The 144179-nt window shown below is 36.4% G+C and overlaps 1 long non-coding RNA gene across 9 annotated transcripts; it reads right to left on the bottom strand.

The window, feature by feature from the left end:
- Positions 1 to 5516: 5516 nt before the first annotated feature.
- On the bottom strand, positions 5517 to 51023 carry LOC149544113 (uncharacterized). Of its 9 annotated transcripts, none has more exons than XR_016355747.1 (5): positions 50765 to 51023; positions 49880 to 50473; positions 49702 to 49793; positions 6181 to 6245; positions 5517 to 6015 (listed from the first exon to the last, which is right to left on the bottom strand). It is a non-coding gene; the product is annotated as an uncharacterized LOC149544113 (long non-coding RNA). The 9 variants fall into 9 exon arrangements; XR_016355744.1 differs by having other exon boundaries at positions 49880 to 50221; positions 50765 to 51018; XR_016355749.1 differs by having other exon boundaries at positions 49702 to 49785; positions 49880 to 50221; positions 50765 to 51011.
- Between the last annotated feature and the right edge of the window lie 93156 nt (positions 51024 to 144179).

Here is a 144179-nt window from a genome sequence, read left to right on the forward strand (position 1 = left end):
ACCCTCATTGGTCTCTTGTTGGACTTTAATAAATTTATCTTTATCTTAATAAGTTGTTTTTAATGAAATTACTTTATCCAATTAAATCTTTGAAAAAGGACTCGTAATAGCACACCTCACTTTTGTTTTCCACATATTCCTAATCCTCTTCTATTGTAGTTAGTCTATTTTAAGGAAGACCATAATTTGATTCTACATAATTTCATATCTTGTAACCAATTGATACCATGTAGCCATTCATCTGATCTTTCTACGAATTGTAGTCTAATCAGTCAAACATAGAAATAGTCAATTTGTCTGTCATTAGATCTACCTCAAGGGGTTAAGCATTTCACTAAGCAACCAAGATCCGATAACAATCATTGAACAAGTCAAATAACTAAAAGGTGGATGAATCAATTATTCTCACACAACTTTACAAAGATTTTTCTCTGCCAATAACACTTATAAACAATTCAAATAACTTAAGGTTTATCATTCTAGTACTTTAAAAATCCATATATAAGCATAAAATACTTAGCAACACCAAAATAGATACTAGATTTTATGTGGAAAACCTAGGATGGGGAAAACCATGGAGAAGCTAATTATCATTAAATGTGAAAAACACCTATTAATGTGAAACCAAAAGATGATTTGATACAAAGGCTTTATGTAGAAAGGCTCACTACAAGAAGGCTCACTGGCAATATCAAGAGGCTTAGTGGCTAATACACGAGGGATCACTACCAGTGCATAGAGGCTCACTATTGGAAGATATGAAAATGAAAAAATTATACCTTTAAGATAAACAAAGTAAGTTGAATGAAATAGATGTTCTTTCCATGAATTTGTACTCCTTTGCATGTACACCATATTAGCCACACATGTTCACTTCTATATTGTATTACTCACTTATGTCCATGCCTTACTTATACACAACAATGAGATTCATTATGTTTTCCACACAATTTTGAAATACATGTGGTGGGAAGGAATGAAATGTGGACTACCACAACCGAAACAACATACCACACTACACAAGAATGTAAAAACCCTTCTCCAAGGTACATGGTTCTGATGGATACAAGCAACACAATACAATAGCATGGCTAGGACTCAAATGCATTTATAGAAGAGCAAACCAAAATATGCATTTTACCACAATGTAGATTATAGGAACCACAAGCTATTAGTGAACACACAAACCGATAAACCAGACCATCAATTTACATCAACTTATACATCACTATGTTGAATTGTGGCAACTGATCCACACAAAAGTTAAACAATAAGTATGTTGATATCAATGACAACATTAATGATAACACCAATGGATATTATAAACTTCACATTCTAACAAGTTGAATAAGGTTAACCATACAAAGATAAAACAATGTTTATGTAGAGTCAGTCACCATGAACATAAATATTTAACGTAGTCCACCTTAAGAGATGAAGGATCCCCAAATCATGAAACATTTGAATAAGGATAACCAAAATAAGTATGTAGTTCACTTGGAAATCGTACAACATTTGAACAAGGATTATCATATAAAGAGCAATCTTTCTAAGGAAATCTTGAAACAATTGAACAAGGATATGCAAGAAAAGCATGATATTTGTAATTTGATACCATAACATTTCCATTAAATAATCCCCCAACAAATGTTGTTCATGAGGAAATCCAACAACATGAGTTGTGAGGAGGATATGCCCTTCTACCCCTTCCCCCACCCCAACATCAATATGTCAACATATGACTATGATGATGTCTAAAAGGAAAGGAGAACAAAGATAAACACCTTAATCACCAAGGAAACATCCTATAATAAAAGATGTACATACAATCCAAGTCAAAAAGGGTATACTTTTTTTTTGGAAGCAATAAGGAGATAGCTATAAAAAGATATCTTACAAAAAGTGTAATGGGGTCCTTTCAATGGATGTGTAAGGGAAGGAGAAAGATATATTTCCTTAAAGACATACCTCGAAAGGAGATCTATAACAAGGAAAAAGTCATTGACTAAGAAAGGGACAAGAGATTTTTTTAAAAATACACATATTCCTTATTGGTAGGTAAGGGGATTGTTGGTGGAGAATAACATACTAAACACACCAAGTAAGAGATCATTTATAATATAAAAGCACTTCCAAGAAAGGAATAAGTCATAATCAAGGATGTAAACCTCATAAAAAAGACATAATACTGATCAAGAACAAATAATTACATGCAATAAATAGTGTCCTATTATAAAAGGTACAACTCAACAAAGGGAAAGTTAATCCTCAAAAGGAAAAAAAAATTGAAAAATGTTCTCGAGTCCCATAGCATAGGGCCAAGAATGATTAAGCAATTGTGTTGAGCTCCTAGAGTATGACTAAACGTAAAATTTGTACTACCATGACTTAAAATGAGCACCCAAAATATAAGCTACTAGTGTCACATGGTGGAAAGCATTATAGTAGGAAATAAGATGTTATTTAGAATGATCTTTGATAATGATGCCACCCATTGTCACATGTTACTTTAATGGTTCCAAAATCAATGAATTGTTCAATTCTGATTGAAATTCCTAACATTCATTAGTGGAGTGTCCATGGAATTTGTGATACATGCAAAAATTAGAATTATAAAGATGTTGTCTAGGATTTTTTCTGTGTTTGGCTCAAGTAATCAACTTGGCATGAATAAGGTTGGACAAAATTCTAATTTTTTGCAATTTAAAATTGCAAGTAGAATAGAAACCTAGAAGTGGAAACTTACAATTCTAATTGTGAAACTTTGACCCCTTCAAAAATAAGTAAGACATGGGGAGGTATTATGAATTTATTGACCTAATCTCTTGCAAGCTTTAAAGGATGTCATCCAATGTTGGCTTAGTGTCTATTACAAGTTTGTGATGTTTAACCCCTAGCTCAAAGAAACCTATGCATACACTTTGAAATATTGTTATTATATTTTTCATATTTGCTTCTTTAGCATTGTGATTCTTTCTTTGTAGGACCCCAAAAAGTGTGAACCAATGGGATATTATACAGTGAAAATGAGTCATTAGATTATGTCTATGATCGATGTATGGGTTATTGCAAGGGATTTGTTTGTAGTCACCTAGTTCATAGAGGTAAACCTTCTAAGGCTATTGTGGATTTGATACAATAACACTTAACAAGTTGTCATTAGACTGTGACAATGACAAGTGCCTATAGCTACTATTGTATCTTTTGGATTAGTCAACATTCACCTAGTCCAGAAAGGTGAATGATTTATTGGGGCTACCCAAAATTTGATACACCAACAATTGTATGAGTACTTTCCTTCCCATATGGGTCACAGCAATTGAAGCTAACTATGGTATCACAAGGGTTCACCAATATCACTAAAGGTCACCAAGTGGTATATGTCAAAAGCTAATTCTTCTAAGTCAAACAAACGTGTTGCCAATGGCTTATTTGCAACGATAGTTGGAATTCACCAAGCTAGGTTAGTTCACTACTTGTGAAGTTCTTTCTATGACCAACAAGCCCACAGTGTAGCATGGGATGCATCAAATTTGCTTCCTAGATATTTAATGGTATACTTGATTATGTTGGATTAAGGAAGGATCCTTAGAGTTGTATGGGGTGCACCAACTCCTCTTCCCAAAAATCTATTGGTGCAAAAGACAAGGGAAAGGAATGTTAACCCAAGTGTAGTGCACAATGAACCAATATTCTCTCTATGATGCACTATAGAGAGGGGATGGTTAGCCATTACGTATGAGCAAGTCACTATTATTTGTGATGTTGTATGAGTCAATAACCATTATCTTTGTGATGTATTTATTAGCTAGTTTCGATGCCATTCGTGATGCTTGTATGAGCTAATTACCATTGCCATTGTGATTTATATATGAACCATTCAATATCACCTTATGATGTATGTCAAATCTACTCATTATGTACATGATATATGGCAAAGTTATCCATCTTCTAAACCTATGATGTGTAATAGCTAGTCCTTCGTGTAAATATGGCATATGCTCAAGATTTTTGATATGACCCATATACATATGCAAAACTAATGGGTGGTAGTGATGGGTATGGAACCAACACTTGATAGCAATGTATATCTTTCATTGTGATAGTACCAAGTTAAAAGATTAAACTTAATTAACAGTCATGGTTTAGAGAGAGATCAGAGATCTCATCAAGAGGAGAGAGTAGACTCCCTCTACATGTGAACTACAAAGCCTCTAAATCCCACAAGAGGATATATAGGTAGTGTCATCATAAGTGAACCCTCGAGTCTTAGGTTTGGGCCTAGAGATGACCCTAAATATGGAAACATAAAACTATCAAGTGTACATTGTGATATTGAGTTGTTGCTACTATGGTGAACAAAGGAGTTTTAGAATTACCGCTTCTAAATTAAGTAGAAGAATCTTGAATATTTAAATTAATGATTGATGTTATTAAAAAAAATTGGGGTGGTCAAGGGGCAGATTTTATAAAGAAGAGACAACCACCCCAAATCAGCCCCCATTATATTCATCAAAGTATTCTCAAGAAAAAAATCAAGAGCAGGAGGAAAACGAACTACCCCATCCTCCATTGACATAGACAGACTGCGAGGAAGGAATTGGACCTATACACAAATACATAATTCGATTAGGTGGAACTACCTCCCAACGAAGGTGAGAGAAACCCTTCTTTCAACACCAAAGACTTACTAAAATTAGAGGCTTCCATATCTAAATTCAAAGCCCTAATTTTCTAGAAGCAAGCTTCCAATAAGATATCCAAAAGATGTTCATCCTCAGTCAACAAAGCATATCCCAGTATTTTATCCTAGCATTATTGTTTGAATTCTAGCAAAACATTTGTTCGAACTTCAGTCAATTTTGTTTAGTACTGATGTCTTTTAAAATATGAAACAATAAATTTATTGCTTGAATTTTGATCGAATAACGATTACTTCCTTGGGTTGTAGAGAGTATTATAAGCTCTATCAGGATTGGAGAATTGACACATCTGTAGCAATTGTTGTAAGTTTTTTTTTTTTAATCAATAATGTCCTTACAAATGTGCCATTCTTTGAAGCCATATTATTTATTACAAAAAAACGAGTATGAGCGTGCTTAAGTTGCCTTCAAAGATGGTTTTGTCCACTTCTCAAGTGAATGCTACGAATCACATAGTCATCTATTGAACCTATGGTTTTGTCCACTTCTCAAGTGAATGCTATGAGTTACATAGTCATCTATTGAACCTAAAGATATTAAGGACATTGAATAAATATGTTTTGGGAAAACTGTTGTAAGTTTGTATAATTGTACCAAATTTGGTATTAAAATAAATATTAATGTAATTAAAATAGCTGATAGTTGTTTTGTAGCAAATATTAAAATATAAAATTTTGTTTCTGTTCAAACATTGTAATAAATAGAAGTAAACATGCATCCAAACAGATAGCACTGAAAAGACAGTCTCGACAGTTCCCCACTTATTTTCTTTCTGAGAGCAGTCAAAGAATGGACCTTTAGACACCCATGAAATAATTGAAGAATATTTCAAATGTCCCCTGTTGTCATAAGGACTACCATACATCCGATCAACACACAATCTCCATAGCATCCATACAGAGAATATCCCATTGTCTGGACAATAATTATGAAGACAGAAATGATTGTCTCAAATATTTTGTAATGATGGCATTCTGTAGAATGCTTATTTTTAACGTATGAATCTATATTATCTATAGCACAATGGTAACTTGTGAGCCTCTCATCAGGGGGGTGATGGGTTTGAGTCTACTCGAGCTTTAACACTTAATAATAATTAATCTCAACAAATAGTAATAATTAATCTAGCTGTCGACCCATTAGCTATTAAAAAAAAGACTATTTGTATACTGTATATTTTTATTGACACAATGCAGAGTACAGATGAAGGAGAAACTGCAGCTCAATGAGATGCAAAGAACATAGATTTCCCAGCTGCCAAGTCATGTCTGTACATCTTTAGTATGGATTCTTCTACCTTTATTGTGGCCACCTGAAATTGCAGTTGCATATTATAGATTTAGCATGTCTAGATAGAAGACAATTTTTCAATTATATGCAGGAATCCAATAGATTTATTTTTAAGAAAGCAAGTTTATTTTAGAGCACAAAACAGAATCTTTTGCAAAAACAATGTGTAGTCAGTAATACAGCATACCAAAGGCTACCCAAACATCTCTTATCATCGCGCTTTGCTGGTGTCAGTATAATAGCGTACCTCACCTCCAACATGCAAAATCACAATATTACTTAAACAAAGATCTCGTTGTTATAACTTCAAAAGGCAAAAACTTTCTCTGAAATTAACTCAACTATACAATTTGAATTTTAAAAGATTGGCACACACTAAGGCTCCTAGAGTTCCACATCACAAATGTTTTGAAACATAAATAAGAAAAGGTACCTTAACATCTTCAAATGACAGATCAATAGTCAGGCAATAAGACTTTATAGGCTCATGAAAGAGGTGACCATGGTTTATCAACACAACCACAAATAATTTGCACATAGTCATATGCTTTATCATTTTTCTGTGAGATCAGAGCCATGCATCATATTGTAAACCCCTTGCTTTTACCCTGAAATAATCTTATTCTTCATGTGATTGGTTCTGAATCCTGATGATTAATTGTTTCTCTTTGACTAATGAAGAGCTCAGTCCAAACATTCAATTCTTTTATAATAGATTTTCCCCCACTTCATCCTCCCCAGTGTATTCTCTCAGTATGCTCTGATGAAAAGAGTGCATCCTATACCACCACATTTTGATCCAATGTTATTATTGATTTTTTAGGTTTTTCTCATATCGTAAATTGGCTACTTTTGAACTAGTTATTGATCAGAACAAGAGAAGCAGCAGGGTGAAGAATCTATGGCATAGGAATGGATGTTTCCTATCAGGTCATTAATGAGCAATGACATCTCATCTTTCCAAATATAAGTGTGTGGGAAAGGATGAGTACAAGGCAGAAAATAGATTTATAAAAAGGATTTTAGAAAGGAGGAGAACTATAGGGCAATTGGAGGTGAAAAAGATCAGACCCTATTAGCTTTTTCAACACCCTCCTGGCTGGTGTCAAAATGAGAGCTTTGAACAGGCATCAGAGCATAAAAGGAAGTTTGTAGCCCTTTCTGCTGTCGGTTTCTTCATTTTAAGCCAAGTCATGCAGAGGGTGGTGCAAACAAAGTAGTGCATTTTATGTGAGCTTTGGAGAGGTAAAGTAGAGCAAGTTGTGGACAAAACTCTGGCACAAAGGAAAAAGAAAGGACTTGCAACTTTGTAGAGGAGACCAGAAGAAACACAATTGGAAGGCATATGGCCAAAGTTCCACAACCATTACTAGCATTCTCCTCAAATGTGCGAAAATAGGAGGTTTTGAACAGCATAAGGAAGCCATCAAATGATAACGAGAGGTGGGAGCTGTAGAGAGTAAGATATTGTCACAAACGTGGTAATTGGCACTGCCATGTGAATTTAAAGCAAGAGCCTGGACCGAGTGGAAACAACAAGAGAGACGGGAATACAAACTTCTTTGGGACTAATCACGAGCTCTACAATACTTATGTGGAATCAAAACAATGCACCATAATGATAACATAACCTAAAGTAATTTAATTATTCATATGACCAGTTCCAATGATTAAGTGTTTGGCTCTTTTACTGACTATCTTGGTCCAAACATTGAAATTTTTCATCATAAATTTGTACCATTTCATCCTCGTCAGAGGATATTTTCTCAGATATGGCCTAACGCACAGGGTGCATCTTTTACATTATCAGATTTTGTTCCATCATTAAATTAATTTCTTTCCCTTTTGATATATATTTGGTTTCAGAAAAAATTCCATTGTTGATGATGTGCACGTACACTACGGACAACCACAAAACATAGTAGAGGAGGGCAAGGAGACAAACCTATGGTGCAACTATGGCTGTTTCATATCATGCCAATAATAACGAACAACTTTCTCTCTTAGAATTTATATAATCTGTAGCAAGCAACAAGGACAAGCCAAAAAAACAGCTTTATTAAGAAGGATTTAGAAACTTGGAAGAAAAAAAAGGGTAATTGGAAGTTATGAACTTTCTGATTGGTGTCACAATGGGATCCCCAAACAAGCATCAAAGCATAACCAATAGAGGAACATTTTAGCCCTTTCTGGGGTATATTTCTTCTGTCTAAGGAGCACAACTTTAAGCTAAGCCATGAAGAATACCAGCAGAGAGTAAACAAAGAAGACAATATTCTAAAAGTTTGAGAGGGACGAAGAAGAGGAGATCTTTGGAAAAATACTAGTGTGAATGACAATGAAGAACTCCCAACCTCATAAAGAGGAAGAGCATATACACAATTGGAAGATGTAAAGCCAACATTCCCAACTATCACTAAGCATTCTCCTTGGTTGTGCCACACAATTTGAAGTAAGAGCCTATGCCGAGTACGGCAACAAGGAAAGAGAGAGGATAGCCATATTATGACAAACCCATGATTAGAGAGATCGAACTTAGTGGTGCCTACTGAAAGAGACAAAAGATTACTGTAGTTGGTATCTTCCCAGCTACCCCAATATGACATAAATACACACTGGGCGATAAATTATATATTAATGCCTACCTTAGAGGTATCTCCAACATCATCCTTGAAAATTATTAGAAATGGCTTTTGTTTTAGTGGAAGCAAAGTTGTAAGTTCCCACTTCTGGGTTTCTGTACCACAGACATAGCTCAAAGATAAGTAGTTGATTTGACATACTTTTCTTACACCTTAAATGGCTTTTGTTTTAAACCAATGGTGTACCATGTAAGTTCCCACATCTGGTTTTCTATTCCATAGGCCTAGCTCGAAGGTAAGTGCTTGCACTGGTATACTTTTCTTCCATCCTAACTGTAAACTTAGTGCATGCTGATGGCTATAGTTTTTTCAGTTTAAGGGAATTATCTCAATTTTAATAAGGCACAGTACGACAATTCAGTTTTAAAAGAATTGTCTAAATTATAACAAGACATAATATGACAATTCAGTTGTAGACCCCCAAACTAAAAATTCCCATAACAATAAACACTAAGTGACACCTATCTACTAAATGATTTGTCATAGTCATCCATTCCCATTTCTCTGAAAAATATTTCCTAAAACTTTTTATTTTCAAAGCTAGTGCAGCAATTAATACAGAGAATGATCACTAATAACAACTGAACTCTTTTGATATTTACAAGAGAGCCCATACCAGTATACCCCTTCTTCATTCTGCAAGGCTCACACCAATATCTCTTAGTTTATTCCTAAGGTAGTATTAATTTATAAATTATTGTTTTGTAAGAGAAAAATATTTAATGGAGTTGCATATTGTCATTATGGGGATAGAATCCATATTTAGTTTTTATATTGCAGGTTATATAATATCAAGCTAGATTATAATAATGATGTGTGGAATTAGATTTAAGACCCCCATATTTTTAAAGCGAAGTTTTATAGTATGGCTTCCTAAAGTATGAGCTTATTTATGATTTTCTTTCTAGATTTAAGTATCATCATTTGGACAAGGGGCTTTTTGTGTGCAAATTCAAAACGTATGTTCGTTGACAGAGAGACCATGTGAAGGAAACCACATGTCACCTCGATCACTTGTAGAAACAAATATGTAGGAAATGTTTGCCCCAACAATGATCTACAACCTAGAGTTTGTAGGGAATGGCTCCAAAATTTAATGATTTCCTGAACTGGTTTGACCTTCCCTCTTCATTGGTCGCAATTTGGGGTTAGGATTTGTGTTAGATGGCTATGAATGAGTTTAAAAAGCTCGATAACTCATACCTAATAATGATGTGAAATTTCGCTGGCAAAGTCTAAAAAGACAAACAACGTGTGTTTTTATTGGCTACACATGCTCCATTTCTTGTAGATATGTGCCCAAGTTTAGGTTGAGCTTCAAATGACATGCCTTAATTTTGCCTACCTAATTAGATATTTTCCCCCTTATCTATTGAATAAATCAAGTGTTTCTGAATAGTGTATTTTGGATAACAATTTGAATTAAGTGGGTGGATTTGATCACTATGTAAGTCAGTTTATGTATATGTCTTGAATAATGACCAACTAATGTAGATTTAATTTTATCCTTATGTGTTTGAAAAATTCAACTCTAAACCTACATGACTATGTATAGGATCTTAATGACTTTGATGAACATATATTTATGTCAACTTCACCAATTCTCGTAAACCCATATGAAGCATATATTATGCATACATTGCTATAAGACCACCACTTGCCATGACCAAGTTTGATGCTCGAACAATTAGCAAGTTGTCATTGGATTGTGTTGAAGAGAGATGTCTAGAGCTATTGTCGTATCGGAGTGATTGAGTTTGGTATTACCTCTAGCATATGTTGATGTCAATTTTGTACCACTACATAACATATAGCAATTGAATACTTGATATGGAATATCAAACACTCAATCCCTCTATTGAAAAGTATATACTCACGAAGACATGAGAATAACTCCAATGTTCCTTACAATTGTGGATACTAACTCAGTTATATTAATGTGATTTGTTGGTTAATCACGTAGGCAGCTTTACATTGTTCATTCAAGGATAACTTGGACTTTTGGTGCGATGGTGATGGATCTAGCTTTGTAAAATATATGAGCACCAAATGATGTTGATGGTGATGATGATGGAGGATATGTCTACCAATGGTGTTTCTCCTAACTAACTTTCTAAGAATGAACTCCAATTACTAAACTACTTGCTACTTTGCTCCTACTCCTATGAATGGAAAGATTAGCAAATGGACGGGGATCGAATCTAATGAAAGCTTACCAGCAACTATACCTCCATAGATGTAATGATTTGAGGGAAAAAGACTAGATTACCACACAGGGCTTCCTAACAAGCTGCTAGGATACTAGTGGCCTAGTTTATAGATCCCTATCAAACATCCACTAATATTACCATATAACTATCCATCTACTCTTACTCTTAACAACTCTCTTGAAATAAAATCTATTTTAACAACTTCAAAGGAATCTAACTTTAACTATTGGAAGTAGAAGCCATGCAATAACACCAAATGTTCTTAATCACCGTGCAAGTCACAACAATGATAAAGAGAAACAATTTTGGTATTATCTTAGCAACAATTTTCTTCAGCCCTTTACAAATGAGAGCAAATGGCCTCATATATAGGCGAAAGTTACAACCAATGGTAGAGATTAAGAGGCAAAATCAACAATCTAGATTAGATCCTAGAAAACCTAATTAGGGTTGCCACCCCATCGGCCAATTAGAAGATGCCACCTCATCAATGGACCAATGAAAAAAAGGAAAAGTGGCAACCAATGAGAAGGCACCAAAATGGTAGCCAATCAGAATTAGACACCTATCCTACCCAAGAAGGAGAATTTGCAACTAGGGCCTACATCAAATGATCTTCTAATATAATTCTACCCTTTTCTTTCATCCTTTTAGCTAAAGCAATGAACTTGGCTAGCCTGTCGTTGACTTCCTTCATGGGAGGGAAAAGCGTGTGCTTCATCATGAGCTCAGCTGAATTCATCATGTTGCTCGTTGCTTGTAGTGTCTTCTCATGATCCCTCTCATACTCCTTCACATACCCGATGAAGCCATTGAGAGAGGCAAGGGTGCCCAAATGCTTCTTCTTGATGGCAGCCTTCCCCAACTCATCCAATGCCTTGCTAACCGTTGGTATAGCAATATGAACTTTTCGATGACTCTCATCATCAATCTTGATTACCTTTGCCACCATTTTTGCAATTTGTTTTGTTTCTCACTATCACCTTTATCCATCAACCCTTGGATATATTCAACTGTTCGGGCAGTCACCACCTCACCTCTTGGCATAAGCATTTGCCTTGACCATAGTGGTGCAATGCGTCTCCTTATATCTGGATTCAATTCGACTAGTAAAGCATCACCAATGGCCTCAGGCACTGGCTTATTTCCTCAATATCAATTGGCCTATCCTCTTCTTTACTAGTGACTGTCACATCATCTCCATGCTAGTTCTTCGAGAGAGGAAAGTACTCGATACTATTGTTGTAACTGCTTGATTTCGAATGAGAGCTCACCTCTGTCGCAACCCCTTGTCCACTTCTATTATCTTCTTGGCTTCTAGCCTCAATTATGCTCTCCCTTGATGGTGTTGCATTCCGTCTCTTTGCTGGAGGTTCTTGACGTTCATTGCTTTTCTCAACCTCCAAATTTCTCTTCTTGCTCTTAACTGTTCTTTGTTGTTGGCTACTGCCTTCACCTTTCTGTCCAATTGACTCTGCTGGACCTTCCTCTGGTTTTAACTTCCCATAAGTAAGGCATACCTTCTGACTTTGTAATTACCTTAACTTCCCATTGTACCACGACTTGGTGTGTAGATCAACTATCCTTGTAATTGCTTCTAAGGAAGGATCTTGATGATAATCTTAATCCACTGGACCCAATTCTATTCCATCCACAGTATTATAATCTTCTCTTAGCACATTTTCATCCTCTTCCAACTCATCAGGAATATCAAGGCCTCTCCATCTGATTGCCCTCATCATGGTCACTGACAATCTTGAGAAAGCCAGCTTTCTCACACGAAAGTCATCCTATGCATTGGCCCAAAAATCTTTTATAGTAGGAATATGTTTGAATGTGTTTTCATGAGATGCCTTAATAAGACCATTAGGATCAAATCCCTGTCTTGCTCTATACCATCCAAGATGATACCATTCTAACTCCTCCGTAGCTGCAAAGGCGACAAGATTGGGGCAAGTATCATTGTCTATTCCAAATGAGAAGGTAATCCCTGTCTCACCTTTAAGTTTCATCATCTTGTCATAATGCTCAAGTTGCCCAGCCAACTCCATCAAAACTATCTTATCGGGTGGGTACCTCGGAAGTCTCTTGGGACAAATTATAGTCCCTGCCACTCTAATGTATGTAAATTGTGGAAATTGGATGAACCGACTCTCATACTTCTTAACTTTTACTTCTACTTCCAATGAGAGCCTCTTAGCAGGTGTCCCTTGTAATATCCTTACCATCTTCATGGCAAAGGCATCATAAAACATCTTATAATCTTTGGTGTTGTGCAAATGAAGCTATGGATAGCAATCATGCACCAAACATTGCCTCAACCCATTGCCAATCACTCCTAACGCCTTAAGTCCAAGACTTTCATATAGTCTCGCAATCAGATAGAAAAGATAGGATCTCATATAGAATTGCTTTTGATTTTGCATTAGCCTAAGTTGCAACTCTAAATTTTCACTTATAATTCCAGCCCAATCAAATTTTTTGTTTCCATTTTCAATTTCATCAATAAAGTAGTACATCTAGTTCTCGAATTGCATACTTTGAGCCATGCCCATGATTCGGCTGAAAAGCACAACAAGATCGCCATATTTTGATTTGAAATATGAGTTGGTAACTCCCTTCTTGCCCTCGTGTAACCAATTATGCTTTAGATGAATGAAGTAAGCCTCATGATTATCCTGAAATAACTTGGTCACCTGATCCATCATTACCGTTGTCATGCCTTTATATTGAGGAATATTCAATACTTCTTCAACCACTTCTCCGCCAATGTTGGCTAACACTCTCTTCCCTTCATCAAAAATGGACTTGAAAACAATATCAAACTGGGATGCACACTCCATTACCAATTCCGGACAAGGCAAGGTAGGAGGAAAAGCCACTGCATGTACAATTCCACTCTTGTAGATCTTCTTCACTATGGGGGATTGTCCTTCCTTCAATTTGTCCTTCAACTGTATCATGTTCACTGTACCGATATTGATATCACTTATTCGCCTCACTTTCGAGAAGAAGGTGGTCTTAGGGATCATGTCTTCTTTGTCTTTTTTGGTATTCGTTCCCTTTGGGTTCTTGCTTGCACTAACATCTACCATCCTAAACACTTATTTCTACCCCTTCATTCTAAATGATATGGACTACACTTATCAATCTTAAACCTTCTTTCTATCAATGGAATCTAGCTTATTCCTGCCTCTCCAAGTCCTATCTCTACACTTATCAATCTCCAACCCTCAATCCTAGAGGTGGGACTATCACTTATTTCTACCTCTCCAAGTGTCCTATCATGAAATCTACACTTATATTTCCCAGCTTCAGCCTATCAATGGAATGATGAAGTGGTGGATGATGAGTGCAAGAAGAAAATAAGGGAAACGAACCAAGCAAGAATGAGAAATGGAATCCGCCTTTAAAACCAATCTTCACCTCTAAAAATGAATAGAATTTTACCTTAAATCTGCCTTTACCAATAACCGGATCCTCTTCAAGTTCGGATCAGATCTTAGAAATTTGAATCCTCCTTGCAAATAATGATGACCTAACAAAAATAAGAATTTCGACTTCCTTGAAATTGCCCACACTTGCCCAAAAAATTAGACCTTAAATCATATAGCCTCTTCACCAAATAAAATCGCCTAAATCTAGAAGGAGAAATCACAGCCAAAGATGGAAAAATCAAACTTCAAAAAATCACCCAAGCTGAAAAAGAAATCAGATCTGCTCCAAAATCACCCTAGGGCAGAAATTCGCCCAAACAAGGAGGAGAAAATGTTGCCAAGAGATGGAAAATTCTGCCCCAAAAATCGTCCAAGCTGGAAATTCGCCTCTAGAGGAAAATTGCACATCCAAGGAGGAGGAAAAAGGAATGAGAAAATAAGGGGAGGGGAAGCCCCTCTTATACCACACTTTTTGCCTCTCCAAGTGGGCTGACCTACCTAGAGGGAAAACAATTTTTAATTAACCCTTTCAAGAATGGCCCAGATTTAAATGCAATGTTAAAATTACTTAGACCATAGTGAAATTGGCTTATTTAATTGCTAGTTTTGATCAAAAATTGCAAAATAGAAACAAGGTAAGCCTAGGAGATGTCAAAATTTTCATTTAGTAACATTTTGGCAATTAAAATATCATTAAAATTGAATTTAAGAAGCTAAAATCAATTTTCAATTCCAATTTACCAATTTCCTTCAACATTTTTAAAATCTTATAGGCAATATTTCAACCAAATTAATGCAATTTTGCAATTTAGTCCACTTTCAATTTTGCAATGCAATTATAAATTTTTTTTTAACAAAATAAATCCTTTTCCTAGTAGTCAAAATTCAAACTCCAGCATCAATTTCACTATCAAAAATTTATTTTTCACTGGAAAAGTTCAAGATTTTCCGAAATGACTAAATCTAACAAATTCATTTTTGAAAATGATACGATTATTTCAAATTTTCACAATTCCATCTAAGTGCAAAATTTGCAATTTTATCCTGCCAGATATTATTTTAATCATCGAAAAAAAAAGTTACTTTTTTTTTAAATTTTGTTTGCCCTAAGGATACAATTACATGTTCCGAAAAAATCAAGTTTTGCACTGGTTGAAAAATAAACCAAATCAAATCCCTCTTGGCCCGAAGGTGTCCAAGGTGTAAAATTTTCAATCGACAATCTCTGGACAACTCCGAAAAAAATTGTTAAGGCAACCTAAAAAAGAGGGTCCCCAAAAATTTTCGGGCGATGATGTGAAAACCTCACAACACCATGCAACTAACAAAAATCAAATCTGAATGATGTTTTGAGTAGTTACCAACCAATTACCTTAGAGGATGAAGATAATTGATGCTAGCTGCTATCCAAATTAGAAAGGGATTTGTTGAAAATATAACCAAAACCATTGGATGGCATTAGCATTGAACACTACTCCTTCCTAGGAGTACAAACTTCTCATTGATCTCCTAATTGCAATAGACAAAAGAATCAACCAACATCATAATTTAGTGGGCTGTGGGAATTTTATTCAGAACCTTAAGTAAATTATAGTGTTATGTACCAGATATAGAAGTGTTTATATGCCATATATGGAAATGGTATTGTTACATGCCAAATATGGAAGTAAAATTATCACTGTAATTATGTACTAACGTCATCCAACAAGTTCTATTAATAACAAAGGAACAATATGAAGAACCATACAATAGCAAATCCACAACACATTCAAATGCCAAGATGTTACTTTATTGATTGTACCGAAGTCTTACATTAAAGTCCATATCCACATTCACCACTCTTTCACTCATTCCAAACTCTTTACAAATAGACTTAACACGGTCAGTTAAGTCTCCAACCATCACTAATTAACAAAACAACTGACACCCCTCCGGAATGATGCTTTATTACATTAACTAACACAAAAGTCTTATTCAACTATTCCAGGCATAATTGCCGCCTACATCATCCCCCCAAAAGTTGACTTCCAAACAAGAAGTATACATCAAGTGTTATCAAGGAAAACCAATGACAACAAGGTACATAATCACTTGTACTATACAAACTCAAAGTTGTAGTGCAGTTCAGAAATAAAAGGGAGATCTAAAGGAAACACCCCCAATAAGGTGAAGGAGCAGTGACCCTTGTAGGGGTTTGAGGGCAACGACCCCCATTGGGTCGAGGGGTAGTGCCCATGGTGCCAAGACCAAATTTCCACCTTCAAAAACCACACAAAACTCCATCACACACATCAATTTCTTGATTTTTTTCCAATGCCATCTCTCCTCTGCCAACTTCCTATTGATGTTTTGAAGCTTTACTCAAATAAATTATACAAAGATATGTATGAGATATATATTACATTAAGAGTATATATATAACTATAAGAGTTTAATTATGATAATGAACAGACATTTCCCATGAAAAGACATATCTATTCTCTCACTCTCTTATTTATATATGGGGAGGGTGCAGTTCGAAATCACATGCCAAATACAGAGCGATGCTTAGTACATTTGCAACGGTCCCGAAAAACCATCATGGTATCAAAGCTAGACTATAAATGAAGACCAAAGACTTAAGAAGTTGGTCAAATATGATATTTGCAATAGAGAAGAATAAAGACAGAAATAGAGAGACTAAGGGTACAAATGAGGCAATCATAAAATAGTTTGTTTAGAGCAATTAAAGTACAATAGGTCTAGAGTACTTCCTAGCAGCATTTTCTAGTTTTGACTTGAAATAATTAATATACAAATTAGAGCTGGCACTCCTCCACTCTCCTTAAGAATGGCATACAATCAGACAAGGCCTTCACCATCATTTGCACGCATCTCTCTTGTTGGGGGCTGGAGATCAACTATTTTGAGCGTTCTAGCCACTTGAAGTTCCTTTCTTCGTCAAAATCATGCAAACAAGGTAGCAAGACAAAAAAAATGATGAGCTATGCGCATAAATGCTTTCATTTATCAATTTGTACCGAGAACCCACATGTAGTAAACTATTGCATGAGTCTCGTGAAGCTACTAAATTCGATTACAAAACTTCTTCAAAACTAAATGCCCAAGGCATTATGTTCATGGCAGCTAATCTCCAAGTGAGTCCCTTCCCAAGCCTTGAAATTCTCTGTATTTTGTTTAACTTCATGCGTGTAGTGTTGCCTCGGTTGCAAGGGTACATTGATTTGAAAGTTCCTACCATCACTCTTGATTTGCTTTCCCAAAAGAGGCATTTTATTTCTCCATTCTTCAATTCCTTTGGATGAAGTTCCTTTTATTTGCAAATAAATCTTGCAAACCCCACTTTGCAAATTAAAATGCCTAGAAAAGACATTAAAAGAAGCAAATTAAAATATATTGTTTGAAGCAAGGGAGTATCACATGTATAATTGGCAATAAGAGGAAGTGGAGGGGTATATGCACTAGAATAATCATGGCAACTGTGTCTCTTTGTTCGATGATCAATTTGAAAAATTATCTAAGTCCACACATTTTAAATTTAGTGTATGTGTTTAACATAAACCGGCTCTGCATCTACTTTTGTTGGCAAACAAAAATTATAGCACCTGGTTATATTAAATCATCGAAGAATATAAGTACAGTGAAAGAAATTCTATATTGTGTCATGGCTATTAGTTTGGCATCGGTTCGAATGACAAATCTTCCTTGACTGATTATATATAAAATGGATCTAAGACTTTTTTGCCTGTCAATGAATGGTATATTCGATGGAGTGTTGTGTTTCCTACAATCCTATGCTGTGGGTTGTAAGCGTCTTATCACTTGGTAGAAAATGTCACTATACAAAATAAACATAAGTTAATTGCAATTTTCGGTGGGTCATCTGTTTTAAACGCCTTATGTTTTAATATCTTTAATGAAGGGTGCTCCCCTTAATACCACAAACACATCACAAAAACAAAGAAATAACAGCAATTAGCAAGAACAAAATACGGGCTTCTTATTATCGCTGCAAATGCAAAACAACGGAATTCTGAAATACAATATGCAAACCCACATGTGTGCCTTCCATACAATAATTTGCAACACAGAGCTACGAACTATCACCCAGAGCTGTCATAGACAATGTATGGCAATTCCCTAAATAGGAATTTTTATACCACCCAGGAAATTTCTAGACATACAACCCTAACGCTTGACACGTATTTTGAAAATTTTGGCCGGCCCAACTTCGAATGGCTATAACTTTCGAACCGTTCCTCTAATAGGCTATTATAACCACTTTTCAAAATCCTCAGCTTTTGATCTGCAACACTTAACTCGAGCAAGCTCTAGTCGACCCCATTTCAGACCCCATCTGGGGCCTCTAAGGTCTTCAACACATATTTTGGAAATTTTGGCCGGCCCAACTTCAGAAGGCCATAAATTTCAAACCATTGCTCTGATTGGCTATTATAACCACTTTTTGGAATCCTTAGCTTTAGATCTATAGCACATAACTCGCGAAAGCTCTAGTCGACCCCATCTGGGGCCTCTACGGTCTTCAACAGTGACCCTGAAGTTTTTATACCAAAATTGGACCTAAAAATCTGCAATAAATCCACGAACACTCATGATATAGCACTAAGCCTCAACTAGTACGTTGATATATCCAAGATGAGCATCCACCTTTGAAATTGGGACATTCCAAGCTTGTATGATTTGACTTACCAAGCAACAAGCCTCCAGAAACAACAACTTTGCACTGAGACAACCCTTATTCAAGAAACAAAAAGAAAATGTTTTTGGGTGATGCAAGATTGCTCTTACACCCATTATGCTCTTGCATCAGACACCTGGGGTAATTTGAGAAGTGACCCCGTCACGTTTCGGGTGTTAAGAAGAAAACCAAAGCAGTTAACCTCCTCTCTTGCTAGCCATGTGAATCTTCTACTGGCCTCCCTTTCCATTTGACCAAAGTACTCTTCATAAGTTTTGTTCCTTGTACTTTTGCCAACATAGTTGTCCAGTATCTCCTTGATCTCCTTTGTAGCCAAACTAGCTCTTAGAAAACTCCACTATGCTTCTAAAACTCCATCTCCATCACCTCCTTCATAATACTCTGTCAGATCTGAGATGTTAAATATTGGTGAAATATTTGATTCAACAAGAGACTCCATTTCATAGGCATTTCCAAAATCATGGCTCTTCACTATCTTGCATGGTCCAAACTTCTTTGTTTTCAGCTTATTATATGTAGCCACTGGAAAATGCTCCTTTCTCAGATGAACCATGACTTCATTTCCAATCTGAAATTCCTTATACCTATTTTTCACATCTGCCTTAGCCTTGTACTACATATTCATCTTGGTAATGTGCTTCTTCACCTCCTCATGGATGTTCTTCAAATGTTCAGCAAATTCTTCTGCTTCAGCACTACTTGTTTGTCCTTTATCCAATTGCTTCAATTCAAAAGCATTTATGGGACTGTTCCCATCTACAATCTAGAAAAACAACTCTGCCACATGAACAACATATTGAATCGTACCCTCGTTGTGTCCCTAGTAAACCAAGAACGAAGTCCATGCTGACATTCTCCCACAGCTTCTCTAGTATAGGTAATGGCCGATAGAACCCAGTATTCTGCTTCACTCCTTCCATCTAACATACTCGACACAAACTTCTTCACATCCTACTACAACTGTGGCCAATAATAATTCTCAGCAACCAAACCAATGGTCTTATCTCTACCAAAATGTCCAACCAACCCTCCATTATGCTTCTCCTTGATGAGATTATCTCTCATAGAACTTTTGGGCTCTAATACCACTTGATGAAGGGTGTTCCCCTTAATACCACAAACAAATAACTGAAACAAAGAAATGATTGTAATTGGAGAGAACAAAATATGGACTTCTTATTATCGCCGCAAATGCGAAATTAAAGAATTTTGAAATACAAGGTAAGGGCATTCTTTAAATAGGCTATTTAACATCGCCCAAGATGTTTCTAGACATCAAACCCTAACCCTTGAGACTGACTAACTCTAAAATTACATATAGAGTCAGCCTGATACACCTTTGACACTTATTTTGGGGATCTTGATCATATCAGAATCAAAGAGAGTTTTGACTTCATGTAAACTTTTGATATCATGTGTGATTGCATCATTTAAAGGGCCTACTCCCTGTGAACATCATGAGGAAGTGACGACTTCCAAATGATCATCACATGTATTTGCAGAAGTTATTGAAAGGTGACGATCTTACAATAGCTTAATTTTCTATTATGATGGATATCTTACGTCTATGTAATCATGATAAACTATGCATGGTAGATGTTTATATGGTAACCATTATGATAATGCGTGTGCACATACCTTATAAACATTTTTTGAGTACAAGGTGAATGTTATGCATATTGATATCTTGGAAGGCCATTATACAGAGTACTTGTTGAATATCACATGGTGAATGTTATCCAAATTGATATTCTAGAAGGCCATTACATAGAGTACTTGTTGAATATCACATGACTTGATGTTCTAGATTGCCATTACTCATAGAGTACTTGGTGAATATCATGCGACTTGATGTTCTAGAAGGCCATTACTCTTCTAGGTCTGATTTTCCACTTGTCAAAGATTTTGAAAATTATGAGTGAAAATCATGAAAGATTTTGCAATTACCATGCTTAGGGTTCCAAAATTTCAATTAACCCTTATAAAACCCTAGGTCAAAGCATTCCATCTTTGATAGCAGTAGAAACCCCTTTTACAAAATTAATTTGAAAGATCCAACATAAAGATGTACAAAATTCTTTGATGTATCATATAACCTTATTTTTTACAACATTCTTTCATATTATTTTATCATGGCCTTTGTGTGATTTAGTCGCGATGTTGTGAAATCTTTTCCACAACATCACACCCCCTAGCTCACTAAGCATTCAATGGGTGGCAAGGGAGCGAAGCGGTCTATTTTAAGCACTGCGCAACCTCACAACAGTCAATGGTGACTTTCATTTCCGAGTTATGAACAGCCAAAAGAAGTGTAAGCACAAGATCGCAGGTCTTCCTGACTTTAGCTAATTCAAAGTGGTGACCGTGCGAATAAAGGAGAGCAATTAATATAAAAGTTTAAATTGCATGTTCGCATGTGAAATTCAATCGTAATCTTCTAAAAGTTGCGAAGCAGTGTAAGGAAGACACGTATTCAAGTACAACCAGATGCTGAGGCCAAATTGAAGACACATGGTTTAGTCTAGCACACATGGCAGAGGAATCTAACATGAGCGCATGATCACACGATTAAGTGGCCAGGACACTTTTCAAGCTGCAAAGTCATGAAGGATGTATGGCCGTCAAAAGAAATGATCAGTGCTGATTTGTGAAGCTCTAAACATAGTTAAGGTTTCAAGTTGCAATGAAGTGATAGTCAACTTTTATACCACCGCTGAAGTTAGTGCTCAACTCATGATGAAGGCTGCAAAGTAGCGAATGCAATTCATCGCATTGTCGCAGGTTCTAACCCTAGTTAGCAAGTTGAGGTCATCAACAAGCGAAAGTAGGATCAAATTGTTAATGTTGTAAGGCATCAAATGTTCGCAAGAATGTGTGTAGCAGATAAGATTTAGGTCACGACGCTACGATTAAGGAAAACAGTGAGCGCGGCATCGCACACTTAATCTAAGTGTCTTGCTAAACCGTTGCAAAGTTGCGAAGTACTGAGATGTAGGGCCCTAATCGCATGGTCGCATCTATTATTTCTAAATGCATAGAATGGCTTTTCAATGACAAAGTCTAAGCTGGATTGGGATGTGGTGAGTTGGATGTACGGAAATCTAAAAAGTGTAGATTTGGCCAGTCCTTCGAGAGATTGATAGATTTTCAAGTGTGCCACTCTTAATTGTAAAAAAAAAAGTCAGGGCCTCATTACAAAAACTGATAAAGTCTGAAGAGCAGAAGATTTCCTTTACTGTTTTCTTAAGTTGTCTACTTTTTCTAAGAACTTTTCAAGTGCAGGGTGATATCCAAGGAAACTTTTTCAGCTCTCAATATACAGAATTAACCAGTTTTCTTGTAGAAATGACTCAGACGAAGGGAGTGCTAATTGCACGAGCAGTAATTGAGCAACCAGATGCACCACCAAAATTTCCAAGCACTTTTGTAGAAGAGTGGATTCACATTTTGCCTAGTTTGACTAATGCACAGAAAGTGGATGATTTGGTATTCAAAGACCCATATGCATTGTGTAGAGATGCAGAAGTTCCTGATAGAAATGGGTATTAATTGTTTTGGTTCTTCTATAGAAACAGAGCATCAGAGGTTCCGGTTTGTAACCCATGGGTAAGAGACTTGGGCAAATTAATTATGCTTGAAGTATTTATACATGTTGACCTCGTGAAATCCCTAATTAAATGTTATAATTCTGTCAACAAGACATTTCATAGAAAGGATATAAGTGTTTTCCTATCCCTGCACAAAGAGACATTTATAGAGGTTTTCGGCTTAGGGGGACCTATGTCAATGCCCATAGAAGTGGAGAAATTAACTGATAATTTCAGCAATCACAAGAATTTCTATATGGGCCAGAATATGACCAGGCATATTCCATCTACAAAGAAGAATTTAGGAGATATTCGAAAGAGGAAGGATCTGGATAAATGTATTCCTTTGGAATTCTTCCAAAGATATTTACAAAAAACTATGTTTGAAATCAACAAGGTCCTAGGTTCATACATTATATTATGGCCTTGAATATTCAAGACCCAAATCATAATATAGGTTATGATTTTGTGAATTACATCATTGAGAGTATCCATAAGGAGATCACTACTACTCAGCAAGGAGACTTGGCGAATTTCAAATTCCACCATTACTCTCTACTAATGCACCTGATCCTGTTCGACAATTCGAACATTTTTTATTAGAGTTTGTTCGAGTCTACTCAAGAATGGGGAGAGTAATTGCCAGTGCAATGATGGACAAGGGTATGGCAAATATTCTACCCATATTCCAATGTAATTGTTTTTTACCATGATTTTGTTCATCCAGATTAAAGATGATAGGGTTGATAATTGAAAGAATCCCTAGGAGTGTAAGAAAGGTTGTTAAACCTAAGCTGTGTTTTGATGTTGGGAAGCAGTTAACTCATGATTCGGGTCGTATCTTTTCATTTGAAGAATATACTGTTATTAGGGTTTTTGGATGCCCTCAACCACCCCCATATTCTACCTAAACATGTACCTGAGAGGTTAGGATTTGTGAAAATATTTTGGCAATTGATTTCTCAAAACAAAGAACACTTAAGCAAAGGTATTAAAAAGGGAATTTTCCTTTGTAGATGTACCAAGGTGGGAGACTTTGAAATTGGCAAGAATGCCATTGAGCGAACAAATGAAGTTTTAAGGAGATATAAACTACTGCCAACTGGGCCAGCTAGGACTTATGATCCTTGCAATGTGATTAGACATGCTTTGAAAAATATGAGAGAATATACCCTGCCTCATTCAAAACCCATGTGGGAAGAGGATGTCATTGCTGACAGGATAAATGAGGTTGAATAAAGAGAAAGAATGATTAAGTATAGGGATATTGTCAGTTTTGAATATGAGATGAAAAAGGCAGATAAAAATTTCAAAATTGGACAACTGCATGACAAATTTTGATGAATTAGTAGCCCAAGTTCCAAAAGCAATCAGTAAAAAGGTTGACCCTGAGTACTCAAATGACGAGATTGTTATTGAAGTCTTTGATGACGAAGAAGATGATATTCCTGAGAGTTTTGAGTGGACAAAACAGAGACATAAGAAGCAAAAAATGGTTGAATTAACTGAAAAAGCCCAACAAAAGGCCCTTCAAATTTTGCCAAGAGGTAGTAAGTATTTTGATGACATAAGGAGAAGATATTTAATATCTCAAGCTTCCGAGGATGAGCAAAGAGCAAAGAAGTTACAGCTGGAAGCTCAAATGATAGACCATAGAATCATAGAGGCTCGTGAATTCATGAAAGATGGCAATTTTATAAAGAGTGATGAGTTCAAGAGTTTTCTATTTAAGGTAAAACAAAATGAACTTGCCCTACAAATGAAGCCAAGAGATTCTGATGAGGTAGCTGCTGCACTAGTAAAAAAGCTGCAAGAATATGACCCTGCAAGTGAGAGGCTCATTGTGGAGGAGGCAAGAGAACTGGTAATGAGGAGTGGCATGATTGTATTTCCAAGATGGGATCTTAGTTCATCCTTTTTGCTAGATCAGATGAGAAGACTGGACAAAACAATCTCATTTGAAGATGAGAATTAGTATGGAGAACTGAGAGGGTTAGGCTACAATATGGATGCTCAAACAATGGCAATTTGGAGTTTAGCTCCTCAGCATGATATACTTACCCTGATGGAAACTAAAGAATCCCCTAGGGGAAATGTTATCTTCTGGCATGTTCAATCTACCTCTAGTGATCAAATATTTGAATTGCATACTTCAGTTGGACTAATGAGCAAAAACAAGATGGATACCCTTCAAGCTCAATTAGAACAAACATATGAGAGATATCTGAGAACAAAGAGAAGCTATGAAGAGGAGATGAACAAAACATATGTTTTGGAACAAAGGACCATCAAACTTGAAATGGAAATAGCTGATTTGAAAAAGAATGTAAGAAATGATGCAGAGATCCATGACAAGGATGTGCAAACAAAAAGCCAGACACATAATACAGGGGAAACATCAAGCCATTCTATGGAGATTGATGAAGAAAAGCTAGAAGCTAGCAAGGATGCAAAGATTAGAGCTATGAAAAGCTAGAAGCTAGCAAGGATGCAAAGATTAGAGCTACCTTGCATTGGAAGGAGTAGAGTACAAATGTGCAGAGGCAATTGCCATGTTATCTCCATTGTTTAGCACATGGGGGCCATATATACAATTCTTTGATAATTTAGTTACTATGCTTCCACAAAAGAAAGACCTGCCAAAAATAACCATTGTGAGCACTAGAAAGGTAATTCATGAAGTAAGGGATTTAAATGGTTTCTTGGGAGGTAAGATGCAGCTGCTTCAAAACAAATTGAAAACAATTGTTGCAAGGGCACCAAACTTTATACCTACAATTCTAGACAATGAAGGAAAAATAAAGGACTGTGTAGAATGGTCATCATCTTTTGATAATATTCTTGATCCTCCTAGATTTTTGTCTTTTTGTAACAAAGAAACAAGTCCTATTGCTGTCTATGATATGATTCATATGATCTTTAAGATAGAGGCAGAGATGTCCCAGGTAATTGCTGAAGTCAGTGCCATAACTGATGCCAAGTGGACAAAGTGCTTAGAGGATTTAGAAACAATCCGAAGTGCCACCTGGCCTAACATTGAAACAAGCATTACCATATAGGAACTAATAGCAGACATCAAGGCTCTACCATCCCAAGAGGATGATTAGACAGATACAACTATGAAGCTACTATGAGAAGACAGAGGGAGATAGAAGAAGAGACAACAGTTAAAGCAAAGGCTTTTTCCATAAATGACATTTACTTTATACACCCGCTTTCCTGTCTGTTCTCCAAATGCAAAGAATGAACTAATGTAACCTTCAAAGGGTTTTTGCCTCTTGTTTTTGACCAAATCGTTTTTGACACCTGCCTTCCCATCTAAAGCTTGTTGCAATCCTCTATATAAGGATTCCCACAATGTGCAGTAGAGGTCAGTAACCTATAGAATTTTCATGTTTTATGCCTTTTTGCAATCTACCCAAGTTTTTGGTAATTATATGGATGTTATTGGTTCTATATACGCCAGAATATAGTGAATATTAAGTATCAATTGTCAAATTCTGAGTTATTTCTGAATCTATGTCCGTATTGTAAGCATTTTCAAAGGAAAGCCAATGCAAAAGAAAAGGAAATTCTCTATATATCTGTGTCTTTGAGTTTTGTCTCCTTTCTTATATATCTATAATCTTGAGATTGAAATGAACAAGTTTCATTCAGTTTAATGCAATTCACACAAATTGTATATCTCTTATTGATTGTTGTTGATTCAAAGAATTAGATAATCGCTTTCTGTAATCGATAGGGTTTAGAGTTTATGAGAAGGATATGGTAAGAATGAAACTCAGAGCTCATTGTTGACAGATTTAGTTACAAGTTGATTAAATAGGTCTAAGTTGCCGATTTTGGCTCTATATGACAATGGATAAGGCACTAGTCATTAATTTTTAAGTTGCAAACTGATGATTCATATAGTTGCTGAATACACAAATTACAAACAATCAATTTACCATTTCACGTGATGAAGAACTAAATTTGCTAGTCATTACTTACAGCATCTTCTCAGTTGCAGTTAGCCACTGTGATAGGGAAGTTTTTTGTTAAATTATAGAAGAACTTTGACAATTGTTTGCTATAGGGGATTGTCTTGAAGAGAAGAATATTATAAAAGTAGTAATATCAATCCCTGAGGTTTGCCCACCTTGGCCCTGCAGAGCCTAAAGTGAAGGGAGTCATAGTGATTCTGCTGAAGTTGGTCGAGAGCTAGGATAAACCCAGTTGTTTATAGGTTTTAGCTATTTCTTAAGCTTGATCTTTGTCTTGTGCATTCTAGTATTAGGCTCAAAACAACCTAGTATGTTCCTTACCAGTAACAAATCTAGAATGCCATTACTCATAGAGTACTTGGTGAATATCACACAACTTGATGTCATCCTACCTTCTAGCATTCCTTTATTCCAAGGAGGTTTGTCTAGTGCTTTGTTGCTAGCAACCTTGGTGATGGCTACACTCAATTGTGGCAATGTTTCTTATTGATCTACCACTTGTACTGGTAAGGTGGCTTGCAACATATGAATCTATGATATTTGCCTCCAATTTTGACCCTACACAAGTACTCAATGCTCATGCTACTATGTCATAGTTCTCGCTCTTCTTTTGTTTCTCGTTCCACATCTACTCTCGCTTCCTTCAACCTCTACTTCTTGGTACCAACATTTGGATACATGAGTTTTCTTGTTTTCGACTCCATGATGGAAAGGACCTCCCCGTTAGGGTGTGTGACTCTATCATGTTTATCTCCTTTGTCATGGGAGTTGGCATCCTCATGGTTGTCCGGTCAACACCATTTACATAGCATGCATCCACCTTGTCTGCTACTTTGACAATCCCGCCAAAAGTTACCCTAATCATCATATCTCTAGCACTGCATCATGGGGCATCCCTTTGCGTCGTACTGAATGTGGCTTCATAGTGTATAGTTGTTTCTAGTAACATTGCTTCCTCATCGGTTGATAAAGTAACCACCATACGAGGCATCTTTATTCATGTTTCTTGGAGGTGTGGTAGGTGAAGTTGCTTGCTCCCCCTACATAAAAATTCCTTGAGTGCTCCTTGCATTTAGATTGTACAAACACTCGTTAATGGAATACCCTAGTACCTGACAGATGTCATCAAGTGATTTCTTATGACAATTGGCTTTTGTGTGTCCATTTCTACATTTAGTGCACCGTAATCCTTTTTTCCCTTCGCTTCCATTTCCCTCTTTATTTCCTTCATCATCTACATCATATCCTTGTGGAGTGCCTAGATTGTTCAAGATATGTCATCATTCTCCTTGTCATTGTTTGTCATCACACACATTCTTCTTGTTTCTTCACTTTTGTCTTTTGCTTTCAATATCCGTTGCCCAATCACATGCATTTTTGCACGTGGAAGTCGGCACCACCTTCATTTTCTTCCAAATAGAGGGAGTTATTAAGCCCTCTATTAACCACCTCTTTTTTAATTTGACAGCCGGTTTATCCTCCAACTTACCCTTCAACCTCTGATGGTAGGCCACAACCATGTCGCTCTTGGCTTAGCATGTGTTGTAAATTTCTGCTGCTACCTCATAATCATCCTACAACAACCTAAATCCTTCTTCAAAATCTTTTTTCAGATTACTCCCAGTTGTTTTCTTGGCGGCTAGAAGGTCGATGTACCAATCAATGGTTATACCTCCCACAATGGCCAAAAAAGCTTTAACCCAATAATCTTCATCTTCCTACCTAGCTGCCTCCCAAATAGATGTCTTATAATGTCATGTTGGGTCTTCCGACCCTTCAATAATAAACTTGGGAAGTTTTTGTTTGTCTAGGGTGTTTGACCTTTTTCTTCCTTATTGGTACCTCCTGTATTCTAGGAGTTAGGTGGGTCAGTCATTCCTTGGTGCTCCCTTAGTACTCTCGTACCATCAAGCTGTGAAACTTCCCTTCTTCCATAGTCCTCGGGTATACTTTGGTGGCACCCATAATCGCTCATTCCCGAGGTCTCCAACTTTGTTTTCCATATTCTTACTTCGTCAAATATGGCGATACTCCTTATCCGGTGTACCATATTTTCAAATAGATCTGCTACCTTTCCTTTCAAATTTCCTTCTTTGTCTCAAGCTTTAGAATGCACAAATGGCTCTGTTTCACCTGACATGCTTCCGTGACTATCAAGTTCTTGATTCTGCCTATGCAGCACTACCAAATGGGGACCCTCCTTATGGTTCTCACTAGGTTTGTGAGGATGTGGGGAACTTTGACAAGGTGTTACAACCCTCGTATAATCCTTCTATCTATTATTGTATTCATGGGGATCATCTCATTCTAGCCTTGTTTTCCTTTGGGTGTCTCCTTATGATGCCTCTTGTCCTTATTCGGTTAGAGGGGAATAATTTTCTAGAGTTACCGCATGTCTAGTGTTCGTTTGTGTCCCGAGATTCCTCCTTTCACCGAGTTCTTACGTGCTATATGTTGTTCTCTTTACTTAGCCTCTCTTTCTTCTTCTACCTCTACCAACGTACGTGTCAATAACCTTGGAAGGCTCCCTAGGAGATCGTACACCACTTTGTTCATTAAGAGTTCGGCTCATGTCGTACTGGTGGGCAAAACCCTCTACTCAACCTCCTTTTGTAAGTACTGGTCTACCGCTATATCCAATGCCTAAACTTGTTCCTGTGTTAATTGAACCTCTCAGATTGCTTCCTCCTCGATGTCACTACCCGTTATCACTACTTGTTGATCAAAAGTAAGACCCATTATACTTCCATCTGTTCACCTATCACCTTGAGACCTCCTAACTCGTTATGTGCCAACTATGGAAGTGTTTATATGCCAGGTATGCACGTATTTATATGTCAAATATGGAAGTCGTATCATTACATGCTAAATAAGTAGTATTATCATTGTATTTATGCACTAATGTCATGCAGCAAGTTCTATTAATAACAAAGGAAAAACATGAAGAACAATACCATGACAAACACGTGACATATTCAAATGGCAATGTCACTTTATTGATTGTATCTGTCTTACATGTACATCCATACCAATATTCACCACCCTTTGACTTGTTCCAGACTCCATACAATAGACTTGACAAATCTGGTTTAGTCTCCTACTGTCACAAACTAACAACACAACAGAACCCCTTCAGAACGATGTTTTATTACATTAACTAACAAAAGTCTTATTTAACTATTCCTGGCATGATTACTGCCTACATTTTCTTATGCATTATCGTGATAAAATAGGATGCTTGCCATCATCACAATAGGGGTAGAAGGCCAACAAAAGGATGAGACACATAGTAAAGTATGGGATGCAGCAACATTCCTTTTCAAGTTGAGATGCACTAAACGATTAGGTGTTAGTAGCTCGTTGTGGATGTACTAATCACTCAATATGTAGATATTAGTCACACATTTGTAGTTCCACAAATTGCCTCCAACATTCTACACATCGTTACATGATGTACTTGCCAATAATGACATCAAATATGAGACGCTTGATCAACATCAAAAATCATGGCAGATGTTTATAACGTAGTCACTATATCAAAGTGGATGCATGCATACTCTTCCCCACTGCAACAAGCAACTAGCATTAATGGTTTCATTGTTTCAAAAATTAATTGTATTCAATGTTGCTTGCAAGTATATAGGTGTTTTCCTAAAACTTTTTGTCATGCTTCTACAACCTAGCAACAATATATTGTTTCAAGTTTTTACGAACAATCATCCAAAAAGTTGTTTACAAATATAACAATATAGCATTACCTACCCTAGGATTTGCCGACAACTTTTTGTCAATCTTCTGCAACTCGGCATGAATAATACAAAATGGAGAATAAATAAATGTGATTTATTTTTACCTATGTTACCTGAGGACATGTGCTTATCCTTAAAGGCCTTGTCTCCATATCAGAAATGGTTCCAAGACTTGGAGACAACAAATCTCTTGCTTGAAGCTTGGAAGAGGTAAGTTACATCCTTCCATTCTTTTGTTTCAATTTTTCCCAAAGTTTGAAGCTTGAAAAGTCTGATATTTTTTTTTTATTATTTGCATGTTTCCAGTATTCATTGTAGAACTGAAGCCAACCTTGTGGTCTCACAGTCGTAAAACTTGGAACCTTTACAAAGAGAAAAGAAGAGAGAGATATAGACAAGAAGAAGAATCTCAGATCGGATCTACTATTGCCGAGTGTACAGCTGAAAACCTTCATTCTGCTGTTGTTGAAAATGTCTCTTCCCTCATCTACTGGCAATCAAATCTCATCAATTGTTGTTGAAATATCTCCTTAGAATAATCAAAGAAACTCTCCCCTGAAGGAAAATCAGATATCGGATATGAATATAAACATCTTTCAAACTGATTTACTTTGTCCTTGATTTCCCTTGCCGTGAAAATCCTCAACTGCCCCTATCGACAAAACATTCACTCCAACTACCTTCAAAAACATTCAATTCTTCCTTTATGGCTGCCAGTGCATCTGATCTTACCAAAGAATCATTCAAATCTGATTGTATTTCATCTGCAATAGCAAAACTGCATTCAAACTAAGGATGCCCCGGAAACCATAAATCTGCATGTAGCTTCTGCCATTGAAGACCTGTGTAAAATCTGATTGTAGAAATAAAAAATTTCTCTCTTGCCGATTCCAACAGTATATCATACTTTATGTTTCTGATAGAAATTGTGCCCCTGAAGTCAGTTTGAAAAATCAAGCCCCAGGCCATGAACTGAACAATTTAATTGAAAAATTTAAATGACCATATAGTCGAAACTATATAAAATCATTAAATTTATTTAAAACTTCAACATTTGAATTTCTGATGTGTTGAAATATCTTTGAACTTTAATTTTTTATTCCTCACCTTACCTCACCAATCCATATGCACCAAGTGGCGGATTCTGATTGGCCATCACCATTCGGGCAGGCCCAACTTACTTATGCATCCTTTTGAAACATTTTAATTTTGCTTTTACGATCTTACGACAACGACTAATCATATCATCTTATCATCAATTTTACCCTCTTACAATCTCACAATGCATGGTATTGTCGTAATTTCGTAAGCTTTTAACTTATCCTTCTCGACTACATGATATTAGGCAATTTCGTGATATCTTAGCTTGGAAACCTTTTATGATCTCACGAGATTGTCGTGACATCTTAACCCTTCAAACTTCACTTCTTGATCCTAAGCCAATGGGCCCTGTCGTAATATCTTACATCTTCAAATTATGTCTTCCAATCTTACGATATATCGTAACATCGGAGCCTTCTTTGCTATACCTTATGACCTTACGAGATCCCCCGCAATCTGCCACACGGCATTCCATGGTGTGTGTTCGAATGGTCAAAATAATCCTTTAGTCGCTCCTTGTCTAGCCGAGCGAGCCCTATCCACATGAGCTTGGTCTTTCAAACGACGGGTTTCCTTCAAGACACATTGTCTCTGAGCGCTTACAGTTTTAACAATTTGAAAAAAACAATTTCGGGTGATGTGGGGTAAAAGAACAAACTTCTGCCTCCATCAAACTCCCGAGTGCAAGCCACGATGTGAAAGATCCCTAATGGATCTCTTCTACTGATCTGTTGTAATTTTATATTTTTAAATCTATTTTCTAGTTTATTTGTGTTTTCTTGCAGAACTAGACAGAAGTGCAAAAAGGTTTATTTGTTTTTGATGGTTTTATAACAGAGAAAGGAATAGAGAACAGCAACCATGAAACAAGACTGAAATAAATAAGGTATTTAGTAAAAATCAGAATTATTGCAAACCATACTAAGCAGATTTGTCTGAATTATAGAGCCAAGCAATAAATCCAATGCATTACCCAAAGCTCATATACAAATTTGATGTCAAACTAGAAGGTGAAGATTGTTCTTGAATCCAGCATATATTTGGAGGTGAATACAAGCAATACTCTACACACCACATGGTGTATCTGCCACAAATGGCGTCCCACAGGCTGCAATGAACCACGTCCCAACTGGAAGATGATATGCCACGCTGAAACCCCAATGAGAATTGATGCCTCTGTCCTTAATCACCACGCACAATGCCAAAAAGATTCGGTGCCAAAGATTGTTGAGGGCTACATCCCAGCCAATCACTAACCTGGGGTTTGCATCCCATACTAGAAATCGCCCATTCAAAGCAAATTCATAAACAAGTTGTCAAATATGCAAAAGATGATTTAGAATGAAGCTTTTATCTCCTTATAACCCCTCTCAATTGCAAATTGAACCCTAAGTGTCTCCAAGTGGCGTTGGGTAGTGAAAGTGTTATAATTTCTTATTTTAAAGTGGTCATGTTACTAGAAAATGACCTTTTTCCTCATAGACAGAAATCTATTCACTAAATTGCCCTGAGACCAAAGAGAAAGATTTAGAGAATTTCGAGACCTTTCCAACGAGCTATCACACCATAGGATGCGCATCTAGATGAGGCCAAAAACCCCTTATTACTCCAAAAATAGCTAATAACTTAGCCTTATTTAATTATTAAACGCTAACTTAGGAAATATTAAAAATATAACCCAAATAGCCACAAAATGCCCAACTAACATCACAAACCATAAAATCATCCTGTCACCTATCTGTGACTGAAGTCGGAAATCTAGGACCCACTGGCAGTCTCATCCCTAAAATCTAGGGATGCTCCTAAAATTTAGGAAACAAGCCCTAGCCCTCTGAAATTGAACCCAAAGAGTAATCTCATGGAGACCCAACCTTGGGCAAGATCATATCTCCTAAAAAGTAAGAACTACCTCCTAAAAAAAGGAACGTCTCCAAACTGATCAATAATTGCCAAAACATCAAGTCCCCAACACTGAATAACCATTTTGGGTCTCTATCCAACCTTGTCTGCCTACAAGACCCCATAATAAGCTAAATCACATGTCTCTACTAAACTGAGCTAAAAGAGGGGACATGACACGATGCCCCGCAATTTTCCATGTCCCTTCCTGTTTTATACCTCAACGGCAAATGCCTGCAAATAGTTACAAGGAGTAGAGAAAAAATAGAAAAGTGTCTTTCTTCTATATCCATGTCATTTCTATTCTGGTTCGTCCCTTTCCCTCACTGCAATCGGCAACTCCTTCCTTTGTTGTGAGCTCCTTTCCTTATCCTTGCACATCGAGCCTTACACATGCATGTTTGCACCAACTGTGGATGCTCTTCACCTTCTCTACCGTAGAATGAACTACATTCCTCTTCAACATTGGTGGAGCTCAGACCCACCCTGTGCGAATAGCCTGAACAGTTGCAACAGCTCCAGCTGCACCTAGCAAATGTCCAATCAAAGATTTTATGGAATTCACCTTTAGCTCAGGATTCTTTCCGAATCAACGGTTCAAGGCTTTGTACTCTTGCAAATCACCAACCTTAGTTGAAGTTGCATGAGCACTCACATAGTTCACACTTTCTTTGTATCTGAAGGTGTATCTCTCCTTGACCTTCCCGAGTCGTGGTCTTCCTCACCTCCTCACCATCGTGGACTATTATGTTCCAATTTTTGGCTCACAATCTCGTCAAAAGACTTGCAAAGATTGTTGTTGATAAAGTTATAAATTAACCGACAGGTAGATTAGCATATTGTCAGTAATTGTTATGTAGCCAACGAATAGAATTAATTATATTTGAATGGTCGCAACAGTTGAGTCACCCCTTTGGAATGGTATATATAAACAGTCCGAAATGGACTTTGGAGGATGGTTGTAATCATCTTTGGAAGCACTATGTAATCTCTTCGACATATATGCGAATAATAAAAAGGAGTATTGTTGTATTACATGTTCTTGTCTATTGTCTGTATGCATTAAACTATTTACCTCATACGATAAACATTTGGCATCGTTACCCAATGGACCTGAAACGAAGGCAAAGGAATGAAGACTAATGCCGAATCAGCTTAACAAGGATAGGAATAAGCTAAAGGAAAAAGATGAAATATGCACCGCACAAGGGAATTTAATTTTGGCACAAGCCGAACGCAGGCGAAGGTTTCAACAGATTGCCGACGGACATTGAAGCACCGAGGAATTCTTGGAAGAGACTCCACGGCAGTTGGATTTGGTAGAAGAAGCAAACGGGGAATTTCTTAACCTGTATACGCCGAGGGAAGAAAATCCAGACGAAAGGGAATTAACTCGCATGACTCAAAGTGCCGAGGGAGCACGAGCGTGGAGTGAACTCTTCGTCCACGATACACTTCCAAAACGAACAACTTCGCTTAACGAAGACCCTTTTTCACCAAGTAACGCAACTGTTGGAAATAAGACGACTGTCCGAAATAGCGCCAGTGTGCAGAACAGTGCGGCTGAGCAAAATAGCACGGGTGTGCAAAATAGCGCAGGTGTACAGAACAAAGCGGGACTACAAAATAACGCGAGCACACAAGTACCTCCAACTCGAATAGTAATGGCTGGACCAAAGAAAAAATTGTCAAAGTTTGATGGTGATGGAACGGTCAATCCAATCAAACACTATAAGACATGCGAAACAATTTGGACGGCAAATGGCGTAATTGACACAGATGAATGGGTCCGACAATTTCCAACAACCCTAAGGGGTGTAGCAATTGATTGATTTGCCACGCGGATCCCCAAAAATTAACTACATGGGTGGGAGTTAAAAAGGAGTTTATCTCCAAGTTTTAATTGCTGCGAGACGACAATGAGATCGTAGCAAAAATCTACACCAAAAAGCAAGGGAAAAATGAAACAATCCATGTATATGCCAAAAAACTAAAAGAATTAATAAATAAAATGGAAAGTGAGCCGATAGATGGGTTGAAAAAGAGATGGTTCATTGAAGGACTACGCCCAGAGTTAAGAAAGGAAATGAAGATTGTGCCACCATCATCATACACCGAAGCATACAATCATGCGATGGACTTAGAGAGTGAACAGAAGATGAAAAAGAAGAAAAGTAGCTCATCTAACTCAGATGACTCGTCTTCGGAAAAAGATAGCAGTGGTGACGAAAAGGGCAGTAAGAAGGTCCGAGCTCTCCAAAAATATATGATCAGAATGATGAAGGAATTTAAGAATATGCAGAAAGAGACAAAAGGAAACGAGCTATGGTGCACAGAATGCAAGGCAGAAGGTCACACGAAGGGGTCCTGTTCGAAAAACCAATTCTGTGATATCTGTTAGATTATGGGACATTCCACAAAAGAATGCCCCTTCAATATGAAAACAAGAGGGCATCAACAAGTGCTCTTGACACAGGAGACTTCTACGTCAGGAGGGAGCGGAAACACCAGCAATGACAATGCCACTTTGGGTGGGTACAGAAATAATAGAAGAGGGAAAAACAACAATACCAACAATAATAATGGGAACCGCAACCGAATTCAGTACGATGCAAACGGCCGCCCAATGGTTCAATGTTGAGCATGCAATTTGTGGGGCCACTTTGCACGGAACTATACATCAGCAAACACACCAAAGTTGTTATGTAGATGGTGCGGTTCTAGAGATCGTGAAGATGCCAAATGATCAAAATCAGGAGTGAATTTGATCAGCATCGGCACGGATGAAGAAGTCTTGGCAATCACCCGTAAACAAGCAAAACTATAACCCAACCTGACAGAAGAAAAGAGGAGATTGGAAGAAGCGCGGGCGGAAATTAAGAAAGCAATGCAGGCAAAGAAATCACAATTGAAGGACACTACCAGTACCTCAATGAGGAACTACACAAAACAAAACATCATAAGGTAGATATTACAAACTAAAATACCAATCAAGTTAAATGATTTGATCCTCACAATGCCTCAACTACGAACGGCACTCACGAACATAGCCCCGACTACTAAACTATCAGGAGAACATGGATGGGAAAAGGAAAGTGGAGCAAGTGCAGCGGACCCAATGCTGCTAGCCCTCACATCCAGACGACATCCGACAGTCATAGAGATGGGTATATTAGGAACGGTCCTTTTAGATACAATTGTGGCCGGAGGTTTAGGGGTAAACATCCTACCAGAAGATACTTGGAAAAAGTTGGGACGGCTGACATTGTGGCCACCTACATTCCAATTACTAACAACGGACCAACACGGCATGAAACCTCTCGAGATCCTAATGGCATAACCAATGACTATTGGAACACAGTCGTTCCTACTCAACTTCGTCGTCATCCTGCTGAAGAGGAGAGGATATGATGCCATTGTGGGCCGAGGATGGCTTGTACAAGCTAGGGTTAAGCATGACTGGAAGAAGAATACCCTATCAATGGAACGCGGAGGCAGAAGATTCATAATTGACCTGTACACACAAATGGTAGGTGAGGAGGCAGCGTCGTCAGATTCCGAAGGCAAAGGTGGAGGGGATGACGAGGGGAAGAAGAGAATGGAACCTGATGAAGAGGGAGTATTGAGATTGGAAGAAGGGTTGAATGAGGACGATCTAGATTCGATGAACGAACTATTTCACTAGCAGATGGAGGATAATGAACTCTTCCCGAGCTGCAACATGTTGGGCATCAAAGAAGAAAAAGGAAGAAACGAGTTCCCAGAGGAATATAGTGAACTAAAGGAAGGAGAAGCGTAGCTGGATGAAACACCAGCCCATACATTCAGTGAAGATAAGCCGATAAAATATAAAGAGGCCACAGTACAAACCATGAACTTCGGAGATGATATTGAACCAAAAAACAAACTAGTGGGAGAAGAGAGAGCTTTGACCCACGCGAAGAAGAGAAGAATACACCGTACGACTAGAAATTTGTAGGAAGAGACCTGGAGGTGCACCATACGGCAAGCACAGGGAAAAGGAAAAATATCGTACAGACTGGGGGGTTCCGTCTGGACAAGAAGCTACCACCGTACCGCCTTCTGGAAGTAGGCAAGGAAGTACTATACGACCTAGAAAAAGCAACTGTACGGATTCAGAAAAGGACTGTACAAACCAGCTAGGATACCGTACGTACAGGAGTACAACATCACCGTACTATACATGAACAAAACCATACAGACACACATGCACTGTCTATGAAGGAGAAAGCATCGTATGGCCTTCTGTATGGCAGAAGATAAACATAGGGTCGTACAGACATATACGAGCATTATTGGGAGGAAGAAAGTATCGTACATCGTATGAAGGAGTAATTAAAACAACAGAAAGACATGGAAGCAGCCATATGAAGATATTTCGTACGATCGTACAGCCTAGAAGAGCAAAGCTGGATTGTACGTCCAGGAAAGAAGTGGTTGTACGACCCTTGCAAGATTGATGGGAGAATGAAGGAGGCATTGTCATACGATCAATCAAAGGGTTGCAAAAGACAGAATGGCCATTATTGAATGGGGGTAGAGGTAACTGATAGAAGGGGACAGGGAGAGTTCAAAAAAAAAAGAACGAAAAAAAGGGGGGAAAAAAGTTATAAGATCAACGTACGGCCGAATAACTAACCCATAGAAACCGTATGGTCCCTTCCTAGCATCGTACGACATCTTGGCGCATCCTAGAAACTCCGTACAGCATCTAAGGGCAGTGGACGGGTAGCATGGAAAACCGTACAGGGAGTGTTTATGAAACCGACCGTACGAGCATTAAAAAAACCATACGAACATCCAAGAAAACTGTACGGTTAAGTTGGAGACTACATGACACCGTACGGTCACACAACAAATGGGGGGAGATACACTGCAACCATACGGATGCCATGACACACTGTACGGTTAGCATAGAATACCATACGATGTAGGAAAAAGAGGAATTTATGAGATCTGGTGACATTTGTACCGCTTCTACCACTGTACAAGCTGAATAATTGAGAGATCGTACAATATTTTAAGCCATACAAGGGAAGTTGTTCACAGAAACCTTGCAGGAGGGCTGTACAAATGCCTAGAAGGAGAGGAATTTGTGAAACAAGGTTGTACAGAAAAGTAACTGACCTAACAAAGCAGAAGAACAAATGGAGTCTGTAGGAAGAGGAAGTGAAAGAAAAACTTAGAGGAAGAATCTACGTCAAAAAAAGAAAAAAAGAAAAAATGACAACAAATAAAAAATGTTCGGAATGAATAACGTATGATGCCAAAGGGAAGGGAAAGACATAAATAGGTAGAAAACGCAAGTGGTTGGCTAAAAGAGTATGGGATCTGAAGAAAATCACGAAAATGGTGTATCCCATGGAATTTTGTTTGACTTGGAGAGTGCTAATTTGGTCTTAGCGACGGAGGCACTGCCCCTCGACCCCGCCCTGTATCGCAACAGAGAGCGCACCTAGGGCGCTACCCTAAGACCCCGCAAGGGCGCTGCCCCTCGACCCCATTGGGGCGTTTCCCCCTAGACCCCCAACCGCTTCAGTTATCAGTTGTGGGAAGTATGACCAGTTGATGAGACCTGGAGTTGCTGCAGGCATGGAATGTCTATGTACCAAAAGTGGAGAGAACAACAAAGCAAGCCTTTCGAGAGGGGTGATACGTTTTGAGGCACTCGGAGTAGGTGTTGGACATGAGACTGTCTTGGTGGATGCATAGAAAGCTCGGGAGGAGTTGATCATCTAGTTGAAGGCAGTACAGCGACACTTGGCTCAGTTTACCTAGGAGTTGGAAGCAGAGAAAGTGGGACGGGTGACTATCAACGTCAGCTAAGGAAACAATATTGTGTTAGCAAAGACTGTAGATGCAAAGTATTTTGGAGACCAATTTGATGCAAGCACAGAGTGAATGTGAAAGTGGTGTGACAGAAACATATCTATCTTGTTATAGTTAGTCAATTATTGTATCTCGTTTTGTTAATCTATCTCGGATATTTTTTAATTGTCGTCTGGAGACGACTTTTCTTTTTTCGGGGGAATGATGTTGTCGGTAAAGCCATAAATTAGTCGACGGGTAGATTAGCATGTTGTCGATAATTGTTATGTAGCCGACGAAAAGAATTAAATATATCTAAATGGACGCAACGGTTGAGTCACCCCTTTGGAATGGTTTATGTAGACCGTCCAAAATGGACTTTCGAGGATGGTTGTAATCATCATTGGAAGCACTATGTAATCTCTTCGGCATATATGCGAATAATAAAAAGAAGTACTGTTGTGTTACATGTTCTTGTCTATTGTCTGTATGCATTAAACTATTTACCCCATACTGTAAACAAAGATCACCTTCAACAATCGGATCCTCCACATCAACACCACTGGGCAAGAAAAGGCATCACAACCAATGACCCACTTTAAAACAATGGCACTTGAAAGAAACTCCAGACGAGTGAGAGGATCCATCCACATTCCTCCATTTTGTTGGCGAATCGAGGAGCACTCACAGTCAACAAAACGTTGATATAAACATGCATATGCTGACAACTTCTTACTTCCTCTACCTCAATCTCACAAGTCTAAAATACTCTATGACATGGCACATATGGTTCCACTTGGAAAGCATAACAATCTATCATTAAAACAAGGTAAAATGCCCCTTCCATATGTTTAACTTTCTCTCCTATTACTAATTATAGCGTGCACAATCCCACATCTAACCTTTAATGGTGATGTGTCTGTTGGAAAACCTTTTGCGCTTGATCAAATAAAAACTATGTTTTAAAACATATGTATCATTACTCATAATATCCTCTAACCACAAAGTTTTAAGGATCCAATTCATTTAACACCATCACTCCCACACATCAGCTTATTTAATGATCATCACTATGACCAATCCTCTAGAACTTTTCAAGTCTCAAAGTGTTTTATCAGGCTACTGAATTTAGTCGGATCCCAAAGTGGATCCAACTAAAAAAAAAGTTTGAACTGAAACATCTGATACATCAAAATGATCCAATGAGCATCTAGCAATGATTAAAATCAAATTCGACCACTAAAACATCATTAAAACTTATTTTATCACTTATCTTTAAACTGTGATTTTCTGACTGAGAGGCCTGAAAGCCAGCTTTAAAAACTGACATAAATAGATAACAAGGTTGTGAAAGCTATCATCTTGATACTCTATCCCGCATTCTTTCACCCTGCTAGATCTCGTCTCATGACGACTTCGGGGTCAAAAGATATTGACTGTTAAAGTTGCTCAGTTAAAACTGTTTACAAATAAACAGGTTAGAAAACAGGAAAGTGCATTCAGTTTCCGCTTTGAAAACAAGGCAAACAGATACTTGAAGGCTTGAAAATTGAGGTGTTAGTTCATTGCCATGAAGGGAATATAATTCTGTGATTTGGGCTTATGACGAATAACAAGACGCATTTGGCAAGCTTGCGAAGTGAGGTACTCAGATTTGCAAAACTGGAAACATCAGTAGAAATGTGGTTTTTGCAAATGGAATGGACTTGGGAAAGTGTGCAGATGGATTGGTTAAGACTTGAAAACTGGCACTTGAAGTATTTTCGGAGTAGAATGCAGTGGTACAATCCATTTGGTTCAAACAATCATGCATTCAAAGATATGCCATACTGAACAGGGGTACTGATCAATTTGCACTTTATGACACCAGTAAAACTTTATAACTTGCATTCGGAATGAAGTTTGAAAACTGATCAAACGGATTCGTCATAGGCCCAAATCCGGAACATAGCGTGTGACCTCTAGAATAAAATGCAAAAAGAAATTTCTCAATATGATGAACTGGGTCAAAGTTATAATCGGTCAAACAGGGCCTCCCGAAATTCAGGGCAATTTGCATCAGCATGACAGAGATAAGTAACCAACTTCGAGAGATTCAAAACCTAGTTAAAACATATCAAAATGACATGAAAATTGGAACATAGGTCCACTGATATGCATACAAAACACTCCCAAAGTGGCGAGTCATGAAGCATAACCGAGTGCAAGATATTCAAATGCAAACATTGTTCAATATGGAACTTCACAGAATGACTTGGAATGTCAATTTATCAACATAAGACGCGTGGATATGCTGAATGCAAGGTGTTAGAAACATAAAACACCTTATAGGCCTCAAAAGGACAGCCGGGTACATAGGCAAGAAAAGCACTTTAAAGGGCTCAAAAGTTTATAATGGTACTCAAAACGGGAATGCAATTTTGAGTCCCATCAGGATGATCTTATGGACTGCTTGAGTGGAGCTTAGTACTTCACAAAGATAGACCTCAAGCGTGGCTATCACTAAATACAAATCGGAGAGGGTGATGAATGGAAGACTACACTCAAGACCAAGGAGGGTCTATATGAGTGGTTGGTCATGCCCTTTGGCCTAACCAATGCGCCAAGCACCTTCATGCGGCTTATAAATTAGGTAATGAAGAAATTTATGGAAAATTTTGTTATTGTTTATTTAGATGATATTTTGATTTTCAATAAGGCTCTAGATGAACATTTTCTGCATATTTGTAGAGTCTTTGAATAGTTACAGGAAGAGAAACTTTTGATTAATTTGAACTGTAGCTTTGTCAAAAGGGAGTCAGTCTATTTGGGGTTTTTTGTGTCACCAAATGGTCTCAAAATAGACCCAGATAAGATGAAGGTCAACCTGGAATGGCCTACCCCAAGGTCTGTCACTAAGGTGAGGTGCAATGTCCCCTTTGAGTTGACAATGACATATCAGCAAGATTAGCCTATTAACACCTCTCGTAGGCTAATGAGGCATGGTGAGAGAGTCATCTGGCAGTCATTCAATGATTACTTGGCTCAGTTTTTGGTTGGATTAAGGTTTTCCGTGATATATCATTATTGTTTCTATTTATGGAAACCTTATTTTATAATTTGATGTTGAGATGCACTTTATTAATAATATAATATTTTAATATTTTATAAAGTGCAACAATTAAAAAAATATTGGAATCTTCTAGAAGTCAAAAAAAGAAAAATAATATTATTTTATTGAGGCTGACCTCTAGAGGAAAAAAAAAACTTAAATAGACCTTGAGGTCTCACTATTGAGGCAGGCAGATTTGATATTGATGATTGATGATTTCTTCTTGAGTATTTGTGGAGTCAAGTGGTCTGCAGATAATCAATTTGTCTTTGCGAACGAAAACTCCCAATGATAGTAATTTTGAGGGTGTGAAATATCACCCGAATTATTGCAGATTGGAGGTGATATTCCAGTCACTTCACTGTGCCAAATTTGTGGCCAAAGGCCAGATTTGTGGAGAAAGAATAAGTTGGGTGCTGCTACAGTGACGCGGCTACAGTAAATTGTTACAGAAACGCTGCTACAGTGACGTGGCTATAGTAAATTGCTACATAAACTTTGCTACAGTAATTCCCTACAGTGTTATTACTGCTACAGGAACTTGCTGCAAGAAAAATCCAGATTCCCTTGAGCAGTTTTCCAGGGGCGGCTGCTTCAGACTTTTCTATTGGGCTTTTGAGGGCATTATTGGAGATATTGATTGCATTTTCATTGGAGACTCAAGGTGACTTCAAGAACCAAGCACCATCAAGCTGCAGTCCCAAATATCCATTCCTAAGGGGACGATTTGCTAATACAAGGAGGGACAAATTTCTGATAACCTCAAAGCAAGCTGGGCACACTACAGACAGGGGCGATTTCATGTTTTGGAAGCATCAAAAATCAGATAAGAAATTCAGTGAGTTTGTGGTCCTTCTAGTAGCTTGGGCGCATCATTTTGGAGCTGTTTGGCAACCTCATTTTGAAGAATCGAATAATTTAAGGAGGCTGCAACATAACCAGATTTCCTTTGTTTATTCATGCATATTATATGTTATTTAGATGCTACTGCTGTAGGTGGCAGTCTATATCAGACTTACACATTCATTCATATGTATGATCCCAGAGTCTTGGCTTTTGATATTAGCATTGTATTGGATGAGGAGAATTAGTAGTTGTTACAAATAATAGTTGTGTATTCAGATCTTGTGTTTGTAAGCCAAGTGTTTGTAAAGATGTCTTGGCTGTAGATGCATCATATTCTCTTAGTATTTTATCTCAATGCATTAAAAGGTGAAAGAAAAGCATAATATTTCATTGAAGAGCTTGCATAGTAATTGTAGAAGTGTTTGAAACAATCTTAGCAACCATTTCTATCAAGCAACTTCAAACGGAAACGCTATATCAGCAAGTCACAAGGTTGCACATGAACTGTTTGACAAAATTACAAGTAGCAAATAAGGGCAATTTGTGAGCAGTTTTGAGCAAGGTTCATTACATGAGGTCTTTCCATGGTTTGGCTAGTTTCTACAGAAAGTTCATTAGAAATTTCAGTAGTATTTGTGCACCCTTAATTCAAGTGGACTGCAGGAGCTATAAGGAGTTTTGAGTTGTTGAAGAAGAAGGTGACAAAGCCACATGTGTTTTCACTCCCTGATTTCAACAAGGTGTTCCAGGTGGATTGTGATGCTAGAGGTAGTGCCATTGGATATTTATTGAGCCAAGAAGGTAAGCCTATTGCATATTTTAGTAAGAATTTGAATGATGCAAAGAATAAGTATTTTGTTTATGATCAGGAGTTATATGCAGTAGTTCAAGAATTAAGAAATGGAGGCATTATTTATTGCCAAAAGAATTAGTTTTGTGTATTGATCATCAAGCATTAAAATCTCTAAATAGCCAGGGTAAATTAAATCAAAGGCACTTGAAATGGATAAAGTTCTTGCAGAGCTATACATTTGTGTTGAAATGTAGAACTGGACAATCTAGTAGGGTTACAGATGCATTAAGTAGGAGACAAATATTACTAACAAAAATGCAAGTTGAGCTGGTTGGGTTTAATGAACTCAAGCCTCTGTACCCTAGGGATCTTGACTTTGCAGAGGTTTGGAAGGCTTGCAAGGAACCTATTACTCTAGATAGGAGAAGGTGGCTAGAGTACATGATCCAAGATAATATGTTATTCAATGGGAGTCAGTTGTGCATTCCAAGGAGGTCCATGAGGGAGAACTTGATCAAAGAGAAACATAGTAGAGGAATGGTCAGACACTTTGGTCGAGATAAGACCATTGCCATTGTTAGTGAGCATTACTTCTGGCCTCAGCTATCACAAGATGTGAAGTAGTTTGTGCCAAGTTGTCGAGTGTGTCAGACAACTAAAGGAGTTAGCCGAAATATAGGACTATTAGCCATTGCGTGTTCCATCAAGACTCTAGGAAGACATAGGCATAGATTTTGTTCTTGAGTTGTCAAGGACATAAAGGGGTAATGATTCAATATTTGTGGTAGTTGACGGGTTTTCAGAGATAGCTCATTTCATTCCTTGCCACAAGACCCATGTTGCGATTCACATTACAAACTGGTTTTTCAGAGAGGTGGTAAGGTTACATGGTCTTCCAAAGAGTATAGCTTCAGACCGAGATACAAAGTTTGTTGGGTTTTTTGGAATACCTTGTGGAAGAAGTTGAAGAAAGAGTTGAAGTTTATTTCTGCACATCACCCACAAACTAATGGGCAAACTGTAGTGGTGAGTAGAAGTCTGAGTAATCCAATGAGGTGTTTGGTAGGTGATAAGCCCAAGGGATGGGATTTGATTTTAGCACAGGCCAAATTTGCTTATAATAATTCTGTGAACAGGAGAACTGGTAGGTCACAATTCCAAATTGTGTATGGGAGTAGTCCAAGGACTGCACCAAAATTGAGGAAGATGGAGCAAGGAGGCAAGAATAGTGCTAAGGCAGAGGACTTTGCTAAACATGTCAAGAACCTACATGAGGAAGTCCGTGAGCATATCACCAAGATAAACATGCAATATAAGGCTAGGGCAAACTAAAACAAGAGGCATGAGGAGTTTCAAGTTGGGGATCAGGTCATGGTAAACTGGAGAAAAGAAAGATTTCCAGTTGGCACCTACAACAAGTTGAAGATGGAGTAATTTAGCTCCTACAAGATTTTGAAGAAACATGATTGAGGGAATGCATATGAGGTGGAGCTGCCAGATGGAATCCACGTCTCTTGTTTTCAATGTTGCAGATTTAAAATAGAGTATCATGAAGATGGTATAGAGGAGGAATTGATACTTAAGCCATGTCCAATTCCTACCTCTAAGGAGGAGATTGAAGAAATCCTAGATAGTCATGTGGAAAGGAGTACTAAAAACAAGCAGTATGAGGAGTAGCTTGTGAAGTGGAAAGGACGACCTCTAGAAGACTCAACCTGGTTATCTAAGGTGGAGGTTGACCGCGTGGGTTTTACTCAACCAAGTGAGAAGTGACGAGGTCACTTTTCAAATTACACTGGGTGTCTGATGCAGGAGCATCCAACGGTGTAAGAGCAATCCTGTGTCACCCAAAAAATATTTTTAGAGATAGTTTTTGTTTGATGTGTTTGCATTTATGGATACTCATTGGGCAAAAAAGAGATTCCAACTCTTAGATTTCCTTTTTTACTTTTTTGGGCTAGTATTTTTGCACACCTTGAGATACATGCAAAAGTAAAAAAATGGATTATTTTGTTGTAGAACCATAATTATGAAGAATTAGAGGGTGTAAGCTAGAGGGGAGGTTGTAATTGAAATTTCAGGTGCTCTAGAAAAAGAATCAAGTCAGAAGGTTTCACAGTTTGAAAGTTATGGCAATTTTAAGTTGTTTGGAGACCTAGAAACGCTTCGCAGTCAGATTTGAGGCACTAAACGGCCTTGTATGACCCCGAAAAACAAGGGGTGGTCGTAGGCGTCTCGTAGAGCCATAGAGCGCTCAAAGTGTTTTTCAAAAATGCAAATGGTTCATGAATCAGAGTCTTGGATCAAAAGTTATGCCTCCGAAAGTTGGACTAGTTTTTTTGGAACCTTCTATTTTTGCACAAACTTCTAAGTTCAATTCTAGAACCTTTGTTTTGGTGTTGGCCACCAAATGTCAAAATGAAAAATGTATTCCTAACCCTAAACCTTAGACAAGCTACTTAAGGCCCATTCTTGTAGTGTGAAGGAAAATTTTGGAGTTTGGGAGACGGTATTGTGACAAGGGTTTTTCTCCACAATCTAATAATATTATAGCCCATAGGGCATGTAGTTGGGTCTAATTTTTTTTTGTTCTAATGCATGTTATAGCTTCTCATTTCAAACAATTTATGTTTCCTTTTCTGATGTGTTTATTTTTGTCTCAAGTTGTGCCCTCATCATATATGTATATACATATGCTTATATATGTATCACACACACACACACATATGTAAATAGGCACTTTCCATTCCAAATTAATAAGTTTACAAATGGTCATTTAAATAAGTTTAGACTGACATTAAGGCCATAGTTATTGACTGAAGATGTGATGGGACTATGATGGAGCTCTTTAAGTTGTTATGATTTATTATAAGAATCACAGGAAAGTTCATATCTGTAGATTTACTTCTATGAATAAGAAGGAGATCATCTATCAAATAGACTAAGCTTAGAATCTATCTTCCTTCTTACTGATAGGAATGAAGTTAGGGGTACTTGTACTTGTTGCTGATGTTGCAAGTACAGCAAGTGATGTGAAAGCGGATAGGATATTTGACTGCTTGATAAGTATCCTCTCTTATAATAATTTTTAAAACTATAACACAATATATAACAAACAGATATTAGTCGTATGGATGCTTATTACTCACTTACTATTACTAACACAGATTTGGAAATATCTTTAACTAAGAGGTAGGCAGATTTGCATCTTTCACTCTTTAACTGCAGTAATTTTTATAGTATGGCTGATTAAGTATCTAAGGTATTATAATATGTTTATGTATGTTTACAAAAAGTGACTAACAATAATCTTGGCCAAAGGAACAGTGATTTGCAGATTATGTGTGAAAGATTTCAGACTCTAAGGAGTCAATATTTGGATGCTACTAAGAGGAGACAAACTTCCAACTTGAGACGCTTTGAATAAGATTGGACTTCATTTAAGAGACGTATACAGGAACTGAATTTACAAAAAAGAACATATAATATTAAAGAGTATTTTTTAAATTATTGGATAGGTCTATACTAGAGGTTTTTCTTTCCTCTGTTCTTTTCCATTGGTGCCCTTATGAATGGAGGTGTAAAAATATTTACATTTATTAAAATAATGGCCTATGCTTTTACTGAGTGAAAAAAAAACAGAACAAAAAAACACAAATAAAGAAAGATTTTAAGAGTAAAAAAACTAAATTTACACTAATAACATAGGTATAGAAGAAAATAAGCAACAAAAGGAGAGAAAACAAATGGAAAAAAACTACGAAAATTAAAAATGAAAGAGAGAAATATAATAAGATGAAGTAGAAGCAGCCAAAAAGGAATGAAGATAAAGATAAGGAAATAGAGATAGAACGAAAGATGGAAGAAAGTGTGGTAAAGAGAATCTAAGATAAAAAAATACCACAATAAGTTAGGTTAAATAAAATAAGTCAAAAAAATAGAGAGAGATAAATAGAAAAGATGATAATATAGAGGAAGAAATGAGGATATAGATAGAGGGAAAGAAAAATGTATATAATGAGAAATAAGTAGAAAAGACGATAAAGAAACAATATAGAAAGAGAATAAAAGAAATAAAGGTAAACAATGTATAATGAATATATATATATATAGTGTTAGTGTAATTATTTAATTGATTTCACTTAGGCTTTTAAATCTAATTAGTCGTCCATATATGTATGACACTTGTTTATGCAAGTAGTCATCATTTAGGAGTTGTTTAATAGATCTGCGATTTCATTTTATTCATTTAATGTTTGAGTCGACATTTGATTCAACCCAACCACTCTTCCTATATGTATCTTGTTCATCCAATGAATGGTACGTCGACTTTGGACTTAATTGGTTATTGTGCTTCTTATTATCTCTTTAGATCTTGCAAGTATTTTCATGGTATTAGAGCAAATAGAAATTATTTTTGAAGCCATCGACATTCAGCAACTCAAGGTGCTTATGAGAAGTTTGTGGTGCGTGGCAAGTGAAAGGTGATCTTTGATGTACAACATCCATGTGCATTGCAAGCAACCACGATGTCAACTCCCATAGACGGATTGGAGATCCTCCTACCCGTGGCTTGAAATAGTAGAGTGAGTCATGAGGAGCAATGTACACTGGGGTTCCAAATCATCCCCCATTCAAATTCACAGCGACTCAGCTTTCTACAATCACTTTGCAATCCAATATGACTATTTGCGGCTTGGCCCAACATCCAACTCTCAATTATCTACAGCATGCGTGGACAACTGATCCACAGTTTGAATGACTTGTCATCATGAAATTTGAAGGATCATTCTCGTCGTCATAGAATGCTCTACTATAATTGCAACACCGTCAAATTCAGGGGCTAGCAGGTGGACAATTAAAGAAGCTTTTCTAAAGTAAAAAGTTTGCAATGGATATCAGCTTTTATTGAGTATTTTATGTCACTAGGCATGTAAATCATCTCAACAAAGTAAATCAATTACTGAGAGAGTTAAATGTTCCTTTTGTAAAAAACTACTCATGAAGATCATCAATGCATGAAAAAATTGAGTACCTCACTTTTCTACTCAAAAAGAATAAAGTGTCTCCTTCAAATCGGGAAATTACTAAGGTCAAATAGAAATTGAAAGGCAGGGTCTTGTATGCTCGAGCAATTATGGATTATGGTGCTACACACCATATAGGATCTCAACTTCATGTGGACTCCTTCAAATTCAGATTCCAGACCTAATAATTTAGATAATTTAGTAGATCTGGCATTCATATTTGGCCGGATTTTTAGGAAAGGCCACAAGCTCTTCTTGGTGTATGCTCTACATCAGCAGCATCCTTTCTTTCTTGTGGGGGTGGGGGCTTACAGGCTTCTTCTCTTCTTTTTTCTCTCTTTTGGAGGATAATAACTACGATATCCACTAATAATATTATTTTTTCTCATCCACTAATAATATCCACTAACTCGATTTGGCCAGATTCTAGCCCTAATAATATTTTTTGTTAATAATATCCACTAACTCAATTTGGCCAGATACAAATAAGAGCACATGAATAAATTATTTCAGTAAATAATTGTTTGCTCTATATATTATCCTAAAAAATATTATCCTTGCGCAAAAAACTTTCTACACTGCAAGGAGTGCTTGTAACATATAACAGAATTGGACATGTGACATTTGAATGACAAACAACTTTAAGAACAAAAATAAAGGAGGAAAATGACACATATTTATATGCAGATCATACAGTCTTTTCCTCAGTTACAGATGAGAGCACACAAATAAATTATTTCAGTTAATAGTTTGATTGCCCCAATTATAATCCTGAAAAAGATTTTTAAAATTACCAGATCAATCCGGTCCCAGTCCACACCACATGACTTTAAAGCTCCCCAACTCATCCTTTTGGATCCCCAGCTAGTGAAACATTTCTACATTCCTGCGCAGAGGCCTCCATGAGAGAGTGGAGAGAAAGGCATAGAAGAACAACGGTGAGAAAATTGAAGAAGGCAATAAATATAATACCTGCAGGGTCAACGAAATATTTGATCGACAGAAGTTTGTGAGGTCTTCTTCAATGATAATGGATCGAAGTCTTCGGCACGACGACTGTAGCAAAACTCCTAGGCCAAATTTGCTAATCGAATTACCGAATAACACAACTCTATGAATGAACTTCAAAACCCTCTGTCAAACTCCCGTCCGCTTGGTTGGGCATCAAAACCCTCCTTTGCTTAATGATCGTTACAAAGCTCCTAAGCTCGAAGTCTGGCCTTCAAAACCCTAGGAGGCCAGCTCTTCTACGGTTGGTCGTCCAAGAGAAGAGCGCTTTACCGAACATTTTCCAGCCAGAGCATTCTGCACAACCTGTTCAATTTCACTCAACTCTGTTCAAACACAACTAACTGTCCCCACACAAATTATAAACTCTTATTTTCTGTTTAAAGTTACCCAGCTTGAGCTAACTTTTTTCAACCGAATTCATGGGTAAAGAAACCGTAACGGGCTACTCATATTCAGCTCTCTATTAAGAAACCAATTTCAGAGCATTTTCATGGTTAAACTCTTAGATTTTTGCGGGAACTTGTAGAGGATGGAATGAACACGCAAACAGAGCCACTGAAAAATGAAAAACAATGCAAACCGTGTTACTGGCCATGGATTACAGGGAAATTTGTCAATAGATTTCCAAAGAGCATAAATAAAAAGTAAAATCACCATAGCCATACCTTATAAAAGGAAAGATAGGGTTGTAGCACAAATCATCAGAGAATCGGAAAGAAAACAGTGTGATTGAGAGCAAGAAAACTAAATATCCTTAAACCCAGATACCCATTTAAAGAAGAATAAGGAGCACATCCAATTATTTAAATATATATATTTATATAAATGCACAAAAATTCTTCATACCTGAGATCCAGAGATCTTTAAATGCCTCTTTGGCATCCTTGAACATCCGACCTCCTCCTTTCAAAGAGCTAATGGAGCGTGCAAGATACCTCTTCATCGATTAAATACAGAGACTCGATATTTCTTGTAAAGCAGCAGGTGCTTGGGGCAACGACCATCCAGGCAGGAGGATCGACTGCCTGGATCGCCGAGTTCCTCGAACGTCGTGCGGATTCCTGCCCCGCCCTTCCCCTCCACTGACAGTGTCAGATCGTAAATTGTAACCTTACAGAGTAAGAATAATTTTATATTCGAGATAAAAACGTCAACTTTACTTTTATATTTTACGAAGAGGCCATGAAGATGATCTCATATATTATGAGCATGCACATTCAAATATTATTATAATACCTTTTAAGTCTTCAAATTGTTTATAAATCCATTGAAAGGGTTAGCTTAATCCACGAAATTTCTTATCTATGCCTTTGCGTTAAGCTTTTGTTTCTCCTTGTTTATTTTTATTTATATATATTTTGACCAATGTCTATCCAAACGTTCCCATTGTTTAAACAATTTGGTTGGTTATTAAACTTATAAGTTGGCATTTAAAAACCCACAAAATGATTTGGTTTTGGTAGTTATCTTGATATAAGCATCTTGAGACAAATTTGTTATTGTGGGTATGTTGTAGTATACTAATTTTTTTTTAACTCTTTACGTACAAAATTCATGAAAGGGGCAACTGAATAGAATCCATGATTGTTTATTTGTGAGCATGCATCAAGATTTTGTCTTTCCTTCCATGAAAATGGTCAACATTGAAGACCTCAAATAAATATAAAATATATGCACTCTTACGTGACTTGCAATGTACATTGCAAACAAACAAATTTCTTGATTTTTTTAAGTCAAATTTGCCCTCGCATTATTAGATTTCCATAAATTAATTCATTGAATTGAGATTTTTTTGATATTGAAATCAATTAGACTAGTAGAATATTTTTAATTAAATTTTTTAAAATAATAATTATATATTTAATTATTGATTTTAAAGTTATTTTAAATAATTTGATTCAAATTTAAAAACATATTTTATTTGAATTCATTTAGTGTTTTAAAATCTTTCAATTAATACAACTTTCTTATGGATAATAGTATTAAAAAATTATTTATTTGAAAATGAAATTATATCAACCTTACATAAAGAAAAATTATTGTATAAGAGTAAAACAATTTTATTTGTTTTGTCGTTGATTCCATACTAGTTAAAATCAATAAATTTGACTCTATACTAGTTAAAATCAATAAATTTGACTAATGTTATTGTTGCAATTTAGTTGATTATATAGTATTAATTTTTTTAACAATTCATTACAATTAAAGATAATAAAATAGATTAAATAATTTAATCCAACATAAAAATATAAAACTAACTAACATAAACCAGCTTATAACTTTATCAAAATATAAAAATAACTAACATATATCTTAGGAAACTACAAACTCTATTTAGAATTTAATTTTCCATACATAATTAATTTCTTCACTCTATGTATTTCTTTTAAATATATTTTTAAAATGATTTATTAATTTTTTTTTTAAAAATGAGACCAAAAAAGATTATATAAAAAAAATCTATTTTTAAAATCAACAAATTTTGACTAATGTTATTGTTGCAATTTAGTTGATTTTATAGTATTAATTTGTTTTATAATTCATCACATTAAGATAATAAAATAATTTAATCTAACATGTACATGATTAGGAAAATTGGCCCTGTGATAAAAATGAGAGAAATTGAAAGTCCACCTATAACTTCATCAAAATATAAAAATAACTAACATATACCTTAGGAAAGTGTGAACTCTACGTAGAATTTAATTTTCATACATAATTAATTTCTTTACTCTATTTCAAGCCAAAAAAATAAAATTAAATATATTGTTTAAATTTTTTTTTAAAGATATAATCAGTAAACCTGGATCGACTACCTAGATTGACTACCTGGATCCAAGTTTAATGATTATACCTTAAAATTTTAATTTTTAAAATAATATATTTAATTTTATTTTTTTAGCTAAGTTATTATTTAATCTTTTATGATTTTTAAGTTATTTTAAATTATTTGATCGAGATTGAAAATTTCACAAATTCTTAAACAAAATGGCTTATTGATTATATTAATCTAGTATAACATTAAAAACAATTCTTAAAAATTTCACATAAAATTATTGATTTTAAAAATAAATTATATTATTTTTCTTATATAATCTTTTTTTAATCTTATTTTTAAAATAATTAATTAACCGATCATTTTAAAAATGTATTTGAATTTATATTAAGTTTGAAATAGAGTAAAGAAATTAATTGTGTATGAAAATTAAATTCTAAGTAGAGTTCACATTTTGCTAAGGTATATGTTAGTTATTTTTATATTTTGATGAAGTTATAGGCGGGCTTTCAATTTCTTATTTTCATCATAGTACCAATTTTCCTAATCATGTACATGTTAGATTAAATTATTTTATTATCTTAATGTGATGGATTTTTAAAAAAATTAATACTATACAATCAACTAAATTGCAACAATAACATTAGTCAAAATTTGCTGATTTTAAAAATAGATTTTTTTTATATAATCTTTTTTTGTCTCATTTAAAAAAAAATTAATTAATAAATCGTTTTAAAAATATATTTGAAAGAAATACATCTAAATATTAAGTTTAAAATAGAGTGAAAAAATCAATTATGTATGGAAAATTAAATTCTAAATAGAGTTTGTAGTTTCCTAAGGTATATGTTAGTTATTTTTTATATTTTGATAAAGTTATAAGCTGGTTTATGTTAGTTATTTTTATATTTTTATGTTAGATTAAATTATTTAATCTATTTTATTATCTTAATGTAATGAATTGTTAAAAAAATTAATACTATATAATCAACTAAATTGCAACAATAACATTAGTCAAATTTATTGATTTTAACTAGTATGGAATCAGCGAAAAATAAAAAATTTGTTTTACTCTTTTACAATAATTTTTCTTTATGTAAGGTTGATATAATTTCCTTTTCAAATAAATAAAATTTTAATACTATTATCCATAAGAAAGTTGTATTAATTGAAAGATTTAAAAACACTAAATGAATTCAAATAAAATATGGTTTTAAATTTGAATCAAATTATTTAAAATAACTTTAAAATCAATAATAAAATATATGATTATTATTTCAGAAAATTTAATTAAAAATATTCTACTAGTCTAATTGATTCCAATATTAAAAAAATCTCAATTCAATGAATTAATTTCTGAAAATCTAATAATGCCAGGGCAAGTTTGAGTTAAAAAAATCAAGAAATTTGTTTGTTTGCAATACACATCACAAGTCATGTAAGAGTGCATATATTTTATATTTATTTGAGGTCTTCAATCTTGACCATTTTCGTGGAAGGAAAGACAAAATCTTGATGCATGCTCACAAATAAACAATCAGATGGATTCCATTATGTTGTCCCCTTTCATGAATTTTGTATGTAAAGAGTTAAAAAAAATAGTATATTACAACATACCCACAATAACAAATTTGTCTCAAGATGCTTATATCAAGATAACTACCAAAACCAAATCATTTTTTTGGTTTTTAAATGCCAACTTACAAGTTTAATAACCAACCAAAATGTTTATTAAACAATGCGAACGTTTGGATAGACATTGGTCAATATATATATATATATATATATATATATATATATATATATATATATATATATATATATATATATATATATATATATATATATATATATATATATATATATATATATATATATATAAACAAGGAGAAACAAAAGCTTAACGCAAAGGCACAGATAAGAAATTTCATGGATTAAGCTAACCCTTTCAATGGATTTATAAACAATTTGAAGACTTAAAGGGTATTATAATAATATTTGAATGTGCATGCTCATAATATATGAGATCATCTTCATGGCCTCTTCGTAAAATATAAAAGTAAAGTTGACATTTATATCTCAAATATAAAATTATTCTTACAATGTCATACAAATCAATGATGTTGACGGTACGATTTACGATCTGACACTGTCAGTGAAGGCGGCAGGGCAGGGCAGGAATCTGCATGGCGTTCGAGGAACTCGACGATCCAGGCAGTCGATCCTCCTGCCTGGATAGCCGTTGCCGGTGCTTGGACCTCTCAACTTTCCTTGCAAAGCACGAGGTACACACACTGACAACTGAAATGCGAATGGGAGGTACAATGTTAAAAATATGCAAATCTCCAGGTCGCCGTTTGTTAAAGAGTCTAAAAAAGCAGACAAACACAATTCAAAATTTTAAATTAGTGAGGGTTTATTGCTTCATGCTATCTTTCAGTTTTTTGTGTATGGCTTTTCATCTGAACTTTCTTTCTGTTAGCGCCACTTGTCACATCGCATTTACTGCGGGATTTTTTAGGCTAAGATATAATGGTTCCGACCAGCGGTAAACCAGTTGTTTCTGGTGTTCAAGCTATTGCTCCGGTCTGCCATAGCGCCTCCTCCAAACAAACATCCGCGCAAATTTATCCCGAAGGTTTTTCACGAGGTAATCTTGACATTATCCTTCCTTTGCAAGAATTTGATGCTGCATGTGATTGGTTAGAACAACACACCTTGATAGGTTATTTTGTGGGTAGGACTCCCCTGGAAGCTATGTTCCGAGAATGGGTTAACAAGAGTTGGACTCCTCATGGAGTCTGCCTTGACGCTGTGCAAAACTTTACCAAAAGTTTTTTTATTTCGCTTCGCTAACCCCTCGCAGGCAAACACAGTCTTTAACAACGGACCATGGTTTGTGCATTCTTCCTTGCTTGTTTTTCAAAAATGGTCACGAGACTTCACAGTCTCGGATGATAAAAAGCTTAGGGTTCCTATATGGGTAGAGTTCCCAGGATTACCCTTGCCTTGTTGGCCTTTCATTGAGTCCATTGCCAAAGCCCTTGGCAAAGTTGTCACCAAGGAGCCTAAGAAATTCTTCAATGCCCACTCGCAACGACACGTTTATGTAGAGGTGGATCTTTCTGAGGATCTCAAAGATTCTATGGAAATTCAGATTGGGACTACAACCTTCTCTCAAAAGGTTCTTTACTTGAACCTCCCCAACACCTGTTATAGGTGTTAGTCTACAGAACACAAGATCAAGGACTGCCCTCTAGCTACGCCTAGGGTCAAGCCCACGCCTAAAGAGGCACCTATCAAACAGGCCGAAGGGAAAAAGGAAGAATGGGTCACTGTTGGGCGTAAGGGCAAGGCTCCCTCAAATCCCTTGCCCCCCAAGCAGTCCTATGTTGAGGTCACTGCAGTTCCTCCTGTCCCTACAAGAGCATCAATTCCAACTAGCGTAGTGATGCAAGTGGCAAACAAAGGAATAGCTTCCAGAATTTCACATGTTTCAAACCCTACTGGCTTGCAGGGGATCAAGGCAGCCGCTAGGGTTTCTGCTTTGGCTAGGGTGCGAACTCCTCTTGTTGCCTCTTCCATAGCACCACTAGTGTCGCGGCATTCTCGCAATCCTCCTAGACGTGTGGAGATACCAAAGGTGAAGCATCAGGTTGTAAGTCCAAAGGGTTTTCCATCTGACTTCAACCATGATTCTACCTTCTTGCAGAATAGCTACTCCTCTCTTGAGGATGAAGATGATATGGAAGAGTTCTCATGAACTTCCTTTCATGGAATGTTCGAGGTTTCACAGACCTCCCCAGAAAGTACTATGTTCGGGATGCCTGTCATAGACTTGGTAATTTAGATTTTCTCTGTTTGCAAGAAGTTAAAATTTTTGGTTTCATGCTTGCTTTGGCATGCTGCATAATTTGGTAGGATGGCGTGATGTTTTCTTCCTAGCACAAAGCTGGCCAAGGTGGTGTAGTTACTCTCCTGTCACCTCGCCTTCATTCTGCTATTATTTTGCACGATTCTGACCCCACGCATAGAATTATTTGGCCTTTGTTTTCCATTAACAATCATTCTTTTGGAGTCATTAATGTTTATGCTTCCAATGATGTTGTGGAAAGATCCCAGATGTGGGCCTGGCTAGCTGACAACCTGCCTCTAGCTACTTGGGTTATGTGTGGGGACATTAATATGGTTGAAGTGGCCTCTAACAAAGACAACATTCTGCCCTTTCACTGGATCCCAATACCAACCGTCGATAGGATAGTGGGGTTTGGCAGACCTGGTCCAACTTTCGAGCTGGCTCTGACCCCATATTAAAACATCTTGATCGTGATATGATCACTACGCATTCTTTTTTCTCTTTTTCTAAGGATTGAGATTTGTCTGTCATTCCCCTGCCAGATGTGACGTTATCTGACCACTCCCCCATATTTTTTGTCATTTCTTAGCAAATTGTTGTCCCCAAGGTGGCCCAGTCTCAGTTCTTCCTCAACACATCTATTATGTTGCATGCTTCTACCATCTCACACATCCAACATGTTTGGAATTTGGAGCCACGTCCACATTCCCCAAGGGGATGGATTCAATGGTGGAATGATATCATTACCAGAACTGCTTGGTTCTTGTGCATCTATGGACGTCAGCTAGCTATATTCAACAAAATGTTCTTATGAGGCCAACACCATTGCCCTCAAAAAAGCCTCTGAGGCTCTCACCTTCAACCCCTTTGATGTGGATTTGCAAATTCAACTTGCCAACTTCGCCATGACAAGCAAATTGCTGACAACTATGTTGCCCAAGGAGCCCAAATCAAGGCCCGTCTCCACTGGTTGGAAGTTGGCGATAAGGCCTCGAAGGAGTTCTTTCAGGCTCTCCGAGCCCATCATACCAATGTTGGGATTAAAAAGATCAAACAAGGAACAGTTGTTTTGTCCAGTCTCCCCGACATCCTGCAGGCATTCGTTCATCACTATGAGAACGTCTTTGCTTCGCAGGGAACTTCAGTTGCTTAGGAGGAAGCTCTCAAAATGTGTATCTCTGTTACTCCAAACTGCCTAGCAGTTGAGTAACATGCTTTTTCTGAGCAACTTCTTTCCCTCAATGACCTCAAAGAGGTTGTTTACTCCATGGCGAATGACAAGTCCCTTGGGTGTGATGGATTTCCTTGTGAATTTTACAAACACCTCTGGGAGCAAATAGGTCCTAATCTGCACAAAGTCTATCTCGAAGCATATCATTCTAAAAGCTTAGGAGCAATTATAAATAAAGGGAATATCAAATTCATACCTAAAGCTAGTGATCATGAGGACATATGCAATTGGAGGCCCATTACCCTTCTGAATGTGTCTTATAAGATCATTGCCAAGGCGCTCTCTCTCAAAATCAGGCACATGTTGCCCTTAATTGTGCGGCCTGAGCAAACTGGCTTCGTCAAGTCCAGATATATTCTTGACAACATCATTGTTGTCTGGGAAGGTATGAAATGGGCTCGCAAGTCCAAGCAGCAGGCTATCTTTTTAAAAATAGATTTTGCTAAAGCCTATGATCGCATTAAATGGCCCTTTATCTTGGCTATGGTTCAGGCTCTGGGTTTTGGTCCCAATTTCCTTCAGTTTGTGGAGATGCTCTTTGGTGATGCTAATGCTTGCATTACCATCAATAATTCGCAATCTAAGGCTTTTGGACTTTTTTGTTCAATCAAGTAAGGTTGCCTTTTAGCTCCAGCACTTTATGTCCTTGCTGCTGAAGGTTTTGGCTATTTGCTAGCTCATTCTATGTCTTCAGGGCTAGTTCATGGCATCTTCTTGCTTGAATCTTCCTCTTAGTTAGTCAATGGTCATTTTGCTGATGATTCTTTTCTTACTCTTCTTGAGGATGAAGAAAACATCCAAAATGCTTTAAATTGTCTAGACACCTTTTGTCAAGCCTTTGCCTCTACCATTCAATGGCATAAAATGCTCTGCTATCGTCAGTCATTCTTGCCAGCTCCACCTTGGCTCAGCCAGTTTCAACGGAAATGGGTTATTCACGAGGAAATCTTCAACTTTCTTGGCATTCTCTTTGCCTTCCAGGCTTCTCCTGTGGAACTTTGGAATGTTGTGCTTGCCAAGATTAGCAAAAAACTCGAAAATTGGATCACCCAGCCGCTTTCTCTTGCTGGTAAATTTCAAATTTGTTCGAAGATTCTGGTAGCCACTCATGTGTACTACTCTTCTTGTTGGGCTCCCTCCAAAGCTTCCTATCTTAAGCTGAAACGTTTGCTCCGAGATTTTCTTTGGACTTTTGGTTCTGATCAACATGGTTTTCATAGAGTTGCTTGGGATTTTTGTTGTCTCCCAAGAGAGTCTGGTGGTCTTGGCATGCTTTCCACTCTGAAACAGGGCCTTGCTCTCTGTGCAAAATGGATTATCTGAGCTATTTCTGGAGATGAAGCCTGGAAGATTTTGGTTCGACATTGTATTTCTTTTGACTTCCCTATTAACAAGTCTGTGTGGAAGGGGATTGGTTTTCAAACCCTTCTCATCATGTGTGAACCCGTGGCCATACAGGGCTCCTTTATTATTAAGAGCATCTAGAAAGCCTAGGAAGCTATTAAGCCTTGGCTTCGTTGGGCTAGAGATGAGTTTCGCAACGGTTTGGTGGTCTCCCCTATTTTTCGTTCAAGGTACTCCTCTCAACAAGACTCACGATGTCAGTGCTCTGCATTTTTTCAAACATGGCATCCGAACTCTTAAGGATCTCTTCTCCAGAGTCACCATGAGTTTTAGGTCATTGGAAGATATGCAAGTCCAATACCGCCTTGCCAGTACAAATCGACTGACTTTTGACCTTTTGTTGTCTTCCATCCCTGAGCACTTAGTTCATAAAGTGGGGATTCAGACTATCTGTCCTTGGTGGCATGATTGGAAGTGGTATCCTACCACTCCATTTTCCAATTACAAGCCCAATATGGGGTATAGATGGCTTTTGCCCCATCTTCTGATGGTGGACATGCTTAACTAGTGCTGGCATTTGCAATCTTCGCTTTCTCAATGGAGAAAATATTTTGACACCATTTGGAGTGCTATTACAGCACCCAAGATTGCCCACTTTGCTTGCTGCCTTGCCTTCTAAGGTCTTCCCCTGGGGCCTCAGCTCAAGCACATTGGGGTTGCTGATCCCAGATGCCCTTTTTGTGGTCAACCAGAGTCCTTTTTGCATATATTTTGGTTTTGTAAGCGTGCTCAAAATGATTGGCACTGGATTCATGATTTTTTCAAGTCTTTCAAGCCCAAACCATTTTTATGGTACATGATCCTACTGGGTGATTCCCCCAAAATTCCTCAGAAGTTCAACCAGATTTGGCATACCTTCATGATGGAAATTTTATTTTCTCTGTGGAAATATAGGAATGTTGTTCTATTCACTCACAGTTTTTTGGATGTTAACATTGCTATGCACACTAAGGCATGCATTTGTAACAATGTTATTATGCAGATCCAGGTGCAAGCTAATAAAGTTGCCCTAGAAGTTGCTCACCTACAGGAGTTGTTAAATCACTCAAGCAATGTTCCCTGCACTATTGCCAGAGTGCCTCCTGATGCTTCGGCTGATGTCTTGACGCTTCATGGCCACTATTCTCAGTGCCAGTCCTCAGGCTGCCACTCACACACGATGCACTCCCAGGCTTCTCGCCACCACTCTCCCTGTGGTGGTGATGGCAGATGGAGGCACCACTCTACTTCCCCACCTTGTGGTGGTTCTAACTAGTCCCCGGCTCCTCCTCCTAGTCCTCGGTGGGCGCAGTCTAGAAAGTATCCTCACTTGGCCTTGGCAATTTCTCCTTTGTGGCCCGAGGTTAAAGATGTGGAGACTGCCACTAATCCTGCTGTTGCTGATGACGGCTAGACTGTGCCTAGCTCACCCCACAATCTCACTTATGCATGGGGTTTTCCTGACAAAGATGATCCTCCTCCCTTGGCTGGCATTATTGTGGCCGCCTAAGGTTGCTCATTATTTTTTTTTTAATGAATAGTTGTTGTTTTCGACTGAGGCCGTGTTATTAAGTCTGACTTTAACTGTGTGAACTCTTTTGCAGGGTGATCTTGTATCCCTCGGCCCCTTTTTTGTGAATTGTATTCTTAGTATATTTTTATTAATAGAAAAGGACTATTTATCAAAAAAAAAGAATAGTTGAAATGCTCAAAAAAACTAAAAAGCAGGTTAGTGTTCCAACAACAATAACTAAAGATTTTTCTCATCTTTGACATATAGAAATTGACACAAAAGAAAAAGAAAGTGAAAACACATATATTACATTTAAAACTGGTATACACAATGAAAAAAGAAAGCAAAAAAGTGTCTCTTTAAAAAAAAGAAAAAACTGAAAACTAGTGATAAGGGGAAAAGTATGCATTACTAGGAGATATCTAATTGTGTATTACTATGGATATGAAATGAAATGATGAATATGAATTGAAGATATTTTATTTATATTAAAATTAATTTATTTTGTTTTAAATCATAGTTGTTGAAAAGAAATTATTCAATTTTTTAAATTTTAATTATTATATTTATTTATTTTTATATAAAATTTATCTCTCTTATTATTATTTTAAAATATTAGAAATTAAGATTTTTATTTTTTTTTAAATTCTTTATTTTTAAACAAGATTAATGGTTTTGATTGATGAAATATTATTAAGTAGATTGCAAGGATCTTTGGCTCTACAAGAGGTACATTCTTCTTGGAGAGGTTGACTTAAGATATGAAAACAATTGTTTGCCTTGCACGAAGGTAGTCACCACCTATCTATGATTGTGTGTGTGATTACTCCTCGCATAGTCCAACATTTATAAAATGCAAGACAATTTTGAAGATGGCATCGAATGGACGACCAAATGGCAAGTGCTCAAATGCCACTACTCTTTTATTATGCCTAACTTTGAGATAGCTATGGAAATAAACAATAACAAGAATAGACTTTAAAAACCTTGATATGTTTCTTACAAAGTTAGACCATAACTCATTGTCCTCTAGGAACTACATGAATAATGGTGTTATAATTCCTCCAAGGTCCTTGTGGTCGTTGGTCCATATAGCTTCAATAGATTTGAATTTCTTATCTTGGAACATTAGAGGGCTAGAGTCCTCTGATATGATGTAACTAACAAATGCATTAGATCCTAGCTTAGTGTTGATGTGCTCCTATTACAAGAGCTAAACTTGGTGCATTTTTCTCTTGAGATCAACTTAAAAAGAATCTAGAATGACGCACTCCATTTAAAAACCAATCATAGTAAGGCGAAGGGTGATGGAACCATTTTGATCAATCACAAATGGAATAAAAAATAGTGAGATGGGGATGTTCTCTCTACAATAGAGTGGTGTGGGAAAGATGTACGAGAAAGTGCAGAAACAAAGCAAAATCTTCATAAATCTTGTCTTTCTTGATTCAACTAACTCCAAAATCATTTTTGTAAGACTTATACATGTTTTTGGGTCAGTTAGGACCATTCCTAACAATTTTTGGGGTTATATTTTTTATTTTTACAACAACAACAACAAAAAATGCAAAACTTGCAAAGTTGTAACTTTGCAACGTTTAAAGCAACTTAGCAATTTCTTGCCTTTATGAACTTGAATTTGTCCAAGATGATCCAACCACCTAGGAACCATCCTAAATCCTTCTTTAACATCAAAAAATCCTATTTACATCACATTTCACCCTCAACCACCAATGCTGGCTCTAGGCCTAAAGTTACTCACATGCAACTTTTAATGCTATAACCCAAAATTGGATTGTAATTGGGTCAATCTCACTAGAATTGTTGCCATTGGTTCTTACTACAAGAAAAAATCTCACACACACTTAGGACCATCCCAAAATATTTGAGGTACTCCTACACCATAGTCTTGGGGCATAAAGAAACCCCATGTCCCATGAGTAGTTACGTCCTATATTGTCTTACCATGCCTAAGTATGTTTGCCTCTTACATCCAAGTGGATTCTTCTTCTTCTGGTAAGTCAAGCCATTTCACTAAGTATTCCTTATATGCATCTTTCCTAGTTTTCTTCAACACCTTGGTATCTAGTATGCACTCTAGTTGTAAGGGAGTAGAAGGTGGTAAATCTATAACTCAATCCATTTCCTCTGTCTACTTGTGTTGTGTTCAATCTTCATCTAAAACCTTGCCCTTATAAGAATACAAATCACTGAAATTAAATAATAGTGAGATTCCTATATCAGGAGGCTACTCTACCTAATAATCATTATCCTCATACTTATGAACATTCTTTAGGGGACCAATTTTTTCATAAGTGATTTAATTGGTTTCACTTTAGAAAATCTTTCTTTCCTCGAATGGGCCATGACTAAATCCCCTACCTTGAATTTGACTTCTCTCCTTGACTTATATGCATGTTTCTTATATGTGTATGCACTTTGTTGCAGAGTCTTCTTGACTTGCTCATGAATGTGCTTTGCATTTTCTGCAAAAAAAAAAATCCTAATCTACTCCTCTTATCCTAGCTCCCTATGTCTTTGAGCTCCATATACCCCTAGGATGATATAGAGATGTATTATTTCAAAACTTCTACTAGTACTTCTATTAACCGATTCATTGCAAGCATATTCTCATTGGATAATCACCAAATCCCAAGCTTGAGAACGTTATTTAGTCAGAGCTTAATAAGTTTCCCAAAGATTTGCTCTCAACTTTAGTTTGACCATTTAATCGAGGATAGTAAGCATATGAGAACGCTAAGTCCGTGCCCATTTTCTTCCAAAAGTCCTCCAAAAATATCTCACAAATTTTGATTCTCTGTGTGTGCTAGAAAATGTGACCTGTTAGTAGCATGAGTTAACAAGCAAACATTAGTTAAAAACCTTGAAAGTGCATCAAAGATTCATCAAAATGAAAGGAACAAACACTAACTAATGCTTTGCTTGGGTTTTGCAACCCTAAGTAGCTAACAAATCCAATCTTCCAGCCACCTCTACAGCTCAACAAAAGCACCCATAAGAGGCCTTGTTGGTGTGTTAAGATGGGGGGGAATGTTTGGTGTGCTCTCCCAAAAACAACAATGGAGTGAATCTCTTGAGTGATTATGCAAATGTGAATGAAAATGAAATATGAACCTAGGCTAGACGAAATGAAGAACACCTCAAGAAATGGCTATGGAGAAAGCCATACTTGAAGGCATTCAAGGATGAAACTATGGAATGCAACTAAGAAACTAATGAGATGTGCAAGCTAAACTAAGATGTAAATGAAATGGAGATGCTAATACATGAAGAAACTAGACTAACAATGCATGAAAAAAACTAAATCAACTACCAAATTGTTAGTATGATTCTAGAAATCTCTATGAAAATCAAACTACAATGCAAACTCTTAGCATGAGAACTCAAAACTCAAAATGGCATGGTAACAATGCAAAAATGGGAGATGACAATGCTTGAGACAAGCCCTCTATTTATAGGCTTGAGGGAGGGCTTGGTGAGGTGGCATCCATGTAGATGCCACATAAGGTGACATGCAAGCCATGCAAATGGTCAAGAATTCAAAGTTTGCTCACACATGTGTGAGCAAACTTGAGAAGAAGAGTGGGAGACAAGAGTGTATAGGCATGCCATCTCACACATGTGTGAGCACACTCTTAGGCTAATGAGGGGGATTATGGAGATGATTAGGAATGATTAAGTGAGATTAGAGAAGAAGTAGGCTTATAGGCTAGGCTCTAGGTTAGGCTTAAGATTAAATTAAACAAAATTTAATTTAATCATGGGTTTAGAAGAATTAATAGGATGTGAGGATTTAAATAAATAAAATTTATTTAAAAAGGGGGAGACATGGAGGATCATGTGTTAAATTAATTTAACACATTAGAGCTAGGAGTATTTAAATTAAATTTAAATACTTAGGAGAATGAACTCATTTAATTAAAATAATTTAATCAAATAAGTAGAAGAATGTGAGCAATATAATTAATTAATTACAATGTCACGGGCAATATTAAAATTAATTAATATAGTCTTTAGGGACGATTTTAAGCGTCTACACTCTATCACTCACATTACTGATTAGAAGACCATGAATCTTCATAATTACTTTGAAGAAAATATAGCTACAATGTATAAATAATTATCAATGATTTTACATAGTATAAAGTAGGCCATATTATTGAACTATCAACCACTACACAAGCAACATCTTAACCCCTTACTATTTTGGGTGGTTCTAACTCAAAGTCCATATGTAGGCACTACCTAGGCCTATTAGCTACAGTCAGTGGTTGATATAGTTTTACACTAGATGGAAACCTTTTTTCTCTTTGACAAATAGCACATCATTCCACAAAATTTCTAACATCTTGTTGAAACTTGGGCCAAAAATAGAATCTAGTTACCTGCTCAAGAGTCTTGTCCAAACAAAAATGTCCTCCAACGATTCCTTGGTGTTTCTCCTTAAAAATATTTTCCATCATAAGGTCTTGAGTTATAAACAAGAATGGTCCTTTGAAAAGGAAACCATCTTGCAACAAATAGTCAACATATTCAACATGAAAGGTGTTAAAAAAAATAGAGCATTGCATATAGATTTCTGCAAAATCATTGTCCTCGGCATATAGGTGTTTTAGAGCTTCTAGCCCCATACTTTGCAATTATATCTCCTATATAGCCAACACTCTCCTACTCAAAGTATCATCTACCTTGTTTGTGGGGCTTTTGTTGTGTTTAATGGTAAAGGTATAGGCTTGTAAGTATTCTACCCATTTAAGATGCCCCTAGTTAAACTTATCTTGTTGATTGAGAAATTTGAGGGCATAGTTATAAATGTAGACGATAAACTCCTTAGGTAATAAATAGTGCCTCCATTTCTTCAATGCTCACACCATTGTATACAGCCCCAAGTTATAAGTGGAATGTTTTTTTTTAGCTTCATTTAACTTCTCTAAAAAGAAAGCCATAGGGTGATCTTCCTAACTCAATACTGTGCCTACGACTAATTTTCTAGCATTGTGTTCCACTATGAGGAACTTGTTAAAATTAGAAATTCTAAGGGATGGTAAACATGCTACCTAACTTTTTCAATAGTTCAGAAATTGCATTATCCTTGGGTGTCCAAGCCAACTGACATTTGACACCTCATTTGATGGTAGTTAAGATTGGTGCACAAACATGACTAAAACTTCTTACAAAATGAGGCCAATCCGTGGAAACTTCCAACATCCCCTACTATCCACGGGTGAGTTCAATATAGCTTAAACCTTACAAGGATCCATTTTCAAACATCCTTGATATACAAAAAAGCCAAGGTACACTAGTTCGGTCATTAGGAACTCACTCTTTTCTAAATTGACCATCAACTTTTCTTGGTATAATTTCCTTAAAACAATGTCCAAATGATTTATGTGCTTTTATTTGGCCCTGTTAAAGAGTAGTATACCATCAAGATAGAAAATCACAAATTTTCCAGTGAATTCCATATGTATCTCATTCATTAACCTCGTAAAAAACCTAGGTCCATTATGAGCCAAAAAGACATCACCAACCATTCATGTAAGTCCTCATTAGTATTGAAAGTTATTTTCCACTCATCCTCTTGATGAGAACATTTTCCATGATGATGGAGATGTTAGAATGATTAGAATAACTAAGAGGGGTGGTGAATCAATTATTCTTAGGTCCAGATGTACCAATTCCACTTTTAACAACTTTAAAAAGCTTAATCAAACTCATAAATTCACTCACTCAATATAGTGAATCATCAATAATTCAACTTACTCATATCAACACCTAGCTCTTTGTTTTATTGTTAGCTAAATTACAAAAACATGTAATAGTAAATAGTAAGAAACATGAAAACAACATTCACACAAGTATGGCACTAGGATTTAACATGGAAACCCAATTTGGGAAAAACCACCAAGTAAAATGTCATCACTTTTTCATACTTCTAAAGTGGGCTCAGTTAAGAGCCAACCTTGTTAAAGGTTACAAAACTCAATATTAGGTGTAACCCTATTAAAGGGTTTAATCACCCTATTAGGAGTGGCCTTGTTATAGGTCTTCAAAATCATCCCATTAGAATGTCACCTTGATTAAAGGGTTTACAACATTACTGTTAGGTCAACCTCGATTAAAAGAATTTTACTGCCAAAATGGTTTGAAAGTAACAAATAGGTTGATCTGATAAATTACAACTCACTTTGCATGTTTAGATCTCCATTCAACCCATTCCTAGTTCTCCATCTTTGATATGCTTGGAAACATCTCAAGCAATCTCACTTTCACCAACTACTTGATTTTTCTCTATATCTCCTATACTTCCACTTATTCTTCACAAATTTTCCATCCAACTTGTTAATCATCTCATGTGCCTCCTTAAATAGATAGGTTTAATCCTTTTCCACTTAAACATAGTCATAGATCTTAGGGTTTGAATAGATTGATTGAATTTTTTCATCATTTTATCTATATTCGTCTTTCCTTAAAACTTCTGGAAACTTCTCATTGAATCTTCACCCTATATCTCTTAACAAGCCTAATTTATACATTAAATATGCTAGCTCATCAATCCTTATCTTTAACACATTTTGAGTATTCATAAATTCAATTGTGTTAGCCTCAATTCTTGATTCTTTCTGAAACTATCAATATGCTAACACTTGGTCATCACTATGTTATTTAGCTTGGTCATCATTGGGTAGCTCAGTCACTATGATCTGTCTCACTCAGCTCACATTGGCTTGCTCATCCATCACTGTGCTTGGTCATTACTTTAGTTTCCCTTTATCTTGCTCTGTCATTACCATCACTTGGCTAATACTTAAGTTCCTCAATCTTCTGCTTGGTAATGCTTAACTTCTTTATTGACCTAGTAACCTTTTGCTCAGTCAAACTAATATTTTACTTATCTTCTTGATTATTATCAATCATCTCTTCTACACTTCAACTCATATTTCTTCTTTGCATAATATGATGATCAAACAACATATCATCTTGTCAAATATTAATTGATCAAGTGCCCTTTGTAGTTCCATCATACATAGTCCTCTTTACTCGACCACTTTACTAGTTCATCTTATTATCTCTCTTTTCAAATCATCTTCATCAATCAAATAATATGACACTCTACATTGTTAGCAAATGTCTTACCAGTAAGTTTTAACATTAATGACAATATAACAATTGTTCCAATTGTGGTTCCAATAATCTTCCTCTTTAGCATTGATGGCAACACCTTTTGTTGTCATGCAATGGAAAACGTGTTCTCTAGATTTTTACTATCAACTCCCTTTATGTTCTATATTAAATCTTCATTAATATCCTTAGCTTCATTCTAATTCTCATCCATGCAATAGCCTTAGTTTCATTTGGATTCTTATCCATGAAATATGTGATATGCTCCCTCTTCACACTTCTCCTTCTATGATACGAATTGAGATTCTAAATGTAATACCAAATGTATTGGCTCCCTCTTTGACATATATCTCATTTCACTTTAGATATTGAATGGTAATTTGGTACACATCTCCCTCTTTGACAACAATGCTAGAGTCATCATGTAAATGTCTTTCTCTAATGTTTAAATTGTCTCTCTCCCTTTCATTTCCTCCTTTATTTATATTTGTACCTGACTATATCACCATGTGCCTGCTTGCAGCTTTATCAACTCATACTGCTGTCCTTCTTTTCACATCTTTAGGCAGCTCCTAAAATGCAATCTCTTGCATCAATCTGTAAGATATTATGATTATAACAATTTATGCATTGCTGCATCCCTTCTTAGTTTGTTTTAGATAGGGGAATGACCCCTAACTTACCTCTTAGATACACAAATGAATCCTTGAGTAATGCCTGAGTGAATATATTAGCTATTTTCTCCTTTCTATTTACATATTTCAGTCCTACTTATTTATCTTGTACTAACTCCCTTAAGTAATGATACTTGAATGCAATGTGCTTTATCTTTGCATGTATCACAAGATTCTTGGATATGTTTATAGCACTTGTGTTATCACAACATATCACTACAAGTTTAGTAATATATTCCTTCATACCTTTAACAATTGCTTAATACACACTATGGTTGAAAAATCAACTGTTGTTGCAACATATTCAACTTCTACTATGGATTGTGAAATACAATTTTGCTTCTTACTTGTCCATGAAATTCAATCATCTGCCTAAGAAGAAAGCTCCTCCATGTATGCTCCATCTAGTATCAATGTTTTCAACCCAATCATCATCCATGTGAACTTTCAGCTCAAACTTGTCATTCTTCTTATACCAGAAACTATAGCCTTATGTTCATTTTAGATATATTAATATCTTTTTCAATCCATCAACTGGTCTTCCATAGGATTGGTAGAAAATCTTGCAACAATTCCCACAACTAATGCAATATCAGGTCTATTATGAACAAAATATTGCAAATTATCAATCATTGACCTATACAATGTCTAATTTACTTCAGCAAAATCGTCATTCTTTGAAAGTTTATGTCCAGTAGTCATAGGTGTTCCAACTTGTCTTGAATCTTCCATTCTAAAGGTCTTCAATATCTCCTTGATATATTTTGATCATGTAATGTATATACCTTGTTCAATTTGATAAACTTGCAAACCAACAAAGAATTTTATCTCTCCAACATTAAAATCTCAAATTCTTTCTTCATCTCATTATAAAATGATTTGCACACTAAATCTTGTCCTCAAAATATGATATCATCAACAAATATTTCAGCTAACAATATCTTATCCTCAAATTCACTTTTCAAGTACAAATTGTCATTATCATTAGTTCTTGCAAAACCAATCCTCACCAAATATGCATGTAATCTTTCATACTATGCTCTAGGGGCTTGTTTCAAACCATGCAATGCTTTGTGCAACTTATATACCATGTTCTTCTTGCTAGGTTCAACAAATCTTTTAGGTCATTCATTGTAAACTTCTTCTCCCAAGATTCCATTAAAAAATCTAGATTTGACATCCATTTTATAGACCTTGAATCCTTTGTAAGAATCATGTGCAAGTAATGTTCTTACTCCTTCCAACCTTACAACTGGAGAAAATGTCTTCCATAGTCAACTCCTTCCTCTTGTGCATACCCCTTGCAAAAAAATATAGCTTTGTCCCTTGTGACTTCACCTTTCTCCTTCAACTTGTTTCTAAATACCCACTTGGTTCCAATAACATTCTTATCCATTGGCCTTGGTACCAATGTCTATGTTTTGTTCTTCTCTATTTGATCAATCTCCTCAATCATTTCTCTACTTTGACCTTTATTAACTAGTGCATCTTTAATTATTCTTGGCTCAAACTCACATTATAGGCGTGTATCATTCTTCAACTTGTTTCTTGACATGACTCTTGAATCTTTGTCTCCAATGATTTGATCAGGTGTGTGGTATCTTCTCATATATTTTGATAAAATAGGTTCATATTTTCTTTCTCTTTATTGAAGTTCACTTGGTCTAACTTGTTCATCTTCTTTAGGTATTTATTATTGTAACTCAACTTCCTCTATCTAGTGTTCAGTATCCTCTGTCAGTGACTCAGCCTCTATAGCCTGATACCCAGAAACCTTTATCTTGTTTAGGTAAAGTATGTGATTCTCTCTCATAGATGTATACAAACTTTGTGCATTCTTCAAGTTCTTTCTTGCATTCTTCTTCATTTTTTCTACAAATTCATCAACTCTAACATTTGTACTTTCCACAATTTTGTTAGCGTTTGTATTCAAACACTTGTATGCCTTACTTCTAGTGGAATATCCTAATAATATACCTTCATCACTCGTTGCTCAAGATTTCTATTCCTTCAATCTTTCAATATGTAACAGTTGCTTCCAAATACTTCAAAATATTTGACATTAGGTGCATAGCAATGCCATAGTTCAAGAGGGGTTTTGTTTGTACCCTTTTTTTTCTTGAACATGGTTAAGTGTATAACAACAATACCTACATATTCTCTCCAATATTTTTGTGATCTTGTAGTCCATGATGATCTATTTTTTCTTTTGGTTGTCCCAGTTTGTGGTGGAGTCCTTAATGTAGACATTTGTATTTTGATTCCTTTGTCATTTCATAATGTATTGAACTCCTCTAATATAATTTCACCTCCTCTCTATAATCTCAAGAATTTTATACTTTTACCTGTTTCCTTTTCAACTCTAGCCAAATACCGCTTAAACATTTGAAAAGCATCATATTTTTCTTTGAGAAACATCATAGTCATCATTCTAGAGAAATCAATATCAATAAATAGTATAAAGTACTTATCACCATTATAATTACTTTAGACTCCAATAGGATGACACAAATCAATATGAACCAATTCCAAAATATCATTAGAAGAATAGATCTTGCTCTTGAAACTAGACTTTGTCATTTTTCTCATTTGACATTGCTTGCACATCACTTTATTAGGTTGTTTCAATCTTGGTAATCCACTTACTCTTTCAATCATACTAATGTTTACTGAATTATCAAAGTTCACATGACACAACCTCTTATTCCATGACCAAACATCTTCAAAATTTGCAAATAGACATGTATTTTTAGATAGGTCTAGATAGAACAAGTTAACTCTTGTTTGGTCTTTACTTCCAATCAGTTCACCAATAGCATCATAGATTTTTTCCTTCTTGTTTAAAAATTCAACTTGGCAGCCTGAACTATTCAACTATGCCACACTTAAAATATCATATTTCATCCCATCTACCCAATATGCTTTGTCACATATGATCTTGTCATTAAATATAATAGATCCTTTACCTTTCACATAACATGGTGCATCATTTCCAAACTTAACATGACTTCCATTATAGTGTTCTATCTTTTCAAACTTACTTGTATCACCAGTCATATGATGTGAAAAACCATTATCAAATATCTATTTATTATTCTTACTAACACATGAAATAAAAGAATTTTTCTTAAACTTTTCATCTTCATTAGATTCATCTTTCATTGCAACATAAACAAAACCTTCATCATGTTCATCATAAACACTTTTAGAAGCATCTTCTTCAACAATGTAACAATATTTCTTACATTTTCCTTTGTAGTCCTAATTACCTTGGTTGTCTTTTTTGTCTCTCCTTCATCGGTATATGTTGTCCTTCCTTTCATCCTTTTCATCTTTGTCAGGACACCTTAGAACAATATTACCAAATTTATTACATGTAAAACAAATTGTAGAAGGTGTACCTTCGTATTTTACTTTTTTTTTTCTCTTGGTAGCTTTCCTTCTAATAATGCTTCTAGATCCTCAAGGTCATCATATAATTCACTATCACTATCCACAAGCTTAATTTTTGATCTCTTTCTTCTTAAATTAGATCCATCAAGGTTTAGTTGATACTTGAAGAAGATTCAACACTAGAAGGTGTATAATTACCAAAATTTAATAATCCAAATGTAGTGAGTCTATCAATTAGACTATCTAGGGCCAGGTCAATACCAGGTGTACATCTTAGTTCTTGTATTCTAGATACTTTAATGACATCGACATGAATTAAAGTTCTTAATACCTTGTTGATCACAGTCTCTTCAGTTACGTTTTCTCCAACACCTTTAATTGTATTCACTACTTCTTTGATTCTTCCACAATACTAGGCAACAATTTTTCCTTCTTTTATTCTCATGTCATCAAACTTGCCTCCCAAACTCTCAGCTTTAGCCCTTAACACATTTTGTCTCCACAATGAATTTGTGCCAACTAATCGCACATTTTCTTTAAAGTAGTGCAATCCTTCACATCATCAAACTTAGTATAACTTAGGGAAGATGCCAAATTTATCATCATTTGATTGTGTTTGTGTGTTTCTTTTATTTGCTCAAGCGTCATGGGTCTAGATGCTTCTATGTATTCATTGTCCAAGTAGTATAGTGTAGAATCTCCAACTCTAGATAGATACAATCTCATCCAATGTTTCAATGCTAGGAAGCTCTCTTTTTTTAGCTTGGGCACCTCTCTTTTATACATCTTGATCTTTAGCTTGAGTCCCTTCAAAATTTCCTTGCATGCACCACAACTCTGATATCAATTTTTGGAATGATTAGAGTAAATGGGGTAGGGGGTGTGTGAATTAGTTATCCTTAGGTCCAAATGTACCAATTCCACTTTAAACAACTTTAAACAACTTTATCAAATTTACTCGGTTAATACAGTAAGTTATTAATAATTCAATTTATTCATATCAACACCTAGCTATCTATTTTAGTGTTAGCCAACTTGTAGAAACATGTAACAGTAAATAACATGAAACATGAAAACAACATTCACACAAGTATGACACTAGGATTTAACATGGAAACCCAATTTGGTAAAAACCACCAAGTAACATGTTACCACTTTTTCACTCTTTTGAAGTGAGCTTGGTTAAGAGACAACCTTGTTAAATGTTACAAAACACACTATTGCATGTGACTCTATTAAAGGATTTAATCACCCTATTAGGAGTGGCCTTGTTAGAGGTCTTAAAAAAAATCCCATCAGAATGTCACCTTTGTTGGAAATAATTCTTCAATTGTATATTGTCATTGATGTTTACACAAATGTTAGTATTAACTGAGCAATGTAGAGTTTATAGTATTAACCTTTTTTTATCTCAGTATTAACTAGGCAATCGGGTAAATAAGACTTTCCAGTATTAACTGAGTAGTTGGTTAATAAATGGATTCATGCTTGCAGTATTGACTGAGTGTTGGGTATCAAAGGCTTGCAGTATGGACCAAGTCAAGCATTGAAGAAGTCACAATGTCAACTGAGTGTTTAGACCTAGTGTTGACTAAGTGACAACATAATGTAATTTGTCAAATATTTTATTAACTAAGGTTGACTATTTTGATGTTTATTGATGTTAGAAGGGTATTGAAGCCAACTTTTCCTAGCTTATGATATATAAGAAAGGTCAAGTTATGAGGACAAAGAAGAAACAAGTGGAATATGTAAGCAAAGGCAAGGTAGAGAAGAAAAGTGTGGAAGATAAGCTACAAAGAACATCTAATCAAGAAGGATCCAGAGGTCAAGCTAGAACAGAGATCTAAATATGCAAAGAAGGTTGCTTCATAAATCAAGCCAAAATTATTGTTTCATTTTAACCATTCTAGCAATAAAGAAATATCTTAATAGAGTTGACTTAACAATTATTTTGTAAATCCTCTAACAAGGTGACATTTCAAGATTGAAGTGTTTGAAGACCTCTAACTAGGTCACTCATAACATGGTGAACCAAATCCTCTAATAGAGTCATACTTAACAATATGTTTTGTAACCTTTAACAGGGTTGACTCCTAATAGGGCTCACTTCATAAAAGTGAAAATTATTGTGACTAGTTGCAAGGTGGTTTTTCCCAAATTGGATTTCTACATTAAATGTTGGTGTCATCTTTGTTCATATTACTTTCTTATTCTTTATTTTTCTACAACTAAGTTACTAAAGGATATAATAGTTTAATAAATCTTAAAATAGCTTTGTTAACTGAGCATCAATAATATTCTAATGTTAACCGAGCTATTTAGTATTACATGATCAATGGAAGTTTGTATAGACATCTAAGGGACAGGGATTTGTTTTTGTGATATCTGAATCACCCCTCCCCTTTCAGTTACTATCTTACATTTCTAACAAGCTTGATTAAAGGGCTTGCAACATGATTTTTAGGTCAACCTTGATTAAAGGATTTTTACTGATACAATGGTTAGAAAGTAACAACTAGGTTGATCTAATAAATTTCAACTCACTTTTCATGTTTAAATCTCCATTCAACTCATTCTTGGTTCACTGACTGGTCTTAATCAATTCTCCATCTTTGATCTGCTTGGAAACACCTTTGACAATCTTGTTTTCAATAACTCCTCACTTTTCCTCTGCATATCTTGTACTTCCACTTATTCTTCACAAATTTTCTAGTCAACCAATTAATCATCTCATATACCTCCATAAATAGATAGGTTTAATCTTTTCTTGCTTAAATATAGCCGTAGATCTTAGGGTTTGATGATATTCATTGAGCCTATTAATCATTTTGCCTTTCTTCTTCTTTTCTTGAAACTTCTAGAAACTTCTCATTGAATATTTGCCTTAGATCACTTAAAAACTTTAATTCATACATTAAATGTGCCAGCTCACCAATTCTTATCATTAACATGTGTTTTGGCTATTCTACAAGTTCAACTGTGTTAGGCTCAAATATTGATTCTCAAACCATTAATATGTTGACACTCAGTCATTACTATGTTCTTCAACTTGGTCATCATTGGGTAGCTTGAGAACTACTAATCTCTCTTACTTGACACACATTGGCTTGATCGACCATCACTATTCTTGGTCACTACTTTAGTTTCCCTTCATCTTGCTCGGTCATTACATTAGTTGGCTAATACTTAAGTTCTTTAATCTTCTGCTCAGTAATGCTTAACTTCTTCATATTACCCAATAACCTATTGCTTGGTCAAACTAGTGTTTTGCTTAACTTTTTGACTTCTATCAATCATCTCTTCTACCCTTCAACTCATCTTTCTTCTTTTCTTAATACAATGATCAAACAACATATTATTTTTATCAAATACTAGCTGAGAAAATTCTCTGTGTAGTTCTATCACACTTTACTCCTCTTTACTCAACCACTTTTCTAGTTCATCTTGTTATCTCTCATTTCACATCCTCTTCATCACTTAAATAATATGGCACTCTACACTATTAGAAAAAGTCTTACCAGTAAGGTTTTACATCAATGACAAATAAAAATTGTTCTAATTGTAGTTCCAATACTAGAATAGGCTGGCAAAAGTAGAAATGGGAAAATATCAATATCTAAAATTTTGGTATTTTCTATGTTCTAGTGATTGGCATTTTCAGAGGTCTTCGAGGCATTTATAGGATCATGAGAAGTAATAATAACATCAATAATACTTCTCCCCCATAAAACCTTTTTGGTTATTGAACACCAATTTATCCTAAATGATCTTAATTTTGTTAAACATGACCTTAGATATGATTCTGTAAAACATGTTACATAGGTTGATGTTCATAAAGTCATTCATCAACCTGGGGTCTTCATTTTTAGGAATAAGAGAAAAATAAGTGTATTTGAGTTTATCAACCATAGAACCAATTATGAAGAAGTGAGAGACAAATTTCAAGACATCTCCCCCCATGATATCCCAGTATTCGTGGAAGAAAGGAGGGAAGCCATCCAAGCCCAAGGATTTAAAAACCTAAAAGGAGAAAGAATCCCTTTTGAAATCTTTGAAAGCAACTTTAGCAATCAGAGCATAATTGTACTCGTTCAAGACCAACATAAGGATACAGTCCAGGAGATCATCTTGTTCATTAAGATTCAAATCATGCTTTACCCTTTCTCAAAAGTATTTAATATCCTCTATGTTTATGTCTTCCTCTTCAATAACAATAGAACCAACATTAAGAGTCAAATACACAATTCTATTCCTGCTTCTATGCTTTAAGGTGGATTGGTGGAAGAACCTCATATTTCTATCCCCTTCCTTCAACCATTAACCTTTAGATTTCTGTTTCCAATAGTTCTCCTCATGTCTAGATAATCCAAACCGTTGATCCCTTAGGTTTATTTCTTCCTAGCACATCATAGCATTCTCGTAGCTAGATTCAAGGATTTTTTGTACTTCCCTAAGTCTGGAAATAAGGGTTTTTTTTCCTGTGAAAGACATTTCTAAATGAGATTCTATTCCAAATGTTGACCTTTTCCTTAATATTCCTAAATTTGGAGCATATGTTAATCATTAGATGGGTAATAATATGGGCCTACCACTAGTTTTTTATTAGATCATGAAGAAGAGGATGAGAGATCTATATATTCTCAAATCTAAAGGGGACAACCACATGTTTTCCAACTTTCCATTCTAGCAGGATCACATTATGATCAAAGCAAGTTATACTCTTAGCAAGTAAGTGGAAGTCATCCAAGTTATTCCAATTAGAGGAGCGAGTAACTATATCTAATCACACCTAGATCAGATTGCTACTTTTTCTTTTGTATGACAAATTAATATAGGCTCCTTTAAGATCCAAGTCTATAGGTCCTAATTTTAATATGAACTCCTCAAGATCATCCATAATGTCCATGTTATCCTTATTTCCCCCAAATAATTATGAGGGGTATAAGGGAGAGTTGAAATAACTATAACTATCCATTTAATGTTTCTATTATTTCCCATGTAGTTAGTCATATAATCCTAAAAGTGTTTTCTATAACCTTTGTTGTTGTGAGCATAAATATTCACCAAATTCCACAACCAAATAGAATCAATGTCATTGAAATTAATGATGAGAGAGTTAGGAGAAGAGTGAAAATGAATATGTGATATTTTGTTCTTGTTTTAGATGATTTATAGAACTCCAGATGCTCATATAGAGTTAATCACCTACCAATCAACATTTAGACACATATTTTCAACCATTTGTCGAAAACCTTCCATTTGCATTGTAGTTTCCTAGACGAGAAGGATATCCACCTTATATTCTTGTAAAGTACTTTTCAACATATGTGTCATGTGATCCTCAAGGAACTTATGGTATTGTCAGTTAGTACAAAACACTTAGTCTTTAATTAGTCAAGGTTGGTCGATCATCACTACGATCGAGTCATCCTATACAAGTCAAGCAATGTAATGAAGGACTTGTATATATTTTAGTTTATATTGAGACAATAGATATTGTCAAGTAATTCTATGGTTTCTAAGTATGCCATTTTTAGCCGAGTTATCAAAGGAGTAGTTGATCTGAATTTAAGAAGTGGGCTACAAACACTATATCTAGTGAATCAAACACCTGCAATACCAATGTTCAAATTCTGGAAAATCTTGCAAAACTCAAAGATTTGTATGCAAACCAAAAGCCATCTTATTAATCAAAATTGAAAGAATATATAAAATGGTGGAATATCAATAGTTACCATAGCCATGAATTCAAAATATTTATGTGGCTATAAAAAAAATTAAAAATTATACTAAAACTATTCAAAACTAAGTGTCTAATCATCCTAACTTGTCAAGGTCATAAGAAACAGACTAAGTGGTAAAAAGACTCAAGAAATTAATTTTGAAGATCTGCCTAACTCTTGCTATGCTTGTAAGAAATAGGGGCATTTGGTTAAAAATTGTCCATGCAAAAGTAAAAAGCATCCAAACAGTGTTCTGGATGGGAAAAAGACCAAAATCTAGCAAAAGAAAGTATGGAAACCCAAAGAAGATCCTAAATCATCACATGCTAAGGTGGATGAAGAGCTTTCATTTGAGAAAGAAGGACATGGTTTTCAATCTAATACCATAATGCTTGAGCAAAGAATAGATGATCTGACAGATTTATCAAAACAAATTGCTATTTATCAAAGGATAGAAGATCAAAGGAGAGATTTAGAAGATAAATCCATGCTAGAGGAAGGTGAATTCTTGGCTGAAGCTGGAAATAAATCAAAGATGGGTGATCTTCCTGTTTCTCAATCCAGGGAGTTCCAGGTTTTATCTCAGGTTGATTATGACCTTCCTTTGAATGAACCTCCTCCCCTAGATGCTGTGATTGATAAAGGAGATAACTCAAAGCATAAACCAAACCAAAGAAAAAGAGCTGATATCAAGAACATTACTAAAGGGGTAGAGACTAGAAGCAGCAAAATAGTTCAGTAAACCAAGATAAATTCTCTTGCTTCTACTCTAGATAAATCTAGAAAAAGAGTAGAACAATAGTCCAAGGTGAAACCAGATGTTGGTCCTCTAGAAAAATCTAGAAGAAGAACCACTAAGAAAACCAGAGAGTTGGAAAGTATGCAGAATATTGCTGATGGTAGGCAGGCAATTATTCTGGATTTTACCCCTAAAAATAGATATGAAAATCATTACTTGGTATATTAGGGGGTTGAATAGTATTCATAATCTGGATATTGCTAGGATTTTTTTACATAACAAAAGCCTAAGTTTCTCCTGCTTCAAGAAAAAGTGCTGGAGAAAGAACATTTCTAAGGAAGTTGTGACTAGAAGAACAAATTTGATCAACAATCCTAGGTGATTTTCCTGGTCTGGGAGGCTTCTCTGGTTGCCTCGCTTTCCAGTCTGTTTTCTTTCCAGGTTCCAGTGTCCTCGTTGGTTTCTCTTTCTGAACACTTTTGTTGGTTTCAGGTCCTTGCTTAACTTGGCTTAATTGTACTGTTGGTTTCAGGTCTATTTAAAACTTGGTAGAGCTTCATGGTATATCTTTCTTTTTTATGTAAAGGGTTTCGAGGCCCATTCAAAACTTGCTTTTACCTTAATCTAAAACTTGTCGAGGTCATAACTTTTGACCTAGAGCTTAGAATTCAAAACCACTTACACTATTGGAAAGAAGAACTAAAAATCTAATGTTAGTCCTTAAAACAATAGACCTGTGATCACCCAATTTTAGGGACTAATGAAAGTTTCATCTTGAAATTTTGAGAAGAAGACCTCCCAAATAGGCCAATTAAAAAAACATTGAAAAGGTTTTTAAAAATATGAAAAAACACTTTCAAACATATGATCTTCTGTATAATTTGGATCAGTAGTATAAGACAAGTTCATTTGTATGCCGAGTAGAGTTCAAGGAGAGTGATAGTAGGAAGATTAGCCATGGCCAAGCATCAACAAGTTCAAGTGCCAAGTAAGCCAATTTTGACAAAACATTTTTGTCATGTTGGAGATAATTTTATATGATTAATAAGTTAGTTATGGAGGTGATTATGTGTTCCAGTAAGGATCATTAATCCATGTGCAAGCAATTTTACCAATCAAAAAATTGTAAGGACTAAGCGATAAAAAGAATGAATCTAGAGCATTGATCATGATCTAGACACTTTACCTAATGACTATTTAAGAAGGATTAATGAACTATTTCATGTGTGTGGAGCATATGTGATTAAGTATTGGGTTGTATGCAAAGTATGAAGGTGAATTAGGAAGAGTGACTGAGCATTGCATAGAAGCAACAAAGTGCAGAGTTAGTGGTAAATCATATCAGTAAAGTGATTAGAAACTGTATAGAGGAGATATGCCATCAACATTGTAGTCCAAGATGAAGAATCGGGTACTAATACATTCTAACAAGTGTTTTAGGGTATAAACCTATTAACAGAGTGATTTAATTGACCTTTGTAAATCTCTTAACAAAGTACTCACTTAGTTGTGAGGTAAAATTATTTAATCAAGGTAGATTGAATAAGTCTTGTAAGCTCTTAGCAGGGAAGACCCCTCATAGGGTAGATCATCAAAAGTAATCAAAATTGTATCCCTAACAGGTGAATTTTGTTGTTGCAATAGTGAAGACTTTGTGAGTGTCATCCCCACCTCAATTTTAACTTCACCTTAGAGGGTTTCTGCGTAACCAAATCTTTGTGTCATGTGTTATGAGTTGTTTATGTGTTGTGAGTGTTATTCATGCAAGTAGATATTATATCTGATAATATATTATAGTGAATGTTTGATTTGGTTTATGGCAATACTGAGATAAGGGTTAATGGTGAAGTTATCAGTTATGGTTAATGTTTGAAGTGTTAAAGTATAAATAGATCCTAATTCACCACCCCTCCCACTATCTTACTTTCGTATTAGATTTTCAAAAATTGGTATTAGAGCTTTGGTTCTCTTATCAAAAGTCTAACCACTTGAGAAATAAGATCTTGAAGATGGAAGCTTATAAGTTGGGAAATACAATTGAGAATAAGAAGATTTATTTATAGATTTCCTTGGAGAAATTCAAGGTTGCTAAAGAGGAACTAAGGAAGATATTAAAAAAAAAAAAGGAGCTGGAAATAAAACAAAATGGTACACAATATGAAGAAGAAAGTGTTGAGGACATATGCAATGAAGGCATGTCAAGTGACACTGATGTAGTGATAGAAGATCTATTAGAAAGGAACAAAAATCTGAATGAATAAATAAAAACAATAAATAGAGAACATGAAATGATGTCAGTAAGGTTATGTCAAGTCATTTAATATCTAAGAAAAAGGATGAAGATGACAAAGCTAGGATTGAAGAAGTCAAGAGATATATGACTACAAGGTTGGACGAAAAGATTACTAAAGTGAAAACTTTTGCACATAATCAATTTGACATGGTTAATCAACTATTGGGTTATACTCAAGAGAACACAAGAAAGGATTTTGAGATCATGAATATGACATATGAGAATGAGTTCAAAGTTGAGAAGGAGTTCATTGAAATGATGAACAAACCTAAAGAAGCAAAAAGGATGCTTGATGAGAAGATGTGAGCACAAAGAAGACCTCATGATACTTCTAGACCAAGCTATACCGAGCAAGGAGAACAAAGGAATGCAAAGCCAAAGAACAAGAAGCCTACTTGTTATCATCGTGGAAAGTAAGGCCACATAATAAATGTTTGCAAGAGAAAGTTTGGTAAGTCAAAATCTAAACCAAAATTCAATGGTTACTGTTACAATTACAATAAACAAGGACATCATGCACATGAGTGTAGAGAAATTATAGGACACCATTTTAAAATTATAAAATAAGATCAAAACTTTACGTTTATAATTAAATCTTCACACAAAAAAAATCATTTACCAATTTACTGATATTTTACAATTAGAAATATAATTAAAAATGAAAAAGTACAATATATTAAATTTAATCTCTAATTAAATTCAAATCTAAATACATTTATCAACTTTTTAAAAATCTTATGAATTATTACATATAATTTTTTAAATAATTTACATTATTTTAACCACCTACTACGAGGTTTTTTTGTAGGTTGTGGTAGTTTTTTTTTTTTATAAATATAATTTATTTATTTTAGATTTATTTTTTAAAGAGGGGTAAATGCTTTGACCTGGAGCTATGAACCAGTGAGGCCACAAAGGGGGGACCTCGTCCCTATTATATTTGAACCTTGATGGCAAGGATAACAACTCAACAACTTAACCATCACAACATGCCACTATTGACATTTATTTATTTTGGATGTTAGCACTATTATACACATACTATTTTTTAATAATTTAATATAATTTATTTTTACTTTATAGTACATATTATTATCGATTTGAGTGTGTTAAATTATATTACATTATAATTATAATTTTAGATTGTACATTGTAGATTGCGGCAAGTGAATGATTTATTATATAAATCCACTTTTCAGTTGACTATTGTTTTGGGCGTTAGCTTTAATATATGATACCTATTACTATTATTGATTTGAAAAATAGATTATAATAAAATTGTACATTATAAAGATAATTAAATGATTTGTTATATGCATCTACTATTCATTTAGACACCAAAGTAATACGAATACAACTTACGTTTTAGCTTTTTTGGTATTCATTTATGTCATAGCATACATTAGTAAATCTTATTAAAAAAATATCATTCAACTTGTTATAAATAAATATTATAAAATATAAGTATATGCTTGGAAATGTTTCACCTATTGTACAAAGTAATAGAAATAGAACTTCCTTTTAGCCTTTTTGATATTCGTTTAAGACATAGCATACCTTGCTAAATAAATCTTATTAAAAATATTATTCAATTTATTAAATTTTTGTTATAAAATATTGAAAATTTATATTAGAATTAGAATTATACTTTTTAATAAAATTTTCAATATTTTATAATAAAAATTTAATAAACTTAATAATCTATTAAATCTATTTATTATAATTTATTCAATCTATTGAATAGACATTGACAAATTTTTTTAATTCTAATATAATTATTTATTCCTATTGATATTTCTAAGTTATATATTTTCAATTTTATTATATTTTTATTACGAAATATATAATTTGAATTAAAATATATCAAATAAGTACTTAATTGTATTACAATAGTTTTAAAATGATAATAATAATCAAAATATTACTATAATAAAAAAATTAATATATTTAATATTTATTATAATTATTATTTTTTCAACTATTTCTTCTAAGGAAAATACTTAGCTACACTTGTTAAATGTTGGATAGTCAATCATCTCGATCTAAGAGTACTTCAAAATATTTTCCTTAGCACAGGAAAATAATAAAGACAAATATAAATATTCGTAATTTTTATCAACAAGTTTTTAATTTTGTTACAAATGACCTTTAAATTAGTTTTGGTAGCATGAATTAGACAGGAATGGGCATTTGTAAATTCTTAAAATTTTGAATCCTCTATTTGGGTGTGTCGAATTGGAATTGAGAATAGGAATACAGATTCCAATTTTGGCCCCAAAATGAGCATTTGTTAGTCCACCTACATAGGTGGTATTGGAATATGTATTCCTATTCCAATTTTGACTTTTCCATATTTGATGAAAATTTCAAGTCCATGCCCATGAGAACAACCCAAATTGATGATGCACAACCACTAAAAACATATAGCAAAATAACAAATATACTGCATATCCTAAACCCTTCCATGTCGATATTGGAGCTTGAACTTGCAATCTTTGAGCCAGAGAATGCTCAAGGTCAAGTTTAATTAGGTAAGGTTTCTTTCTAAACACTCATGAACACCATTTACACATAACAATATATGATGTAAGTACTCTTTTCCTCTAGATTGCAAATATGATTTTTTAGACCTAGTAATTTAAGCTCAATAAATGAATCAAAATTTCTTAAATTCAAATTTTATTGTATTTGTGTTGTAAATACATAATACTCATGGTAAATTTTTTAGAGGTTCTTCTTGTAAGGAATTGGAAAAAATCATGAAGAATTTTTTGCCTACCGTCTAAGATATGCGATACATTGTCAAATTTCTCACTTCAAAAATTTCAATTTTGTGTAACTAAACAAAGAGAATAGGAATACATATTCTCTTTTTCTATTTCAGAATAACAAATCAATAATACATATTCTATTCCCATATTCCTATTTCCATAGCTAAACAAAAACTTAAATGAGTGATAGTATTATGTAATTAACAAATAAGTCAATGCTACATTTTCTATGTTGCATAGAAAAATCGCAAGGTTGGAAACAAGTGGAGCATGTTTGTAGATCTTATAAATTCTATGTTTGTACATAAATCTTTGTTATTAGTTGGATTGTGCTTGACACTCTTATAGTGCATCATGACGGGTATAAGTTTCATTCCTCACGAATCAAAGCACTTGTTTTGCCACACATAGTGTAAGCAGGATGGACCTCTCACATGCTTCTACACTTCTTTAGTCTATTTTCCTCACAAACCACATGGTATTCATAATGACCAATGTTTTTAATGCTAACACACGCTGTCAACCTGTCATGTCCCCAATTTTTTGGTGACAGTTTGATTTAATTAATTTAATTAATGGTTGTCCAAGGACGACTAATTAATTATTTTAATTAAATAAATAGTTATTAAAAGATAACTTTATATTTAATAAAGTGACTTGGATTATAAAAATATTTAATAAAGTCACTTGAGGGATAAGATCAAAAAGATTCTAGAAGTCTCTGGAGAGGATGGAGGGAAAAGAATAAATAGGCACCCCGGGGCTCCATTCGAATTAGGCAGTTGTTTATCTCTCTTTGCTTTTCAGATTGTGATTCAATCACAGGTGCATTGTGGAACCTAGGGTTTTCGCAATTGTCACAGTTGGCCATTGAGAACGGTAACTCTCAATTGGTGTGCAATTTTGAGGGTGTGAAATATCATCTGAGTTATTGCAGATTGGAGGTGACATTCAGTCATTTTATCAGAGCAATCATTTGTGGTTCGTACAGCATTACTTTGGAAGGATTTGGTACAGATTATCAGGTTGATAGCACAATTGAGAAGTCTGGCATCAAGCGGGTTTCAGAAGAAGTTCGATTGCTGACTAAAGAAGAAAAGGTTTTGATATTCTTAACTGACGAGCTCCAATCGCAAGTTGTGAATCATATTAACTTGCTCATAATATCCGATGGCCGCGATAAACTGATAAGGGCAGATTAAACTGGGATCTATCGGCTCTGAATATTCAAATAAGCAGACCCGACGGATCAGAGGGCAGAGGTGCATTGGATTTCTTTTCCAACCGACTTTGATTATCTAACACTATTACAGTCGGACACCAAATAAGGAGAGGGAGTCGCATCAGTCCAAGGATATCGATCTCAGTTTAAGGTTATTAACTTGCCATCTGTATGAATCCGTGGGTGAGATTTGTATCAATGACAAGCGATCTTATGACCTTCGATTTATTTGTGGAAATTGCAGAAGTAGTTTGAAGTATATGTTTCGTGGAATGCATCAGCTCAGGGAGTCGGATTGAAGGGTTTAGCGTGGCCAGATTTTAACGGCTTCAGATTATTAAGGACTTCCGATTTCCATCAACAACACTGCAGAGGACGGAGATATCCCAAAATCTTACATAACAACTTCCATTTTGCCCTTGCGTCTCCAGACCAGCAACGAACTCAGATTTAAGCTATCGGGCTGAGGAAGTTAGGAATGCGCTTGGGAGTGATCAGCCATCAATCAAAAACAGTGGCGTCGGGTTATGGCTAATGATCTGGACAAGAGACAGTGCGAACCTCCCCATCTCCACTGCAGGTAACATTAGAGGGTTGTGCGGTTGTTGTGATTGGGGAAAGGAGCGGACGAAATTTGTTGGAAGGTTTCGGGGAAGCAAATTGCGAGCCTGGAAAAAAAAAAAAAATATATATATATATATATATATATACAACCTTATAACCGGAATTAGACAGCCCGCATAGCATCATTTCAGGTTTTCACTCGGTAGCAGCCGCAACACCAATTTCATCAGTCTGGGTGATTGATAATCAAGGGGGAGAAAGAGTTAATAGTGCGGCAGTTGGAGTGGGAAGCAGGTTAATTGGAACGGCCAGACGCCATAATCACTGAGTGGGCATCAGCACGCAGAGTTGCAGAGAAAAGCAATCATATAAATCTCAATCAAGTTTGAGCTTTGAAAGTATTGACGCAGCGGGATCAAAACTTCTAGGAACAAAAACTGTTTATGAAGTGCTCCAAACATTGGACAGAGAAAAGCACACGAAAGAAGGACCCGTTTACTACTATGTCTTCAACACTCTGCTTTATTGTTTGCTTGTCCTGCATATATATTGGTGGGTTTTGATTTACCGTATGATGAAATTATTTCAGGTTTATTGATTGCAAGGTTTATTATTATATGCAATTTGTAATCGATCCGTTTTTGAAATAGATTTTCTTGAATACTGTTGGCACTACCATTGTCACATTGCAGTTAGCTCATTTGGTGAATTATTTGAGACATTGCACTCTTAATCTTTACTAGTTGTCTTCCTAGTATGAGACAGGTGTTTTTACGAATTGTCTCAGTTTAGGCATTTGGTTCTTTAGTGATTACTTGCCAACTGTTTGACGAAATGTCAAACTCTTGAAGTTTTAAGATTTTTGGTGCTTAAAGAGTCAATAATCCTGTCGGGGATATTTCAGTGGTATCAGAGCGGTTTTCTTGCCATCCTGTGGGGTGAGAACCGAATTACATGAGTGATCAGCACTCTACTTCAACCAAGATGGACAGGTACAGCACAAAGTCTCCAAGGACACAATCTCGGACAAGTAATAGACACAGTATTCAGAGTCGGAATTGTGGAAAGGAGGACTATTTAGGCATTCAAGATGAGCTCAGAAAAATCAAACATAACATGTCTGAACTATTGGTTAAACACCACCGTATGCTTGACAGGCTGTCCGTCCCAGCTAAGGTGAATAAATCAACTGGATTTCATTTTGGCACATCTTCTCACAAAGCGTTGACTGATACAATGAGAGATGCTACTAGGAACCTTAATGAGGAATTCGAGGAACAAGTGTGCAACCGGTCAGAGGCTTCAGTTCAGTCACAGGAAGAAGCAGTGAAGGACATTACGCTGATGGATAGTAACTGTCAACTTGACACTCAAGTTGAGACAATTGAATACGAGCTTTCCAAGGGTGATGTCTCAGCTCAAGGTAGTTTGGTTCCGACAAGCAATGATTTCAGTGAAGTGAATTCAGATGACGATGAAGATGTCATTGTGCATGATGATGAGATACCTGGTGGAAATGAGCAGACATCGAGCATTCATGATTTTGCTGAGAGAGAGTACCAGGCTCAGTTAGATGCTTCATCACATGAGGATGAGAATGGCAGTACTTCACAAGATTTGTCCAGCCAGCTGAAGGTAAGCAAAGATAGTATTGTGACTTCCTTATCTCATCATGACAGGATGCGGGATATGTTAGAAGAGCACATTCAGATGATTCAGTTACAAGCAAGACATAAGGGAGTTCAAGCAAAATCTTCTTGTTGTGACTTACATGCAATTGGTGAAGGAATGGGAACGACGAAGTTGAGCTATTTGCATCTTCTATCAGACCGTGATCATCTTCTAAGCCTTGCCAAAGACTATTCAGATGCCTTGAGGAGGGAGGAGGAAGTTGTCAAGCTTTCTTGCGAGCTTGAGGACACTCGAGCAACTTTGGCATTACAGGACCGGGAGAGACATGGGAATGAGCACGACATGGAGCTGAGCTTAAGTTCATCTTGCACTCAGTTTTTGACAGAAGAGGGATCATGTGAGGTTGCTGATAATGCTACGAGTTCATCTTGCTTTCACATCCAGGATACAAGGACAATGGTAGACAGGTATGTGAAGTTAGTTGGTATTGGTCACATTACTCAGGTAAGGAGTTTGCTTGAGTTACCAGCTATTCCTTGTTTACGGATATGGACTCGAGAATGTTTCAGGGGTATTTGGGATTTAGTTGACTGGAAAGCACTTTATGGTAGCCGTGATTATTTGGATGCTATCATGGATTTGATCAGCAGAGTATACGGTGTTGTCTTTCCTTGTGCCAGCAGAACATCCGATGTTGGTATTAGTTTTTATACACCGGTATTGGGTCTGGTTTATATATGTAGACGACCATTCTTGCTGAAGGGTGTTGAAGATTTTTCATATTTGGAACCATGTACAGATGAATCCCAGGATCGTTTTGACCTTGATGACATCCAGGAGGATGAAATGGACAGTTTTGAAGACACAGCTTCTTTGACAGTTTCTTTGGGTACAGAAGAGCTTGACAGCAGTACTACAATTTTTGACAATTTGGATATTGATATGAACCTTGGAGATGATTCACGAGATATGGATGTTAATATTGAGGATACTCCTTTAAGAACTCCAGAAGAAGCTTGTAGGAGACAGTTCAGCCAGAGCCATCGTGTGACTAGCCAGTTGAAAGTTAGTGAGCGAGACATTGCTATCGCTTGTGAGCATTTTGATACTGCTCGCCAGTTGTTGGCTGTTACTGGTTGGGGTTCTTCTATGACAGATGAGTCCAGCGGTGGTTACTTTTCTTTGGCAGAGATTCATGCCTTGCGTGAAGCTGTTCGGATATTGAAGCAGGATTATTTACGATTGGTAGCCGACCGTGATCACTTGGTTGAGTGGGGGAGTACAGCATATGAGGCACTCTTGGATCGTGAAGAGGAGGTGAGTGAGCTTTCCCAAGAGCTCATAGCGACTACTGAGGCGTTAGAGGACACACGGTGAGATCTACAGAAGTCGCAGTTTCAATTGAAGGAGGTGACCGTGGAGTTGGAGCATTTGCGGTCAAAACCAGCTCCAGACCCAGTTCATTTGTCTATTGAGGTAGATGACGATAAGTACACTCCTACAGTTGTTTTTGAGGAGCTTATTGTTGAGACTGACACACATGTTCAGGGTTTGGAAGAAGTTGGTCTTAATGAGTTTGGGATACTGGTAGAGTCAAGTTTCCAGATTGATTCTTCTCAGATAGTTGATAGTGTGGTACAGCTGAGTATGCCACCCTTACAGGAGGACCAATTGTGGTGTAAAGGGGAGTATGTTAATGTTTCCTCATATAATTTTTACTGCACTGAACTGTTCATGGAATATTTGCTGGATAGGGCATGTGTTCATTTGGACTCGCATAAAGTGACGGAAGGTGTTCTCATCCAAGATACTAGTGTTATTTGCAGATTGGTTGAGAAGATTATAAGGGTCCTTTCTACTATGCTACCTCACAGGGATCTTGAGGAGGGGTTTGTTGAGCAGAATGCATGGGATCCTAGCCAGCCTACAGTCACTTGGAGTCAGAAAATGGAGCCATCTGTTGATTCCCAGTTCAGTGATGATGAGCCAGCAGCAGAGTTTGGAGGTTCTTACCGGCATTATATGGTAGGGTACGCTCATCATTTTTCTTTTGACATAGAGATAGAAGATTTTATTTCACGCAGATGTAGATTGGCTCCAGTTTCTTACCATCCATTAGGGGATAGATTGGCACCATCTTTTGAAAATAAAATTGGTAGTAGCAAGTTACTCGGCCTGCAGCATCGACACACCCGGAGCAGTTTTTCAGAGATTGGAGTTGATGGCAATGATTCAGGTACCTATAGCTGTTGTCATATCTACAGTGCAGTTGGGTGCAAGTGTCATTTTGATGGGGGCTTGAGTTTTGATAGAGTTGATGTTTCAGTTGGCTTGAGTTCCGCAGAATGGTTTCTTCTACTGACATCTACAGTTGGGTTACAGATAATTTCATCAAAGTTGCCAGTTGTTTGTATGTTGAGTACAGTTTCTCAGCTACTGGTATTGATGATTTCTCCCTGGAAGTATGATGAGGATTGGGATGATACACAGATTTACATTTGGGATCCAGGAAGACTGATTGGTTCATGGTTCAGCCATTGCTTGTGGACAAGCAATTTCAGGAAGGGCGGACTGTCATGTCCCCAATTTTTTGGTGACAGTTTGATTTAATTAATTTAATTAATGGTTGTCCAAGGACGACTAATTAATTATTTTAATTAAATAAATAGTTATTAAAAGATAACTTTATATTTAATAAAGTGACTTGGATTATAAAAATATTTAATAAAGTCACTTGAGGGATAAGATCAAAAAGATTCTAGAAGTCTCTGGAGAGGATGGAGGGAAAAGAATAAATAGGCACCCCGGGGCTCCATTCGAATCAGGCAGTTGTTTATCTCTCTTTGCTTTTCAGATTGTGATTCAATCACAGGTGCATTGTGGAACCTAGGGTTTTCGCAATTGTCACAGTTGGCCATTGAGAATGGTAACTCTCAATTGGTGCGCAATTTTGAGGGTGTGAAATATCATCTGAATTATTGCAGATTGGAGGTGACATTCAGTCATTTTATCAGAGCAATCATTTGTGGTTCGTACAGCATTACTTTGGAAGGATTTGGTACAGATTATCAGGTTGATAGCACAATTGAGAAGTCTGGCATCAAGCGGGTTTCAGAAGAAGTTCGATTGCTGACTAAAGAAGAAAAGGTTTTGATATTCTTAACTGACGAGCTCCAATCGCAAGTTGTGAATCATATTAACTTGCTCATAATATCCGATGGCAGCGATAAACTGATAAGGGCAGATTAAACTGGGATCTATCGGCTCTGAATATTCAAATAAGCAGACTCGACGGATCAGAGGGCAGAGGTGCATTGGATTTCTTTTCCAACCGACTTTGATTATCTAACACTATTACAGTCGAACACCAAATAAGGAGAGGGAGTCGCATCAGTCCAAGGATATCGATCTCAGTTTAAGGTTATTAACTTGCCATCTGTATGAATCCGTGGGTGAGATTTGTATCAATGACAAGCGATCTTATGACCTTCGATTTATTTGTGGAAATTGCAGAAGCAGTTTGAAGTATATGTTTCGTGGAATGCATCAGCTCAGGGAGTCGGATTGAAGGGTTTAGCGTGGCCAGATTTTAACGGCTTCAGATTATTAAGGACTTCCGATTTCCATCAACAACACTGCAGAGGACGGAGATATCCCAAAATCTTACATAACAACTTCCATTTTGCCCTTGCGTCTCCAGACCAGCAACGAACTCAGATTTAAGCTATCGGGCTGAGGAAGTTAGGAATGCGCTTGGGAGTGATCAGCCATCAATCAAAAACAGTGGCGTCGGGTTATGGCTACTGATCTGGACAAGAGACAGTGCGGACCTCCCCATCTCCACCGCAGGTAACATTAGAGGGTTGTGCGGTTGTTGTGATTGGGGAAAGGAGCGGACAGAATTTGTTGGAAGGTTTCGGGGAAGCAAATTGCGAGCCTAGAAAAAAAAATAAAAATAAAAATATATATATACAACCTTATAACCGGAATTAGACAGCCCGCATAGCATCATTTCAGGTTTTCACTCGGTAGCGGCCGCAACACCAATTTCATCAGTCTGGGTGATTGATAATCAAGGGGGAGAAAGAGTTAATAGTGCGGCAGTTGGAGTGGGAAGCAGGTTAATTGGAACGGCCAGACGCCATAATCACTGAGTGGGCATCAGCACGCAGAGTTGCAGAGAAAAGCAATCATATAAATCTCAATCAAGTTTGAGCTTTGAAAGTATTGACGCAGCGGGATCAAAACTTCTAGGAACAAAAACTGTTTATGAAGTGCTCCAAACATTGGACAGAGAAAAGCACACGAAAGAAGGACCCGTTTACTACTATGTCTTCAACACTCTGCTTTATTGTTTGCTTGTCCTGCATATATATTGGTGGGTTTTGATTTACCGTATGATGAAATTATTTCAGGTTTATTGATTGCAAGGTTTATTATTATATGCAATTTGTAATCGATCCGTTTTTGAAATAGATTTTCTTGAATACTGTTGGCACTACCATTGTCACATTGCAGTTAGCTCATTTGGTGAATTATTTGAGACATTGCACTCTTAATCTTTACTAGTTGTCTTCCTAGTATGAGACAGGTGTTTTTACGAATTGTCTCAGTTTAGGCATTTGGTTCTTTAGTGATTACTTGCCAACTGTTTGACGAAATGTCAAACTCTTGAAGTTTTAAGATTTTTGGTGCTTAAAGAGTCAATAATCCTATCGGGGATATTTCACAACCCCACAACCTAAGGTGTTAGATGACTTGTCTTTCCCTATCTGGTGCCTCTTTGATGTGACAACCAATCTTGCTTCTTTCCCCAAGCTCTCCTAGGGTCTCCTTAGGTCATACACTTGACCAATTAGGGATTCTACTCACCCTATGCTCCCTAGGATTCTATTCAATAGATCATAACCATTCAATTGGTGCACATCAATAAGGTACGACAAACTTGCTTGCTAACTCCCATCAACATAAATAACCCTAAATGCTCATTAGACATACCAAATGGATGGATGGTCACCTAGGAATATATTTGGACTCCCTTCAAGGTCCTCAATCAAAATCAACCTTAAAACCCTATTCAAGTTCTAACTACTAAGCAAAAATGCATAAAATGCTTGAAATAGGGCTATAAAAATTAGCCCTCCAAATATAGAAAAACCCAATTATCTTATAAAAATTCTTAATAAGGAGTCCAAAAAACCACCATTCCAAGTACCCTTTTTTAGACACCTTAATGATTTTGGTGGTCTAGGGTTCCAGAATTGTTCGTACTATACAGGAACAATTTTAGCCTTAAAACAAGGGTTTTAAGAGTTTGGCTTGTTGTCTGATAGAAAAAAGTGCTTTGCCTCCCTTAGGATTCTACCAATAATTCCCATTTGGTTTGGGGTTACTCCACAACACCTTCTAGCATATTCAAATCTCAGGTTGAAGTATTAGACATGTTCAACCACTCTAACCCCTCTTGCTCTGCTATGTGATCCCTGACCAAGTTACTAGGACTTTCCTAGGGAATAACTTCATAAATAGCTCCTCATATTTCTAGGGCCCCATATCCATTGTACACAATGTACATGGAGTCATGTTCCAATTCCCAAAAGGTCATACAAAACCTATGGTGGGAAGTAGCCCTATGACTCCATTTGCACAAATAGTCTGATTCAGAAAAACAAACTACAAGGAAACAAAATATTTATTTCAAGAAAACTAAACCTTATAAAATCAAAAACTAAAATTATAAAAAATCTTAAATCTATAAACTCTAACACTTACAAAACAAAAAATTCCAAATCTAATCCATTTGTAGACCAAAAATACTCAAAAGCATAAAACTGTTAACAATAACTTGTTGCCTAGTTTGTACAATGCAAAAACTAATTTCTCCAACCCCTTGAACATGTTGAGAATGGAATTATATAGGATTATCATAAGTTCTACTAACTGTTTCAGATAGTTATCTCCTCTCCCAGACAAAGTTGCACAAATGCAAGACAAGTTGTCAATGTTGTCATTGACAACATTGACAAAAATTGAGCAACTTTTACATCTTAATGAGTTAGACCCTCAAACTTGCTCTAAAAGCCATGAAACCTTGCATAAAGTCAAAATATGATATAAATCACCTAAATATGACTTAAAAACCACTATTTGACTCTTGTACCCTTCTAGGCCCTAAAATATGTAGTTTGGCCTAGTAAGCAACTATGGGCAACTTTTGCGTTATTGGGCTTCTCAAACTTAACACCCACATTCTTAGGACTACATGAGTCCCTTTATTTACCTAGTGGTGTGTCTAGCACCACTACAAGCTAAAATCCCAAATGGATCCCTAAGTCTTCCTTAGCCCACCTAGGTACCCCTGCACCATACTCCCCTATAGAGAAAAGCTATGTCACTCTTGTGGACAGTAGGTCTTTATAGATGCCTAGCTTGTTGATATCTTACTTAGCAATACATTTGGCTTCTGAGTCTAGTTTTCCTTTCCACTTGAGAAGGTGCTTCATGTACACCTTGTTTTTAGTGTCTTTCTTAACTCTTGAGTCTAAGATCTTTTCAGCATCTAACTTGTTGGTGGAGGTAACTACTGCACGTTCCAAGTCATCCTGAAGTCCTTGACTACTAGTAGCATCACTAGGCAATGGTCCTTTAAAATGAACCAAGTCTTTGACATTAAAAAGTGGAGATATGCCCAAATATAATGGTAAATCTACTTTGTATGCATTTGCCCCATACTTTTCTATCATCTTGCAAGGTCCTACTCTCTTCATCTGCAACTTAGTAGATACACCTTTCTGCAGTCTTTCCTTGTTTAAGTGCACCATAACATAACCCCCAATGGAGAACTTAATGTCCTTTCTCCTTTCATCTATCTTGGCTTTGATATTTTGTGTATTGTCTTGAATAGTCTTTTTGACTTGTTCTTGTATCTCTTTCATAGTTTAGGATCCTTAGCATGTCCATTCCTATGCTCCATTCCTCCAAGATCCCTCAACTCACACACCCCTCTAAGATGCATGCCATAGACAATTTCAAAGGGGCTTCTACCTATGGTTCTTTTCCTACTATCATTGTAGGCATACTTTGCTTGGGAAATGATGACATCCTAAGTTTTCCTATACTCTTTAGTTGGGCATATTAAGAGATTACCTAGCACCCTATTGACCACCTCAGTTTAACCATTAGTTTGAGGATGGTATGCCGATCCAAATGACAAATTTGTGCCAATTCTATCCCACAAAGTCTTCCAAAATTGACTCATAAATTTCACATCCCTATTTGAAAATATGCTTAATGAAAGGCCATGAATCCTCACAAATTCCTTGAAGAACAAATGGGCAATGTGGCTTGCATCATTGGTTGTTTTATAAGGGATGAAGTGCCCCATTTTGCTGAACCTTTTAACCAACCTCATAAATACTATCATAACCATATTTTGTCTTGGGTAGTTCTACTATGAAATCCATGCTCACACACTCCCATGGTTTGTTAGGAACTGGTAAGGGCTGATAAAGACCTGCATTACTCATCTCTCCTTTAACTTTTACACACACCATGCATTTTTCCACATACTTAGTCACATCTCTAACTAGTTTAGGCCAATAGTAGAACCTTTGGACCAGTTCTAAGATTTTGTTGACCCGAAAGTGTCCAGTTAGACTCCCATTGTGTTTCTCCTATATTAGGTTCTCTCTTCTCGAACCCCTTGGTACACACAATTGATTACCCTTAAAGAGCAATCCATTTTGCAAGGTAAATTCAGAATACTTACTATGAAAGTGATTCTCAAAATTAGAACATACCTTGAATGCCTCTATAAAGTCTTCATCCTCCTTGTAGAGAATCTTAAAGCTTTCTATCCCAATGCTATGCAAATGTACCTCTTGAATTGTCAACACCCTCCTTCTTAATGCATCTGCCACTTTATTCATCAGTCCTTTCTTGTTCTTGATTGTGAAAGTGAATGCATTCAAGTACTCCATCCACTTCAGGTGCTTATTACTCAACTTTTCTTGAGTTTTGATGTAGCTTAGGGCTTGATTATCAGTAAATATGATAAATTCCTAGGGCAATAGATAGTGCCTTCACTTCCTAAGGGACTGAACTAAGGCATAAAGTTCAAGGTCATGGGAAGAATATTTCTTTTTGGCCTCATTAAATTTTTCCTAAAGAAGGCTACTACCCTACCTTCTTGGCTTAACACTCCCCCCACCACTAGGCCACTTGCATCACATTCTAAGGTGAAGATTTTTTTAAAGCTAGGTGGTTGAAAAATATGTTGGGTAGATACTTGCTTCTTGAGCTTTTCAATTGACTTTTTAGCTTCTATTGTCCACCTAAACTTGGACTTAGCCCCACCCTTTATGGTCTCTAACAAAGGTGCACATATGCCACTAAAGTTTCTAATAAACTTTCTATAAAATTGAGCAAGACCATGAAAACTCCTTACCTCAGTTGAAGTAGTAGGTGGTGGCCAATTGAGGATTGTAACAACCTTCTCTTGGTCCATCTGCAAGGTACCCTTAGACACCATAAATCCTAGATATGCCAGTTCTTGCTTGAAGAAGTCACACTTCTCAAGATTGATCTAGCAAAATTCTCTTTGTGCAAACTCTACAATACTACTTCCACATGCTTGATGTGCTCCTCCTTAGTCTTTTTGAAGATGAGTCTATCATCTAGATAGACAACTACAAATCTTCCTGTGAAGTCTTTCAACACTTCATTCATGAGCCTCATGAATGTGCTAGGAGCATTGGAGAGACCAAATGTCATCACTAGTCACTCATATAGCCCCATCTATAGTCTTAAATGTTGTCTTCCATTCATCTCCCTCCTTAATGTTAATTTGGTGGTATCCACTCTTCAAGTCCAATTTTTTGAAGTACATTGCTCCTCCAAGGCAATCCATGAGATCTTCAATCCTAGGAATGGGAAACCTATATCTAATTGTGATCCTATTTATGGCCCTTTAGTCTATACGCAATCTCCATTTACCTCCTTTCTTGGATGCTAATACCACAAGGACTTCACATGGGCTTATGCTCTTTTGTATTAGACCTTGGTCCATTAATTCTCATACCTACCTTGCTACTTCTAAGTTTTGGTCTAGAGTGAGCTTATATGCTGCCTTGTTGGGTAGGGATGCACCTAAAACAAAGTCAATTTGGTGACTTTTGACCCTTCTAGGAGGTAATGTAACAAGAGCTCCATCACTTACTATATCTTTGTATTTCTTAAGAAACTCCTATATTTCCTTTGGTAATGAATCTTTGACTGCATTCTCTTCTCCTTTAGACTTCAACACTATTGCATGACTTTGGCTCTCCTCATCCTTGAGGTCCTTAACAAATTCTTTATCACTACAAAATAGTACACTAGGTACCTTAGGATGTGATGTCTCTTCTTGCAATAGGGACTGGATCTTAAAGGTTCCTCCAGCCTTCTTAAATGAGATGGAATTTGGCTTTCCATCATATACTACTTCCCTATCAAATTTCCAAGGTCTGCCTAACAATAGATGGCAAGCATCCATGGGTAGGATGTTACAAAATAATCTGTCCTTATACTCTGCTATAGAAAAATCCACCCATGTCTTCTCATTCACCAATATGCTCTAACCCTTATGGAGCCAAGTCACTTTATAAGGATTCACACGAAGTATCTTAGTCAACTTGAGCTTATTTACTGTCTCCTCTGATATAATATTTTTAGTAGATCCATAATCTAATACTACTTTGCAAACCTTTCCTAGGATCTTACCTATGATCCTAAATAGAGCTCTTCTATGCTTAGGCTCATCAAGAGTAGGTTGTTTAATCAACACCCTTCTAAACATAAGATTATCTCCCTTTTCTGACTCTATATGGTCCACTTCATAATCCTTGTTGTAGTTGTCCTCTTGATCATATACTATCCTTTTGTCAGGGTTAGAAGAAGAGGGCTTGTCAGGGCATCTATATGATGGATGGCCTAGTTATCCATAGTTATAAAACTTCATAGTGGCAAAATAAGAAATGCTCCTACCTAGTCCTCTACCTCTATTTGAGCCTCCTTGGTTACCCCTACCTCTGCATAACCTCCTCTAGAAGTTCCTTCATTGGTTTTCTTAGTGAGCTTGTTCTCATCTTGATTCCTCTACTCATTATCTCTGCCTTGCTAACCTCCTCTTTGTCCTCTCTGATTTCTACCCCTGCCTCTATCTTTGAAGTTGGAATCCCCTTTCTTCTTGTTCTTTTCCTCTACCTTAAGGGCTAGTTGATGATACCTTTGAACAGTGGTAGGTACCCATAAACTAAGCTCCTCTTAGATATTCCACTTCAATCCTCTTAAGTATCTAGCCACCTTTATTGGCTCCTCTTCTTGCTTTTTGGATCTAAGATACAATCTCAAAAACTCCTCTATATATGAGTCCACATCTAGATATTTCTACTTCTGTCTTTGTCTCTTTTTGTGGAGTTGAATCTCATACTCCTCTGGTAGGGAATTCTCCCTTAGTTTAGTAAAAATGGAATTCCAATTGGCTATAGGCTTCTTACCCATGCTAATCCTCTCATCTTGGACATACTTCCACCATGTCAATGCTGATCCTCTAAGCCTTGACTTGGCCACTTTGACCTTCTATGCCTCTGACATCCCTTCACAATCAAAATGGTTCTCCATTCCATCTATCGAATCCATCACTGCATCTATATCCAACTTTCCACTAAATAGTGGCACTCATTAGAAAGCATTCCCTCCTAGGGCTTCAAAAGGGCTTTTCATTTTCCTCTTCCTCCTTAGTTGCATTAGAAAATGCATCTAGCTTTACCTTTACCTCTACTAGGACCTCTTCAAGGACTCTATTTTCTCCCTTTTCTCATCAACTTTTTTGGCTAACTCTACATTTGTCACCATACTAGACTCACTCATTGACTCTCTAGTAGCTGCAGACATACACCAATTCCCAAGTTCTCAACATGCTTTGATACCACTTTGATGTGACAATCAATCTTGCTTCTTTTCATAAGCTCTCCTAGGGTTTCCTTCGGTCATATTATTGACCAATTAGGGCTTCTACTCACCTTATGATCCTTAGGACTCTATTCAATATATCCTAACCATTCATTTAGTGCACATCAATAAGATAGAACAAAATTGTTTGCTAGCTCCCATCAACAAAAATAACCCCAAATGATCATTAGATGTCCCAAATGGATGGATGGTCACCTAGGAATGTCTTTGGACTCCCTTTGAGGTCCTTAATCAAAATCAACCCTGAAAGCCTATTTGAGTTCCAACTACTAAGCAAAAATACATCAAATGCTTGAAATGGGGCTACAAGAATTAGCCCTCCAAATGTAGAAAAACCCAATTATCTTATAAAAATTACTCAACAAGGGGTCCAAAAAATAACCATTCCAAGTACCCTTTTCAGAGACCTTAATGAAATTGGGGTTCTAGGGTTCCCAAATTGCCTGTACTGTATGGGTATAATTTTAGCCTTAAAATAAGGGTTTTAAGGGTTTGGCTTGTTGTCTGATGGAAAAAGTGTTTTGCCTCCCTTAGGATTTCCACCAAGGCTTCCCATTTGGTTTGGGGTTACTCCACAATACATTCTATCATATTCAAATCTTAGGTTGAAGTATCAGACACGTTTAACCACTCTAACTTCTCCTGTTCTGTTATGTGATCCCTAACCAAGTTACCAGGACTTGCCTAGGGCATCACTTCATAATTATATCCTCAGCCTTTCGAGTCCTCTGTAGTGCCTGCCCCTAGTTCACATTCTATTATCATTGTCAAATTCTTTTAAGCTAATTTTATGCATTGATTAGTTTTAGAGATACTAGATTTACATTATTATGATATTATTTCATGACTTTGATTACAAATGCATCGATTATTATTGCTTAGTTGATTTCATTCATGTGTTGTTAATGGTATTTTGATGATCCTAGTTAGTAAATGTGGTTTCTTTAATAAAAATGTTAACATGATGTCTTTAATGATGATTATGTTGTATTGATAGAGATGCATTATTATATGTACGCATTTGATCTTAGATTTTTGATTATTATACTTACCCCATACTTGCATGTGTATGGTGTGTGTGTTTATTTTATCTTTCTGTCTGACGTGTTTGATGTGGTTAAGGGAGGGAGTCGTAGTCACCTGCTAGTCAGGATCTACACGATGAACCACTCCCCGCCGTTTTCTATTTAGTTTAGATATATTATATACATGTACATGCTCGTCTTTTATGCAGGATGTAGGTACCGGGCATCGACTTCCCTGAATTGCCAGGATGAGCGCGCCCTATTACAAATACTCAAATGGTGAGAATGGGAAGATAATGATCAGGTCCAATCCTAGCCATAAGCCTATAATACTTGTCCTGCAAGGAGGACTCGTAACAAACTGTCTACCCTTTTTAAACCCGTGAGTATTTTTGTGTGTATGTTGTTTTGTGAGTGTTTGATGTATTTTCTATTAATTAAGTCTAATTAATAGATTAAATTAATAATTTAATTTAATGGAAAATTATTATGATATTATGAATATTTAATTATATTTAATTAATTGAGAAATTAATTAAATATAAAGAATTAAATTGAAGATAAAAGTTTTAAGAGTAAATTTAGAACATGATAATATTTATTTAATTTAATAATAATATATTTAGAGTTCATTTTTAAATAAATGCTAAATATTATTGTTATCTAAGTTAATAAATATTTATCAAGTTAAACGTTCAAAAAAAATATTAAAAAGGAAAAAAGACATTAATTTATGGAAAAGATTTAAGTTCGCATGAATGAGTTTTAAATATAAGAGATTAATTTAAAAGATAAAAACATGTGAACTTGAATAAAGGTATTTTAATAAAGTACGCATGAGATTAAAATTATAAATTAACTTTAAAAGCAAAGTCAAAGTGGAAAGTTAAATAAAGTAATTTAACAATTCACTTAAAGTGCATGAAGGATTAATAAAAGAATATCTTAATTTAAAAAGAAAATTAATTGTGCATGAATGAATTAATTAAATAAGAGAGAATTAAATATTGGAGATAAAAGTTAAAGTTTAAATTTAGAACTTGATTATATTAATTTAATTTAATAATAATATATTTAGAGTGCATTTTTAAATAAATGCTAAATATTATTGTTATTTAAGTTAATAAATATTTTATCAATTAAGTTTCTAAAAATGAAATTAAAAGTGAAAAGATATTTAATTATCATAAAGATTATAGTTCGCATGAATTATGCATGAGTTAAAAATAAAATTAATTAAAAAATAAAAATGTGAACTTGAATAAAGATATTTTAATAATGTGCACATGAGATTTAAAAAGTTATAAATTTATTAAAGTAAAGTGGAAAGTTAAATAAAGTAATTTAACAATTCACTTAACGTGCATGAAAGGAATAATAAAATAATAATTTTAATTAAAAGGGAAATTAATTGTGCATGAATGAATGAATTAAATAAAGTAATTATTATTTTAGAGTTGTGGGGACAAAAGCCCTAAAAGGTAATTAGATTCTATATTAGAGGGTTTTGGGTCATTATTGCACACACAGGTTTTTAGGGAACACACTTTTGGAAAGGGGAGCAAAGAAATCTTTGGAAGCTTGGAAGGGTTCGGATTAGCAAGGGTTTCACCAGATTGTTAGCATCAGATCAAGGTAGGGTTTGTGAACCATTCTAGAAACACTTTCGGATCTTTGTCTTCTTCGTGCTTGTTGGAAATTGCTTTCTCAAATTTTATTGAATGAATCTTGCTACCTTTCTTCTGAATCTTTTGCGATTTGATTTCTTCTAGGAATCGGGATTGAAAAACTATTTAGAAAACCTTGTTTTACTTCTGAAAGAAATTTAGTATTAAATTGAAATTTGGGTTTTGAATTAAAATGGAATTAAGAAATTTAAATTTGGAAGGGGTTTGTTTTTGGAAATGAAAATCTTAGGATTGAAAATTCGAAGGGTTCAATTTATTTTTCCTATCAGTTTAATATCGTAAATGTTATTAAAATATGTATATATTAAAATAATATTGTTATGAAGTTCGTTGAGAAAAATATTATAAAATAAAGAATATAGAATTATAATACAATTCTTAAAATTTTCATATATAATAATCTATCTAAATTTATTAGAAGGGTTGTTCTTCTAATAAACAAAATTATTGAAATTTGACTTAGTTAAAATAATAATAATAATAATAATAATAATAATAATAATAAATAAATAAATAAATAAATTAAAAAAAAAAAAAAAATTAAAAAATAATAATAATAATAATAATAAAATTTATAAAAAAAATAATAATAATAATAATAATAAAAAAAAAAAAAAAAAAAAAAAGGAAAATTGAAGCCTTACATTAATTCAACAATATATTATCAATCAAATCCAACTGTAAGACTATGATGTTTTCTATATACTGTCTATATTTCTTTTTGGATTTTGGTGTCGTTTAGATGTCGACCAGTCTAGGATGTACACCAGAGGTTTTGTGAGATTTCTTGGATACTATTATGTGGCTAGATGTTATGATGATTCTTGTGATTCAAATTGGAGTTTATACTTATGAGATTTGTTTTGTGAGCATTTATGTATATTTGGATTTAGTTTGATCCATCTTGTTATCAAGTTGCTTGTTAAGGAACCAAGTCCGATCTTTATGGGTGTTGTGGTATGGGACACAACTGTGTTTTTATGTGCTTAGGAGAGGTTGTCTAGGTATGTGACTTGGGAGTGGCTTGCAATAGGGGTCCGGGACCCAAAGTGGTCAGTACCAGGGTAACCTAATGCAAGTTATGTAATAAGTGATAATCTAGTAATTAAAATTTATGGGGGGAAACACACTAAAAAGATAAGATAGAGATTTTTGATCTACCCATGCCTTGAGTGCTTGTATAGACTAAGGATGGGAATGAGATGAGTGCCTCGTCTTCTTGAGAGGGCTTTCTAGTTTCCATATGTGTGATGTTGAGGGTCCGGGGTTCAGAGTAACCAGTCCAGGGTAACTCAACGCTTGAGGGTCCGGGGTCTCTTAAGAGATCAGTCCAGGGTAACTCAAGCAGCCATGTGATGACACTCCCTAGTATGTAGCCTAAGTCTCCTCTGTAGTTTTTGTGTATCTCTGGTGGTGTACTTATTATTGATTTTGTTTATTGTGGTTATTACTTTCATTGAGGATGATTGGTGATTCATGGATGATGTACTCTTGATATGTGGTTTTTGACTTGAGGAGGATTATCTTTTGTTGACTTTATCTTGTGATCTTGGTATTTGGTTTATACTTGGTTTGTGTATGATGTTTGGTTATGTGATGTCAGTATTGGATTGAGTGTTCTTTCTTTCTGGTTTATTTTATCTTCTTGAGTAGTATGTGTTACCTTTGAGATAGTTTTGGCTAGTAGGTATTCCATGCCTAGGAGTGTTTTATGTTTGATAGCCGTTTGTGGATCATTCATTATCTTCCCTGCACGGTGGGAGTGGAAGCCTGACTAGGTAACCACGCGGTCGGGAGGTAGTGCCTTCTTACCATTTGGGTTCCCCTTCACATTGCCAGCTGTTGGATGTTCGTTGTAGAAGATGTACCTTTATCATTCTTACTTCTTATCTCAGAGACTTCTTTTCAGATGAAGTATATATGTTATCATGTATTCTGTTGTACAGTATCTATTTTCACATACCCTGCGACATGTGCAGTGGATGTTATTGATTGGATGTACTTTCATTGTATTGTTTATACTTATGCATTTGCTTATGCGACTATGTATCTATTATTCCTTTATGATCTTGAGACATTGTACTTGAAACTTAAACTAATTAATTTAAGATTATTAAATGTGACTCAACATAAAGGAACCTTTGAGGAATTGAAACTATATCTGTAATTGCAAATGTGTATTTGTTGTGTATGTTCATATTGCTTCCGCATTAATGTTATCTTGATGTTGTTTAAACTTCACAAAAAAAAATAGTTCAGTAAACATTGTAACATGTTAGGTTTATTTCTCTTGGGTTCCCGAGCGGGGCGTTACATCCTCATCTCCATTGTACAAAATGTACATGGATTCATGTTATAATTACCAAAAGGTTGTACAATACCTATGGTGGGAAGTGGCCCTCTGACTCCATTTGCACAAACAATTTGATTCAAAACAACAAACTGGAAGGATACAAATTTTTTTTTCAAGCACTCTAAACCTTATAAAATCAAAAACTAAAACTATAAAAAATCTTAAATCTATCCACTCTAAAACTTCCAAAACAAAAATTTCCAAATCTAATCCATTTGCGGACCAAAAACACTCAAAAGCATAATTTTGTTAACAAGAACTTGTTACCTAGTGTGTACAATGCGAAAACTAATTTCTCCAACCCCTTGAACATGTTGAGAATGGATTTATATAGGTTTATCATGAGCACTCCTGACTATTTTAGACATTTATCTCCTCTCTTAGACAAAGTTGCACAAATGCAAGAAAAGTTGTCAATGTTTTCATTGACAACATTGACAACAACTAAGCAACTTTTACATCTTAATGAGTTAGACCCTCAAACTTGCTCTAAAAGCCATTAAACCTTTCATAAATTCAAAATAGGACTTAGATCACCTAAATGTGACTTCAAAACCCCTATTTTACTCTTGTACCCTTCTAGGCCCTAAAACACCCAGTTTGGCCTAGTAAGTAACTATAAGCAACTCTTACCTTATTGGGCTTGTCAAACCTAACACCCACATTCTTAGGACTGCATGAGTCCCTTTATTCACCTAGTGGTGTGGCTATCACCACTACAATCCAAAATACCAAAGGGATCCATAGGTCTTCCTTAGCCCACCTAGGTGCCCTTGCACCACTCTCTTTTATATTCTCTTCAATTTACTTCCTCAACCACACAAAAAAAGCCTATTTCAGTTTGGTCTATTTTTTTTTCTATTTTTTGCTGGTTGTATTTAGTTAAGTGTAATTTTTAGGGCTTCTACTTCCAATTCTAGGAGCCATCAATAGGTTAAACAGTTTTTTTATTAATCATCATGGTCCCAATGTTAAACACATGATGGATACTCTTCTGTATAAAGAGCTTAGAAAAGGCATGGGATCGAAGGTCTCTCTAGATTAAGAGGTTCTTGAATATGTGGATTACCTTTCCCATAGAATTAGAAGCAAAAATGAAGAGTTCCTCACTCAAAATAGCTATAGTTTTTGAGAACTATGCACAATCACAGTGGTATTTAGATGATCTCTTATTTATGCTCAAAACAAGAACTAGAATTCTTCCCATTTTCTACTATGTTAAGCTTGTAGATTTATGGTATGCAAGGAGTCTATGCTCATGCATTTCATGGGCATGAGAACAAGGGTAGATATGACTCTGAAAATATTTTGGAGTGGAAGAAGGCGCTTTACAAGGTTTCAAATAATATTGGCCACATTACTAATATCAAGGAGTGAGTTTTAGTTACTTATCATTTCCATTAGCAATGCATTCTTTGCAATATTCTTTTTATGGCCATTTTTCTTCTTTTATCTAAAAATGTGAATTGTGAGACACTGGTTTTTTTACTTTTTAAAAAATCTTTATGTAGAAATGAGGATATGTTGCTCAAGAGTATTGCTTACTCTGTAGAAAAAGAAATTAAAAAGGTATCGTTCATGGTTGTAGACAATCTCATGAGCTTAGATGAAATTATACAAGACTTTGAATTGAGTACACTTCAACATTCTAGAAGCCATCAAAATGTATCAATTGTAAGAATATGGGGCAAGGGTTGTTCTCACAAAACTACTTTCGCTAAGAAGTTCTATAATAATATATATATCCATCTATGGAAAGATCTAGCCTTTTATTAGATGTCATATGAAAAATTACTATTGTAGTCACTAATTATTAATCTCCTATCTTAAATGATTATTTAATTGCCTAAAATCAACTCAAGTCTAATGTTAAAAAACAACACAACTGTAACTTCACCAAAAAATATGGAAAGAAATAAGAAACACAATGACAATATTCTTGGATAAATCATCCTTGAAAAAATCCCTAAAGGAAAACTAGTTCTATAGATGAGGAATTATATTAACTTCAGCAAATCAAGAGATATAAAATTCCTTGCCTCTTACTCGCAAAACTTTGATACCCTCTCAATTTCTCTTGTTGATATTTCTCTACTACTATCCCCAATGCTATCACTATGCCCTTGATAACACTACAAGACTCTTTTCTATCACTGAAAATACTTCTCCAACTTGTGTTCTCCAAATACCCCCTGATCCCCTTTTATACTACTCATGTTTGAAAGCCAATTGTTGAGATTTAAACAACCTAAGAACCAATAAAAAATTTGGTTTCTAGTTACTTCTAAAAGTGATCAATTATTTAACAAATAATTCTCCCTACTCTAAGTAATTAGTTAGTTAAACAATTATTTACTAAATAATCACATATGGACTAATAATTTTCAAAACTAACCAAACTAATACTCCCTCTTACTAAGGAAGTTGTTCTGCATGAAATCCAACTTATCTATGAAGAAGAAGAATTTTGCCTTCCCTAATGCCTTAGTCAGAATGTCTGTTCCCTACTCCTCCAGAGGTATGTGTAGACACTCAAAAATTGGCAGACTTAAATCACACAATTCTGATCAATTAGTACAAATTAAAGATAAAATTAGAAGAAACACAATAGAATTTCAAATTAAAAATCACATCAGGTCATTAATTATCTATCAAATCGACAAGACCTAAATCAACTTTAAAAGAGGAGAAAAATAATTCAAATTCATAAAATGAAATTCAAAAAAGGAGAAAGAAAAAGACAAAGTGTTGAGAATAAATAACACATTTACTAAATCAACAAAATCATTTATCCTCAAAAAATGGAAAATCTACCTTTTTTCATTTTAAAAGAATAAAAAAATCCTCAATTATCCTCAAAACCAAGTCTGTTGGACTCTTCCTCCCGGTCTCTTATGAGATATTTTTAGTTTCACTTTCACCCATCAATCAAAAGTGAAAATCCTAATTCTTACCCCAACCCTTTCCAAAATCCTATAAATAGGAGGGAAATCCAAGAGGTAAAGGACCCAAGTCTTAGGCATCTACACTATAGGCACATTTTGACTCATCATTTTAGCATTTCCATTGTAGCAAGTTCATAGCATTTTAGCATTATTTTATGTTATTTAGCATCATTAATTGTTTGTTTAGTTCATTGCATGATCATTTTAAGAGCATTCTAAGAGTTATTTTCTGCATATAATCTGAATTCTAGTCATAGATCTTACATGCATTCTTGTAGATCTGCATTTCAAGCATACTCCCATTCTAGAACTGTTATTAAGATGCTAGTCTGAGAGCTATTTTAGTAGTTGTAGTTAGGGAAACATGAGATACTCATAGAGATTACATTCTAATGATGACATCTTGGGTTTAGTCTAGTTTATCGTCAGTCCATTTGCATTCTACATTAAAGTTTCATGAATACGCATTTACACTGTGTACAAATTGGCGCCCATCGTGGGGCTTGACTAAAAGCCTCTCTGTTTTCAAAATTTTCAATCTAATCTTACATTTCTAGTGTAGATATGTGTTTCTTTCTATTCTCTTGTGCATATATGATTGAATATAGGTTCTACAGTGTTTGAGAGGCCTCATATCAGCAAGAACAACATTCCAAAGTCTTCCCTCATCATACAAGGGCTGAATCTAAATCTTTTGGTACTTCTAAGATCTATTTCAATGCTTTTGAGAGATATTTTGATACTTATAAACTTTGTTTGAATGCATTTAATCTTTCTATAGTGCATATACATAGTTTTGTAACGCATTTACATAGTTCTGTAACGCATCTGCATCTTTCTATAGTGCTCTTGAAGAGTATTGTAACACATCTAATCATTTCTGTAGCACATATAAAGCATCTTATAGAGAATTTTATTTTATTATAGCACATTTGCATGATTAAATAACACATATACAATTTTTTGTAATGCATACGAGTTTTTCTATAGTGCATTTGGTAAAAATTATAGTTTCCCAAATATTTGAATATCATTTGCTTATAGGTCCCTTTTGAGTTAATGAACAAGTCCTCAGATTGCATTCAATGTGCAACAGAACAAAGACCCTCATAAATGCGCCTAGCCTTTGCTAGCTCCAAGTCAGGTAAGTGGACCTCAAGTCTTGTTGATTACAAGTGCAACATTTCTAAGTTCCAAACATAGCTTAATATAAACGTTTGATCTTGCTAATCTGACACAAAAGTAGGCCTATGCTCTCAACTCCTTCAAGTTGATTAGAATGCCCAACCTTCTATAAAGATTAGTCACAATTGAACGAGGAAATAATCCACACATAGCCTAACTAGGAGCTCCTCTGTCTGTAGTAGTATAAGGGTCGGAAATCAAAACTTCATGCCTGTTGTGTTTGGGAGGTCAAAACAGTAGGGATAGGCTCTCATTCTCCTCGAGTGATTAGACTCCTAGACCTGTCATGATTTCCATTTCCTACTTTACACTAGGTAGGATTATCTTTCCCTAGAAAGGCCACCTTCTGAGTTTCCTTAGCAGGGCCAGTGAGAGGTATTGCCTCCCAATCTTGCATTCCCAATCAAATGCAAGCCACTTGTATTCGGAACATAGCCTTCCTCTAGTAGTCCCATGAGGGATTGTGCCAAACCTCCCTAGCATTGGTGGGAAGCTCTCTATCACAATAGAGATAAACCTAAACATGGTTGGTTAAACACTAAGACCCACTAGTCACTAACCTTTAGATGACATTGCTAGGAAGCCATTTTTTCCATTTTTTAGGTGTGTGCGACTTTACATTTTGCATTGGCTCTACTATTATTGTGCCTTGAAGTGCTTTAAAACTTAATAACAAACACCAGAACGGATCATAATCCTTCTAGAAAGTCAAACTTCAAACTAGGTTTGAGAAAACAGGTCTGAAACAAGAGCATTGTTGAATCATAATAAAGTAGCACATATACTACATTAAACAATGCTTTTGAGCTTTCCTAAAATGCTTTTAGCCTCTATTATAATCCATATACCTATGTAAAAATGTATATAAACCTTAAGACAACGCATCTGATTCATGAAATAGAGCATAGGATAGTTTAATATGCACATATAAGACTTTAAAAAATGCATATGCCACCAAAACAATGCATTTGATCAATAAAACAACACATCTAACCAATCCTATGATGCATAAGAGAAAAATCATAAAACAGAGGCCATCTACATGCATGATAATGACAAACAAATGATAAATTTGGATACCCTTTTCCTTGTCAGTATTCTACAAAATCTGAGAAATCTCGTGTCTAACCGAAGACATCTTTTGAAACAAGCAGAGCTACGAACATCATCATCAACCCAACAATTATCATTGCCTCACTTCACACATCAAGCCAAAGACGTTCAGGGACACACATTCATCCCTTTACCTAACTTTGTGAAAGTGAACCTTATTCTATCAACATTGGTAAACACCTTTTCCAGTCTAGCTTGTTCCTACAAACAAATCATGATCAACGAAGACCCTCGCCTTTTGAAAAATTCCTAAAAACTAAAGGAATCCAACTCACCTTTCATGCCATTGTATAAAACTAGTGTAGCCAAAAAATTGAAACAATCACCCATACGAGTGAGTGTTAGGATAGGTAGTAGAACCATCAAATGCATGAAACCTCTAAAACTCCTTGAATCTACTATGGCAATAGATTGCTTGTAGAACACTATTACTCACAAGTCACCCTTGTTCAATCAAAATTAGAATCCTTAGCAACAGTGGTTTCATCTAATGGATGGGATGGTAGAAGTATTGAAACTAAGATCGAATATTTTTAGCAAAATCCTAAACTTGTCGATATCATGGACAAGATACTTGAGAAATACAAAGAATGCTACATACTAGCATTAGCACAACAAGGTGAAAAATTGTCGTTTGACTTTGATGTGACCAATCTAAAATGAGATGAAGAAGAGTCACCCTTAGATATTGTCACACAAAAATTACAAGACTTACAATTGGAAATGGAAAGGATGAAACAAGGAAAAATACAACCCACAGAGTTTAGTCTAGAAAAGGTGTGCCGTCTACCATTCGATAACACCATTACCTTCACACCTTTCCCTCAAAATGTGTAGATACCAAAATATGATAAATATTTTGGTACATCAGATCCACAAGATCACCTTAGGCAATTCTATATGGTAAGTATGGAGTTTGTCCATGACATAACTTACGTAAGGCATCTATTTCCCAAGAGCCTCAGTGGGCAAGCCATGGAGTGGTTCTCCAAGCTACCCTCCAATATTAAAACCTTTGACTAGTTGGCTTCCATTTTTATCACCCAATATTCTAATAACATTGAAAGGGAAGTTACAATGATCAATTTGTGTAACACAAAACAACTTCCTAGTGAATCATTCAAGGCCTTCCTACAATGGTGGAGACACATATTTGCTAGGTATCATAGAGACATACCTGACAAAGAGAAGATAGATATCTTCATCAATAGTCTCTCAAAACCCATGAATTACTGGCTCCAACTCCAAGGGCCTAAAGATTTTAAGACCACCTTAGAAAACTTTGCTAAGGTAGAAGAAACCTTGATAAACAATGACATTATTAAATTATCTAAAGATGGTAAGGATTTCTCCAACAATTCCACATAGAATCACAATTCCTTTGATTGGTCCATTGACAAACAGAAATTATGGCGGAGAAACAATAACAAAAATACTGCCAACGATGGGGTGGTTGAAGCCAACCATGTCAAACTCAAACTCAACCCCCTCTAAATCAATTGGGTCCCATTATCAACAACACCAATCTAAACACACCTCAACAAGTTAACACCTGTCTATTTTATTGATGTAACACGAAAACTCCCTCTACATCTAATCAACAAGTTGTTTATAATCAAGCTCCTCCCCCATGAAGATATTAGTCTTCCAATATGCCTAAGGAGTATACACCCATAGGGGTGTCTTATGAGAGTGCTTTACAAACCCTCTTGGTTAATGAGCTCATTGTGTTACTCGAGGCCAAACCATATGAACCCCAAGTCAAACCAATGTGGTGGAATGACAAAAAAATTTGTGCCTATCATTGAAATAGGGGCACTTAACAAACAATTATTTCACCCTTAAGGGGGCCATACAAAAATTAGTCAATGATGCAACTATCAAAGTAAACAACCTTAGCAATAATGAAGACCATAAAACCTTCAAGAACCCCTTCATGAGTCATGAAAAGGATGAATCCTCCAAGGCCAATCAAAATGTACCCCCTCACACTAAGGTTAATTATGTGCACCATTACGACAATACCATTAACATAATTTCTAGTTGTTACGACGTCGTGAATGTCATTGTAGTCAAAGATTTAAAAAAAAAATAAAATCATCAAATGTTGTTACCCGAGGACAAACCTCTAAACTTATCCTACTAGGACCTATGACAAATCTAGATTGGGTAGTTCCAAGTTCCTCCTTGCCCAAGTACAACCTAGTCAACCAATTAGTTAAGACCCTGACCCATATCTCCATTTTTAAACTATTGCAAATCTCCCCAGAGTATAAAGAAATACTCACCAAAGCCTTAGTGCCAAATGACCTGGATGTTAGTAGATTTCAAAATATGGTTAGCAATCTAGTTGCCCCTCACTACGTATCCTTTTTAGCCCAAGGTGACATGTTTGTCATCTAGCCACAAAACTCTCCTTTGCATATTGAAGTCTTCATCCATAGAAACAAAGTTAAGAAAGCATTGGTCAATGGTGGATTTGGTTTCAATATTTACTCAATTTAGTAGAAGTCCTAGGGTATATAGAGGATGTTGTTGACCCAAGAAAGAAAATTACCATCAAAGCTTACGATGACAAGGAAATATCCTCTAAAGGCATGGTCATTCTACCAATTAGAATAGGTCTAGAGGTGAAAGAAACTGTTTGTCAGATTTTAGACATATAATTAACTTATAACATCCTATTGGGAAGACCATGGATTCATGACATGGAGGCCGTTCCTTCCACCTATCATCAGTGTCTTAAATTTCCTTACATGGGTCAAGAGGTGACCATACTTGGAGATCAACACTTTGCCTAGTATTGTAATTCCTTTGTCCCTCATAATAGGGAAGAAAATAACACATCAACATATGACATCTGCCAGTCCATAGCTACAAACGTTTCACACTTTACTAACCAAACTGATAGCCACTCATTAACATCAACTAAGGGTAAAGAGAAAGTGGTTTGTTTAGGTCCTTCCATTTCTTCTCCATCATCATCCAAAGACCCTAAATAGTCACACTATGAAGAAATGGATAAATTGATGAAAGAATTTGATAGAAAGTGTAAATTGCACCACAAAGGTGTAGGCGAGTACTCAGTCTCCCTATTTGATCCCCCACTTTCTCTGAGATCTTATAGAAAACCATCATCCACCAAGCCTTATCATGCACATTTTATCAAAGCAAGTGGTGCACCTCCAAACTTAGTGGAAGAAATCAGTCAACAAAACATTGACAATTCCCCCCACCTACATGGAAAAAGTTTTGACCTAATGAAAAAGATGGGATACATAGGAGATGGTCCCTTAGGGAAAGGGATAGGCATCATTGAAACTCTAATGGCACAATTCAGATCCAACAAGTCCAAAATAGTGGTAGGGTATGGTGGACAAGGTAAGGTAGAAACCTCTTCTGAAGCTCGTCCTAAGCATAATGATCCCTCCTCTTCTACCTTGGTGTGGGTATCTAAACAAAAGGACAGTTATAACCCGACAACAATTGACTTTATAAATGTAAATCTATCCCTCTCAGGTTCACATCCTATGAAAGAATCATGCATACATATCTCTAATAATGAAGACAATGACGATTCCACTAAATGGGAATTTGAATCATTATTTGAGGAGTCTCTTCATGATAAAGAATGTGATGTTGTTCACATATCCACATCTAACAATTTGACTACACAAGGAACAACCTCTAGTCCAGGATCTGCTTCATCAAGAATTCAGATACAACATGGCAACTTAGAAGATGATGAACATGTTGAAGGGTTTCAATTTCAAACCGTATCCCCTGACTTCTTTCCAGTAGAAGTTGAAGATGATTACTACGACCCTCTCACAAGCTCTACTTTTCCTGATACTCTAGAAGAATCCCATGTTATAGATCTAACAGATATAGTGTATGAGCCATCTAATGAAATTATGTCTTTAAACCCTGCTGAACCCTTTCCATACTATGAATCGCTTTCCCTAGTCCATTGAAAACTCATTAATTGGGATACAACCGAGCCTCACCACATCCCTCCTTCTAACATTGAACATAAAGTTTTCATCTACCTTAACATGGTTGAACCATCTCATCGTCGAAGAATGGAAGAAGGGCATATAGTTGGGTCTGGTATCAATCACCTCAGTCACACTAGAACAGGGCAAGCATTCCATAACCTTAATGATCACTACCAAGTTGTGGCTAATCTTGAGAAAAAAATGGAAACAAATAGAAGTGATGCATGCCAAGGTGAAAACCCAACTGTGACACCCATGGATGGGGTAATTGATACCTTACTTGAATACTCTGAGTGTTGGTGTAAATAAGTACTTTACTATTTACACTTACTTAAGTTTACTTAGGTTAATGCATTATTTAATTATATTGCATTATTTTATTATTTTTATTTGTGAGACACTTAGGAGTTTGTGCAACCTTGTAAGTTGTCATGTTGACAACACAGGAGTATGCACCTTTATTTGAGCACATGGTGTCTACAACACTGTTTTGCATGTCCCACCCTTCTAAGCTTATCCTCTCATCATCACACTTACTTTCGTGCTTAATGGAGGATAATCCATATCTAGTGGACATGTGCTTGGTTGTATGACACATCATGATGCTAACTTCTATGCATTCTAGAAGCTCTCCTGAGGCCTTTATATTCAGGCACTCCTAGTGTACTTGAAAGCATCAGTTATTGAATACATTGTTATTCTGATCATACTCTCTCCATTTTTGGTCTACAGTTGTGCTTGTGTTTGAGTTCTTAGTTCTTAGGTGAATTTTGCCTTTAGGCAAATTCTTACATGGTATCAGAGCTTGGAGACTTCCTCATCACATAGCCATTTGAGACCTCTTGCTTCATCACCTCAGCCTGAATTCGGAGTTCTGTAGAAATTGAGAGTGTCCAGCACCAGATCTGACCTCTCCATTGCGTCCGAAATGCTGAACCGATAAAAATTGACTATAAGCACGCCTACCTTGGCCCATAGTTGATCGTGAGGCAAAATTTTTTTACAAATTGAAACTCGGAGGCCCCGATTTGCAGTATGGGTATGGTCATTTTTGCAAATTTATGGATTTATTTTCAGATCTGCATGCATTATTGTTATCTCTGTATTTTAGGACATTATTTCAAAATATTATTTTTGGAATTAAATTTATTGTCCGTCAGAGAAATTTTTTTTGCAGTTTGCAGTACGGGTTGTCAAATCCCGTACTGCACATTTGGGGTGGAAATTTTTGAATTATTTTCGCAGGTTTCAATTTTAATTTGCAGGCATATACACTACTATGACAAGCTCAGTCACAAGCCGACATTAATCCAACTCCCACCAAACTGGCAGCCCGTTCCTAAAATCCCCCGCCGCTTCTCTGATTTCCTTTCGCGACAGTAGGCTTTTATATATTTGCTAAGCCTGCGATCCCACAGATGTGGGACTAAACCCCAGCTACCGGCGGGCAATTTCAACTTTGGTCATCGCAGCATTTAGGGTTCATTTTTTTGGCAACAACGCTGTATCCAACTCCGGCGGCCTCAAATCACATTTCTCGGGACCGCTGTAAACTCTGCGGCAACCTGCTACGTTTTTGACGGATGACATATATTTTGCGGGCATGCAAGATATTTTTCCCGCCCACTGTGGTAACCTCCTACCCGCGACCATGCAGAGGCCTGCAACAATGCCATGCAACGCTCCCTGCCCTCACTATAACCTGTGTGTTGATCTTCGCCACGTCAACTCCTTTGACACACAGGTGTACACGCCAACTCAACTATGACACCTCATCACCCAGGACTGCCACATCACCCGTGGAACTCGATTTTGACTTGCCACATCATCCGTACAAACTGCCATGTGTAAAATTCATACAGTTCCACGTCACAGACCGTACGCCAAGTCAGCATCTAGTCATATGCCACGTCATCAAGACAGCTCAAATTTTGCTGACATCATCATTTTGTGAGCCTAAATTTGATGCCCATTTGGACGTCATCACAGGCCACTTTTCAACTGCTGCGATGGTCATTTGACCATCAAATTTAACTTAACAGTTTCTCCTCCAGATCCCTCTCCAATTTGCTTTTCAATTTGGTAGCCTGACTTTGCGAGCTCCTAACTTGGACATCCAGATTCTGATTCAGGTGCAATTTTTTTTGAAATCAGGTAAAATTTCCTGAATTTTCCAGTGGTGGTTTTTTTTTTGGTTTTGGTGCACAAATTTTGTAGAATTTGCATTTTTTGGTGAGTGTACCTGCATAATCCTGCCTTTTGCAACTTCAGAAGCTTTGTACGGGCACATCTGATCACCTTTTTAGGTTTTATTTTTTTTGAAAGTGTGTATTTTTTCATCTACTTTCTAGATCTGAAGTTAGATTCTAGGGTTGTGTGGACAAATTTCTCACTTTCAGAATTAGGCCTTCTTTGGCATTGTAATGCTTTGATTCTTTTTCAGAATTGTTGTAAAACTAAGCTACAGTCCTTAAGTGATAGATTTCAGCCTTATAAGGCAGTTGTAAAAGCCAAATCAGAAAGTCCACTTTGTTTATTTTGACAAGTGGCTCATTGTAAACGCACTACTTATAAAGTGTCAAAGCATCTTATTTGGGGGGGGGGGGTCTTTTGATTGAGTGAAAAGGGGGGGTGTGCACTGTGTTTTTGTGTCTCTTTATTGTGCTCTTTCAATTCTGCATCATGGGTTTTAAATGTCCTCCTTTAACTTCACGCAACTATTCTTCATGGAAAGATATTGCATGGAGTAGATTAATGGAAAAAGGATATAGTCTTTATGTTGATGGTACAATCACTAAACCTATTGATGCTAGAGAACTCATTGATTGGACAATTCATGACCGACAAGCTTTAGGTGTAATTAGAAGTTGTGTACATAGCGATCTTCTCTTCCACATTAAAAATTGTTCAGAATCTAAGGAAGCTTGGGACAAACTTGAACAGTTGTATGGTAAAGTGGATGAAGAAAAGGGATTTCAGATTGAGGATGATCTACTTCTCTTGGATCCTAAAAATTATGACACAATTCAAGATTATATCATCAAAGTCAATGAGTATAGGGCACTTCTTAAAGATTGTGGAAATCCCATTAAGGATGATAGGTTGATACATCACATCCTGAAGTGGCTACCTTCTGAGTACGCTAACTTTGTTTCAAGTTTTAATACTCACAAGTTGACCATGGGATCTGCTTACCAGAAACCTTCCTTTGATGGATTTGTAGATATGTTGATTGTTGAACAATCTCACTTGGTGGATTTTGGACTTCTCCAGTTATCTAAGACCAAAGCCTTGGTGGCTAGTGATGATTCCAAATCTAGTCAAGGGGGAAAAAGCAACAAGAAGAAGAAGCAGTGGAAGCAGAAAACACAATCTGAGACACAACATGAATCCTTTCAACAAGGCGGTTCTTCTTCGAACAAGAAAGGAAGTAATGAAAAGAAGGACAAACTCTTTTGTGCATATTGTAAAAAGCCAAATCACGACGAGCATCATTGCAAAACAAAAAGAATCGATGAGTTAGAAAATCTACTCAAGAAGAATAAGATACAAGTGCTAGGTACTTCCAAGGATTCTACTCCTAACTCTTCAAAGGGTAAAGGTCAAGCACTTATGGCCAACACAAGTTCTTCTTCGAAATGGATACTTGACTTAGGTACCTCCTACCACATGGGTTCTTCAAAGCAAGACTTTTCTTCATTGAAGCAGTCAAAGGTGCTACACATCTTCGTGGGAGATGATGCTAAGATGGAAGTTGAAGGGAAAGGACATGTAGAAATGGAAGATGGGGAATTCAAAGATGTTCTCTATGTTCCCAATCTAAGCTCTAATCTCCTATCAGTTTACCAAATCACTCACCTTGGAGATGGTCATAAGGTTGAGTTCCTTCCCAATTCAGTGATGGTGCGAAGTCTCAAAGATGATTCATTGGTAGCAGTTGGGAAAGTCAATGATGACAGGAGGCTTTATTCCCTCTCCCATTTTGTGCCTAAGAGTTCTTCTCAAGCCTTGTTAACTCACTCACATTCAAACAACAATTTATGGCATGAGCGGTTTGGTCACCTTGACTTCCGCTCTCTTCAGCAACTTTGCTCAAAACACATGGTCAAAGGTCTACCCAACATCATCTTTTCTAAGGGGGAGTGTTCATCTTGTTCCGTGGATATGCATCTCAAGGAGAAGTATGATAAAGGGAAGTCTTCTCGAGCTCTAGTTGTTCTTCAGCTAGTTCACATGGTATTAGCAGGACCGTTTGCAGTGACTTCAGTCAGCCAAGGTCGCTACATACTCGCATTTGTTGATGACTTTTCAAGATTCACTTGCGTCTTTTTCCTTCATCACAAGAATGAAGTAGTTCACAAGCTTCAAGAATTCAAGGCTCATGCTGAACACAAGTCAAGGAAAGCCATCAAAGTACTAAGGGTGGACAATGAGAACATATATGTTGACAGAAGACTTAAGACATTTTGCAAAATTGAGGGAATTGATCTTCAGAACTCACCAACATTTAGTCCACACAACACAGATGTTGCAGTTATGAGGATTAGGACTCTCGAGACCATGGCAAGTTGCATGATAAAGGCCAAGTCTCTCAATCCTACACTTGAAGTTGAAGCCATTAACAATGCTACTCACATACTTAATAGATCTCCTCATCCAGCCTTAGATGGCAAGACTCCTTTTGAGGCATGGTGCGGCAAAAAACCAGTTGTGAGTCACCTTAGAGTCTTCGGTTGTCTAGCATGGGCAAACCTTTCTTCCAGGAGTTGCAAGGCACTGACACCTAGGCCTTGTACCTTTATCGGTTATGAAGACAATGTGAAGGCTTACAGATTGATGGATCCAAAGACTCATGAGATTTTTGTGGAGAAGGATGTTCACTTTGAGGAAAGTTCTTCGAGCTTATCCTCTACTCCTCTCCGCACTTCATACACAGTGGAAACTGATAGTGACACCAGTGATAGTGTTTCAACAGGTTCAGACATGTGGGGTTTTGTCGACAGTTGCAGTGAGAGGTCACATCAGTCCAGTCCACGTGCTTATATTGCCACAGTGAAAGGTCCATCACAACATGGTACATCTTGTCTTCCAACTCTAGCTTCATTCGACTTGGGAAACATACTTGAGGACACAAATCTTCTCATTGATGATGATACTTCTACAGTTGTTGCGAGGGATCACTCTGACCCTCATGTCCATTCTCTACACGATCAATCTGAACAGGTTGGCGTGATTGTGGATCCTTATGAACAACAATTAGTGGACGTCTCTTTGTTAGTTGAGGAGACAGATGGTTCAGTGGAACAGGTTCAATAGACATCCTTGCCAGATCTGCATTCATTATTTTCAGCACAGTTGGATAGGGTGAACTTCAACATCAGTACAGGGATACTTGAGCAGGTTTTCGGGCTAGCACACATCTTCAAGATAGTACCTTGTGCATTGTTTCTTCCTAAGGGGAGGAACACCATTCTGCATTCTTGGACCAGCTTCTTCATCGGAGGAGCTTTCACCTGTTGGCATTCTTCTTTTGGGGGGGGGGAGCCTATTCTGTCTCTCTTCCTTCTCTTATTCTCTTTTGTATATATTGGATGTATGTCATAATGGGGGGGTCTTGATTACTCCATCCATCGATGCATCCTCCTTTATCTCTCTTTTTGGGGGAGGGTTTTTCCCATGAGGTTTTCCCTCTTTCCCCGCTTTATGGAAGATTTGCATTTCATTATGTACTTGGGTACCTAACATGGCCTAGTAGCCGGGACCCATTCTGCATATTCATCCTAGTTTGTAAGCTTAAGGGCATTCCCCTAAGTTGCACTTAAGGGGGGGTGTTGGTGTAAATAAGTACTTTACTATTTACACTTACTTAAGTTTACTTAGGTTAATGCATTATTTAATTATATTACATTATTTTATTATTTTTATTTGTGAGACACTTAGGAGCTTGTGCACCCTGTAAGTTGTCATGTTGACAACACAGGAGTATGCACCTTTATTTGAGCACATGGTGTCTACAACATTGTTTTACGTGTCCCACCCTTCTAGGCTTATCCTCTCATCACCGCACTTACTTCCGTGCTTAATGGAGGATAATCCATATCTGGTGGACATGTGCTTGGTTGTATGACACATCATGATGCTAACTTCTATGCATTCTAGAAGCTCTCCTGAGGCCTTTATATTCAGGCACTCCTAGTGTACTCGAAAGCATCAATTATTGAATACATTGTTATTTTGATCATACTCTCTCCATTTTTGGTCTACAATTGTGCTTGTGTTTGAGTTCTTAGTTCTTGGGTGAATTTTTCCTTTAGGAAAATTCTTACACTGAGGAAAGATCTTCTATTTTGATTAAATCAACATAACTAGTCAACATCAACACAGAACAAGAACCAAGGGTCATTTATTTGGCACAGTCCTTAAGCACAGAGGAAAGAAAGGAATTCACTGACTTCTTTGAAGAAATATAGATAAAATTTGGATGGTCTTACGTAGACATGCATGACTTAGACCTGACTTTAATCTTCCACCATCTCAACATTTCTTCAGAAGTCAAGCCAATAAAACAAAAACTTAGAAAGATGCATCCCCATATAGCTCTATTAGTCAAAGTAGAGTTAGAAAAATTAATCAACACCAATTTCATTCGGCCCCTAGTGTATGCATCATGGATATCCAATATTGTTCCCATATCAAAGAAGAATGGTAGCATATGCATCAGTATCAATTTCTAGGATTTAAACAAAGCATGTCCCAAAGATGACTTTCCCCTCCCCAACATTGACACCATTGTCGATCTAACAATAGGTCATTCCATGTTTTCACTCATGGACGGGTTTTTAGGATATAATCAGATCAAGATAACACTAGAAGATCAAGAGAAAACAAATTTTACTTGTGCGTGGGGCACATTTTGTTGGAATGTGATGCCTTTTGGGTTAAAGAATGCCAAGGCTACCTACCAATGGGCTATGACCACTATCTTTCATGATATGATGCATATCTTCATGGAAGATTATGTGGATGACATTCTTGCCAAATCCCATAGTCGAGAAGAACATCTCCCCATACTAGCCAAGATATTCACTTGCCTAGAAGTGTTCAAAGTTAGGCTTAATCCCAAGAAATGTGCTTTTGGCGTCAAATCAGGCAAGCTTTTGGGATACATTGTATCAGCCAAAGGGATAGAAGTTGACCCTAAAAAGGTACAAGCCATAATCAATATGCAACCTCCAAAGAACTTGAGCCAGTTATGCTCCCTTCAAGGCAGGCTTCAATTAGTTCATCAATTCATTTCTTAGTTGGTGGAAAAGTATATACCTTTCACACACTTACTACACAAATACATAAATTTTAAGTGGGATGATCAATGTCAGAAGACTTTTGACTTACTTAAAACCTACTTGATGAATCCACCTATGTTGGTACATCCTGTATCACACAAGCCTTTGTTATTGTACATATATTTAATGGATAAGTCAATTGGAGCCCTCTTATAACAAGAAAATGACCAAGGAAAAGAATGGGCCATCTATTACATCAGTTGTACCTTGGTCAACTATGACCTCAATTACTCTTTTATTGAAAAAGCTTATCTAGCCGTAGTTTTTGCTTCCCAAAAGCTACGCCATTACCTCCTAACACACAAGGTCAAGCTCATATAAAAAAATGATCCCCTCAAATATCTCCTTAGAAAAACAATATTAACGGGTAGATTGGCCAAATGGGTTATGATACTAAGTGATTTCACATTGAATATGTTGATAGGAAGGCAATAAAAGGATAGGCCATTGTCGATCAATTGGTAGATGTGCCTATCGAGAGTTCCAATCCTATCCTAGCTAACTTCCTAGACATGCACATCCTTCAGATAGAGCTAATGACATAGAAATTCTATTTTGATGGTTCCTACACACACCATAGATTAGGTACCATTATTTTGTTCATCATGCCACTCGGTGTTACCATCCCTAAATCCTACAAGCTACTTTTCCCCTACACCAACAACATGGCAGCATATGAAGCTTTGGTCTTAGGTCTCAAGCTCACTTTAGAATGGAAACTAACAACACTAGAGGTTTATGGAGACTCTTAGTTGGTCATCAATTAGGTCACCAACACTTACCAGACCAAAGATGAAAAATTATTTCCCTTAAGCATATGGTTGACACACTCAAGGCATGTTTTGTTCACATTACTTTTGAGCAAATTCCCAAAGAGAAGAATAGAGTAGTAGATGCTATGGCCACCTTGGCCTCCTTACTCCAGCTCCTAGAGCAGCACAAGCGGTATGAGTTCTTAATGGAAGAGGTGGTTCAACTTGTGTTTACTCAACCCAATTCCCTTGTCATTTTCCACTTAGACGCTCCTGATTCCCTTTGGTATAACCCCTTCATCACCTACCTTCATGATAATAACATTCTGTCTAACCTTTCATGTAACTAAAAGAAAAATTTCATTCAACAAACCTCATGCTACTCTTTGGTGGCTGATGCACTATATAGGAAGGGTCTTGATGGTACTTTATTTAGATGTCTCAAAAAGGACGAGTCTAGAGTCGCTCTACAGGAAGTCCATGTAGGAATTTGTGGGTCACACTCCAGTGGGTTTTCACTAGCAAAGAAGATTCTTAAAATGGGCTATTTCTGGCCAACCATGGAAAAGGATTCTATCGACTATGTCAAAACTTGCAAAAAATGTTAGATCCATGGTAACCTTCTTCATGCACTAGCCCAAGAGCTTAACCTTTTAGCCACACCATGGCCTTTTTATCAGTGGGGTTTTAATTTGATGGAGCCATCCATCCACCTTCCTCCAATAGACATAAATGGATTATCACCACTACCAAATACTTCACCAAGTGGGTTGAAGCGCTGCCACTTGCCAACTCTATGGGAAAACAAATTTCATCCTTCATCCTAAACCATATCATTTGTCAGTTTGGCATACCCCATGCCATTCTCACGGACAATGCCTTGTACATTAAAAATTAAATAATTGATGAATTATGTGAAAATTTTCACATTATACACCACTCCTCATCAATTTATTATCCCCAAGGCAATGGCCAAGTAGAGGCCACCAACAAAACCATCATCAACATTCTTAAGAGAACCATCAATAATATTGGTAGAGATTGGCACCTACAGCTTAACCTCACCCTCTAGGCCTATAGGACAAGTATTAGAACACCTAGAGGCATGACACCCTTCTCCTTGGTTTATGGCTGTGAAGCTATTCTTCCTTTAGAGGTTGAGATCCCATCCTTAAGAGTTACCCTTTGAGATGTCCTATCAGATGAGGATTACAAAGTGGCTTGTCTAGAGAAACTAGAGTTCTTAGAAGAACATCAACGTGCAACACATCACCACCTCAAAGTGTATCAAAATAGGCTATCAAGACATTACAACAAAAATGTCAAACCCAGTGTCTTTCAGATTGGTGACCTCATGCTCTGAGAGAACCCTAAAAACCAAACAATGAGGGAAAAGAAGGGAAAATGGGAGGCCAATTAGATTGGTCCTTACATCATTACAAAGTCCTTTGGGATAGGTACCTACAGACTTTAAGATTGTGATGACAGAGACCTAGCGAATCCCATCAATAGCATCCATCTCAAACGGTTTTATGACTAGAACTCTAGGAAACACATCAAAATTACCAAAAAAAAAAGAAAAAAAGAAGAAGATAAACCCCCCCCCTAAAAAGAACTATTTTGGTACAAAATAAGTGAGAATGTCACCTTGGGTTTGAAAAGGGGCGAGAGACAACACCTTTGGACTTCCTTGCACAACACAAGTCCTTCAATGCTGAAAAACCATCAAGACAACCCTCAAGCAACTCCCTTTGGACAAATTTTGCTTGTTTAAGGCTCATCTAGCACCATCGAGTTAATTTCACACATACCCAATTGAGAAACACTTGTGGGTTACAGTTTCGGGGTCTTTTGGCATCAAATGTAGTTCATAGCAGGAGAAACAACTAGTATGATAGAACCAAAGGGGAGAACAAAAAATGGAGGACAATGGGGAGTCAGATTATGTATTGAGATACCATAGACATGAATTGTAGGAAAATTAATGCACATCTTAGCTATCCACCCTAACCAATGGTCACCAATGCTTGCTTTAGCTCTCATCCGACCCACTTGATGTCCCAAACTCCTTTCATTACCCCCTGCATCCCAAACATAGCCATTTATGCCCATGTTTTGGCCTTTTGGCCCATTTTGGTACCCTTACCTCTTTAGGTGCCTCCCACGATCCTAGTTACCCCTTGTATTCCAACAAATCTCACTCATGTCTTCACTCCTTTCCCCAAAATTCAAAAATCATCTAAAAATATCAAAAAAATCCAAAAATTATCAAAAAAATTCAAAAATCATCTAAAAAACCAAAAAAATAAAAAATTGTCTAAAATTATCAAAAAGAGTTCAAAAATTGCCCAAATCTACCAAAAATGTTCGAAAAGGGTCATAATTGCCAAACGTAGTTGTAAAAGCTCAAAAAATTAACAACACCCCAAAAGTCCTGTCAAATTTTACCTCACTTTGGCTCAATAGGCTATATAACACATGAAGTGGCTTAATGGTATTAAGAAGCAGTGTAGTAATGTCTTGCAACATCTCGCTAGGCTTTGGAAAATCTAGCACAACACGAATAGCGCAAGAGGTGTCAACGGAGTCCTCTTTCCCCCTCTTGTAATGAACAACTATTCCCAATGGATCATTAGTCTTATTTATGTTGCAGTGGCCACGATTGGTCTAGTCCCCTTCAACAAATATATCAATGCTATCCCGAAAGCCCAGATATACATCAAACTCTTTCATCCTCATCCAACCGAGGGCACAAAATAAGTAAGCGTAAGCGTGAGAGTTTGGCCCCCCCTCAAATGCCTTTTTAGGCCCCAAGCACCTTTCCCAAGGCCCAAGTGTCCTTTTTGGACTCCTCCAGTGCCTTTTTAGGCTCAAAGTGCCTTTTTTAGGAACCCTCAAATGCCTTTTTAGGCCCCAAGCACCTTTTTCAAGGCCCAAGTGTCCTTTTCAGACCCCTCCAGTGCCTTTTTAGGCCCAAAGTGCCTTTTTTAAGCCCCCTCAAATGCCTTTTTAGGCCCCAAGCACCTTTTTCAAGGCTCAAGTGTCCTTTTTGGACCCCTCTAGTGCCTTTTAGGCCTCAAGCACCTTTTTCAAGGCCCAAGTGTCCTATTTGAACCCTTCCAACGCCTTTTTAGGTCCAAAGCACCTTTTTATGGCCCCAGCACCTTTTCGACCTCACAAAACCTTTTTTAAGGTCCAAGTGTCCTTTTTTGGACTTTTCCAACACCTTTTTCAAGGCCCAAGTGTCCTATTCAGACCCCTCCAATGCCTTTTTAGGCCCAAAGCATCTTTTTAGGTTGGTTTAGTGCCTTTTTGGCCTCACAACACCTTTTTCAAGGTCCAAGTGTCCTTTTTCAGACCCCTCCAATGCCTTTTAGGCCTCCAACGCCTTTTTCAAGACTCAAGTGTCCTTTTCAGATCCCTCTAGTGCATTTTTAGGCCCAAAGTGCCTTTTTTTAAGGCCCCTCCAGTACCTTTTAAGCCCCTAAAATGCCTTTTTCAGGCCCCTCAAGTGCCTTTTTAGGCCCAAACACCTTTTAAGCCCAAAACACCTTTTTCAAGGCCCTATTTCACTTTTTTTCAAGGCCCAGGTGTCCTTTTTGGACCCCCAACACACCTTTTGGGTCCAAACACATTTTTCAAGGCCCTATTTCATCTCCTCAAGACCCAAGTATCCCTTTTGAGCCCTAAAATGCCTTTTTATAGGCCTTGAGAATGTCCGTCTTAGCACACACCTAGAGGAATATCCCAACATTGGCCTTATAATCGTTTGTAAAGGTAAATAATACGAAGAGTCATGCTTTACACATCATGGCTCCCCATATATTACATAACTTTGTATTCTTCTTTCATCATGGTACCACATAGACATTCTCGCCTATTCGTAAACAGTTATCCCTACTTTAGAGATTGTATTATCCCCACTTTTACAAGAGATTACAACTGTTTCAATATTTGTCACAAAACCCAAAAAAATTCAAATACCAAAAGCATTTACATATTCCACAAAATCCAAAAACATTTACATATTCCAAAAAACACAAAAACATTTATATATTCCACAAAATACCAAAAATAAACATGACACGAAATTACAATCACCATTAGTTATACCTTTGATTTCCACAACAACAAGCACAAAACTTTTATCCTACTACAACGACAATGATAATATTACATTCCAATAGTGTCTAGCGGATCATTTATTCTGGCCTCCTTGGGGGAGGAGGGAAAATAGGGTGTCCAATCAATGGCGTCTCTTATGGCCTAGCTCTAAATAGAGAAGCCCTTGTTGTCAATACCCTACATGCACACACTGCATCCATGGGAATTGGAAACCTCAGGTCGTGTAATTGCATGTTCAGTAGATGTGTAAATTCCCTATCTATGAACTACATCTCTTACCGACCCTTGTTCGAGAATGCCTAATAATAACGTCCCATCTAATAAGAAGTTCTGTACGATGCATTTCCACGAACACATTCTCCACCAACTTGCTTACCCTTGATGCAGTGATTGCTCATTGGGCCACATCTCACTCCTATTGCATCTGATTAGTCATTATTCACCAATGCTCCACATTAACTTTTGCCTCGCCCAAGCACTACTGCAATTGCCTCACCTTCCCCTCACTTAATGCTAACAGCTCCTATAACTTCAATGCTAGGGAGTTTGCCTTTGTAATTGCTTCCCTAAAAGACTCAGACTGTGACTGCAATAACACCAGTTCATTTTGAGCACTCTCTAAACCCACTTGCACCATCTTCAATGACTCCTGTAACCACTGAGCCCATGATCATTTAGACTGCATCCCCACATCATTTCCCTCTTCTTGTGAGTGCTCCACATGTAGCTCTATCTCTAGCAATTGCACCACGCCCACTCTGCATCCACCACTACCTACAATCGTCTTGCCTCCATTTGTGCCCCATCCTCCCACACTTTCTCCATCAATCCCAACAAAAATGTGACCTCCTATTTTGCATTCTCCGCTTGAACTCTCTCTATAGATAACATTCTTTGTAATCCTTCCACCTCCCATGATGAGTGATCTTTGCCTCCCATCTCTAGTTGTGGCTCCTCCACATTTACACTGCTCGTTCCCCCTTTTGTTGACCCTCATCTTGATATCCCGAGGCTAATCAACCAACACGTCCCACTCATTACTTCACCCCCACTAACACCTCCCACATCCTTCAAAGTTTCTCCCACAAATTTTTTAGGAGATTTTATTTCCCCCACCTCCTCTTCCACTCCCGACACACTCTTCATCTTCTTAGGTGGACTATTCTCTGCCTGTATCATTGGCTCATCATTCTATACCACCTATAATGCTTGTTGTGTTGCCATCCCGATAACATCATTAAAGCCGACAAGGGTGTTTCTTCTGCCCCCATCCCCACCTCTTCATATTGCACTGACACTTATCCTGGCTGACTTGCCTCACCTCCACCCAAAACTAACATTTGGAGTTTCGACTAATCCACCCACTCCTTGGAGGTTTGCCGAACACGCTTCACTTTTTACCCTTGCCTCATCCACCTTTCCTGGCTAGCATCACCCTCTTGCTGCAACTAATCTAGTGAGCCTGACATGCTTTCAATTGCATGATTCCTGCAACTTCTCAATACATCCAATAATCACATTCTACTCTTCACCTCACCTTATTTCATTCCCATACTCTCTATCTACTTATAGCTATCACTCACTCGAGGCTTGTACTTTCCTCATCTTTCATGTATCCACTCTCTGCATCTCGTCGCACTAGTACTTGGTACACTTGACCCTTGGCTCTGACATTCAACCACGCAAATTCCCACTGACACATAGATAAAACCCATTTCTAAATCACCACTGATACATGCCATACTTTCTTATCTGCCTGGTACAACAGTTGCCCCCTAGCATAATTGAACAAACTCGATACTATTACGCATAACTGGAAGCATGCTTGGTCGACAAATAATTATTTCTTATGCTATCATGTGCTTTTAGTGCCTTAATGATGTACTTAACTAGAGGTACTGGGTTGAAGTCATGATCTTTTTATTGGTTTTTCACTATTTCATTCCAGTGATCCTTTGGTTTTGCACATTATTGGTGTCCACTCATAAGTGCCTCCTCTCGTATGGAACGCCATGTGTACCTCAACCAATTTTGTGCACTATCTTATGTGAGGTCTTTTATTTGACACATGACTACTTGCATGCCTATTTTTATTATTCTGTGGCTATAACTTATGTTTCTTAGTAGTTGTCATGTTTCCTTGTACATTGTTCATCTTTGCTGGTACTTCTCAGCATGACATAGTATTCATATCACTATAGCTGAGCTAGTGGTGGTTGTACTTCATCACTTTTTATCACATGCTCTATGATGACAATTAATTTGTGTCTCTTTAATAAAATGACAGTTAGTTACATTCACCTAGTTTGCATTCTTATCTTGGGTTCCTTGAAAACAAAACGGTTGGCACATAAATCAAGATACAATTCACAAACATTAGTCAGTAACTTCATGACTGGTTTTCAAATAATGGCCAACAACATCAACATCAACACCAAGACGAGCTTCTAGCACTCAACTACCATGGACTTTGTCTCTTCGCAACATCCACACCATCGTTATACTTCATAGGTTTACATTTTCATTCTACTCATTGCATTACATGGCTTTTGACTCTTAGACAATTCTAGTCACTATCAAATTTCACCACCTCATCTATTGCATTATGTGGCTTTCGAATCTTAGACAATTCTAGTCACTATCAAATCTCACCACCTCATCTATTGTATTACATGGCTTTCGAATCTCAAAAAATTCTAGTCACTATCAAATCTCACCACCTCATCTGTTACATTACATGGCTTTCGAATCTTAGAGAATTCTAGTCACTATCAAATTTCACTACCTCATTTGTTGCATTATGCAACTTTCAAATCTCAGAAAATTCTAGTCACTATCAAATTTCACCACCTAATCTGCCGCACTATGTGACTTTCGCATCTCAAACAATTTCATGTCCTTTCCATTTTTAGTTATCATAAACTCATAGCCTCACTTTTCATTCCTATCTCATTTCATTTCCTCACATATTCCACTTTGCTCCATTTTATATACTTTCCCTTTTTTAGCCCATTTATGACTTGCATTCCATCTTTCCTCATCACATTAATTCCTTTCATGCATATCATTCATCCATTTTGTGGCTTTTTGACATCCCACCTCATAACCTTCGAATCTCAGACAATTCCACTTCCTTCCATTTTTTACCTTCACTCACACTTCATTTGTCACATCCTATTTCATCACATTTTTGTTTATCTTTTCATATCATTCCATCCCATCTTCACATTTTCATCCCTATTTTCATTTCATCATGTTACATTCATTCATTTACATTTTTCTTTTCACTTACTTTCATTTTCACCTCATTACAATGCATTACGTCACGTCACAACAAGTTTTTTTTATTCCATATCATTAGATTACATATCATTTCGTTCATTAAACATGTCATTCTATTTCCTTTCCTACTTCATTTCATTTCATTTCATTTCCTATTTTCATTTCATTACCTATCATATTATCACATATCATTTCACATGTCATTCCGCTTCATCACCTATTTCATTTCATTTCCTATTTTTATTTCATTACCTATCATATTATCACATAGCATTTCACATGTCATTCCACTTCATCACCTATTTCATTTTATTTTCTATTTTCATTTTATTACTTATCCTATTATCACATATCATTTCATTCATTAAACATTTTATTCCATTTCATCATCTATTTTATTTTATTTCATTTCCTATTTCATTTCATCACCTATCATATTATCACATATCATTTCATTCATTAAACATTTCATTCCATTTCATCATCTATTTCATTTCATTTCATTTTATTTCCTATCTCATTTCATTACACTATCATATTACCACATATCATTTCATTCATTAGACATTTCATTTCATTTCATTACCTAAACATATCATTTCATTCATTAAACATTTCATTCCATTTCATCATCTATTTCATTTTATGTCATTTCATTTCCTATTTCATCTCATTCAATCACATTGCATTTCAATATATATCATTTCTTTTCCACATTTCATCACCATTTTATCACATTTCATTACATTACCACGACATTTATCTCATTATGATTCATTTTTCACAATTTACTCCATTACATTACATTACAACTCCTTTTCTTACACCACATTACCTCATGTTCTATTTCATTATACTACATTTCATCCAATTTCATTACATCACATTCTATTCTACCGCATTTCATTTCCTGTCATTACATTCCTAGTACCAAATCACATTTTTATCACATCATTAGTGACATGCCATGTATTCTAAGCCATGGTCCATCTACATTAATCATTCAAACATATATACACATCCGCATCCACTGCTACCATAATCATCAAATCAAACCATCACATGCATGCATAAGTCCACAATATAACAAGTACACATATCTGAACATTGATAGGCTAAGATATCTCATAAAGCAAAAATAACAATCAGACAATACATCCAAAGGCCAAAATCACATGAATATTAGATAAACTGCACTCACAAGAACATCAAATGATCACATAACATGAATATCAATAAATCAAGGATCAACTAAGTACATCAACATACTAATCATACATAATAGTGAGTGAGGCCATAGTACATAATGCACACTCATCCAGGTGAAGGTCCCTAATTTGATGGTCCTTGCTCACTAGGGGCACTTGTATCCTCATGAGGTACCTACCTTATTACATCTATCGTTGGTGTCACATTGACTATCTAACTCATCAATGTCCCATCTATCCTCAATGACAGTGGTGGTGGTGGTGGCCTTGGTGTCATCACAGCTATGAATGTCTGTAAGGTACTCAACACCTCACCCATTTGAGCCTCTATGACGCTCATCCAAGGCTCCAAATTAGTCGATCCTTCTATCCTCTTTGGTGGTGGCTATGCACCTGGTGGTACCAGCTACTGTACCTATGGCTGTGCCTTTGGTAACACCTGCTACTATCCTTGTGGTTGTACATTAGGTGGATCTCTAATAGGATCTTGCACTTGTAGCCTCTAGTGTCAAACAAACTGCACATCCTCTGGCAACCTAGTCCTCACCTGCTCTGCTCTAGCCCACTCCACCTCTCTATCTCGCTGACCAACCATAGCTCCACCAACCATCCCTCCTCTCACCCGTGCACCACCCTAGCCTCGGATCCCACCAACCCTTCTTCCAACCATTGGTCCTTGCATTGGGCCTCATGCCACCTCCCTCTATGGTAGTACCATAAATACTAGGCCTCGTGTCCCCCGTGCTCTTCCCACTCTGACTCTAGCTCATCATCTCCCTCTACCTCTCCTGGACCACCCTCATCATCATCATCATCCTCTCCTCCACTTGATGGTTCATCAATCCTTGGAATAGGGTCAACTGAATCTATGTATCTAGGGAAGGGATGATCCCAAAACCACCATGCATAATCCCCTTCCATCCCTGCATCTACCACCCCATCTCGCAAGGTCCATGACTGTGGTGTGTCTATCATTTGTAAGAAGGCCTCCAGATAGGCCTCATACTCTAGCATTGCCCCCCATACTACCCTCTTTGACTATACGTGAGCATAATGTACTGTCCCCTATGGCATGCCCTGCTGCCGACCAAACTACCTCTCAACTCGCCTAAAACAAAACTACTTTATAATAGAAGGAATTTGACATAGTAGATAGCTCAAGCTAAATAATTACATCATCTCATCATCATCCTTTTCCCATGGCTTTGTGAGCCTATACAGTCTCCATACAACCTCATCAATATCATCCAGAGTTTGTCGTCAATACTCTATCTTGCCCAAATGGGGCTACATGATCAGACCCAAATAGGTATACATGTATGGCATACCCTATGGCTGTTGTTGTACACATACTAGACAACTAATGGGTAGATGCTCCCATGTTCATAGCTATAAAAAAATCACCCTTGCTGACAATGATGACGCATCTGAATACACAACTTGATGTAAATCATGGTATAAGTGAGCCAAAATACAGCTGCCCCATGTAAATCTTTGTGGCTCACCAATCATCTCCTGTATCAGTCAGCCCCACCCAACTGGACACCCTCACCCTCGATGAGCTAGCAATAGAAATCCCCCTATCAAACTAGCCAACACTGCCAGCAAGGCATCATACAATAACATCTGAAACCAGGACACGCTATCATCACCAATAATACTGTCATCCTTGAACAAGTCTTGGAATGCAGCACCATTGGCAATATGATCATAATAAACCAAATATACATCCTTAGGAGTCATGGTCATCTCCCCCATTGACAAATGAAATGTGTTGTGGTTCGAGTGCCACTGCTTGGCCACAATTGTTAGTAATCCCCTATTCACTTAGAATTGGGGCATCTGTAACAAATATGTGAAACCACATCTATCTATCAACTACCGATCTGCACCTGACAATTGGCCCACTGCCTCTAATGGCCACAGATAGAGTCCTCATACCATGAGATTTTTCCTACGCACCTGTTGTTCATTAGACAAATAAAACACGTTAGTTTGCATCACAAAGTGATCATCATACATCAATCTCATATTTATATCTAGCCACCTAGTTACTAGTTCTATCTTAGACCTATTGCTCGTCTTTCTCTATCTTGAGTTGGACTTTCTTGTCTTCCCTACTCTATATCCTGAGATGGGGCATCACCTATCTATCATCATATCGATCCTACAACATCACTTCACGAATAACTGACTACTATTGTTTACTCATTATGACTATCCCTAGCTAACAAACTGAGAATCTAGTCTTTTGCATCCCTACACTCAGTTTTCACACTCCAATAATATTTTGTACTATTTCTTAGGACATATGTGGTATCATATCAGTTCAATGTGCTAAAACAAGCAAATTCACTACTTAAACATTCGAAAGAACTATTTAATACATCATATGTGCTATAAAATGTATATGTGCTAATAAAATGGTCATATGCACTATTTAACATAGACTAAGCACTAATTAGTGTGGAAGCATTCAAAAATCAAGCATATGCACTATAACAGAACTTCGATGCACTAAAAGTCTTAAGAGCACTATTACAACCCTATATTCATTATTCGTTTATCCTATACACTAATCCGCTTGACATCTAGGGTTTCATATATGCTAAATTGCCCCACGCATGTGCTAAAACATTATTCGAATGTACTAAAATAATGCATATGCGCTAAAAAAAAATTCAAATGTGCTAATCTACTAAAATTACCACATTTACCCTAAAAATTTGCGCAAACATTCACAAACACAGGTAAAAATGCTAAATCTCAAAAATAGTGGATCTCAACGACTTATTGGGGCACTGTAGTCTGCTGGACACTCATACCGATGACTCCTCTCAAATCTATGCTCTTATTAAGGGACCACCATCCTCGCCGAATTAGAGCTCCAAATCACCAAATGCAAAAGGGGAGAGTGAAAATGACAAGGGTAAAAGGTCTTTTTGACCTATTTAACCCCCCTAAGGGGCATTTATATCACCTTTTCACCTTATTTACCCACTATTGGCATCTTTTTGCTCACTAAAATAAATTGGGCATTGTATTAAACCAATGTAATCATCTTTTTTTCTGTCACCTATCTAACATTTCAGAAATAAAATTGGAACCTACTAAACCTTTGCACTTCCATATTTCCTTCCAATTTCATTTCTAAGGGGGCAGTATATCCACATCAAATTGAGGCATCCAAGTTGGGGCATCAAATTTTTTTGAAACATCAAAAATATCCTACCCCAACCAAATATTTTCAAACATCAAGCCTACCAAAACCAGGGTATCCAAATAAAACTATTGCAACACCAAATCAACGACAATCAAAACATCAAATCATCAACAATCAAACATCAAATCATTAATGGACAGACACCAAGACAACGATGAAATGTCAAAATATCATTGAATAGACATCTAATCATTAGAATTTGAACTAAACTCATAAAATCAAGGTAGTCTTTGAACTAATATGCTTCACATATTAACTCAAAGAGGGGTATTTGTAGACACCCAAAAATTGGCAAAGACTTAAATCACACAATTATGATCAATTAGTACAAATTAAAGAGAAAATCAAAAGGAACACAATAGACTTTCAAATAAAAAATCACATCAAGTCATTAATTATCTATCAAATCGACAAGACCTAAATCAACTTTAAAAGAGGAGAAAAATAATTCAAATTCATAAAATGAAATTCAAAAAAGGAGGAAGAAAAAGGGAAAGTGTCGAGAATAAATAACACATTTATTAAATCAACAAAATCATTTATGCTCACAAAATGAAAAATCTCCCTTTTTTCATTTTAAAAGAATAAAAAATATCCTCAATTATCCTAAAAACCAAGTTTGTTGGACTCTTCCTCCTGGTCTCTAATGAGATATTTTTAGTTTCACTTTCACCCATCAGTCAAAAGTGAAAATCGTGATTCTTACCCCAACCCCTTCTGAAATCCTATAAATAGGAGGGAAATTCAAGAGGCAAAGGACCCAAGTCTTAGACATCTACACTATAGGCACATTTTGACTCATCAGTTTAGCATTTCCATTATAGCAAGTTCATAGCATTTTAGCATTATTTTATGTTATTTAGCATCATTCATTTTTTGTTTAGTTCATTTCATGATCATTTTAAGGGCATTCTAGGAGTTATTTTCTTCATATAATTTGCATTCTAGTCATAGATCTTACATGCATTCTTGTAGATCTACATTTCAAGCATACTCCCATTCTAGAACTATCACTAAGATTCTGGTCTGAGAGCTATTTTAGTAGTTGTAGTTAGTAAAACATGAGACACTCGTAGAAATTACATTCTGATGATGATATCTTGGATTTAGTCTAGATTATCGTCAATCCATTTGCATTCTACATTAAGGTTTCATGAATACACGTTTACATCATGTACAGTATGTACTATAGTTGAACAACCCCCCATTGTACACAATCTGTGATGAAGTGATATATGATATCTATATGTTTGGACCTATCATGAAATTGTAGATTCTTAGACAACTTGATGCAACTCTAATTGTTGCAAGTATCACAATAGTCTCTACCTTCTAACCAAATAAGGCTACTAACAACTTTCAAAGCCATATAGCTTCACATGTTTCCATGCTAGCTGCTACATATTCTGCTTCTACTAAACTCAAAGCCACAAACTTGTGCTTCTTACTAAACCAAGATACAACTCTTGATCCAAAACTAAAACAACACCCTCAAGTGCTCCTTTTGTCTATTTTAGTGCCTGGCCAATCTGCGTCAGTATAACCTATCAATATGATACCTTCACCCTAAAAATATTTGATCCCATACTCAAATGTACCATGTAAGTAACACATCACATGCTTAGTCATTGTACAATGCATTCTCTTTGGTTCAACCATGAACTGACTAAGAGAGTTTACTACAAATGCTATATCTAGCTTGGTGTTAACCAAATACATAAGTAAACCAATCAACTATGTATATAAGTGTTGGTAAATAGATTTTTCCTTCCTTGTTTCTTAAGAATATGACTTTTAGTGCCCAAATCGTGAACAATATCTGGTTACAACAGTTGAAAAGCCGTTCTCTGATTATTGGCTTTTCTTTGAATTGATAGGTACAACTCCCTTATGGAATAATATGCAATGAATTATTTTTTGATCCTAAAACTAACACAAGGTATGCTCTTAACCCGAGAGCAGAAGAGGCAAACCGAATTAAGCCTAAGCAGAACTTAATCCAAGTAGGGTAAACTTTCTAGTCTATGAACCAAATGATAGAACTCACACATCCTATGAATTCATACACTCAACATTCAACTAATCTACAAAAACTATTAATAGAGATGTAAATGTAATAATAAAAAAAGGGTCTAATGAGTCCTTCTCTAAATATTTCACAGCACATCCTATTGGGTTTATTCACAACCTTGAAACAAAGGAATGAAATAATCCTTTCCTTCCTATTGTAACTTAGTTTAAGAGAAAGAATCAACTAATTAACAACTATCAACTTATTGGAACAAGAAATAATTGACATAAAATAATCTTCAATTGACTCTGCAACATCCAGTATCCTACACCAAAATTTGCCGACCTTTCATTAATCATTCAACTTCATACATATAGAGTTGAGATATGACCATTACAATAGGAATTTTAATCAGTTCATCTTTCGAGGATGAAAAATGGCAAGATGCTAGTTTTTTGTATTACAAAATTTGCAAAATTTGCAAAATTTACATCAGAAAATAAAAAGGGAGTGTCAACTGAATCACTTGAGCTTCTTTCCCTTTTTAGTTTTTGCTCTATATGCTTTAACAATGACTATAATTGGAATCATTTCTTCATGGTTAGGCACATGTACATTAGTGAATCTTAAGAGCCACTTACAGTGCTCTCGAGCCAGCTCCTTCACTGCATTTAGCTGATTTGTCAATTCTCCAATAGCTACATGTACGTATCCACCAAGTGTTTGCAACTCTACCACTCTATTTTGACTGCTTGAAGTCATTCCAGATAGATTACTCAAGTATGTGGAGAAGTTGTTTTTCATTACTTCTACCCCAATGAGATCTTTCCCTTGCCCACTGGTTTGTGGGTTAGTGTGTAATCCTCACATGAGCTCGAATGCTCTGTCTTGGGTCTTCCTCACTTTTTCCCCTATTTCTTTGAGTCCCTCTTTAGCCTCTTGAATTATCTCCAGCTTAAATTGCATACTTTGAAACCATTCAAATAGAGGCTCTGTCCCTTTCTTCAAAATCTTTACTTCAACTACCTCTTTTGCCTTCATTTGGATGATCATCTTCAGAAGAGAAATACATTCATCACATCTTGCCTTCTTTGCGGCCAAAGTGTTGTGATTAGATATGATATTATCCTTCTTAGTTTCCAATCGAAGGATAACATTTCCAATTTGATCGATCAGAGCAATTCCATCTGCATTGAGTTTCTTAATCCATTCTCTTCCGATCTGACCAAAATGCCTATCTTTCTGAAGCTGTGAGATGAAAGCTTGCACTTCTTTTGCTGTGGGGTACTCAGTAGCAAGCACACTAGTAATGGTTGCCAATGGAACAACTAACTACCTGATAAATCTTTTCAATTCTTCAATCTCAGCCTTCATCTTGATTTTTGACAATTTGAGGCTCTCCAATTGTTCTTCTATCACCTCATTACTTGATCTCCATAGGCCCACCTTTGTATCATGTCTAGCCTCTCTAAGATCAATTGAATGTAGAGTGAAATCATCGGGTGTCATGACCTCAATTCTCCGTGCTTTGTTTGGCTTTGCTACCTCCATTGTTAAGTGTCCTATTTCTGGATCTTGCCCAAGTATTGATAAAGTCTTCTGCTTCTTAGCTTTCACTATTGTAGACCCAGAGTGAACTGCTTGAGACACAGTATCCTTTGAAGGGATGCTCTCCTCTTTCCTCTTTCTCTTCCTTTCTAAGGTGTCTTCTAGCCAGGACTCTGTACTAATCACTTTAGAAGCAGCCCCAAGTGACTCTATACTGAACATTTTCTTCTTCACCGGAGTCACTGCCACTGTAGTTGTAGAAAAAGGATTCTTAGGATCTTGAAAGAGAAGCCTAGATGAACTCAGGGCTTTCTCTTCCTCTTGAGTTTTCCTTGCAGCTTCGTCAGATTTAGTGGACTCACTACTACTGCTCTATTCATCTCTGATCTCTACTATTTGAATGGGGGAACCAGTTGGCTTCAAAAGGGGAGCAATTGCAAATGGACCAGGGGTATGATGAGGAGATGGAGTTGGAGTAACATGAGGAGATGAGACTGGAGCAGTAACATGAGGAGGTGAGACTAGAGCAGTAACATTAGGAGGTGAAAATGGAGCAGTAACACCATCTTTCAGCTCTTCAGTCCTCTTTTCTTCGATGCTAGCTTGGGCTCCAATAACTGGTAGAGGACCACCTTGGCAAGTTGGAGCTATTGAAATGTTCTTCTCCAGGGGTTGGTCACCTCCTCCTGCAAATTGAATAGGTCCTTGAGCAGCTGTAGTTGTAACACTCGGTGTGCCACTTTGAGAAGAAGTGGGAGTAGCAGCAGTTGGAGAAGCTTGAGTAGTCTTGCTCCTACTCTGGCCCTTTTTTGCTGTCCACTCGACCCATTTTCTGATTCTTTTGACAATCTGGGCCATCATAACATCAAGGTCTTCTTCCATATCAACATATGGCTCAGAACTGATTGGAGTATTTCTCAATTTGGTCAAATATGTATTACTATACATATTTTTTCCATCATCTTCTAGCCCTTCCACATCTAAGTTAATGCCATATGTCTTTATTTGATCTACTGTCAATCTAGCAAAAGCCCAATCTCGACTTTCAAACTCATTTTTACAATCCGCCCAATAATCTTCCATAGTAGTAACATGCTTGATCACACTTCCAATTTGAAGTACATCTCTGGCATACCCATTTGGGTCAAACATAGGCCTCACCACTTCATATTCTTCTAATTTGAACTTGTTCTCGAATGCCTTGAGCATGTTTTTGGCATCTGATTGGGACTCACAATTGTAGGCCCCAATTTTTATGGGAAACTTGTATCCCTTTTTCCTCAAATTGGCACTTAGCACATTCACCTGGATTGCTTGTCTCATGATCTCAATGAGCATGATCATGTCATCTAGATATCTGGGCAGCTTCAGGGGAAATCCATTGAAAGCTGCAAGATGTAAATATGAAAAGGATGAGAATTGGATGAAATAACTACCAAACTAACTAATGGCTGCCATTGCTTTTGGGCTGAATCTCCTCTCTAGACACCCTTGGAGTTCCTTGCAAAGCCTTATTGTAAATGCATCATTAACTTTGATATACTCTATATAACTATTTTGTAATTGCAAGCATGGGTAAAACTCATAACTCTTTACATCATCTAGAAAATTCTCTATTCTAGGAAGGCCCAACCATAATTGTAGAGAAGCCAACATATATATCAAGAAAGAAGACATATAAAATGAATTTTAGAACTTAGCTGCACTGAGAGCCCTAGATAGATGTTTAGTTACCTCATACGCCTAGTCAACATATTGTGTATCCGAGCAAATAACTTGTACTAGAAAGAAATATTGTTCTACAAAATTAAGGGCTTCAACCTCACCTTTCAATCGATGTAAAAGAACTAGAATGTCCATGATCGTAGGCTTGAGATTAGTGCCAAAAAGGGTTTTATGAACTTTACTTTTAGCTCCCCTTGGCTTTTGGAACCAAGAACTCATGATCTCTTTCAGCCACACCATCTTGTTCAGAGAGAATTTAGACATAGCTCCTCCAATTGTTAATTCATAGAACTCCTCTCTTTTTGGAATCCATAGACAATTGACTACTACTTGCCTATCAATTGAGATTAACACTGTTTGATCAGGCAGCAAGATTTGCTTTGTATCTAGGTTACAGTGATTGATACATTCAATAATTAGTTTCGAGGCTTGTATTGCTACAGGAAATCCTGCTGCTTCTACCAGCCCACTTCCTCAGAGTTTCTTCATTATGGGATGGATTGGTTCTATCCACAACCTTCTTTGGAAATCTTGCATGTCAAAGAAACAGAGTGAAGTGTCTATGATATTTTGCCATGTAGACTTGATTCCACCCAATCCATCAAATCCAACAAATCTTGTTGCCATCTCGACTGAGGTAAAGGTAAATTGGAAATCTTAAAACTCAAAATAGGATAGAGAGTAGAACTTTGTAAATGTGGGAATTTTGAAATCAATAGTCAACTCAACAACATAACAGTTCAAATAAGTAAGTAGTAGTTTGAAAATCTGTTATGTTCATCTCTATATAGAAACTCCAATCCACCCGTTAATCTTTAAGATCCGCGCCACACAAACAAATTAAATGATAAATCCATTAGATTAGTAAATGTGGAGGTTACAAAAAATTCTTTCTTGTCTTTTCACTATTTCCATTGGCCCAACGATTACTTTCCTTTATTACAGTTTTACTTTCTCATTTTTCACCAAGCTGTGGAGAATTAAGAACGAAGTACTCCGCGAGTAAAAATTCGCTCAGCTAGATTTTGAATAGAATACCTTCCTCAATGTGATAAACATGCTTCCCTTATCTTTTTAAGCCTCCTATAATTGATTTTTCAAATAACCATTCTTGCAAGAGTGATTTTTCATTGGATGCGAAAAACTGCCTTCAAGGGTAGAAACCCCGTAGAGGAGAAGATGATTTCGACTTCTCTGCTTTTGCCCTCGCTTTACCTTCTCTACCCTAACCACTTTACTTTAAGCCTTCAGAAAATATAAAACTGGCTTTGCAAGTGAAAGATGGGACCCACTGACTCACTTTATTCTTTCACAAATGCTCTTTCAAAAAATTGACTTCTTGGTTCGAAGCCCGCTGAGGAGAAGTTGTTTCTGAGTTTTTCGCCGATGCCCTTTTTTATCATCTTAGTGAGTTTTGAAGGGTTCCCATAGTGAAAACATGGCAATACTTGAATGATCTATCCATAACATAATTTTCTTCTCTTCATTTAAACTCGCAAATCACATTTGTAAACCTCGGCAGAGTTTCACCTTCGGGGTGCAAAAACCTGCCAAGGAGAAGACGAAACTGGATTTTTTGCCAGTTCAACTTTCTATATGTTTAGAACAAAATGAGCTACAAGTAAGTTCATCTGAGGTAACATAATTTAAGAATCTCCATCGAGCAAGGTCCTAAACTACCTCAAAGACTCATGATGAAAAATAAAACCCACCTGGCCATACAACGCGAGAGAAGGGAAAAGATGAAAACCTGATGGAGGTACTTATCACTTGAGGAAGAAAGGATCAACTGACTCGACTAAACTAAAAACAATACAAGTCAATCTCCAGTTCACAAAATTGGTACATGGTGAAATGTGGGGCAACAATAAGGTAGGATCTACATTCTTTTCCTCAGATGTATCTACCTTCCTCCAATTCATGATCATGGGTGTAGACATGGATTCACAATCCTCCATCCCAAGTATCTTCAAGATTTTAATGCAATATTTCTCTTGACCAAGGAAAATCTCTCCATGCCTAGAAAGTAGTACATAAGTCCCAAATTATTCATCTCAAGCTCTTCTGCAAGGTTCCTCTTACAATCCTTTATTAGGCTTAGTGAACCTATAAGAAATAGGTTGTCCACATAAAGAACAAGAATGTGAACCTTACTCCCAACCACCAAGCAGTAGAGGTTAGCATCTACTTCACTCTTCACAAAACCCATTTCCTACAAGTATGTATCAATGCACTCATACCATGCTTTGGGAGCCTACTAGAGTTTGTATAAGGCTTGAGCTTCAATTTGCACACATGGGTCCCTTTTATATGTGCTACAAAGCCTTATTCTTTCTCTATGTAGACCCCCTCCTTCAGTTTACCATTAAAGAATGTTGTCTTGACATCCATTTGATGGATTTTTTGTCCCATCTATGTTGTAAATAAGATTACAACTCATATAGAAGTATACCCAGGCACTGAAGAAAATGTCTCCTCATTATCTATTCCCTCTTTTTGAAAGAACCCCTTGTTAGAAAGTAAAGTCCACCAAGATAGTTGACGGGGTGGGGCGGGGGGTGGTGGAGGTGGGGGGTGAATCAATTATCAAATCAATACAAATTATATCAACCTTATTAAACCTTAAATATGTGATCAATATAATTAGTAACCATAAGAAGATGCACATACACAATAACACTAGATATGTTAACTAGGAAAACCCTTGATCAGAGGGAAATCCCCAATGGTGATGGTACCCACAAAATGATGTATTAATATATAAGTTCCTTGTAAGAGGATGGACTCTGTTAGTAGCCAATGAAATATATTTAGTACATATCAGTCCCTATTGGTAGAATTTGAATCCATGTGAGAAGATTCCAACACTATTAAGAATTATGCCAACTATATTATGAGTTGTAGAAGGCAGATGGATCCACTGTCTAAACAACTTCAAGGGAAAGACCACCGAAATCACTCTCTAACTTGCCTTTGTATTATTCCCTTTAGAATAATAGAAATGAAATGTATCTTCATAACTCAGACTCTTGCTCTGTAATCTTATTGTGCCAATAGCACACCAAATACTTCTCATATCTCAATACCAAATCTTCAAATTTACACCACAATGATCCCTTTAATTGCTTACTCACATTTACCAACTTCACATATCACTTGCATTTTCACATAATTAATCATAATTCCATCTTTCATCACAAGGAAAATAACCTTCCTTTATACTATGTCCTCAAAATAATTCTTTGATTTGTCTTTGAGGCTTTCCCAATTAATTACAATAAGACCTAATTAAGATAATATAATGATGAAGAATGCTTCCCTTAAAACCACAAACTCATAACAAAAACAAAGAAACAACAACAAATGCGAGAACAAAATATAGACTTTTTATTGATGCTACAAATGTAGAATTACAAAATGTTAACCCACATGGGTACCTTCATTACAGTAATTTGCAAGACTAAGTTATGAACTACCACCAAGAGCTGTCTTAGATAATATTCGGGCCTTTCTTAAATAGGCAATTGTATGTTGCTCGAGAAGGTTCTAGACATTGAAAGTTAATACCTAGGGCTGGCAGACCCTAAAAATACATATAGAGTTGACCAAATACATCTTTGACACTTATTTTAGATATTTCAGGTAGCCCAATTTTGAAAGACCATAACTCACAAACTGTTGCTTTGATTGGCTATTATAACCACTTTTTAGAAGTGCCATCTAATGATCTACAGGCTTGGGACCAAGCAAACACCCTTTTATCAAGTTTTCAAACCTCATCCAGGCACTCTAAGGCCTCCAATGGTGAGCCTGAAATTTTTTCTACAAATATCTCCACCAAAAATTAGCAATAACTTCTTCAATACTTAATTTGGAGCAATAAGATTTCTATGGTAGGCTTATAACTCTAAAATGAACCTTCATGTAGAAAATAAGAACATTTCAAGCTCGTATGACAAACTTACTCAAAATAGCAAGTTCCCATAAATAGTAACCACCCTGTTACTAGTCCTTATTAAAATAGAAAAGATTGAAAATAATTTTTTTCTGGGTGATGCAAGATTGCTCTTACACCCAGATGCTCCTACATCATATAATTCATTACATATTTTCACAAATATAAAACACTATTTACTCACAAGAATTACAAATTTTTACATTTGGGACCTTGGACCTTGTACACTCATTGACATCATCATTAGGTTGTCTACTATCAATATCACTATCACTATCCGTATTAGAAGATACAATTTGAACACCATAAACCAATTCTCCGGTAGTCTATCTGCACACTATCTTTTGTAAATCATAAATAAATTTCACATGTCTTCAACTTTCAGCATGCACACTTATCCACATCATTAGGGCATATTGTAGAACATATCCTCAACCACACTTGACCTCATCATCAATTCATGGTCTATACGACCTTATTTTATGTCTACTACTTTGCAGTCTTTATAGAAACAATACTATGTTGATAACAATGAGAAACATAGTCGCGAATGCAACACGCCAATCTTCCAAATGTTCCAACAATGCTTAGGATACTCCTCCAAAGGAATACCATCCGTATTCATGCTAACACCCTTTTCCCATAAACCATGCCTGGTATTTCTTGATGCCACCATCTGCATCATGCTTTATCTTATAGATCCAACGTGATCCAACTACTCGTATATCTATTAGTCTAGGCACTGCCTCCCACATATTATTATGCATTATTAAGGAATATTTCTCAATCATAACATCTCACCATACGTAATGTTGTGTAGCCTCCTAATAGCTAGAAGACTCACTATCTACCGACTGACTAACTAATGCCACATAGTCATTGAACTTAGCTAGTTGTCATCATTGTCTCATACTCTTCCTAGGAGCTTAGACAAACTCCACAATATCCCTTTGTATCTCTTGAACCTCATGGTTCATACTACCAACTGTAGAGAATGAAATATAAACCTCTACATCTTCTTGATGTATTTCCTATTGCACCAATTGCTCCATATTCAGTGAATCTTCACATTTCAAGCCTATACTTGTCCTGGTAACTATACTTGAGCTTTGCTTCCCTTGACATGCTCTTAGAGCTTCTAGTGGCTTCTCACTTTGATCATTTGGTGGAAAACCTCTAGATATTCTAAATGCCTTGTCTTCCGTGAACTTGAGATCATGTCTGACAATATTTCTTTTGATCCCTGGGATAAAAATCCTATCTGCCTTTGAGGTTTTACTATACCCAACAAGGTACCTTCTCTTTGTAGTCTGATCTAACTTTGTACATGTATCATTTGGAATTAGAAAATATGCCAAACTCCCAAATATCCGAAAGTGACCAACATCTAGCTTCTTCCCCATGAAATCTTCCTCAAGTGTCATCTTCCCTAGCACCTTGTGTGGAACCCTATTTTGAATGTAAATTGCTGTATTACATGCCTCTACCCATAAGTAATAGGGTATGTCCTGGTCATGTAACATAGCCCTTGCTTCCTCTGATATACAATAATTCTTCCTCCTAACAACTCCATTCTATTGTGGACTATAAGGAATGATACATCTTTTGATTCCTTCGCTAGTACATAATTCTTGGAAGATTTTTCCTTTGTACTTGCCTCCATTGTTTGATCGAAGAACCTTTACTTTCCTTCTTGTCGAGTTCTCCACAAGAGCCTTGAACTCTTGGAAGTGAATGAAAACCTTATCCTTGATCTTAAAGAAGTATATCCAACTCTTCCTAGATAAATTATCAATAAATGTAACATAGTACTCATAACCTCTGAGATATGTCATTGGTATTGGTCCACAAACATCTAAATGTACTAGTTCAAGAACACTACCATATCTGGTGTCACTCCTTAGAAAAGATGCCTTCACAAAGTTCCTCAACACACATCCAGGTTACATACATCATCATTCTCTATGTTCACCTTTGGAATACCTCTCACCTTTTCACGAAGCAATTTGAGTGCCTAATGATTAAAATATGGCCCATCCTCCTATTCCATAGCTGTCCAAGATCTATAGGATTACTGTTGGTCATGAGTGCCTTAGAGTATCAAACAACAACCTATAAAGGTGACCACTCCTAACTTCAATACTTATGGGTGACTTCTAATCCTTATGCTTGATCAACACATGTGTCCCTCTAAATAGTACATTAAACCCCTTATCTCGAATTACAAATATAGAAACCAAATTCATACCTAAGCCTGGCACATGCAACACATCATTAAGTGGAATTATCTTTCCATTCTCCCTCTGAAAAATTAACAGTCCCTTTCCCAACTGAGTTGAGTTTGGACAAGTTTCCCATGGAAATCTAAATATTGGTGTTATCTTCCTTATAACTAGATAAGTACTATCTAACTCTTGTCATATGAAATGATGCCCCACTGTCTATATACTAAACACACCATGAGGTTGAGCTTACCATACAAGTTATGAGTGAAAACTCATCTTCTATTCTACTAGAGAGTTCTTCTACACTTGCTATAGTTGCCACCTACTTCTTTCCCTTCTTCCTTTTTGGGAAATCATTGACATAGTGACCAAACTCTTGAAAACTAAAGCACTTGACCTTAGAAAGGTCCTTCTTCTTCTTCTCACTTTGTAAATTTGATTCTTTTCTAGACCTCTTTTTTCCTTTCCCTTTTCCTACTAGGGCAACTTTTTCCTATTCCATCTCACTTTTTTGACTCTTTTTGGCCCCATTGACAAGACTTATTCTAAACTCCTCATGAGTAAAATCACTCCAAAGTCGATCCCAACTTGGTAAGGTGTTTCTTCCACTGACAACTTGAACAAAGACACT

Source organism: Cupressus sempervirens, chromosome 8 (genome assembly GCF_028749045.1).
Source record: "Cupressus sempervirens isolate cs-2001-9-10 chromosome 8, ASM2874904v1, whole genome shotgun sequence".
Lineage (NCBI taxonomy): Eukaryota > Viridiplantae > Streptophyta > Pinopsida > Cupressales > Cupressaceae > Cupressus > Cupressus sempervirens.